Source organism: Notamacropus eugenii, chromosome 1 (genome assembly GCF_028372415.1).
Source record: "Notamacropus eugenii isolate mMacEug1 chromosome 1, mMacEug1.pri_v2, whole genome shotgun sequence".
Lineage (NCBI taxonomy): Eukaryota > Metazoa > Chordata > Mammalia > Diprotodontia > Macropodidae > Notamacropus > Notamacropus eugenii.
This window is the reverse complement of record NC_092872.1, coordinates 53,978,360-54,111,488: the sequence shown is the minus strand read 5'-3', so window position 1 is coordinate 54,111,488 and position 133,129 is coordinate 53,978,360. Positions and strand designations below refer to the sequence as shown.

The 133,129-nt window shown below is 43.6% G+C and overlaps 3 protein-coding genes across 3 annotated transcripts; all 3 read left to right on the top strand.

The window, feature by feature from the left end:
* Positions 1-29,463: 29,463 nt before the first annotated feature.
* PRR35 (proline rich 35) lies at positions 29,464-50,769 on the top strand. The gene is made up of 3 exons (XM_072601645.1): positions 29,464-30,083; positions 43,676-45,278; positions 46,806-50,769. Exons 2-3 carry the CDS (start codon positions 43,732-43,734, stop codon positions 47,569-47,571), a joined length of 2,313 nt encoding a protein of 770 aa, XP_072457746.1. The 5' UTR covers positions 29,464-30,083; positions 43,676-43,731; the 3' UTR covers positions 47,572-50,769.
* A 12,901-nt stretch (positions 50,770-63,670) lies between these two features.
* Positions 63,671-66,545, top strand: NHLRC4 (NHL repeat containing 4). The gene is made up of 2 exons (XM_072601633.1): positions 63,671-63,742; positions 64,421-66,545. The coding sequence occupies exon 2, from the start codon at positions 64,517-64,519 to the stop codon at positions 65,525-65,527; it is 1,011 nt and encodes a 336-aa protein (XP_072457734.1). The 5' UTR covers positions 63,671-63,742; positions 64,421-64,516; the 3' UTR covers positions 65,528-66,545.
* A 3,757-nt stretch (positions 66,546-70,302) lies between these two features.
* PIGQ (phosphatidylinositol glycan anchor biosynthesis class Q) lies at positions 70,303-123,687 on the top strand. Its single transcript, XM_072601619.1, has 11 exons — positions 70,303-70,434; positions 86,917-87,606; positions 93,484-93,615; positions 94,350-94,470; positions 104,480-104,606; positions 106,796-106,949; positions 108,017-108,128; positions 112,749-112,829; positions 114,213-114,327; positions 119,345-119,406; positions 122,511-123,687. Exons 1-11 carry the CDS (start codon positions 70,337-70,339, stop codon positions 122,661-122,663), a joined length of 1,845 nt encoding a protein of 614 aa, XP_072457720.1. The 5' UTR covers positions 70,303-70,336; the 3' UTR covers positions 122,664-123,687.
* Positions 123,688-133,129: the final 9,442 nt, after the last annotated feature.

The window sequence follows — 133,129 nt, the reverse complement described above, 5'->3', positions numbered from 1 at the left end:
TTGAGGTCAAGGGGGATGGATAATTGAGAGCCACAGAGAATTTCCAAACCCCTTAGAGCTGTCTTTCTTACCCTATGGAACAAACAAGGATCCCTAATCTATGGGAGCAGCCTGACCAGCCAGATGGTTCTGGCACTGCTCATGCCATCGGACTGACAATCCTGCTGAGCCTGTGGGTCGGATCAATAAACATTTATTAAATACCTACTGTGTGCTGGACACTGTGATACAATGAAAGGCAAAAATGGTTTTTGACTTCAAAGAGTTCACAATCTAATGTAAAAAACTGTGTACAAACAAGACATGTACAAGACAAATAGGTGATCATAGAGGGAAGGTGCCAGCATGAAATTGGAGTGGGAAAGACTTTTTTGGTTTTGTTTTGGTTTTGGAGGCAGTTGGGGTTAAGTGACTTGCCCAGGGTCACACAGCTAGTAGGTGACTGAGGCTGAATTTGAACTTGGGTCCTCCTGACTTCAGGGCTGGTACTCTATCCACTGCACCACCTATTGTCTGTGTTCGTCCTTCATTGCCAAAGAAGACCATGCCATCAGAGAAATGGTGACATGACTTGCGCTTAACTTTGTTTTCAGTGAGGGGGGGCTGTGCAGGTCACCAGACTCACTTCTCCTCCAGAGCCATCTGAATCCAGTGACCAGATATTCATCAGGATGACTGGAGATGACCCAAGATGAGGCAATTGGGGTTGAGTGACTTGCCCAAGGTCACATAGCTAGTGAGTGTCAAGTGTCTGAGGTGAGATTTGAACTCAGGTCCTCCTGACTCCTGCACTGGTGCTCTATTCACTGCATCACCTAGCTGCCCCAGGAAAGACTTTTTGAAGAAATTTGGATTTTTAGATGTGAAAGAAGCCAGGAGGTACAGATGAATAGGTAAAGATTTCCAAACATGGAGGACAGCCAGGGGAAAAGCATGCAGTCAGGAGTTGGAGTGTTTTGTAAAATGAGTCAGAGAGTTACATAGAGGGGACTAAGGTATAAGAATGCTGGACAGGTAGGAAGTAGACCAGGGTTGTGAAGGGCTTTAAGAACCAAATATAGGATTTTCTATTTGCTTCTTCAGGTAACAGGGAGCCAACCACTGGAGGTTCCTGCATGGAGGGTGGAGACTAGAAACAGGAGAGACTTGGGACAAGGAAATAAACCAGAAGGACTGGACTACATTAATCCAAACATGAGATACACCAAGGAGGTATCAAGAAAAGGGGGGTGTAGACGAGGATGGCACAAAATAGAATCAACAGAATTTGGCATAGATTGGATATGAAGGGTGAGAGAGAGTAAAGCATTAAGGATAGCACCTAGGTTTCAAGCCTGGGTGACCGGAAGGATAGCATTGTTCTCAACAGTATTAAGGACGCTAGGAAGAGGGGATGCTTTGGGGGAAAAGAGAACGAGTTCAGTTTTAGACAAGTTTAAGATAATTATGGGTTCAAGATGTCCAGTAGGCAAGCAAGATTAGAAGTCAGGAGAGAAGTTAAGGCTAGATAACTAGATCTGAGAATTTCTGCATGGAGATCATTATTGAATCCATGGAAGCTGACGAAATCACCAAGCAAAACAGTATAGGGAGAGGAGAGGAGAGGAGAGGAGAGGAGAGGAGAGGAGAGGAAGGGGGAGAGAGGGGAAAGGAAGGGAGGGGAGGGAAAGGAAAGGAAGGAGAGGAGAGTCCATGACAGCCTTAGTGGACTATCATGGTTAGTGGCCATGACCTACATGAAAATCTGCATCTCTCTGTCTGCCCATCTACCAAAGACGTCTACAATCTTTATTGTCCGGAGGACCCCTGGCTGGGGACGTAGGACAGAGGCAGAGGGAACAGAGATAGAAGAGAGGGAAAAGAAAAGGTGATGGATAATGAACCAAGAGGATCCCCGTCTCATCTCTTACCTCTGCACTAATGGTGATAATAACAGCTGCATATGTACACACATGGATACATACGTGTGTGTGTATTTAGGTTATTTAGTGATTTCAGTCCTGACTCTTTGGGACTCCAACTGGGGGAGGGGGAATTTTTTGGCAGAGATACTGGAGTGGCTTGCCATTGCCTTCTCCAGCTCATTTTACAGATGAGGAAACCAAGGTAAACAGGGTTAAATGACTTGCCTAGGGTCACACAGCTAGTAAGTGTCTGAGGCTAGATTTAAACTCGGGAGGATGAATCTTCCTGATTCTAAGTCTGGTGCTCTATCCACTGCACCACCTAGCTGTCCTGTGTAAACATATATACATACATACATATGTATATGTATGTGTATATATGTGACACGCATGTATATATATGAGTGTACATACATATATGTGTTGCCCTTTTAAGGCTTGCAAAGTGCTTTACATATACCATCAAATCTGATCGTACAATGATCAATGAGCATTTATTATTAATGATAATAATAGCTAACACATATATTGCTTTAAGGTTTGCAAAGCACTTTACATATGTTATCTCATTTTATCTTTCTGACAACCAGATGTTGCTGATTATCCCCATTTTACAGATGAAGAACTTGAAGCTGAGAAGTTAAGTGACTTGTCCAGGGTCACTCAGCTAATGAGTATGAGCAGCTGAGCCAGGATTCAAACTCAAGTCTTCCTGACTCCAAATGCAACAGTCCATGCACTGAACCATCTAATGGCTACAGTGCTTACCCTGTGGCCAGGCACTGTGCTAGGAGCTAGGGATCCAGAGATAAAAATGAAATGATCTCTGCCCTCCAGGAGCGCACATTCTTAACAATCCTGTGTGGCAAAGATGGCGGCCCTGGCCCCTCCCTAGAGAACTATAGTGCTGGAGTCAGGAAGACCTGAGTTCAAATCCAGCCTTATACACTTAATAACTGTCTGACTCCAGAAAAGTCATTTCATCTCTGTCTGCCTCACTTTCCTCAGTTGTAAAAATGGGGGAAACAATAGTATATACCTCCAAGGGTTATTGTGAGGATCAAATGGGATAATATTTGAAAAGCCTAGAGTATAATAAGCTCTCAGTAAATGCATATTCCCCACTCCACCCCCCCTTTCTTGCTCCCCTCTTCCCTTCAAACCAAGCTTACCTAGAAAATAACTCTTCAGAAAAGAATGTGGATGGGGCTGAGGAGGAAAGTGGAATCCCAGTGAGAGGGACTGCAGGGTGTTTCAGCTCAATACTGGGAGGGAGGGAAGGAAGGAAGGAGGGGAGAAAGGACAGGGAGAAGAATGCAGAGTATATCATTAACCAAGGTCTTACTGTGTTGGAATTTTACCTAGTTGGGGACTGTGATAATCTTCTCTCCTAAAACCTCCTTCCTCCTGCATTTTTTCCTCTAAATTGTCTTGTTCCTTCCTCTTCCTCCATTTTCTCCTTTCTCCTTCCTCCCCTCAACCTAACCCATCACCACAGTTCCACAGTTGCTTCCTCTTCCCCCCTGCAGTTTTCTCTTTGGTCTTAGATTTTTCTCCATTTCTCATCCTCTCCTCTCTCTGGCTCTGGCTACCTTTCAATTTCTGCCCCTCTACATTTCCTCATCTCCATTGTTATCACACCTTATCTTTCTCCTTATTATTTTCTTTTTTCAGCTCTCCCCATGTCACTGGTTTTCCATCTCTCCACTGCCCCCTTCTAATTTTGTCTCTCCATCTCCCTTTGTCTCACCATCTCTCTCCCTGTCTCTTCTCACCTCTCCCTCTCCTTCCCTCCTTCCGTCTCATTCTCTCTCTCTCTCTCTCTCTCTCTCTCTCTCTCTCTCTCTCTCTCTCTCTCTCTCTCTCTCTCTTTCTCTCCCACACACACACACTTTCCCCCATTTCCTTCTCTTTCTTCTTTATATCACTTTCCCATATCTTTTTTCATCTCCCCCTCCCTAACTCTTTGGAGTTTTTTCCTGTATTTCCCCATTTCTCCCTCTCCCTCATCTGTCTTATCTTTTCCCCTGTTTTCCTTTCCCTATGTCTTACCCTCATCTCTTTCCCTGTCTTCCTGTTTCCCATATGTCTTCCAATGTTTCTCTCCCCCCATCTTGCTGTCTTTTTTCCCTCCAGCTTTCTCTTTCCCCATCTCTGTTTCCCCTATGAATCACACCATCTCTTTCTTGTCCTCCTTCCCACCTCTTTCTTCCCCCTCTTCTATCTCTCTCCCCTCTTTGTCTGTCTCTCCTCCCAATCTCTCTCACTGCCCCATCTCATCTCTATTTATTTATCTCTTTAGTAGCTTTCTCCTTATCCCTCTCTCCATTTTCACTCCTTCATGTCTCATTTACCCATCTCTCTTCCCCACTATCTCTCCCCATCTCTCTCCCCATTATCCTTCATCTGTCTCTTCCACTCACCCATCTCTCTCTCTCCCATCTTTCCCCCATATTTCTTTCCCTCAACCTCAATCCCATCTTTTCCTCCCTCTTTTCTCTCCTCATCTTTTTCTCATTCCCTCCATCTCTCCCTTCATCTCTCAATGCCTGTCCCCTAACAGCCTTCCTCCCCCACATTTCCCCCTGCTCACTGTCTCTAGGTCTCTCCCCTGTCTTCGCCTTTCTTCCCCACACAGTGACACACCAGTTGGGCGGCCTGGTTGCTGAGTGTTTTCTCCAGGCGCAGTTTCTGTGTTTTCACTTGTGAAATATTTCTGTCAGAACCAGTTAATGTACAAATTAGCCGCGGTGGCCTCCCTTACAGCTCTGGGCTCGCTAATTTGACAGGGGCGGTGTGTCTGGGTAGCAAACTCTTGACAGGCAAATAGCCGGTTGGTCATGGGCTCTTACCAGCCCGGCCGCAGGTTAGAAACACTGGAGGCTGCCGAGGGGCTGGAAGGGCACTCTCCGGTCTCCTGGTCCAGCCAGGACAATTAAGGAACCTGCCCTGAGGGTGGGGGTAGGGAGAGAATTCTAGGCAAGAGGGACTTTTGGGGGATGGGGAAACCTGCCAGCTCTAGGTCAGTGAGGATTGACCTTTGAGAGACTCCAGCCTGGAATGTCACATCTCCCCCCTCACTATAACACACAGTTCCCCTTCCTAGCTCTCCCTCCCAGGATGAGGACAGAAGGGAATGGGTGACTGACAGGGATCCCCCAAGAGAGTCAGAGAGAAGAGACAGCAGTGGGAGGGAGAGGCAGCGCTAGCCCTGTCACCGTCCTTGGCATTGCAAAGCCAAGCAGTCATTTTGCTAAAAGCCATAGAGAGATGACATCTACTTGTACAGATGTGGAAACTGAGGCCTTAAGGAATCTAGTTAACTGTGTCTATTGATGCAGCCTTTGCTTTCTTCCCCAGAGACACTACAGAGTCTGGGAAGGACACCTGGGTCAGAGAGGGGAGTTTGGAAGGTTAAGGAGAAAGCCTGAGGGAATGAGGGAAGGAAAAATTTGTGAGGAGGAGGAGTTTGGAAGTCTTGACTTGGTTGTGTCTGGAAGAATCTGGGGGCTCAGAGTTGGGGGGTTCAGAAGTATGGAAAGTTTGAGATGGTCTAATGAGAGGGAAAGCATGGGGGTCCTGAGGGGAGAGGGAATTTAGGAAGTCTGAGGTAGCGTTTTGAGGAGGTATGGGGGAAACCAGTTTAAAGGGGTAGTTGGGAGGTCTGACAGGAGGGAGAATTTTAAGGGTTGTGAAACAAGGGGAAGTCTGAGGGGGTGTTGGGAGATCTGAAGGGAGGGTGGGTTTGGTGGAGGCTGAGGCTAAGCAGGGATGCCCCCTCCCCTGACAACTGCCTACCCGCCCATGAGAAGGGCCTTGGAGCTGGGCGGGCCTGCCACTCAGGCAGGGAAAATCATCTGTGACAGGCCCATGAAGGCTGGGCCCCGGGGGCCGCAAAACGACAAGTGAGTTTCCTCTTCCCGAACATATGGTCCCCGTCAGCTGGGAGCAAAGCAGCAATTGCTGCTTAGGCTGATTCACCACCACCCTCCCCACCCCCCACCTCAGCCCCAGAAATGGGGGCCAGGAAGGAAGCCTGATTCTGATCTGAGAGTCTTTCTGTTCTCTACTCCGTACTCTGGGGCTCAGTGCCCCCCATCCCACATTTCCTCCCTCAGGGAACCGGAGGACTCAGTAGGGACCCCGAAAATGGAGAAGTAGCTAAAGTTGATCTATGGATGCTCATATCCCCCTCTCTATCTCCTCATGTGCACCCAGGAGCCCCTGTACTAAAACATGCACACACACACACACACACACACACACACACACACACAGAGTCTGTACTTACCCTGGCCCTCTCCTATCCATCTGGCCAACATCACACTCCCCCCTCTGATAATTAGGTAAACTGATCCCTCCTAATGGTTGGTTTCATAGGCGTCAATACAGGAGACCATGCCAAAGGAGTCATTGTGCCAATGGTTTACAGTGCAAGATTGGCAAACCGCTCTCCATGTATGATCTTTTTTGAGTCTCACAACACCTCCGGGACAAGGGTATTATAGGTATTACTGTGCAGATGAGGAAACTGAAGCTGATAACAGAGCTCATAAATTTCAGAGGTGGGATTTAAATCCAGGTCTACTGGGCTCGTATCTCCCAAACTATTCCCCATAGCCAGTCGAGTGTGCTAAGGGTTCCATGTGTGCCAGTGGTTTAACCTGTGTGCTGGTGGTTTACTGTAGAATAATCATGACTTCGGATGTGCTCACTTGGGTTCTTTGATGGACCTGTAATAGCTCTGGGGTCAATTGTCTCTCCATACTTAGAGACTGCAATTTCTCTCTGACTTTTTATCCACAGCATATGATAATGTGGGCAACATGCATGTTTTATCCTCTTTGGCTTTCCCACATGGATGGACTGTACTGTTGTGGATTTCACTGAGAGCTGTGTTATATTCCAGGGCACAATATAATCACTATAATGCCTTTGCAAATAGGAACATTTGGAGAACTCTGCCATCCATCAGGGACCCTTCTTTGGTTTGGATTCTGGGCAGGACATCTACCATTATTCTGATAGATGCTTTAGGTGAGCAGATGTTTTCCACCTTGCCTGATATCTCTTATTAGCAGTTTGTTGAACAGACATTCCCAGTTGCATCTATCACAGAGACATCTAATTTTAAAATATGTATGAGAGTCATCTTAACTAAGGATAGCCTTTGAGGCTGCATTTTGTTCTACTAAGTCAAATGCTTTTTTTTAAAAAAAATCAAAATATAAACAGCACAATCTGGTATTTTGTATATTCTCAGTCACAATCTTTACAAGATTGTAGTCTGCTATAGAAAATCATCTGCAAAAGTCTTCCAATTCTTGTATTTCTTGAAAAATACACTTTATGTGAATAGGTTATTCTAATGAAGAGTTTATTCTTATTATTCAATATTTTAATAAATCTGTGATCTCATTGAAGTGGTGGGTATTTCCTCCATTTGTACAGATAGTAACTTTATTCTCATTTTTGTTAATGTTTTTCCACACACCGTCTATGAAGTATTCACCCACATAAAAATAAAAATCAAAATCCTGTAGAGATAAAAATAAGATATCCATGTAAGTATGTCTTCCTAATCACTTTCCCATCTCAAAAAAAAAAGTTTCATCTGTAATTGTTTCATTTTCAAACTCTTCCCTTCTTTGAAATTATCTTGACAATCAGTATCTCTCCTTTCCAAATGAAGAGACATGGCAGCCATGGTCAATGCCGATTTGGAATATAAGGTAATTTGAAAAATATCACAAGTAGAATACTAAAATTGGTGAGTGACTTCAGGACTCAGAAATGATCTCTGGATTTATCATGGACTTATTCACCTAAGGGTGTCTTGTGGCTTGAAACAGCAAGATTTATGGGAAAATATGTCTTAGGTTCAGAAATATATGTGTATATATACATACACACATACATACACATATACACATGTATGTATATATGTGTGTATGTATATTCTTTGACCTTGGCCACTCTACTACTTTGTACTTATGTGGCCTGGGGAGAAGGACATCTTTGTGGGTTTCAGGTCCTACCTACCTCTATAAAAAATAAGGGGGTTGGGTTGGATGGTCTCTAAGGTCTTCCCCCAGTCCTAAACTTATGAAGTGACAATGTACCCTAAGTAGGTAAAATCATAAACAGTGACTGGTCTTGATCAAATCTGTACACAATAAAGACAAACTGGATGTTGTACAATTTTGTATGTGGCAATTGGATAACCAGTGTAGCCCAGAACTACAGACTCTGGGCTTGAACAGACCAGGTTCAATCTTGGTGACCACTCCAAAAAGCACTCTTTCACTTCATTTGCCCCTGCCCAGAGTTTACCCTGAGAAAACCTCCAAATATAGTTCAAATATAGGTTGTATTTAGGTCTGCATAGATGTAAGTGAAAAAGTCCCCAGATCCTGTACAAGCATTTAAGGTAACAATGCATATTGGGTACAGGAGAGTCTTTATTCTACTCCACAGAAAATGTAGAATATTCAAAGAACTCACAGGAGCAGATAATGCAGATAACACCTAAAGGACTCATAGTAGCCTCCAAACAATTAATATAATTCCCTTTCCTGAATTTTTCCTCAAGACTCTACCATCCTCCAGACTCATAATGCCATGATGGAATTTGGGAAACAAACTTGAGGTTGCTAGCAGAATAGCCCTCTGACATTCGAGTGAGTCCTTCTTTCACCCCAGAGATCCCCATAGGCCTCCAACCTACAGTTTTATACTGCCCTTAGAAGGAAAACACACTTGGAGTTGCTAAAGAAGCAATTCCCTTCACATCAAACCAGAACCAAATGACTCATGGTAATAGCAGAGAACAAAGTCCAGGTCATCTAAACCTTTGTATTGTGGCTTGCTGATAACCCAGTTTCAAGGATCACATATATATGTGTGTGTGTATGCGTATATATATTATATGTATGTATATGTGTGTACACACACACATATATATACATATATACATACACACACAAATATACATACACATATAATTATCTTCTCCAAGAAGTTGGCTCAGCCAAGGACCTCCCCTTCTCTCTCTAGTAGGCTGGATCCTGGAGTCATTACGCCCAAGGAATCCCCCTCTGTTCTCTCCAGGAGTTAGAGTTCAGTAACCACCACCATTTGGCTAGATGATTCTCCTCTTCACAGCTACCATCTCCCAGGCTGGAAGGTTACATAGCTAGCTCTCCAAGACTGATGCAAGGAAACTGGGGTCCAGCAATTTCCTCTTGGGCCAGATGGATGAGAGCTTGTGCATCTTCCATGTTCCTCTGACCCAGGGCAGCCATTAGCAGCTCCCAGGTAGGTGGAATAATTACTCTGGGGTCTAGGTCTGCTCTTAACTCTTTTTTTTTTTTCAAGATCTCACAAATAGGGGTAAAATGAGCCAAATGGCCCACTCTTTGTAGCACCTCTTCTGAAGTTACTCCCCCAAATTTAGTCTCGTTCTCATGAGTTGATTCCCCAGATGGTGGCTAGTAGCTTAAGGTTTAAGAGGTACCCTATGATTCTGCATGCCTAAAACTATTGTTCATGATCCTCCACTGGTACACTTCCCTTTAATAGTCAGCCAGTAGACATAATTATCTCAAAGCAAAAGCATCTGCTAACATAGTATAAGAACATTAATTATAAGACATTCTCCCCATAAAACTGGGGTATATTCTCCCATAGATGTACACAGTGCCTATGAGAAGGGTGGGCAAAAACTTAAGAGTACATTAGTAACAAGGCACATGTGCAGGGAAAATGTACAGCCAAGGTAACTTCTGCATCTGAGACTGCAGGAACCCAGTGTCCTTGTCTTGGATTCCTGATCAGCTCTCTTCCATGCTACCAGAAGTGATTTCTCTCTTGAATCCCTGGTCAACTCTCTTCCATGCTGCCAGAAGTGATTTCTCTCTTGAATCCCTGGTCAGCTGTCTTCCATGCTGCCAGAAGTGAGTTCTCTCTTGAATCCCTGGTCAGCTCTCTTCCATGCTGCCTGAGGTGAGTAGTCAGCTTGCCAGAGGTCTCACTCCTCAAAGATGCTTCCTACCTTGAATGCTGCCTCTCTGAGGCTGTGTCTCTGGAGAGTATGTACCTCTGTTCCCTGCCTCCAAATGTCTGATTCTCCAAACTGCTCCCTGTTGGATGTGGTAAGGAGATCTAATGCTAGATATCATGGTCAATAGAAATGGTGGTCATGGAGGAGAGAAAATTCTCCTCCCCTTCCTGCTGCCCTCTGGGAAAAATACAGAAGTCACACTCCACAAAACTGTTTCTCATCTCAAACTCTCCTGAACCCTCAAACTGTTCACCTCTCTCTAGGGCTTGGACTGCTTAGCTTTTTTAAATGTCTCTAGAGGCAGGTCCAATCTTCACTAGGCCAATGGTCATCTGATCTTGAACTTCTTAAAGGGATGACAAGACTAGCTATGTCTTTGTACTTCTTTAGCATATTAACACCAGCTATCTGCCCCTTACTTTCTGTAATTACATCAGTTAGTTACAAGGGAAAGACCAGATCAACCCCCCTTTTTTATAGGCCTAGCACAAAGGCCTGACTCTTCCCACAACAGTATAAACTAATTCATTTCCAGCAGAGATCATTACAGACTGGAAAAATGGGCCTGTCTACTTCCTTTGGTTTCAAATAATGGCTCAGTTCTCCACAAGGTCAGAACTTCCCTAATCAACCCACTACTTACTGATTATACCTTACAACCCTCCATGTTTTCATCCAGCCAATGACACTGCCCTCCTTGCCATTGCATGAATAAGACTCTTCTCAGTACGAGGCATTTTCTCTGGTTGTCCTCCATGCCTGGAATACTCTCCCTCCTCATCTCTGCCTCCTAGCTTCTCTGGCATCTTCCAAGTTCCAACTAATATCCCCGCTTCTACAATCTTTTTACAATCTTTTCTACAGACTTTTCTAATTCTTCTTAACTCTGGCATCTTCCCTGTGTTAATTATTTACCTTTCATCCTGTGCATAGTTGTTTCTGCCTATTTGTTTGCCTGTTTTCTCCCTCGGTAGACTGTGAGTGCCTTGAGAGCAGGAACTATACTTTGCTTTTTTAAAAATTATTTTATTTTTATTCTTCCCAGAATTGACCACAGTGCCTGGCACATAGTTGGAGCTTTTTGTTGTTCAGTCATTTCAGTTGTGGCTGACTCTTCGTGACCCCCATTTGGGGTGCTCCTGGCAGAGATACAGTAGTGGTTTGCCATTTCCCTCTCTACCTTATTTTATAAATGAGGAAATTGAGGCAGACAGAGTTAAGTGACTTCTCCAGGGTCATACAGCTAGTAAGTATCTGAGGCCAGATTAGAACTCAAGGAGACGAGTCTTCCTGAGTTCAGGCCTGGCGCTTTATCCATCTAGCTGTCCCAAATTGGGACTTAATAAACGTTTATTGGCTGACCAACGGTAACAGCTGACATTTACTGCCTATCAGGTGCTTTACATATATTTATTATAATGTGCTTCCAGGTTTAGATATGGTCTTTGAGGAAGAGCATATGTTTATTGGCTTACGATGGAGAACTCAGACTGGAGAATTCCCCAGCAAAGGCCCAGTGCTCTTGGCCATGCTCTTCTGAATCTCAGAAAAGCAGACCTAACCTAGTCTTCCACCCTCTGACCTAGCACACACCTCTCTCTCTCTCTTTTTTATTAGCTGTCCTTCCTAGATGCTTGAGTTTCTCTTTGTCCCACAGTACAGGGCTGGCCCAGGGGTCTATGTACACAAACACAGAGGCCCCCACCAAAGAGAAGGGGTGATCAGTTGACCACCTTCCCCACATCAGTCTCCTTAGAATGACTGTCTAGGAGGTACTCCTGTTTCTCTAGGAAGTATATATCCTGTACTTCCCAGCCCAGGGTCCTTTATCCACAGAAAGTACCACCAGGATCAGAATCTGGAGGAAGATCCTTTACGTGGGGCATTTTGAGGGCAATGTACATAGACTCAGTGTACATGTATTGTACACAAGTAATCACCACTAGTCCTCCATTTGTGTATGTGTATGTATATTCTTTTAACCAATCTTCATAATACCCATAAGTTCATGAAGGCAGGTATTATCATACCCATTTTACAGATGAGGAAGCTGGAGCTCAGAACAGAATTATTCAACATCACACTGACCAGTGAGTGAGTGGTAATGCTGGAAATCTAGTCTAGGTCTCCTAACTCCCAGTTCAGGCTTTTTCAGGAGCTGGAAGGAGTCCTTTGGAAGTCATCCAGTCTAAACTCATTTTACAGATGAAGGAAATAAGGACCAGGAAGATTAAGCGGTGTGCTCAACAGGTAAAAAGTGTCCAGCCTAGGATCTGAATTCAAGTCCCCTGACTCCAAAGCTCATAGTCTTTTCACTGAACCATTATGTAATGAGAACAGGGCATGTTACTGTTTCTAGCCACACAACCAACTCTCCATTCTTAATCCCCTGAGCCAGAGCTTTAACAAGGACTTCTACTCGTAGCCAAAAATAGTAGTAAGAGGTGGTAGCTGTGCAGAGTATAGTCTGAACTGGAAAATGGGCAGCATGTTCTCCAAAGAGTTCCACTCATGGCTCCATGGAGGCAAAGGAAAGACTTGGGCCTAGGATCTTGGGGATGACAACCTAGGGTATTGGAGAGATGGTACAGGCTGTCAGGGGACCATGAGACACGAAGACTAGATTTCTCTGGAAGCATCTCCTCACTTCAGATATTGGCACCCTCTGGAAGAGTCCTGGGTGCTCTGCCCTGGTTTTGGTCTGCACTGGAATGGGAACACAAGAGTGAAGGGTGGTCTAAAAGTGTGTAAAGCCCAAACTATTTCTCCCTGGCTTTGAGATGACACTAAGTGATTTTTCTGGTGGCATGTTTTCCCTCTGTGTGTTGTTTAGAGCTGAAATGGAAATAAGCAACTAGTAAGTGAGCCCACACTGAGTTGGCGGTGAAGGGAGGTGGCCGGAGGGGAAAGAAAAGACTTTGCTACAGACAAAAAGCCCTGAGTGGCAAATGGAAAATGGAGTTTGTCTGTGGGTGTGGGGCTAAGGGGCCCGTGTGCTTACCTACGATACAGGCCTCACTATTGTCTTTCCCCCATCTATGATTTAAGTGTGTACCTAGGACTGGTTTGTGTACCTGTCCATGTGAGCATAGGTTGCATCCCTGATATGTGTTCCATGAGCTTTTCCCCAGAAGCGTGAAGAGAAATGCTGTGTCCAGGCCCTGAGGGAGACTCCCAGGAGAAGCAAACTGGGGCCCTGGCCTGGCTGGGGATACTGATGTGATGTGACAGGCCTCCCCCCACCACTAGGTTCCACCCCCACCCTCTTCCACTGTCCCTTTCTGGCTCTTCTCAGAGTCTCTTTAGCCTCCTTATTCTCTCCCCAATCTCCCTGGCCTCCCTCCCTCTATAAACTCTGTTTCTCTGACCTTTAATAAATTGTTGTATGACCTGAGGCAAGTCATTTTCTCTTTCTGGGCCTCAGTTTCCTAACTGGAAAATGAAGAGGTTGTACTAGGTGATGTCTAGGTGCCCTCTAGATCTAACATTCATTAATCCCTTTCCACTTCCCCTTCCCACCCTTGGCTCTTACATCCTGGACATTAATGGAAGCAACAGTGAACAGCTGGAAATAGAGTAGGTGGAGAGGGTTAATTGCTGAGAGGAGCCGCAATTATGTTCCCCATATTCTGGGAGGAGGGTGGGAGGTGATAAGAGAAGGGGGTATTGGGAGGGGAGTTAACTGATAGTAACTTTAGAATCTAAGAGGGTCCAATAATAGCCAGCCATTGAGCCCACCTCTGCCCATAACTCCCCTTAGCACTGCCCGGTAGGATATGCATTCATATATTCATTCAACAAAATACTTATTAAGCCCCTGTGACGTCAGGGTCGCTCTGACAGTCTCTAAATATCAACTCCCCTGCTGGGGACTTAACATAGTGGGAGGTGTAAAGAGCAGGAGGGAGGTGGGGAGGATAACACGTTTCCCTTGGGTCCACAGCCTGGTTTTCGTTGAATAACAGAATATCAGAAATGAAAGAGACCTTAGAACAAAAAATGTTAGAACATAAGATGTCAGGACTGGAAGATGCCATTAAAAAAATAGAACCTAGAATGTTAAAACTGGAAAGGACATTAGGGACCATCAAATGCAGCCCTCTCCAACCCCCTCATTTTACAAATAAAGAAACTGAGGTCAAGAGAAGGAAAATGACTCCCCCAAAATCTCAAAAAAAAGTTAGTGGTCAAACCAGAACCAGGTCTTCTGACTTCCAGTTCCATCCAGAAAAAATGTTGTCTTTCATGAATAAAGATGACATTCCTGATGTCAATGGGATGGAGCTTCGGAATTATATTTTCCCAGCAGCAAGCATGGACTTCACTGAGTCATCCACACTCTCTTGTCCAGTCCTCCTTAAGACTGACAGATGTGTGTGCTTGTGAGATAACTGATGTAATCAGGTTTAGGGTTAGTGGTTGGGGCACAGTCCAGGGCTCAGCCTTGGGCTGGAATCTTTAAGCTAAGTTTTGGAGGAAAATAAGGATTTCAACAGGCAAACATAAAGGGAGAGGGTGCTTCCAGAACAGAGGATGGTCTCTGTCATGCACAGGGCAGATGAGGGCATCTCAAGATCAGGGAACAAATTAGCGTCTCCTTCAGCTAGAACATGGCGTTCATGAAGAAGAGGAATGTGTACTGAGGCTGGAAAGGTGGATAGCATCCAAGGCGTGAAAGGTCTCCAAAGCCAAGCCAAGGAGTTTGGATGGGCAGCAGGGAGCAAAGAAATATGTTTGATCAGGGGAATGGAGAGAGAAGACACTAGAGGCAGGGAAGGCCTTGAGGTGACCGTCCCAAGAGTCCAAACTAGAGCTCTTGCAGCAGAGGTGGGAAGGAAGGAATGAAGGTTAGAGATAGTGCAGAGGAAGAATTCCAGGAAAACTGTATATGATCTAGCAGATTGCTGAGTTCAGTTTTCTCATTTTATAGATGGAAGGCCATGACTGTGGTTCTTCCTCCTCCTCGGATTTTCCCAGAGCAGGAAGTAGAGAGGGGCTAAAGGCAGGCATTCCTAATGCCATGATTTGGATGACTGGGAGCTGTCCCAGGAGGGTGTAGTGGAAAAACTTCTGGACTGGAAGGCAGAAGACTTGTGTTCTAATCTTCCCTACTTCCCTTCTCTGAATCTGTTTCCCCCTCTGTAAAATTAGTTTACTCAGATGACGTCTTCCATTCCTTGATATTCTGTGAGTTTATGGATCTGAATCCAGCAGCCACCATCACCCTTGGCTAGCTCTCTTTCCCCTGGCACAGAGGCAACAGGAATTGGCATCCCTGAGTCTCCTTCTCTCTTCTTTTGTGCCATCTTAGTGCCTATCTGGTGGTGTTGGTAAACCACCTTCTTTCTCTTATTTTTAGGCTTTGACCAGGAGTGCAATATTACCTACCAAACATATGCACCCCAATATATAGAACCCTCCCATGCAATGGGATTATGTCACCTGGAAAAGGAGGGGGCCAGAGATAGAGGTGCCAACTCTAGCCACAGAGGGGGACTTCTGGTTGGGCACGTCCTAGGAAAAGGGAGCACTTACCAGTAGGTGCCATCCCTAAGGCTAAGGAGTGGAGATAGTCAGGAAGTTGTTTCTGTAGCTGTATCCTCCATATCAGAGAACTCTCACATTGGGGTAAGTGAAGAGTGGACCAGCTGCCCCTGTCTTCACCATCTGGGCTAGGTTTACCCACTACCACAACCACCAGCAGTAGCAACAGCAGCAGACTGAGGTTGGCAAAGTAAGGAGAAATAGAACATGCCCCAGGGCACAGATGTCTGCCAGCTGTGTGACCTCCAGATTTGCCAGGGGGCAGAGAGAGAGAGAGAGAGAGAGAGAGAGAGAGAGAGAGAGAGAGAGAGAGAAGGAGAGAGAAGGGGAGAGAGAGAGGCACAGAGACAGAGAGAGAGACAAAGAAGGAGGGAGAGGGAGGGATGGAAGGAGAGACAGAGAGAGAGGGAGAGAGAGAGGAGGAGGAGAGAGAGGATGGGGAGGGAGAGACAGAGAAGGAGGAGACAGAGACAGAAGGAGAAAGAGAGGAAGGGAGGGAGGGAAGGAGGGAGAGGGAGAAGGAGAGAGAGAGAAGGAGGGAGGGAGAGGAAAAAGGGGAGAGGGAGGGAGGAAAAGAGAGGGCGAGGGAGGGAGAAAGAAGGAGAGGGAGGGAGGAACAGAGAAGAAGGGAGGGAGGGAGAGAGAGAGAGAGAGATTGGAGTAGGCAGATGCATGTAAGAGAAAAAAGAAGTCTGCATGAATGGTCTCTGCATGTACGGTCTCTGCATGTACATCTATGTGTGTTGCTTCATGTGAATCCACTTTGTGTGACTGTTACTTAGTGCATGTGTCTTTCCTACACGTCTATGTGATGGAGACTGTGGGGGCCTCTGTGTGAATTTTTAAAATATATCTTTGTGTATATCTGTGTACATGATATTCTGTGTCTTTATAGGAGACGACATATGTGAATGTTTCTTCATTGATAATGTATATTTGTCTATATACGTGCCTCTCCTTAGGTGTGATTTTTATTAATGCATGTTAAGTAACTATATGAATCTGTGTGTGATTATTTGTCCTGTCTGTAAGTTGGTGCATGAGACAGTGTGTACATATGGTGTATTTGAGTCTGTGAGAAGGACAGCAAGTGTTTATCTGTATGTCTCTAAGCAGAGGCAAAGAAGCCAGAAGGGAGCTGACTCTCTGAGTGGAGCCTGAGCCATAACTAGCACAGAGTGAAGACAGGCTTTTTCTTAGGGCACTGACATTTGGAGGGTAATCTTCTTGGGAGTCAAGTTTCCTAAAAACAGCCACTTCCCCAGAGGTCATGTGAAGATCTTCTGCCGACCCAGGTAGCAATACTGCATGACCGGTCCTTGGTTGCCATGCTTTCTCTCCATCATCTCCCATGGGAGTGAGGGCTGAACCACCTCCTCTTCCAGCATGATTGTACCCAAGGTCAGACTGTTCTGTTTTGCCCCTTTCTCCCATCTGTACCTTCCCCCCAAATGCTTTCGCCCCATGTGAAAAAATTCCTCTGAATGGGAATGTGTACATGTGAGAGAGAGAGACAGACAGACAGACAGACAGATAGAGACAGAGATAAGTCTAAGTGTGTTTAAATCAAATCGATAAATATGTACTTGGAAAAACATCAAACCAAAAAAAAAAAAAGGAAAACAGGCAATAAATTAATGTAAAAAGGTATTCTCCTCTGTTCTGTACCAGACCCAATGTGTTAGGGACCTCAATAAGGAATGGGCTGCTTCAGAAAGTAGAAAGCTCCCCATCATTGGAGGTCTTCCAAGAGAGGCCAGATGGTACTTGTTGGGGATACTGTAAAGGAGATTCCTGTTTAAGTCCAGATTGGACTAGGTGACCTTTGAGGTTCCTTCAGACTCCAAGGTTCTGTGATTCCAGCAACTGTGCCTATACCTCTTCTTCTGAAAACTATGTAAAAATCCCACCTAAACAATTACAGAGATGTTAATGTTCATGGATAGGCCATGCCAATATAATAAAAAATGACAATACTACCTAAACTAGTTTACTTATTTAGTGCCATACCAATCAGGCTCTCAAAGAATAACTTTATAGATGTAGAAAAATAATTCATCTGAAGAAACAAAAAGGCAAGAATCTCAAAAAAAATGAATAAAAATGGGGAGCCTAGCAGCTCTAAATCTCAAACTGTTCTGAAAAGCAGTAATCACCAAAATTATCTGGTATTGGTTTAAAACAAATAGAAAAGTTGTTCAGTAGAACATATTATTTCAAATTCAAAACATTCAAAACATAGACAAATAAGCACATGGAGCAGCAGTATCTGATAAAAGCCAAGACCCCAGCTACTGGAGAAAAGATTTCACCATTCATAAAAACTGCTAGGACAGTGGAAAGCAACTTGACAGAAACTAAGTTTAGACCATCATCTCATACCATATCCCAAGATAAGTTCCAAGTGGATGAATGACCTAGGTATGAAAGGTAGGAGGAAGGAAAGTAATGTCCTTCTCAACAATGGATAGGGGAATAGTTCATGGTCAAACACAATCCTAAACAGGGATAGATAGGAAGATAAAATGACCATCTTTGATTACTTAAAATTAAAAAGGTTCTGCAAAAACAAAATCAATGCAGTTGAAGTTAGAAAAGAAATGATAAAATGAAAAACATTTTGCTACAAATTTCTCTGATAAAGGTCTGACATATGAGGAATAGATTTGAATTTATATAAATTTATATTAAAAATTTTATATAAATTTATATAAAAAGATCCATTCCCCAAAAGATGAATGACTAAAGCATATAAATCGGCAGTCATCAAAGAAATGCAAGCTATCAATAGCAAAAAAATTCTTAAAATCACCATAGTAAAAGAAAAACAGTACTAACAGTTCTGAGTTTCTACCTCATGCCCAACAAATTGGCAAAGATAACAAAAAAAGGAAAATGACAATTGTTGGAGGAGCTGTGGATGGAGTTACAAATTGATCCAGTCATGATGAGCAGCAATTTGGAACTATGCCCCACAAGTCACTATGATGCCACTATTAGGTATATGCCCCAAAGGAATCAAAGAAAGAGAGAAGGATCCATATGTACAAAAATATTTCAGTTTTTTGTGTTAGCAAAGAACTAGAAATGCATAGGGGGAGGTGTCCACCAATTCTGGTAATTTAATGTAATGCAATATTATTATACTGTAAGAAACGGTGAAAGAGGTGGATCCAAATAAACCTGGGAAAACTTACTCAAATTGATTCAAAGTGAAATGACCGGTACCAAAAAACAGTTTATATGATAACCATAGTATTGTAAAGCAAAACAATTTTTAAAGAACTCCAATCAATTCAATGACCAACCACTACTCCAAAGGTTCAATAATGAAGGATGCTACCCCCTTACCTGACAAAGAGATGCAGGGCTCAAGCAGAAGATGGAAATGTACATTTTGGACCTGGCCAATGCATGAATTTGCATTGCTTGCCAACACGTATTTATTGCAAGAGAAGTGTTTTTTTTTTTTAATTTGGCAGCAATTTGGAAGGGAGAGAGGAATTAGCAATAAGGATGCCCCTCGGAAAAAAAATAATAATAAAAAGAAAATAGAGGCATTGAAGCATTTTTTAAAAATACACAGAAGACACCCAGAAAGACATTTAGAAGAAAATACAGACAAGCAGGATAATTTTAAAACTAACATTGCGTTTACATATTATTTTTTTAATTCAAACTGTACATGGGAGAAATTTGGAGTTTCATTTTCAGTCCTCTATTTTGGTTCTCTCTATATGGAAATGTTCATATTTGATGATTTTGACAGAATAACAAAAAATTTTAATTTAAAAATTGCCCTCCTATTCTTTTGAATTTGGCAGCTCAAGTGTCTTTTACATTAGTTCTGTAAGAGAGCCTGCCTCTTTCCCCCTCCAGCCCCAAATTCCTTAAGCAGAACAGAGCAGGGACCCAGATGGCCCAGAGGATGCACTGCATCAAGACAGGGAAATAAATTCAGGATTGAGAGAGGACAGAAGAATAGTGAGAAGCAGGAGAGATTCAGAACAGAGTGGGGGTGGGCTAGAGGTGATAGGAAGCATCAGGTTCATCATTGGCTGCACCTACTCTGAGTCCTCAGGGGTCTCGATGCCCACCTGCCCCACCACCTGGGAGTAGGAAAGTTCTCCATGCCTGGAGACATCTATGATCAACTCATTCCAGCCCTGCAAGACCTGGCCGAGACCACACAGGGTCAGAGAGAGAAGTGGAGGGGGGTAGTAGGAGAGCAAATCAGGGGTTCATGCATTTAAGCATTTTAAAGGGTAACTTCAAAAAATTTAAAGATGAGTTTAGGATGGCTAGGTGGCACAGTGGGTACAGTGATAGACTTGGAATCAAGAAGACCTGAGTTCATAATCCAACCCTTGACACTTAATACCCTGGACAAGTCACTTAACCTATCTGCCTCAGTTTCCTCATCTGTAAAATGATAAAGCCCCTACCTCCCAGGGTAGATCAAATGAGATAGTATTTGTAAAATGCTTGTGTCTGGTCCATAATAGGTATTCTCAGTTTTAATTAGTAATTATTAATATTAATAGATATTATTATCATATTATTTAGAGTGAGTAACTGATGAGAATAGGGAGGATTTTAGGGCCCTTATGTCTTGACCTCAGTTTCCTCATCTATAAATGATAGGATTGGACCAGATGACTTCTAAGGTCCCCTCCAGCTCTGACACTGTAATCCTGTGATGATCTGATCTCAACTGCATCCCTTTGTTTGCTTCCTGACCCAGTGTAAGAAGCCCAGTTCTTCCTACTATACTGTCCTGGACTTTTCTGTTTCAGGTCAGACCCTGCTCCCTCCAGATACACATACACACACACACACACGGTCTATGGTCACAAACTGTGTTTTGCCCATTAATTGTCCATCGCTGACCCACAGGCACTGGCTCTCTGGCTGACCTGTCCCAGAGCTGGCAGTAAAGTCAAAGAACCTAGCTTTAAATTCTACTGCTGACACCAACTCCCCATGTGACCTCAGGCCAGTCACTTAACCTAACCTGGTATCGAATCTCTCAGCTGTAAAATGGGGGAGTTGGATTGGGCAGCCTCTGAGGTCACTTCTAGCTCTAGGTCCATGATTCTGATCTGCCAGGCATGAAGGCCTTCTCTCTCTGCAAAGTACATATGAAAGGGCTTTAGGTCTTTTTTGGGTCCAGGAAAGGGGACCTGATTTCTGTCCAACAGAAAGCACTGAGTGAATACACAAAGTCCTCCCCCCACCTCCCAGTGCTGAGTCGCTCCCCACCCCCAGCCCCCCACCCCCAACCCTCACACGGCTCCTTCTCAGACTCTGAGCTGCTGGCAAGGGGATGACTCAAGCTGTCTCCAAGGCCCCGGGCCTCCTGCATGGTCAGCTGGGCTGAGCCAACTCAGGCAGGCGGATGGGCAAGCTGGGCTCTCTGCCCAGGCAGGCCCTGACTCCTCCCTCTACCTCCCAAGTGCCCACACCATGACCTTGGACAAGCTAGTACTCTCTCCATTGGAACTCCAGGAGCCCCAGCTCCCCTGTGGAACCATGGAGCATTCCCTAACCTCTGGCCTCTGGTTGGGTTCTAGAGTTCTAACCTCCTTCTCTTGGGCTGGACGGGGCAAAGGACCAGAGAGAAGCACTGACTCTCTGAAGGTCATACAAGGTGATACGAGAGGGGCCGGAACACCCTGAATCTCTTCCTGAAGGGCTTTTTCCTGTGTTTTCTTGGTTCCATCTGTACCCCCTTATATCCCTTGTTCTCCCTCATATTCCCCAGCCCATACAACAGTCAAATAGCAGCTCACATTTACATAATGCGTTGAACTTCCTTCACAGCTGGCAGTTCACATAGATAGTGCAATATTACTACCCCATTTTACAGATGAGGAAAACCAAGGGCCAGCCTGAATTTGATCATAGTACAGTATTTCCAGAATCAGGAGAAACAATTCAAATTCTTTCTCCATCAGCAAGTCACTTAACTTCTCTGGGACTCAGTAAAATGGAGATGGACCAAATGCTTTCTGATTTGCCTTCCACCTCTCAATCTATCCCTTGTCCCTTGATTTCAAAGTTAGTGTACTTTCTGGTCTGCCTCATTATCTACTACCCCAGACCCTATGGTGATAAAAAGACACTTGGATTTGGGGTCATAGAACCCTAGTTTGAATCAGTGAGGATCAGGTCTAAATCCCTCATTCTTAGGATCCTTTCAACCCACGTCCTCTGCTTCTTCAACTACAAAACAAAGCTAAAATAAGCATTTATTAAGGACCTACTATTCCAGGCATTGTGCTGTGCCCTTTAAAAATATTATATCATTTGATCTTTATAACAACCCTGAGGGGGAGGGACTATTATTTATGCCCATTTTACAGTTGAGGAAACTGGTCACACAGTATTTTAGTACAGAACTTACTAAATATTTATTGATTGGAGTGTCCAAGGCTGGATTTGAACTCTAGAACATCACTCTACCCACTTTACCTTCTAGCAGCCTCTACGACCCCACTCTAGGATGGTCCCATGTGGCAGAAGAATATAAGTGAGTAAGAAGGCCTGAAAATACCTTTCCTATTGACCAGCTGAAGTGTCTGGAATCCCACTATCAAAGCTTTGGATTTTTTTTTGAAGCTCACTTTTTAAAAAGTAAATTCCACAGGAAGAGTTACATCCTAACCCCTTATCAGCCATTATCACCCAAATGATTTTCCTACAAGACCCTGGAGTGAGAAGGAAAGCAACACAGGACTGCAGGTTTTGATGGGACAGAATATGGAAAGGAAAAAACCAGACCAGACAGTTCAAACCTACCTCCCCCTTACCCTCCTTTTGGGAATTAGAACTGAGATGAAACCTGGTCAAGGACTGTAGCAAGAGGCCTGACCTGTGTGTTATGAGGAGTCCTGGGTTCTAGTGTGAACTCAGCTACTGACATGCTATGTGATCTTGGTCACATCACTTCCCCTCAGTAGGCCTCAGTTTCCTCATCTGTAAAATGAAATGGTTGGAATAGATCAGGGCTCTTCATCTTTTTGGGTCATGGACCCCTTGGGCAATCTAGTGGAGCCAATGAACCCCTCCTTAAAAGTATGATTTTAAATGTACAAAATAGATAAAATCCCTAGAATTACAAAAGAAACCCATGAAACTGAAATAAAGATGTGATTTTTTTCCCATCCAAGTTCACAGGTCCCCATCACCCAAAGTTCCCAGAGGGACCCTCAGGTGTCTGTGAACCCCAGGTGAAGAACCCTAGGACTAATGATCTCTAAAGTCCCTCCAGGCTCTGACGGTCTATGGCCAAAGGACTCTTTTGTGGAGAGAACCCCAGACGTTGCATTTGCCCTCCCTTTCAGGCTGAGGGAATGTATGCAAATTGCACACAAATCTATGCAAGCGAGCAGACAGGCCTCCACGTTCTGGCACCTTTGCTTGGCCCTGGGAGATGCAAACCCAGATGTAACCTAAGGTAAGAAGACAGGGCAGCTATGGCCATCCTGAGCCGGGAGCTAATGTATCCTAAGCAGCCTGGGCCAATCAGAGCTGGGGAGAGGTCGGCAAGAATAAGCCGGCCCAGGCCTGGGGAGAGGAGGCCTTGGCTCTGTGGAGGTCCAAGGTGAGTCGTAAAGGACTTCCCTTACCCCTTTCCCCACCAGCACGGTAGGGACCCTAGAAGGTCCTCTGTCTAGGCTCACCTCTTCCAGGAAGCCTGCCCAGGTTAACTCCTTTGGCCTCCAGGCATTTCAGCACCCCCCACTGACAGGAGTGAACTAAAACAAACAGCACTGTCAGTCCTTCCTGTCTCCTTGTGCTCACAGGGTATCCAACTGAAACGTGTTTCTTTGTCAGAGAATCACCGATTTATGTCCTCTACCTCTCTTCTCCTTTGCTGTGTGTCTGTCTGTTGTCATGGGTGTGTTAACCTTTCACACTATATTCTTTGGGTGTGTGTGTGTGTGTGTGTGTGTGTGTGTGTGTGTGTGTGTGTGTGTGTGTGTGTGTGTGATTATAGTATTTTTCCAATAACATATAAAAACAATTTTAAAATATGTTTTTTAAAAATTTTGAGTTCCAAATTCTCTCTCTCCCTCCCCCTTCATTGAGAAGGCAATTTGATATAGGTTATACACATACAGTCATGAAAAGCATATTTCCATATTGGTCATGTTGTGAAAGAAAATACTGACCAAAAAAATCACATAAAAAATTAAGTCTGCATTCAGACTCCCTTTCTTGCTACTTCTTGTATCGCCCTCTTCACCTTTCTGGGCCTATGTGACTCTTTTGCTCTCTGGATCTAGATATGTATTCATCTTTCTGTCTCTATATCTCTATGTCTCTGTCTCTTTTTTGTGTCTTTGTTTCTTTATGTCTCTCTTTCCTCTCCCTCTGTCTCCATCTGTCTCTCTTTCTTCCTTTCTCTTTCTATCTCTGTTTCTATCTCTTTCTGTCTCTCCTGCCTATGTATCTCTCTCCCTCAGTATCCCTCAGGTGTCCATCCTAGAGGGGGCGCTGAGGACTGCAGACTTGGGGTGTCAGTATCTGCATAGGGCACCTTTCTGGGTCCTCCGCAGGCCTCATATGCTTGGGCCTCAAGCATCCAGAAGCTATTCCAGAGGGCTCCTGGTGAGATCTGAGTTGAGGAGAAAGGAGTCCCAGATGGATGCCATGTGGAGGGTCCTGAGGTTGGTGACCCTGGGGCACCCTGCACATAGTTTATACTCAGTGACATCAGTGTTGCTCATGACAGGTGTGTAACTGATGAATTGATGAGTCCTAATGACCCTTCTCCCTTGCAACACACTCACACACACACACACACACATGCCTACTGTGCAGAACCACTGCTATTAACCCCACAGACACCACACTGGCACCTCAGGAGATCCAACCCACACTGCCATCTCCTCTGCACACCCCCCAGCAGCCCGCAGGCAGGAGCAAAAGAGAAGGCATCCTCACCTGTACTTATAACACACACACATACACACACACACACACTCAGTCACATCCCATAGACATGCTTACTTTCATACACACCCCATACACATACTCTCACAGATCTCTTCACACACACACATACACACACACACGTTTGTTCATATGCACACTCCTTCCTGTACATGCTCATGGGTGCATGCATGAATCATAGATTTTAGAGCTAGGAGGGAGCTCAGAGGTCATCAGCTCCAACCTGTCATTTTCCAAAGCCATCGGTCCACTGTCAGAGGCTGCATTTGAACCCATGTCCTGTGACTCCCAAGATGAGACCCTTTCCACTGTGCCACAGCGCTTCCTATGCACACGTACAGCCATGAAGACCTGTGTACATACATGCTCAGAGACATGCTTCTCCCTGCCCCACAGCTCCATCCCTGTAAATATTCACTCACAGGATGGGAAGAGATAAGTAGACTCTCACCTGTTGCTTGTTGAGCTTCTGACACTCGTTAGAAAGGATTACCTTCAGCTACAAGAGGGTGGGAAGGAGCCAAGGTAGAAGTGAAGTTGGATTCCTCAAGGTAAACTCCACCCCCACCCCCCACCCCCATTCTGCCTCCATGCATCCTTCTTGTCCTCCAGCCCAGAGCAGAGGGCACATTGAAGACTTAGGGGGAGGAAGGGAACAGCACATATTAAATGCCTACTGTTTGCCAGTCTTTACAAAATATTATGTAATTTGAGCTTCACCAACAACCCTGGAGGTAGGTACAATTATTATGTCCACTTGGCAGATGAGGAAACACAGCTGGTAAGTATCTGAGATTTGAATTCAGGTCTTCTGACTCCATACCCAGACCTCTCTATTCTGTACCACCTAGCTGCCTAAGGGGGTGGGAGATGGAAAAGGAAGGAGAGGGAATATCTGTATGCCTTGGTGAGCCTGTGCTACCTATCTGTGCCTACATTATGTGACAGAAAACACTGAGTGCCACCAGAGTGGGGGTGGGGGTGGGGAGCAGACTATATCTGCCTGCTAGAGTTAGATAATTCTCATGTATGTGTGTGCGTGTGTGTGACTAAGTGTGTGTATACCTACGGGAGCAGGGCTGGCAAGTAGAAACAGAAAGGACAGGGAAAGACTGAGAAGCTAGGGGATGTATAACCCTCTCTTCCTCCCTGTCCCCCTTCCTTCACTCGCCCTTCATGGCTTTTTCTGCTCCCCTCACAATTACCCTTTACTATCTACACATATTACTATCTACCCATATTACTATCTACATATATCCCTGCTCCTCTACTAGGGCCCCAATGGGGTAGGCAGGAGAAAGAACCCCAGCATGGAGTCTCTGGTCACATCCCAAACTTCCCTCTCCCCTTAGGCTGACCCCCCCATTTCCCTGCTGTGGGCCCCCTCCCTGGTATACTCACTTGGACTGGCAGCATAGGCCTGCACACATGACCTCTCCCCTGCTCAGACTCCCAGTCCAAATACTACGTCCAGACATTTGGGTGCCCACGACACACTACTCATCAGAGATACTCTTTGTGGTTACAACCCACTCTTGTCCCTGCCTCACCCTCATGCTGGCTTTTGCACACGCAGTGTGCAAGGCAAGCCAAACAGGCATGCACACTGGTGCACCTGTAATCTCAATAGTTGTCTGGCAGTGGCTCCTGGGGAAGCCCCAGAGGGTGCTCAGTGGAGCATGCAGAGGAAGGACTGGGCCATGGAGGACCCCTCCTGCAGAAATCCTGCCTAGAGAAGCCCCAGCCCAAGCACAGATGGCCCCCTTACACCCATTTGCTTTCCAGGGCTCAGCATCCCCATCCCCAGAAAGGAGAAATTAAGATCCTTGTTCCTCCTTGGCAGGACTGACATGTGGGCAGAGGAGAGGGGGAGCACAGTGCAGAGAAGATACAGTTTGGACCTTAGAACAAACTGAGAGCATTCATTCCCAAAAAGAATTTTCAGATTTTTATATCCTTAAGAAGCTACAAACCTTCCTATACCAAAAAACAGACAAAAGCAGGGTGTGGAGACATTGAACGAGCAGAGTCTGTGCACAATTAAGAGCACAGTGCCTGGTACACAGTAGGAGCTTTGTGAATGCATATTGGCTCATGGATTGATTGCAAATGAGCATGTCCTGGGCTCAACCTGGGCAGAGGTCATTTGGGGGTGGAAGTTGGTACTAACCACTCAGTCTCTCCCAGAGAGACTGCACACAGGGAGCACATTGTGGAGGGAAGCTTGATAAGTGGGCACTTGTCCCAATGAGGATACCATAGAAGGACTGGTTTGAAGGAACTGGGGGTGTTGAGAGTAGAGAAGAGAGGGCTCAAAGATCCATGAATTGTCTTTTTGAATAAATTAAAGGGCTAGAACATGGAAAGGGGACTGGATTAATTCTGTCGCACCAAATGACAAAATGAATACCCTTTGGGAAAAGTTATGGGGAGGCCAACTTGGGCTCAATATGCCAAAAAACTTCCTGAGAATCAGCTGTACAGCAACAGAATGAATTGCCTCCAGCAGTAGTGAGCTCCCCATCACAGAGGGTGTTCAAGCAGAGGATGAATCACCAGCTGTGGAGATTGTCATAGAGGGGATTTCTGCTCAGGTAGAGGTGGGTCTTGAGGACTCTGAGGTCCCTACCAGCTCTGAGATTCAATAAACAATGGGAGGTCTCCTGGATCTCAAGAACCCAGCAATGTCTATCATTCTTCATACGCCCCCACTATCCTTATCCCTTCCCTCTCCAAATCCATCTTTCAATTATTCAGCAAGTTTTTATTCATTCTTGCCATGTACACGCTCCCAGTCCTTGGTTTAGTTATGTTCTGAGAGATTCAGACAGACAGACAGACAGAGACAGAGAGAAAGGGAGTGGGGAGAGGGAAAGAAGGAGAGACAGAGAGAGACACAGAGAGAAAGGACCCTGCCCAATAGAACTCAAACATACGTTATCAAGACTAGAGCCTGTTTATGCTAAAGCATAAATGAGGATGTTTTTACGTGTAATTGGACAATATTTAATAAAATAAGTAAAAATATTTGTTTGTTTTTTTTAAAAGGGTGAATGAAGGACATAGAGAGCCACTGCTACAGGGAATCAGAGAAGGAAGATCCTTATATAGTAAGATGGTGGGGCTTGACAAATAGGAAGGATTTTGACATATCAGGAAAGGCAGTCCAGGCAGGAGGCATTAGTAAAAGTTCAGAGGTAGGAAAAGTTCATGGGGAAACCATGAAGAGACTATTCTGGTTGAAGAATTTGAAAAGGGAAACCATGTAAGACAAAGTTAAAAAGGACCAGGTTATAGGAAGCTTTGAATGCCAAACTGAGTTTAAATTTAATCTTGCAGACAACAGGGAGCCTTGAAAGGATTCTAAGCAAATAAAGAGTCATCTCAGATTTGTAGCATATCAGAGCTAGAAATGATCATAAAGACCATCTTGGTATCTTACTGGTAAGAAATTTCATGTCTGAGGAAACTGACGCACCAGAAGGAAAAGTGACTTGTCTGACTGAGGTCACACACCTAGTCAGGGATAGAGCTATGACCACTATTTCTCTCGTGATTGTGCCATGCTGCTTCCAACCTTTCCTTGAAGTCCTACTGTGACTGTCTGACTTCCTTGGCCCTTTGACCCCAGAGCGAGTTCATAGTTCATGCGTCTGTGACTGGGCATGGGGATGGAAGCAGCCCCAGGATGAGCCGGAGGACAAAAGTACAGAGCTAGGGGAGATAAGCTTAAATAGCATCAGGAGGTATTGATGTGAGAAACAGTAAAATTTCCTCAGAGGTGACTGGGGTCCCTGGAGATGGTGGAACGCCTCTCTGTGCAGAAGTATAACCAGTGTCTCTTCTTGATTTGACACAAGCAGAGGTTGGATCACCAGTTGTCCAGAATGTGATAATGGGCATTTCTGCTCAGGGAAGCGTTGGATTTGAGGGTTCTGAGGTCCCTACAAGCTCTGAGAATCTATAAACAATGGGAGGCTTTCTCTACTTGTACACAGGAAGAGGAATGAGTTGAAAATCATATCAAAGGCAGCTGTGCCAATGGATGGGGGGGAGAGGGGGAGGAAGACAGATGGGACAGAATCCCAGAGGAGGGCTGAAAGAAACCTACCCCCTTAGACCTAGGTGATCAGTCTAGGGACTGAGCTTGGAGCCCCTTCCCCCTAGGGGCTAGAACAATTATGAATTGGGAACCTGGTTCAGAGCTTTTCAAATGTCTTTTTCCTTCAGGTCAGTATGGCTAGACATGGACTGAAAGTCAGACCCAACTGTCATCCAGTCTCTGCCCCTGACAATGTGTGGCCTTGGGCAGATCATACATCCTTTCTCTGAACCTCAGTTTTCCTCACCTGTACAATGAAAGAGATGAACTAAATAGTCCCTTCTAGTTCTGACATTCTGTGTTCTATGTTCTAACATTCTTTTCTAACCTCTAACCTTCATTTCTCTAACAATCTGTTCTAAGGTCTTTTCCAACTCCAACATTCTGTGGTCTATATACTAAGGTCCAGCTCTTCCATTCTTCATTCTAAGATCTTTCCAGCTGCAACATTGTTTGGTCTATGCTCTAAGGTCTTGGTCTATGCTCTAAGGTCCTGCTCTACCATTCTGTATTCTAAGATCCTTCCAGTTTCAACATTCTGTGGTCTATGTTCTAAGGTCCAGTTCTCCCATTCTGTGTTCTAAGATCCCTTCCCCTTCTGACATATTCCATTCTGTGTTCTAAGGTCCTTTCAGCTCTAACATTTTATGACACTGATACATCCCTCCCCATGGGGACTGCCCCCATGCAAATGGACATACCTCACAACTGCCTTCAATGCTTCGCTTCTGCTTTCCATGTGCCCTCGCCTAGGCCATAAGTTCCCGAGAGGTGGACACCAGGGCTCTAGGTCTCTGGGCATGATGCAGTGCCCACGTGCACTTGGAGGCCAGGATTGGAAATGGGGATGAGGCTGAGGATGAACATTGAGGGAGGGAGAGAGGGGACGGGGGCCCTGGCAGGCGCGGAGTTTCCATCCCGCTTCTCAGCCAGGTTCTTCGTTAACCCTCCGCGCCCCAGTTCTCCGGCTGCTGCAGTCTGGGAAAGAGGCATCGAGCGAATTTCTTGCTCCAGCACCACATGAAAGGGGCAGCCAGGAGCCAGGGACGCGCAGGAAGCAGGAGAAACTGTCGGGAGAAGTTTGAGTGCGGGGCAGGTGCGAGTCCGGCGGGGTTTGGCGGGAGGGGGCCGGCCGGGTGGGCTTTCTCGCCCGGGTCTGAAGTTGGTGCGCTGCCCTCCCCCCGGGTTGCCACCCGGCCCCTGGCTGGGAGCGGAGAAGCATGTGATGGCGTCTTCCATATAGGGGCAGGCACGGCACCAGACCGCCCTGCAGAGGCCCTAAGGCCACACTCCCAGACAATATATACCTAGTGCTCAGCCCGAACTGCTCCTCACTCGCTCGCCGGCGAGAGGCACGGGAGCCTGGCGGAGCGCACGCAGCCGGAGCCCGAGCTGGAGCCCGAGCCGGAGCCGGAGCCCGAGCCGCCTGCCCAGCAGAGCCACTTACGGACTGCCCTGGGGAAGGAGGGAGGGGCTCTGAGCCGGGAGGGCAGGCCCCGGGGGGACTCAGGTAAGGCAAGGCGGGCACCGGGCGTGGGAGGGTCGGCCAGCTTCCAGGACCAGCCGGTTGGCAGGCTGGGGGAGGACTGGAGGAGTGGGGCTCGGAAGGTGGAGGCTGGCATGGGATTATGTGTGCGTGAAAGTGCCCAAAGTGAGGGCAGTGGGGTCTGCTCCTCGACACTAACTCTGCGGCCAAGGCGGGGACAGGCAGGGGCTGGAGGCTCTTGCCAAGGTTCCTCACCATGATCGCTGGGCTTCTGATGGGCAGGTGCAGGGAGCGGCACCACCAGAAGTACCAGGCAGCCCACCCTCTGGGGCAAGACCAGGGATTAGGGAAGTTTGGAAGTCCTTCTGGCCAGGCTGGGGAAAGGGAGGGTATGCGTTTGTGGATATATCTCTGTACGTGGATACATTCATGCACGAATATGTGTATCGATTTGTGTATGTGCGTATGTAGTTTATATTGAAAGGTCTCAGCTAATTGTCCTCATTGACTATGGAAGGAGGAGGCTCGGAGAGAGGGGAACGGAAATAAACCGTAAGCCCCTGACCTCTGTTCCTGGAAAGTGACCTGGCTTCCCAAAGCCAAGGAACCCCCATCCCCACCCAGCTTTGGAAAAGTTAGCTAATTACTCCCTGCCCCTCTGGACCCATAAAGAGGTGTGGGTTTTCGGGGATCCGACTGACCTCTAACTCTCCCTCCTTGGAGCACTAGAGGCTAGAGAGGACAGAGATGGCACAGAGCTCCTCCTCATGGTTCAGTCAATGGCCAAGGTTTCTTGGCCTGTTTTCCCCTGGGCACCCATTGGGGCAGTGACTTCTGTCAAATCTTCCTAGATGGTATACTTGCAGATCCTCATCAGAGGAGGGCTGGAATGGGTCAATCCCTAGATTTTCTCCTTTATAGAGGGCTTTTTCTTTTAATCTTCCAGCTCTCAATTAAAAGTACTTGCAGCCCCCAAAACTGGGAATTTGGGATAGCAATAGAAGTCAAGGTTTAAGAGCTATCTGTCCACCCTATCTGCCTGTCTGTCTTTATAGTCCTGAGTCATCTGAACACAGGCAATGTGGTTACACTGGATATTGGTAGCCTATGTAGTGAAATAATAAAACTAATAAATATTTATTTAGCACCTTAAGATTTCTCCCATTTGACAGAGATTGAGAATCATGAGACCTAAGTCCTAGGTCCAGCTCTGCCTCTAATTCACTTGGAACCTCAGTTTTTACCCCCGTAAAATGAGGGTGGGGAAGGCAAGACCAATGTCTGCTAGAGAATCTCTAAGGTTCCTTCTAGGTCTGTTGTCGGGGATGACAGGTGGGGGAAGGAAGACTTCCTCAGCCAGCACAGGGCTTAGTTGAATCTATGACATTGACGAATGCAGTGCCAAGGAGGGTCAGGATTGGTGGGGACGGAGAGGTGATCTCTCCTAATAGAAATAAGTAATGGGAGGTTCCTTGTGGGGATTGAATGCTAGTCTTGCTGGCATCAGATGGCTTGGTGCTAAGCTATACGGGGGCTACTCCTGCCATCACCATCCCAAGTCTCCCCTCTCTATGTACGGTATCACCCCCACTTGGACCATTACCTGAAAATGGTATCTGGGATGCCATCAAGATGGAGTCCTTGCCTGATGCCTGCAGAGCCAGCTCCTTGTGAGGCCTTTCCTACCCCTCCCATTCCTGGGAACAGCTAGGTTATCCCAAGGCGAGGGTCAGAATTTCCTGGATTTACATCTCATTTACACCAGGGAAGGGGTCCTTTCCCTGGCTTGAACTTACACCCTTAATCTTTATGTCCTCCTCTCCAAGTGAGGGGCTTTTGAGAGATTTCCCTATTAATATGAACCGGGTATAATTGCCCTAAGCTGGGAATCAAGAGCCCTGTGTTCTAGACCTCAGCTTTGCTCCTAACTTGCTTCCTTTGGGGGAAAGTCCTTCTTTGGGACTCAGTTTCCTTCTCACTTAAATGAGGGAGTTGAACTAAGTAACCTCAAAGTCATTTCACTCTGACTGTGTCTGTGGCTCCCTTCACATCTTTCTCCATCTTTAGATTGGGGAACAAAAGCCCAAAAATAGTTGAGGAGGGAGGAGGATGTTGGTGGCATGACTTCCCAGGTATTACAGGACTTTTCACCTGCTTAGATTTTCCCAGTTCATACCTGTAAGCTGCAAACACCTAGAAGGCAGAGTGGTATAATGGCTAAAGAACCAAACTTAGAATCACAAAGAGATAGATTCAAATCCTGCCTCAGACATTCGCTAGTTGTATGACCCTGGGTGAGTCACTTAATCTCTCTGTGCCTCATTTTCCTTACCTTAAAATGATGGATTCAGTGGTTTCTAAGATCCTTTCCAGCTCTAACTCAATGGTCCTATGACCACATCCCTGAAATTGTCAGTCTCAGAGAGAAATCATCCAGACTGCAGTGACCCAGAAAAGGCCTCTCCTCTTTGGTCCCATCTCCCAGAAATTCAGGTTTAGCTCCCCCACTACCACAAGTTATAATGTGAGGACTTGGAGCATTTGCATTCCAATCCAGCTCTCACCCAAGTACTCCCCCTCCTCCAGCATCCTGCACCTAAGTCCCACCCTACTGGGAAAAACAGCTGCCAATCCCTGACTCAACAACACCCCACCCCCACTCCTTGTAACCCTTCACTGTGAATCTCCATCCTCTAGGAGTATATGAAAGAAGAGGGGAGAGGAGAACAGACTGGAGAGAAGAAAAGGAGAAGGCTGGGGAGGGAGAAATACTAGATGCAGGTGCTAAGGTTGCCTTCACAGAATCGTTCTTCAGGCCCCTCAGACCTTCCCCCTTTCCTGTCCCCAAACTTACCCTGAAACCCTGCAACCTGTATGGGATTTATTATGAAATACTCAGTTACGCCTCCTTCTGACTAGTCTCCTTTAGTTCTTTATCTCTTCCCCTCCTTTCCTTCCCCAAGCAACACATGAAGAAAGGGTCTGACATGTTGTATGTGTCCATACTTCTAAAGAGTCTGCATGTGTGTGCACTCTGCCATGCACACCATAAAGCCAAAGGGGTGTGCTCGAAAGCATTCAGTCCATTTTACAGAGTTAATAGTTAAGGCCCAGAGAGGGGAATGAACCTACCAGAAGTCACATAGCAAGTTTAATTCAACTCAACACACATTTTATTAAAATGCTTTCTGCATACAAGGCATTGGACTTACTAACTGAACCAGGCCTGGAACCCTGGTCTCTTGACTCCCAGCCCAGGATTTTGTTCCATGACACCACATCCAATGTGAGGCCTGTTCAGGTATGGAAGGATGAGTGTAAACATGCAGTGACTTCAGAGTGCTTCTTCATGAAGCGTGTGTGGGGTAGCGGTGGGCATGTGTTCTGATTCCTGAGTACATGGCAGTATTTGTGTTAAGGTGTGCACACGAATATCTCTTTAACCTACCATGGAGATGTGTATGCCTGTACACCTATTTCCTTGAGTATGTGTGTGTATACACACACATATATATACATATATAAACACACATATATACATATATGTATATATATGAGTGTGCAAGTGGTGGTGGAGCAGTGGTGGATTAGCAGTCAGAATGCCAACCAAGCTCACCCAGACTCTATCCTGAGGACTTCCTGGAGAAAGGGGGAGCCTCCAGCCCAAGCAATGGTTTGAGCCATTGATAGCAGTAGAGGGACTAGTAGGTTCCTTCTTCCAGACCCCACTGTCCCTGAGTACAATGGAATTCCTGCTAACTCTCTCCCCCAGTTCACTATTCTGTCCACCTCAAATACCTCTTCTCTCATGGGGGGCAACTAAAGAAAGATGTCCTACTCAGCTAGAAACCCAGCTCCTCTTTATGTGGGGAGTGACCCTCCCTCCCTCTTAGGTAACTACCCAGATCTCCATCTGCGCTCACCTTCAGACAGACCCCAGCCCCTGCAGTCCCCGCTAGAGGCCAGGATCCTCCCCCAGGTAGGTTCTCTCCCCTAAGAATAGGGCCTAGATCCCTCCCCTACTCAAGCCTGGGGTTGGGGGCGGGGGGAGAGGCGGCTGAGGGGGCAGGAGGCATCAGGGCAGGCACAGCTGTGGCGCTGTGAGTTCCACTTGATAGATGGTCTCTGTGCAGCCGCAGCCGTCGCCCCGACCCACATGAACATTTTTCATCCTCATCCCACCTCGGGGGAGCCTGTCTGTTCGGAGAGAAGCTCACAGAACCCAAACGTAGACTCCCAGGCCGAGCTGAGAATCGCAGGCTAGGTCCCGAGATCTGGCGAGGGAGTGGCGGACGGCCTGAGCCCCAGGAGGAGCACGGACCCCCATCCCCTGTCCCTGAGCCCCCCTCCCACCGAGTCCTTCCTCAGCCTTCACCGAGCCCCAGTCCCTCCCTGAGTCGTGGTCCCTTCACTGGATCCACACCAAGCCGTCGTCCTTTCACTAAATCCCAGCCTCTTCAAAGACGTTCGCCAAGTCTCCAAACCCTCTCTGAGACTCCCATCTTCTCATTGAGTCCCTGTTCTTTTCCCCAATCTCCAGATCTCCTTCTTAAAGCCTGTTTCTTTCTCTGAGCCCTCATCCACTTACTGAACTTTCCTTTTCTTCACCGATCTCCATCATCTCTCTGATCTGCCCCACCCCCCATTCCTGCCGTGAGTTTCTATTCCTGTGCTGATCCTGGCTCTCTCTCAGAGCTCTGTATACACCCTCCCAGTTTCTATCTGAAACTCCATCCTTTACTGAAACCCACCTCACCCCATCTCCCTCTCTGAACCCACTTCCCTTTGACTGGGACATTTTTTACTGTTTTAAGTGGATCAAATCCTGCACATAATTAGAATCAAGTGTATATATACACACATACATATATACACATATCTACATACATGTGTGTGCGCACATGTATACACGTGTGTATCCCCGTATATACACACATGTGTGTCCCCATATACACAAGGGGGTGTGTGCATATATGTGTATACATGTACACGTGTATGTATGTGTGTATCCCCACCAACATGACTCAGGCTCACCAATGACCATATTAGGAGTGCGCTCCCTTGGGCTCTGCCCACCTAAGACAGACCCAGAGTTCTGTGGGACCCAGAAGGTATATAGGCAGATCTCCTCAGGGAGAAACTTTCCCAGTTACTGCAGCCTCTGTCCCACTTGGCCGTCCCTTTAACGAGCACCCAATCAGTCTGAAGGATCTAAATGAGAGCAGAAGTAATTGTCCTGAGTAGCTCCTGGTGGCTGTGGGTTTAAAGTGTCCAGGGACCAGCTGGGGACTGACAGGGCTGCCTAGGTCTCGCTGGCTCCTTGGGCAGGAGCTCTGCCCTTGGTTCTCCCTTTCTCCCCCACCTCCCCCCAGGCAAACCTTTCTATTGGACTTCAAGCTGGGGAGAGGACTTAGGCCTTCCCTTCTTCCAGTTTCCCAATTGGAGTGTCATGTACTAAGCCTTCACCCAACACACACACACACACACACACACACACACACACACACACACACGGGCAGGATAAGGTCTGAAAAGAAAGGGAAATGTGTAGGTGACTTTGCGTCTGTATGCTATCTCCATGGCCCATGCATGAGTATAACAACTCTCCAGCTACATACATGGCTCAGTAAGAATTATTTTGCATTATCCATTGTTTGGACCATTTGGGCTTCTGTTCTATTTTTGTTGGAGAAGCTATTGTGCTTGTGACTGTTATGTAATATTAAGACCCTCCATGTATGAGGTCTTGTGTGATGCCAGTCTTAGCACATAACACACAGTCACAATGCATATGTAGCTGTCCGTAACCAACAGACACCCACCACCCTATATGTACACACAAGCAGAAGCACTCAGAGCAGCCCTCATACAGCCAGGTTGAGGTGGAGTCAGGAGGAAACAGAAAGGACAGAGTCAAGATCCCAGTTCTTGGTAGACAAAGCAGCTCAGATTCCTGGACTCTTTCTTCTCCTCCCTTTCCCACCCCCCTCCATCATGTCAGCTCCCCCTAGCTCTGGGCTGACCCTACTCGGGCACACAGGAGCCCCGCCCCCCCATCCCTGATCCCAGATGGAGCCCTGCTGCACAGGTGGCTGCTCCCACGGTGGCAGATTGGGGGCGAGGCCAGCCGCAGGGAGGCTAGGGGAGGAGAAGGGAGGAGCAGGGACCTTGGACTCAGCTCAACCCCAAGATTTCATGCCCCACCCCCAACCAGCACCCAGCTGGACCAGACTCAAGGACCAACCACACTGACCTGAACCAAGTGACAGAGCATGGGCACCCCAATCTGCAGGCATTCTTTCAAACTGCAGCCCTCACCCGCAATCTCCCACTTTCTCCTTTTTCCTCCTCAACCCCTTCTTCCATTCCCAGATTTTCTCCACAATTCCACTTTCTCCCCTCACTCCCTCTCCTTCTCTCAATCCCTGACTGCCTTTTTCTGATTCCTGAGCCTCCTTTCCCATCCCTAACCTATTTTTCCCATTCTCTGACCTCTTCCTCTTTCCTCTCCTATTCCCAGATCTCTCCCCTTCCCTGATCCCCTCTTGTTCCTCTGCCATGCCTGATCCCTTGTCTTATTCCCAGTACCCTTTTCCATTCCTCATTCCCCCTCCCATTCTTTGACCCTCCTACTCCATTCCCTAACACTTTCTCCCAGGATCCTCCCTCAGTCCTTGGTCCCCTCTCCCATTCCCTTCTCCTCCCCCTCCCCTCACCTCCTGCCTCAGCCTCCTTTGCCATCTTTGCTTCCTCCACCTCTCCTCAGATCCACTGAATGATTCATCCAGCACCTGAGACTGAAAGGCAAGAAAAGCACGTTGAAAAGATGCACATATCCACACAAGACAAGGCACACATGTAGATGTGAGCAGTAGCATACATAGCAAGAACATGGAAAGATGTCAGGAGCTTTGGAGCCCAAGCCCCTGATTGGACAGATGGTCATAGATTTAAAACTGAAAGACAAAGTAGAAAACATATTTCAACCCTTTCATTTTATAAATGAGGGAACTGAGACTTTCCCAATTTTAGAAGAGGGATAGAGGAGAAGACTACGAGCAGTTCAGTTCTATGTAGTGGCTCCTAGCCCCCCAACAGAGGTCAATAATTCTTTTTTTTTTTTTTTTTGGACAAAGGGGTCTGGTCTCCATGGTCTAGAGTTGCAAATGGGTGATTGGAGTTCACTTGCTCCCAAAAGGGTAGGATGTCTTGTCCACACCTCTTTCCTTCTCTGGTCCTTTGGCCTGTGTCCTGAGGCTAAACCAGGTTACTGAGAGGGTCCAGAGTTTCATCCTATCGCCTATTGCCTCCTCCTGGGAAAGGGCCTAGATGAGGTATTAATTAATGACTTTCTTCTTAAGAACTCAAAGCACTTTCTCAGTTTAGTCTCCTAGGTGTTTTTAATATGTATTTTACAAATGGGAAAACTGAGGGCCAGAACAAGGATTGTAACTTGGGTCTCCCAGCCTTTAGACCCAGGCCCTTTCCCCCAGATCCAATAGCTACCCTAGCTCTATTCCATACTCACATCTTCATTGAGTCTCTCTGCTCAATGAGTCTCAGGAGGAAAATGGCTATACTTGCTATGGAGTACTTCGGGGCAGAGGCAAGGGAGGAGAGATGTCTAGGGCTTTCCCTACCCCAAATCCAGACAAAAGCAGTTTCTTCTACCAGGGACAGATGTTCACTCCAGTGCAGGCCATTCTTTCTAGCTTCTTGCTGGAAGCCCCGGATTGGGGTGGTTGAGGCAGGTAAGGACATTTTCTTACTGTGGCCCTCTTCCTCCTCTAAGGCTACTGGCTCAGTGGGAAGATGTTAACGGGGAGAGAGAGTAGCTCCACTGGGAGGGGGAAAAGAGGTGAGTATTCAAACCAGGAAAGGTTGCGGTATTGCAGAGGACTCAATTTTCACATCCCTCCAAGCACCAACAACATCCCCTTGGACCTCTCAATTCCCATAACAAGAGAGGCATGAGGAAGAAGACCCCAAAAGAACATCCCCCCCCCCCAGCTCCAAGAGGCACACAGAGGCACCTGCACGTACATGCATGTACAGGCTTAATGCACAGCCCCCTTCCCAGGAGGGCCACAGGGGAAGATGACAGGTGTAGAAGGTGCCCTCCACACTTAAAGACATGAATACACATATATGCAGTGCACACACATGTCACACACACACACACACACACATGTCACACACACACACACACACACCTCCAAACCAGCCTCTCACTAAGCACATTCTGCTCCGCCCCAGCTGGTTTTGCTCGGAGCCTGCTCCGTCTGTGCCCGTTCTGGGACTGAACCGCTTTTGGCAAGCCGAGCTTCTGTCTCCCCGGTCTTACCCCGCTCTCGCTCCCCCTCCCCAAACTCAGCCCTTCGAGGGACGCTGCAAATCAGAAAGCCGCCCCCGGGGCAAATCGGTACAAATGAGAGAGCTCCAGCCTGCCTGCCAGCCAGCCAGCGAGAGAGCCAGCGAGCCAAGAGCGGAGCGGGCGAGCGAGCGGGCGCAGGGAAGGGGGGCGCGGGGAAGGGGGCATCCAGCCTCTGTTCTCGAGTTTGATGTGCCCCTGCTCAGAGGCCGGCCGGCCCGCCAGGCGGGTCAGCGGGGAGGGGGGCGCTGAGGTCAGGAGGGGGGCCCCACGGCTCCCCTCGCCCCCCCGTCTCCAGGGTCCCCGCACAGGAGGTGGGCGCGAGCAGGCGGTTCCAGGGAACGTGAGTCCTGAAATTTTTATTGTTTCTAGAGGCGCGAAGTTAAAAGGAGCCAGGCGAGGGGAGGAAGCTTTGATTTTTGTCTCTCCGGGTCTTGGCCCAGGTGGACTAAAGAACTGGGGGAGAGTTAGCAGGAAACCGCTGCACCGGCTGGCTGGCCGGGGCTGGGAGGCCACGAGGGCAGCGCTCGCCCAGCTCGGACCACCTTCTTCTTTCTAAGATGCCCTCTCCCTGGGGAGAAAAGCAGTCCTATAGAGAGACGGGAGAAGGGGGAGCTTCGGGGGAGGGGCCGGCCATGGGCCCTTCCCTTCTCTCATTCCCTCACTTGGCAAATGAAGTCTCTGGACTAGCAGGCGCCTGGCAAACGCTCCGGGCAATGGGAGCTTTGCCGGAGGACCCCTGAGTACCCAGCGGGGTTGGGCATTGCTTCTGTTACCCCCGTCGCCGGTGCACCCCAGGCGGCCAACCCTTCTGAGGGGAGCCCCGGGCAGGATGGCAGCCCTTGGGGATGAGAGCAGGTCAGATGGGGTCATTCGGCTCGGTTTCATGCCCTGGCATTGTGTCCACTTGTTTTAGTTGGCTATTTGGTCATTCAACTCTATCTCCAGACAGAAAAAAGGGCACATGGCCCTGTTGGATGATGGGCTTACCCAGTTCATCCCAGACCAATCGGTCTTGAGGCCTGTGGGTGGGAGGCTGCCTGGGAAAAGGAAGCTCTTGGCCTTGGGTAGCTGCTGACTAACCTGGGAGGAAAACCTAGTTAGCAGGAGTGCCCTCCTTTTCCTCACCAAAGAGAGGGTAGGAGCAATACCAAGCTGAGATTTTCTCCCTGCCCACTTCTCTCTAGTGCCTAGCATGCTCTTACACCTTAAAAAAAAAAACCTATATCTATGACAGTGTGGGGAATCATCTGTGAGGAATTTCCCTCTACCCAAGCTATGTTACAGTTTCTATAGTCTTAGAGTTGCCTGTAGTTAAGTGACTTGCCCAAGGTCACACAGCGTGTTTCAAAGATAAGATCTGAACCCACATGTTCCTGACTCCCAGCTTACTAAGCACTATGTTGTGCTGACTTTAGCTACTTAATACATGCTTATTGAACTGGGAAGACAGTGGAAGGAGCACTGACCTTGGAGTCAGTGAAGTTCAAAACAGGGTCTCTCCAATACCTAGAGCCACGTTCTTTCCATGGCTCCAGAAGCAACGATAATAATGGTATTCCACATCCAAGAGCCCCCCCACCCCCAGCCTTGTGCAATCAGTCCCCATTCTGTCCTAAAGCTTGAATCCTGACCCTGTCACTTTCTTCTATGACCTTGGACGAGTCCCTTAACTTCTCTTGCCCTTAAGTCTCTCAGTTAAAATGAAGGGATAGGACTAGATGACTTACAAGGTCCCTCTAAGATCCTATGTATTGAACTACCAAGGAAGGATCAGGGTCCATACTGGGGAGGCATCTCAGAATCTCCCTCCAGGTCTGCCACTGCCCCAAAGCAAGGACTGAATGGTTCCCAGACCTCTGAGGAATAGAAAAAGAACACATTCAGAAACCTGAAGACCTGGACTGGAATGTCAGTTCTGCTCTTTACTCCCTTTTGGACCCTTAAGAAATCACTTCTCTCTAGCCTCAGTTTCTTCATCTGTATGGTTTCTAAAGTCTTTAGTGGCTCTGTGTCTGTGGGTCATGATCTTCCTTCCAGGTTCCCCCACCACAACTCCTTGAGGCCTGAAGGCAGATCTCCATGGGGGAGAGGGAGGGGGCCTGTATGTACAACCCATTTTTCAGTTTAATCTGCAACATTAACATTTCCTCTATCACTTTCTTAAGTTCAGACCATCAACAAAACAGTAAATCAAGCCTGATTTGTAAAGGCAGAAGGAACTGGATCCAGCTCACCCCCAAAGGTTTCTCCCAAGACTACAGGTCCAACCCGATTCCTAATCAGGGCATGTCAGGTCCCAGACAGAGTGATAAAGGTTAAGGGTCCAAGCCTGTCCCATCAATCTCAATTCTGTTATCTCTGCCACAATCTCTTTCCACATTCCAGGCATTCAGCATTATAGAGGTTTTTGTTTTTTCTTGAGGTGGCTTTTACAAGTAGTCCCCGTACTTACTTACATGGAAGTCCTGGAAGGAGGGACCTTCCCCACTGTCCCCTCATATTGAAAAGACTCAGGTTTTCCATCTGGATAATGGAAAGTATACAGTGGTACATACTCTTTCTCCTTCTCCTGCCAACTACACTACACTCCCCTATGCTACAGAACACTGTAGGATAGAAAAAAAATCAGAATTGTGACCCAGGGTGCCCTGCCCCTGGGGTAAGACACCCCAACCAAGGAATACACGCACACACACACACACATACATGCACACATGCACGTACACACACATGCATAGATATGTGTGTATAATACAGACACACATAAATTTGTGTACTTTATATATGTATATATACATATACATATATATATGTATATGTATACACACACAAAAGACCTTCCTTGCCACCCACCCTGGACCAAAACTCGGTTTCTGCTCTATCCTATAACCTTCTGGGGTATAAGCGAGTAGAATGCAGTTGACAGGAGAGGGAGAAATAGCCACTGTAACCCTCCCATTATCCAGATGGGAAAACTGAGGCTCCATATTAAGACAGGCTTGTCCAAAGTCATCTAGGCTTCCCATAATCAGATACCCAGGCTGCTTGACAACTGGAGTCTTTCCCCTAACTGGTGGAGTTGAACACAATCCATAGCCCATGGTAGCAAACTCTCGGATGTAAGGACAAGGTTAGACAAGGTCCCAAAGGGATGGGACAAACCTGTGCTTAGAGCCATACTGGGTTTTCCCTTCCCAGAGGCACAAATGTCTCTCTGGAGAAGCAACTAGAATAGCCTCAGGGGAAGGAGACCAGAGGTAGGGCAGGTGAGTACAGGCCTCCAAAGCAGCCTGCTTTGGATGTAAGGGGCAAAGAGGGAGGGAACTGAGTCAGATGTGAGGGCAGGGGACATTCACACAACGAATCTGACTTGAGAATATCATAGACGATTTTAAATCTGTCATTGACTTTCTATGTGAGATGTCTCTTTGTGTTTCTTCACACACGGATGTGTGTGTGTGTTTGTCTATCTATGAGTCTGCCTGCCTCCATGTATATTTTTAAGTGTCTTGGTGAGTATGCTTATATGTGTATATATGTGGGGGGGGGTAGCTCTGGGAGCATATAGTGAATGTGTATGAGTCTCATGTCTCTGTATGTTCCTTTCATTTGGATAATCCTCCCTCTCTCTGTCCTGAGTCTGGACCACCACGTTCCCTCCATATCTTCTCCTCTATGTCTCTGTCTCTTGTGCATTCTCCCCCACCCTAGTCCCTCTCTCATAGTGTCTCTGTCTCTTTCCTCCTCCCCTCCCCCAGCCATCTTTGTCTCTGTCTCTCTCTCTCTTCCACTCTCCGGATCAACTCCCCTCTATTTCCCATGAGATAGAATCAGAGTACACTGAGGGGCAAGCCAGTAGAGAAGGGGAAGAAATTACTCATGTCTGGCCACCCTCACTGTCAGGATCCCTCTGAGGAACTGGAGACACTTAGCCTGGAGAGAAGAGTTAGCAGAGACATGATAGCTGTCTTCAAGTATTTGAAGAGCTGTCGTTGAAGGAGAGATGAGGTTTGTGCTGCTTGACTCCAGAGGGCTGGACTGGAAGCAATGGGAAGAAGATACAAGGAGGCCGATTTCAGCTCAGCGTAATGATGAATTCCCTGACAATCTAAGCTGTCCCACAGTAAATGAACTGTTTCATTAGGTAGTGAGCTCCCTGCCCCTAGAGGTGTTCAATCAGGAAAGTGAGGACCCCTTTTGAGGGATATTACGGAGGGGGTTTCTGCACAGAGTGAGAGGTTGGACAAAATCCTCTCAAAGATCCCTTTTGAGCTTCTATGGTTCAGTGATTCCTAGGGCCTGGATGACCCATTCCCATCGCTAGGCTCAGTACAGTTCCTCTTTCTATTGTACAGAGATGAGCTGAGGTCCCAGCAGGTGGGAAATCCCTGGGGTGAGAGTGTAGGAATCAAGGAAAGGATTGGCACCTAGAGCAAAAATGGCTAGATGTCACATACACCAGTACAGGGAATGGAAGGCAAATGAGGATTATCTGGTGTTTTTGACTTGGGGGACCAGCGTGGGTAGGATGGAGTTAGGGTACCTTGCTGAGCCAGAAAGAAAAGAAATAGAGATGAGAGAGAGAGAGAGAGAGAGAGGGAGAGGGAGAAGGAGAGAGAGAGAGAGAAGGAGAGAAAGAGAGAGACAGAGAGAGAGAGAGAAGGAGAGGAGAGAAGAGGAGAGGAGAGAGAAAGAGAGACAGAAGAAGAGGAGGAGAGAGGAGGAAGAGGAGAGAGAGAGAAGGAGAAGAGGAGAGAGAGAGAGATTAAGTGCAACAGAAACACACAGTTAGGAAGATAGAAATATGAAGAGAAATATTAGGAGAAACAACAACAAAGACAGAGACACCAGGGACAAAAAGACAGTGATGTAGACACAGAAAAGCTGAGCTAGAAAGAGAGAACGACAAAGATGAAGAAACACAGAGATAGAGACTACCAGTCCCAGAGAGAGAGAGAAATGGACTGAGGCTAACACAGACATTAACAGGAAGACAGTGCCCCACAAAGACAGAAACATAGGAGGTAGGGACCCATAGAGAGGTGTGGAATGGGGGGATGGTAGAGAACCTGTAAGTCCTTTCCTTGGAAGATGAGAGAAAAGGACAGGAAGAGAGCCATGTGGAGTCCCAAGAGGCGGGATTTGGGGCCATGGAGGAAAGTTTGCCCTTCTCTTGGCTGGGTCAGGGTGGGGAGGAGTGTGCTGGGGCCAGCAGGGCTTGACCCAGAGCTCTCTGTCATAGGTTGGCCCATGATCTCCAGGGAGGCCTCTTAGCGTGGAGTTCTGCTGCCCGCCGCCATGTCCAAGGAGGTTGGGAGCTGCCGTCTGGGCGCCACCTACAAGCCCAAGGAGCGTAAGCCCAAAAAACCGCACTACATCCCAAGGCCCTGGGGCAAGCCGTACAACTACAAGTGTTTCCAATGCCCCTTCACCTGCATGGAGAAGTCCCACCTGTACAACCACATGAAGTACAGCCTCTGTAAGAACTCCCTGTCCTTGCTCATTGACTCCTCCGACTGGGCCTACAAGAAGGGTCATCTCCTCCAGCCTGAGCTACGGCTCTTTCCAACTTCTGAGGGGCCTCGGGGCCTGCCCAAGGGTGACCCCTCTGACCCAGCCCCACCTAAGAGGCCAAAGCCGGGGCCCAGATTGGGGGACAGTTCCCCAGCAGAGCCAGGGCCACCCAGTGAGGATGGGAGAGCTTTCCCTGAGGAGGAGGAAGAGGAGGAAGTGACAGGTGGACTCTTGAGAGCCATGGACCCCAGTGAAGGTAGGAAGGCCAGGGCTGCAGGTGAAGCTGATGTAGGAGCCCTTCTCTTTGGGTTCAAAGACAAGAGCAGGGAGCCAGAGCCTGACTTTATCATCACTGATGTCTTCTCCCTCAGAAATGCTGGGGGCAGAAGCCGGGAGCCACCCTCCCCAGAGGCAGATCCCAAGCCAAAGGCAGGAAGGGCACCTAAGAAATCAGTGAGCACGGGCGGGCTCCTTATGGAACAATGGAGGCTGGTGACTGGTGGCCAGAAGAGCAGAACCAGTGTAGATCTGGCCCCAGTGGGCACTGATGGCGGTGGCATCATCCCTTGCTATCCCCCTCCAACTTATAGCGATTATCAGGAGGCCCAGGGCCTCAATCTGTCCCTTTTGGGTATAAATTACCCCCTGAGTCCGGGGCTGTTCTCCTACCTGGGGCCCACACTCACCACTGGTGCTACTGCCACCCATGCCCCCATAACCCAGATGCCCTTTTTGGCATCAGCTGCTCAACTCTTGCCCCCACCAGCTGCTGCAGCTGCAACTGCTACACCCTTCCAGACTCTGCAGGGCCCTGAACGCTCAGCCTTCCTCCCACGATTCTACTACCCACTGCTGTTTGAGCATGCTCTTGGAACACCCAGTGGGAAAGCCACAGATGCCCAACCCGCCCCAGCAAACCTTGCCCTCCCAGCTAAGACACCAGGAGAGATGCCCACAGCTCTAGGACTCCTCAAGGTACCAATGTCCAAGGCTGTTGCCTCCTGGCCCCGGAGTTCCCATAGGGACTCAGTCCAGGAGGTGGAGCTTAAGGCAGGACCTCCCAGAACCAAGGAGGAAGAAGAGGAGGAGGAGGAAAGCAGGTGTGGGGGTTCCCAGAAGGAAGGTACCGGACCAAGCAGAACACCATCATCAGAGATTTACCGGGGCCTGCTTGGGACTAGCTCAAAGAAGACCCAAGGGACCCTGGCCAGCCCCTCAGTGGCCATGAGCAGTCTGAAAAGAAAGTCCTTTTTGGGGAGTGGACTTGACTTCCTGAAGGATCCCTCAGGTGTGGACAGCCTGCCACTGGGGAAGTTTGATTACCAGAGGAGGTGAGTGGTAGAGGTACTGGTCAGAGAGTAGACATGGCATGGCTCTCCTATATATCACTGAAGTACAGCTGCTTCTGGGGGTGGAGGACAGCAGGATGGGTCTGAGCTGTATGGGTAGGTCCCACACCCTAGATGTCCCTATATCTTCCCTAGGCCTTCCTGCCTCGCCCCCCACCTCCCTGCCCACCACAATATAGAGTGGGGAGTGTGGTCTAGGATTCTTCTTTGTCAAGGACACTGTGGAGATGCCATAAAATCCTCTGGGCTGGGTAAAGTAGGAGAAATGGACAGTTTAACAGTGGAAGGAGTACCAGACTTGAGAATCCAAAGACCTGGGTTGAAGTTTCAGTTGTTACTAGTTGTGAACTTGAATAAATCACTTTCCCTGAGCTTCATCTTTAAAATGGGAGAGTTGAATTAGGTATTTTCTAAGGTACCCACCATCCCCCTTCCCCACTTTTGCCCCCACAATAGAAAATGTGGGTAGCTAGGCAGCACCATAGTGCATAGAGCGTGGGGGCCTTGAGGCAGGAAGACTCATCTTCCTGAGTTCAAATCTGGCATCAGACACTTACTAGCTGTGTGATGCTGGGTGAGTCACTTAACCCTGTTTGCCTCAGTTCCCTCATCTGTAAAATGAGCTGGAGAAGGAAATTGGGCAAACTTGTCCAGTATCTTTTGCCAAGAAAACCCCAAATGGCATCATGAAGAGTTGGACACAGCTGAATAAAGACTGGCCAACAAGGGGCTTCTCTGCTCTGAAAACTTGAAGCCCAAAATAATCTGTATTTCTTAAAGATAGACATTGAGACCAGGAGGACAGAAGGGATTGACTCAAGGCCTTCCTAGCGAGGAATCGGCACCAGCCAGGTCCTCCATCCCATTGCCATCCCCAGCTTTACTTTCCCCGTGTCCAGCCAGGGCATGGAAGCTTGGAGTGCCCTGTCGGTACATGGGGCACATTTCTGGGCTTCTCTCTCCATCTGTCTGCTCGTATCCCTCACCCACCTTCCTCCAGGAGGTGGAGCCTGACTCCACTTCCTATCTACAAGGGCCCTAAGAAGGTAGGGGATTGAAGAGGTTTTGGCTGGTGTAGATTCAAGAGAAAAAAGGACCAGGAGAGGTCATTAAAGGTGTTCAGGAGATCAGAGAGATCACCAAGAAGCAGGGGGCTCCACATTGCAAAGGTTCTTCTCAGAGAAGGAAGTTTTTGGGCCCCTATAACCAGACTGCTAGAAGGGAGCTTGACACCCAGCCTGGCTGCTGGTGGTGTCCACAGTTACCTTGGTCCTCATTAACAACCCCTTCCCTCTCAGCAAGGAAGGGGAGAAAGATTATTGCTCTGAGAACCAAGAGACCTGGGTTCTATTCCCAGGCTGACCATATACCCACATTGTGTAATCTTAAGGAAATCATTTCTGCTTTCTGGGTCTCAGTTTACTCGTCTGTACAATGGGGTTGGGGTGGATGAATTAGGTACTTAACTCTCTCCCAACCTTCTGTGTTTTATGATTCTTCCCTCTGCAGCATGCCACCTGCTACACCTCTGCTCCCTTGGCCCAAGGACTCTGATAACGTTGTTTCTGAAGCTACTTGTCCAAGGCTCCCATCCCTGGATGGACCCCCTGGCAAACAACCTCAGGGGTATGGGCCAATGAGCCCAGGTCCAATTGGAGAGGACCTGTCCAAAGCCCTGGGAGACTACGAGAAAGTGGAGAGACGGCTGGGTCAGCTGGCTACCACAAGTGGTCCCACTCAGGGCCCGCTTCGGGAACAGCTAGGAAAGATACGTCGGGAGCTTTATCACATTCACCAGGCCCTGGAGAAGGCAACCAGGCCTCCTGAGGGGCCCCTTGACCTGTCCGTGAAGAGAGTAGCAGACAAAGGGCCATCCCCTACTGGGATGGAGCTGGAGGAGGGTAGCTGGGAGGAAACTGGGTTGGAGACCACCAAGACACCTTTGGATCTGCTGCTACTGCAGCTGAGCCAGCCGGAGGGGAGACAAGGATCCTCGGAGTCCCCTGGGGTGCCCATTACAGTTCTACCCCCAACACTGGCAACTGAGTCCTTCTATGGCCATACCACTAAATGTGAGGCAGACTCCAGTGTCTTACTGGGTGCTGATGGGAGAGTTCCTGGGGGGTCTGGGTCTACCCCCGGGGGTCCCCAGCTCCTGGTTCCTGAGGAAGGGCCTCTAGGTGGTTGGGGTGGGGGACCCCGAAGTGGGATGGGAGTCCTTCCTGGTGATCCAGAAGCCACATGTCTCCATAGCCCTGAGAACACTGAAGTCTGACCTGATCTCCCCCCTCCCTCATCCTCCAAACTACCCTGGACTTGTGTATCCTGTCCAACCACCCTATCTCAGTCCCAGAAAATGGGTCCTCTAAGAGCAGGGAGGTTGCCCAGGTGGGCACCAAAACCCTAGACTTTCCCTCCTAGGGCTATGAGTCAGGGAGGGGATGAAAACATAACCCCTGTGTCCCTCAGGAACCAAAGACTCAGTGTTTATCTGGACTGGGTTGGGCCTCTCCTCTCTACCATCTAAGTCCTCAGGAGAAAAGACTCTGACAGAAGCCACTCCCTCCTTCCAGAAAGGTCAAGTTCCCCTTGGGCATTGCCTCTGGAGAATCTTATTCTAGGTTGTACCACCCCAGCCATAACCATTTCATTGCTTCCTCTGATTCTCAGCCCAGTGCTCTTTCTGGAATCCCCAAGCCCAACTAATGAGGGCCCTGGACAGCACCCAAACCATATACCCTTGCCCCCAGACTACCCAACCATCCAAAGCTGGTCCTTCTTCTCAGCTTTGCTGCTTCAGCATCATTGATGTGATGTATCTGTGACCACTAGGTTTTCTCACCTTCCCCACTTTACCCTTCTATGTCCCAGAACCTCCTCTTTCCCCACTCTCTTCTACTTTCTCCTGGTCTGCTTCCCCCTACCTTCCCCCATTCTCTTTTCCCACTTGCCCTCACATACCCCCAAGGCTGAGTGGAGCCAAAGCACCCTCTCTCCAGATACTATCCTTACTACCTCCTTCCTGCCCAGGGCTCTGGAGAAGTAAATGCCCCTTCCCTTAAGACCGATAAAAGGGCCTCATCCATGGAAAATCTGGTGCTTTGGTAGATTTAGGATGAGTTTGAGAAGTAGCTCCTCATATAAGGGACCTACTAGATCTAATCCCAGCAGAAGGTTGTCTTCCGCTTTCTTTTCTACTTTTCTCTGCCTTATTCCATCCTTCTACCCAGCTCCAAAACAGCCCCATAGCTTAGTCTCTTTCTTGACCAGTACTGGCCAAGCCTGGAACCCACCCCTAGTATCAGAGAATCATAGGATTTAGAGATGGAAGGGAGCTTCTATCCACTGGGTGCACTCTAGAAACAAAATTGGCTTCTTTCCAAGGGATTGCCTAGAAAGTGGATAGAGATTTGGTCTCAGATCCAGGAAGACCAGAGTTCAATCTTGCCTGACACATAATGGCCATGTGACCTTGGCAAGTCATTTAACTTCTCAATGCCTCAGGCAGCTCTCTAAAACTACAAATTGCAGAGAAGGTACAGGACCCAGATTAGTAGAGGAAATTTCCTTTCCTGAGAGTTGCCTTTACTCATGAAATCCCAGGTCCAATCCCTCTCCTTATTCTTTCTTAGGGTTAGACTTTAAGGAAAAGAAGAAATTTACAGAGAATACGAGATTATGAAGTTACAGAGTCCAGAGATCTTCCGAGAGGTTTGTAGAGGCAGGAACTTTGTTCCTAGTCCCTTCCCAACTTGTCTGGCCCCATTGCCCAAGGACAAAGACTGAACATTCTCTCTTTGATGACTACACCAACTATTTGCTAACCATGTGACCAGGGAATAAGTCAATGAGCCTTGTTGGCTGACACTATCCTCATCTGTAAAATGAAGAGACTGGATTAGATGACCATTAAGGTCCCTTACAGTCCTAAATCCTGTGGTCTTTCCTTGTCATCCCCCCTTCCCATTTCTGAAGCCCTACTTGAGTCCACCTTCCAAAGACACTATCCAGAACCATCCTAGCTCACCACCCCCACTAGGGAAATGTTTACTGAGTTTGTCATGAAGAAATTCCATATACAGTTCTATAGAATCAGATCTACACATAAGCCACAGCAAATGTAATATAAGAGAAGAGCTCCCCCGCCCCAGACCCATGTGGATGAAGGAAGATGATATCCCAGTTAGGAGGTCAGATTGAAGGGTCCTTTGGGAAATGAAGGCTGAGATCTGGTAAGAACACTTCCCAAATCTTGCCTCAAGCAAGCCCTGCCTGGGATTGCCTGAGAAAGTTACAGAAGCCCACACTCACTCAAGTGAACTGAGCCTGAGCTCAGGTCATACCTTCCCCTCTAGATGCCCCAGGGAAAGTTTCTCTATGGGCAAGTGAGCTAGGTGGTCATTGGCACTGGCATAAAAGGACAGGATATTTGTCCTGAGTAACCCTACCCTAACCCTAGGACTTTTCACCATATATTAGGACTCTAAGATGGGGCTATCTCCCTTCACCCTCTCCCAACTGGTATGATGGCACCCCTCCCTCTGTCCCCCACCGAAAGGGGATAGCTTCTTGGATACCTTATACTGTGCATGGATGGAAGCACAATCACTTCTTGGGTTCTTAGTGATAATTCATTACTGGGGAAATGGGAAAAGGGCAGAGGGAGTAATGGGGGTGGCAGGGGTTGGGGGGCTGCACAGTCACCTTTATTTATTGTTCACAGTTTTGCAGATGTAAAAATATAAATCACCTTCCTGCCCAAGTGGGCTCTGGGGGTTCTTTATTATTCAGAAAGCTTCTCTTTCTCTAGAGTATGCCCCAAAGAGGCAAATACCAAAAGCCCGCAGGTAACTCAAAAGCTCAAATGATCCAAAAACAGGTCACCTCCAAAATACCAGAAAATATAATATTATAATATAATAATAATGTAAAAAGGAACACCAAAACCAGATGCAAACTATGGATGATCTCATGGAAAAAAGCAGAAAAGGATAATAAAAGCACATGGAAAATTTTTTTTAAATAAGAAATTTTAAAATGGAAGCAGCAGGTAATCCAAAATCATGGAGAGTCCCCAAACAATGGATATCCTAAAAGAACAGATACTTTAAAAAAGCAATTCACACCCCCTATTCTGTCCCATCAGTGTATAATCCACAATGCATCCCTCGAACCTTCCCCAACAGGTTTTGAAACATAGCCAATTGCAAGATGTCTAGATGCGGTTCCTGGTCTAAGCTGCCCATTTCCCACCATTCTCCACTCCCTTCCAGGTCACACCAACTAACCAGAAGCATACCTAGGAGCAGGGCCAGTTGACCTACAAGGGAAGGCTGTGTAGTGGGGAGAAAATGGAAGTCTAAGGACCTTGGACAGAATCCTGGCTCTGCTGCTTACAACTTAAGTGACGATGAACCAGTTATTTTCGCTCTCTGCTTCTCATTTTTCTCTGTAAAACATGGGGGCTGAATTGGACATTCTCTGAGGTCTCTTCCACCTCTACATCCTACAATTCTGTAAGAATTTGCTCAAGTTAAGATATAATTGTGTGTATTTATGGAAGACCTGCCTCCGAGGTCAAAATTTTTCTTGTGCATTAGTGTCAATCCTCTGGATAAGGCAGATAAAGGATGGCTGGGGTGAGCAATTCCCATTTTCCAGGAAACTGAGGCTCCCTTCACCCAGTTGTTTAGCTTATCTTACTGATGCATTAGGTCACTTTCTGTAGGTCCTATCTTCTCTTGCACTCTGCACACTCCCATATTCTCTACAGGCTCCTAGAGATAAGGGGAGGAAGGTAGAGATATTTATTGCCTTTTTTTAGGAGAGGGAGAAACTGAGGCACAAATTTCTTGTTGTTCAGTCATTTTGCACTATGTCTGACTCTGTGACCCCATTTGAGGTTTTCTTTGCAGAGATACTGGAGTGGTTTGCCATTTCCTTCTCCAGCTCATTTTACGGATGAGGAAATTGAGGCAAACAGGGTTAAGTGACTTACCCAGGGTCACACAGCTAGTAGGTTTCTGAGGCCAGATTTGATCTTGGGAAGATGAGTCTTCCTGACTCTAGGTCCAGCACTTTCCACTGTGCCTCCTAGCTGCCCAGAACTGGGACTGGACCAAGGAATCCCTGGGTCTGATATAAAACTGTACTCCTTAACTTCTTGCAGGAACTCCCCTCCTCCCTTTTCCTAAGTGCCAGCCTGGAGCAAAGGGCACACAGGCTGTACGCTCAGTGGGGCTCTATAAGAGGAAGGGTTTGGGGGAGCCAAAGGAAAGAGAAAAAATGAATATAGTTCTAACTCCTTGGCTCTCCCAGCTCCCTGCTTATCCTGATGCATCTGTGCCTGAGGCTCCCTAGCTCTGGCCACGGCACCAGATGGCCATGAATTCCAGGCCCCTTACGGACAAGCAGTCTGATAGACATCGGCAGTCACAGTCGGCTGACCCCCAGCCTGCCTGGCCCCCGCCAATCCTCTCTCTTTCCCACAGTGGGTGCTGCCAGGTTCAGCCATCAGAAATTCCTTTTGGGGGACTGGGGAGAGGGCAGGTAGTACACCTTCCCAGTCTGAGGAAGGACAGAGATGGCATATGGTCCCAGTCCCTGAGAGGACACCTAGGTACTCCATGCCTCTACCAGGGTGGACCTGACTCCTCCATAGACCCCAATTTCTGATATCCTTCCTCTAGCTTGGCGCTTCTGAATCTCCCTCCCTGCCCTTGACTTCTGAGATTCCCCTCCCCAGTGACATTCTCTCTCTCAGCCCAGGTGCCAGGCTTGGTGTATCCTGGCAGAAAAAGATTTCAGGGGTTTGATAAACCTTCCAGAGAGAGAACAAATGGAATCTCAGAATGAATGTGATGGTGCTTATGTCCTGTTCCCTCTCTGGTCCCTCACTGAACTTCCATTTCCCCTGACCATCATCCTCCTCTTTGCATTCCCTCCCTAGGAGGTCCCATTCCCTCTTTGAGCCCCGATAATTCCTACTCAGCTCCCTACTCTTTCCCTGAGCACCTGTATCCTCACTAAGCCCCCTTATCCCTAACTATGCTGACTTCCCACTGACCTTCCCATCCCCTTACCTGCAGTAACCTAGGTTTGGTTGGAGAATTGTCAACACTGTCTGGGAATGAGCTCTTGCCTCCTTCACTGAGCTCCTGTCCCCTCCCTATCAGTGAGATCCTATTCCCTACAACGAGCCCCCAACCCCTCACTGAGCTTCCACTCTCTTCAATGAGCCCATGGCTCCTCACTGAGCTCCTAAACCTTCACTGTACCTTACCTTATCATTGACCCTCCTTTCTCTTCCTGGGCCTCCATAATGCCTACTGAGTTTCCATCCCTTCACTGAACTCCTGTCCCTCTTTCCAATGTTCCATCTTATCACTGATCCCCATCCCCTCACTAATCCCTTTCCCTCTGACTGAGCCCACCTTTCCTGGGAAGGATGAAAGAGCAGGCAGGAGATGGAGGCAATTGATTTTCCAGCCAAATCATCCCAGAACCTTCTAAGTTATTTGGATGTCAGCTGACATTTCTAAGAATGAAGGGTGCATGATGGCCTTTAATGACAGGAGCCAAGAATGGCAGAGCTTATTTTGCAGGACCCAGAGACTTGTCCAAGGTTGCCTAGCAAGTCAGTGGCAGAACTGGGAGGCAGCTCTCCTGACTCTAAGTCCAGTGCTCTTTCTATAACTATGTTCATTCAGCAAACATGAGTTGCACTGTGCAGAGCCTGAGGTATAAAGTTTAGCTAAGATATTGTCTCTTCCCTCATAGAACTTGTCACCTAGTTAAGAAAGGGTGCTCACATGGAACAGAAATATCCACATGATAACTGGAATAACGGCAAAATACTACATGAAGAGGGGGATGGGGAGTGGGGAGGAGACTTCACGTTCCTGTGCTGTTTCTCAATTTGTATAAGGGGGAAGCATGGGGGGGATGGAAAAGGGAGTGGAGACATGAATCCAGTGTTCAAGACAATGATACAAACTTCCTCCTGGTGTACAGAGTGGCCCCTAAATTAGGTAGGTTTCAGTGCCTTAATTTCTTCCCATAGGAAAGATTTGCCTTTCAGGGAACTACAGTTTGGTGGGATGAAAGTTAGTGTCTAAAGCGGCCCCCGGGCCTGAGGTTTCCAGGTGGACTGTCCTCACCAGTGGTCCTGTGACTCACAACCAAGCAACCTTGTCGACATTTGGCTGTGACTGGTCTCATCAGGTCTTGGCCCCCTGCTTCTACCGCCCCATTAAACATCTGTGCTGGGAGGCCAGCCGGGCCCTGGGGAGATGGCTTCTGGGGAGATAGCATCAGCACCAAGGACTCAGGGGGTCCCCTACCTCAGCCCCTCCTCTTTGAAGGCTGGGCCGCCAGGCACTTCAGGGCCACTGGAGCATCCCTCGCCTGTGGCGCTATATTATGGGATGGTGCATATTATGGGATTGACTCCACTCCTGGAGAAAACACCACCCCACATTGTGAGCAGCACTGGCAGCCAGGGTCTTGTCCCAACAATGCAGGGAGAGTCTGAAGTCTAGCAGGGGAAAGTTTTCTAACATCAGGGACTTCACTGCCATCCAAAGATTTCTCTAGGCCCTCTCCGGGTAGTAAAAGGTCCAGGGGTCAGGCCATATGCGTAGAGGATCATAGGCTTTAAGATCTTGGCTATTATCTAATCCAACCTCCTAATTTGACAAATGAGGAAACTGAGACCCAGAGAACTGAAAAGACTTGCTCAAGGTCACAAATATAAATAGCAGAACTGAGATTTGAACCCTGGTCTATTGACTACAAATTCATCATTCTTGCTACTCAGCCTAGCTGCCCTTAACTAAAAGGCTTGAACCCAAAGCACCACTAATCCCTTCTTTGCTACTCAGAGACAAACCAGTCATGACAGATAATCCACTGGACCACCATCTTGGTTCCTCCTTCTCAGACTTTTGCCTCCATAATAATCAACTGCATTAAGGGGTGAAAAATTGTATTTGCCAGACTCACCTCAAAGAGGCTACCTGAAATGGACGGACCGAGACAAGCACAGGCAAGAGTCAACTGAGAATTTGGGAGCGTCTTTATTAGCCGGTGGCTATCCTCAGAGGAGGCAGCACCCAACAAGGAGTGTGTGTGCCTTTTAAGCATCTTAGCACTTCCTGGTACAGCCTTGCGGTTCCAAAAGCACACATTTTTCACAGAACAGTTTTGACAGGGGTTCCTAGGTGCTGCTAGGCAAGGGGTCACAACAGAGAGTGGCTGCTAGGCCCAACCCTGCCTAGAAACTCAACAGACATTTCTCAACCCAGGGGCTCCAGGAGGGTGGGGAATAACGTCCACTTCACTACCCAACCTCAGTTCTCTAAAGATGTTGTTTCAAATTCTGCAATTTTAGGCAAGCCTCCATTTTTAAAAACTCCAATGAATACCATGACACAATGGAAAGTTGGAAGACCTGGGTTCTAGTTCTGGCCATGCTACCAACTACCCTGGAGAATCATTTTCTCCTTCTTAGCCCTGTTTACTCATCTATACACACTAACCAACCTCCTTCACCTTGGTATTGCAAGGACAAATCAAGAAGTCTTTACCGAACCCCTAACTAAGAATTGGCTATGCTGTGGGAGTGGAAAGGCTGGGAGATAAGAAGATTTATCAGATATTATTCCTTCCTTAATGAGCTCCCAGTCTAACTGGGAAGACAGGACACATTCAAGGTAGGAAGCAGCAAAGGCTTAAATTGGATAATTAAAACTGTAAATTCTGCAAGGGTTTAACGGAGGGTAACTGTAATGGAGCAGAAAGTATTCTGGACTCAAGATGAAGAAATATGCGGCAGTAGAATGCTGGACTTGAAGTCAGGAAGATCAGAGTTCAAATCTAACCAAAGATACTCCTAGCTGTGTGACCCTGGGCAAGTCACTTAACCTTTGTCTACCTCAGTTTCCTCATCTGTAGAACAGGAATAATATTAGTATATACCTCCCAGGGCTGTCATGAGGATCAAATGAGATTATTTTTAACTCTTTGCAAACCTGAAAGTACTAGAGATGACTAATGTCTCTGTCTAAGTCTTAGAGGGGGAGTAATATGTTCTTTCAACAACCCTGAGAGCAGAGGACAGGCTTTGTAACTTTTGAGGAATGTTTTAGTTTCTTTTTAAAATAATGAGAAAACTCCATTTTCCTGTTTCCTTTTTTTTTTTTTTTTGTATACTAAGTAGGGGCAGAGTTGCTGAGAAGGAAGAACTCCGAATCTGTAACCAGGGGACCTGGGTTTGAATTCTAGTTGATCGTTTACCTGTGTAAACTTGGACAAATTGCTTCCCCGCTATGGTTCTTCACTTCTGCCTCTTTAAGTGGGAAGGCTGAATTGGGTGAACTATAAGGCCTCTTCCAGCTCTTAATCCATGATCCTGTGACCTCTCCAGTCTCAGTTGGTCCTCTGTGGGGATCAGACTTGATGCTTTCTCTGGTCCCTCCTAGTTCTAACTCCTGTGTTCCTATAAGTTTCCTTTCCTCTCCCTTACTGGGGAGAGGGGGGAAGCTTAGCAAGTGAAGAGTTTATAAGAACCTGATTTCAAAGACTTGTTCTTTCTGAGCTAGAGGGAGTTTGAGACTAGTGGACTGGGTATCTGGGAATGCCCTTTGAACTCAAGAAACTCTGCTGAAATGACGAGTAGAACCAGGAGTCGAAATATTGATCTATATTTCTTCTGAATCTGAAATGGTCACTCCTCTGGAGAGGGGTTAAAATAGGGCAGCCAATCTGCCTGGCAAGCTGGGTATAGAGAAAGGGCATACTTGTTTTGGCCCATGCTGCAGAAGGATACCCCTGAAGGCTCCGGATTTGGCCTGAGACCTATTGTTAGGGAGGAGAGATCAGTAAGTTACGGTGTTTTCTCTCCTGGCTGTGTAGAAGCTTTTATCTACATCAATGATTACCTTGCTCTTTTTACTTGCATAATATTTTTTTTGAATTATTCACCCTTTTCCTTTGTGGATAAGCCCTAGAAAGAGAGAAAATGAACTTTAATGGTGTGTTGGCAGAGAAGGAAAAGGGAAAGAGGATGCAAGTGTTGGAGGAAGAACACCCACGGATGATGGCAGCTGCAGGAAAAAAATGGCAGGTAATCAGTGATTTCTGAATTTAGGAAGCCAAACCAGTTCTAGGATTAAGAACATTCAGGGAAAGTTTTGCAGAGTTACTAAATTGTTCATACCCTTTGACCCAGAGATCTCACCACTGGGACTATACACCAAGAAGGTTGGCAATAAGAAAAAACCCATTACACGCAAAAATATTCATAGCAGCATTTTTTTTTGTGGTCAACAAAAATCTGTGAAAGCAATTTAGGCAAGCAATATTGAGGAATCATCAAATACTTCATGGTATGTGAATGCAGTGTTACTATACTGTAGAATTTAGCTAAGCATTTGATATTTTATTTTTCATTTTATTCTTGTGGACAAGATTAAAAAAAATACAGGCTAGTGAGGGATTGGAAACTACTGTCCAAGAGCTGACCCAGTCTGCTAGAGTAGTTTTTATATTTTTAAATACAATACAACTTTACTTAAAAATGTAAAAATCATTTTTACCTCATAGACCATATGAAAAACAGACACTGGGCCAAAAAGACCATTGGTCATAGTTACATGACACCCTAATAAATAATTGCCAAATTAGATGTTTCAGAACTGTTTGAATTCCAGACATAAAGTACAGGCATTAAATGAATTGATGACAAACGTGGAAGAAGGTCTCCATTGTAGTGCCTCAGGTATGTGCACTTCATACCATACTGTTTAACATTTTTATTAATGACTTCAGTAAAGGCATAGATAGTCTGCTTATCTTATTTTCAGATGATAGGAAGCTGAAAACAATAGCTGACACAATGGATGATATAACCGGGATTCAGAAGGGAAAGAAAAAGATCTTGACAGGCTAGAGAACATTGTGTCAAACCTAATGCGATGAAATTTTATGATGATCAATGTAAAGTCATAGACATGGGCTCAGGAAATCAACGTCACAAGCACAAGATGGGTGAATCATGGTTAGATAGCATTTTTCAATAAAAAGAAAAAATCTGGAAATTTTAGCATATTGCAAACTACATATAAATGTGATGACATCCAAAATAAAAACTTGAGAGACAGCCTTCGGAAATAGGGTAATAATAAATTAAAGTGATATTTAATTAATTAAGATTAAATAATAATAAGTTAATGAGTGATTCAACAAACATCTGTGAAGCACCTACTATGTGCTGGGCACTGTGTTAGATGCTGAGGATGCAATGACAAAGTGAAAGCTGTTTCTGCTCTCAAGCAACTCCTGCCTAGTCTGGAGAGACAACAGGTACATCCATACAGGGAGTCAGGCAGTCAAGAAGCATTTATTAAGGACTCAGTACGTGTCAGGTATTATGGTAAGCACTGGGGATACAAAGTAGATACAAAATAGATGCGAGCTGGTAAGGACTTGAAAGGACTAATTTTGGGGGGGATGGAATATGGAATGGGAAAATAAAATAAGGAAAAACTTAAGAAGAGGGCACTTGAGCCAAGGTTTGGAAGAAATTAGGGATTTTGAGAGAGAGAGGTGAAGAAGGAATGAATTCTAGGTATGGGAACAGACAGTATCCAGAGGCATTAAATGGAGAGTTATGCATGAGAAGCAGCAAAGAAGTCCATTTGGTTGGACTGAAGTATGGGGTGGAAGGGAGGGGGGTAGAGAATAAAGTGCAGTAAGGCTTGAAAGGTGTCTTGAGGCTAGCTTGTAATGGGCTTTCCATTCCAACCAGAGTTGATGTTTGCTCCTGCAGATAACAGGGAAGCACTAGAGTCTACCGAGTAGGACAGTGATATGGTATCCTAGTTTGGGGAGGCAGTGCCAAAGAGTTGTACAAATATTATCTCATTTGATCTTGATTAGATCACATTTGGAATATTATGTTCAGTTCTGGGCCCCACATTGTTATCATTGATAAGCTAGAAAATAGGGAGAAGACAAGCAGGGTGGTGAAATTTTAAAGTCATGCCATATGAAGAGTGGGGCAGCCAGGTGGTGCCTAGTGCACAGAGCGCTGGGCCTGACAGAAGGAAGACTCATCCTCCCGATTTCAAATCCAGCCTCAGACAATTACCAGCTGTGTGACCCTGGGCAAGTTGCTTAGCCCTGTTTGCTTGGTTTCCCCATCTGTAAAATGATCTGGAGAAAGAAATGGCAAACCACACCAGTGTCTTTGGCAAGAAAACCTCAAATGAGGTCAGAGAGTTGGACACAAATGAAACAACAATGACGTAGACATTTGGTACACTCACTCCATTGGATTGTAGAGGAGCAATGGATTGGAGTTGCAAAGAAGCCAATCTAGACTTGATGTCTGGGAGAAGTTTCTAACAATTGTGTGTGTGCTTGTCCTTCGTGGCTGAAGAAGACCATGCCATCAGAGAAATGATGACTTTGTTTTGAGTGAGGGAGGGCTGTGCAGGTCAGCAGCCTCACTTCTCCTCCAGAGTCATCTGAGTCCAGTGACCAGATATTCATCAGGATGACTGGAGATAACCCAGGATGAGGCAGTTGGGGTTAAGTCACTTGCCCAAGGTCACCAGCTAGTGAGTGTCAAGTGTCTGAGGTGAGATTTGAACTCAGGTCCTCCTGACTCCTGCACTGGTGCTCTATCCACTGCACCACCTAGCTGCCCCTTCTAACAATTAGCACTGTCTGAAAAGAAATGGGCTGCATTTTCCTTCTCATTGGAGGTCTTCAATTACAAGCTGGCTGGCCAGTTAGATATTTCATAGGGGAATATTCTCCTTCCAGCATGGGTTGGGCAAGATGTTCTCTGAGGCCCTTTCCACATATCAAAAACTGTGTGTAATAGTTAACATTGATATAGTCCTTACTGTGTGCCAGGTACTGTGCAGAGTGCTTCATAATTATTATTTCATTTGATCCTTACAACACCCCTAGAAGGTCAGTGTTACTATTATCCCCATTTTATAGGTGAGAAAACTGAGGTGAAGTAACTTTGCCCAGGGTCACATAGCTAGTAAGTGTCTGAAGCCAGATTTGAACCCAGGTCTTCCTGACCTCTAGGCCCAGTCTTCTATCTACGTAGCTAGACCTAGGCAGGTTTTCGTAAATGAGGAAAATGAAGGATTCAGAGAAACATTGGGAGGACTTGCATGAAGTGTTACAGAATTGATATTATACACCATGAACAGCGAAGACCAACACATACAGTGACCAGAATAGAAATAAATTGGATAAACCAAGAGGCTACAATGACCAGCGTTAGGCATTTTACTACTAAATCTTTCTATTATAGGGCACTACTGTCTTCTTTGCTTTTTCAGACAGGGAAACCGAGACTCAGAAAGGTGATACCTCCTACCCAAAGCCACAGCCAGTTAGTGGGGCTGGAGGCTAATCAACGTTGTCTGTTCTTAATTCCTGGATTCCTTTCTACTACAACACAATATCTCTCACATATAACTGGATTAAGTGACAAAGTCCTGTCCCATTGGTGGTGCAATGGCTAAACTCTGGGTCTGGTATTAGAAAGACTTGAATTCAAATCCAGCCACAGGCTTACAGTGTATCTGAATGAATCACTTAACCTCTGTCTTCCTTAGTTTCCGCAACTGTAAAATAGAGCAGCTAGGTGGTGCAGTGGATAGAGCACCAGTGCAGGAGTCAGGAGGACCTGAGTTCAAATCTCACCTCAGACACTTGACACTCACTAGCTATATGACCTTGGGCAAGTGACTTAACCCCAGTTGCCTCATCCTGGGTCATCTCCAGTCATCCTGATGAATATCTGGTCACTGGATTCAGATGGCTCTGGAGGAGAAGTGAGTCTGGTGACCTGCACAGCCCTCCCTCTTTCAAAACAAAGTCAAGTGCAAGTCATGTCAAAATTTCTCTGATGGCATGGTCTTCTTTGGCAATGAAGGACGAACACATATCAACTGTAAAATGGGGGAAAACAGTAACATCTCCCTCCCAGGGTTATTGTGAACATGAAATGGGATATTTATAAAGCACCTAGCATAGAGTCGGGCACATAGTAGGCTCTTAACAATCGCTTGTTCTCTTCCTTTCCTCTCCCCACAACCCCACTTATGGTCCTGGAATTAATGTTCAAAGGATGTGAAATTGCTTTGTGGTTCCCAGGCTCGTCTTCTCATGGGAGCTTTTTCAACTCGATTCTTATTAGAAGGAAAGGTTAAACAGCATTCCTCTCCTTCAACACACCCAAATTCCCTTTCTGTTACTTCTGCAGAGTGCTGGTGATAGTCAGGAAGACCTAATCCCACCTGTGACATTTACTAGCTGGGCAACTCATTCAAATTTTCTGAGGCCCACACCCTTTACCCATATGGTAGCATCTACCACACAGGGCTGTAAGGAACAAATGAGCAAAGGTGTGCAGAATATTTTGTAAACTTTAAAGCATTATGGAAATATGAGCTGTTATTGTATTTTAAGAGGGTGGGGCATTGTTGTGGGAGAGGGGACTTGACAAATACCCTCAGACACTTGGCACGGGATGTCAAAACCCTGGAAGATTAGAAATGATTTTTCTTAGTCTAACGAGGGATTCTTAGCCAGGGGTCCATGACCTTGTTTTAAGAAATATTTTGATTACTGTATTTCAATAATTATTTCCTTTTGTAATGCTCTGTATTTTATGTGTTTAAAAATATTATTCTAAGAAGAGGCCCATAGGCTTTGTGTGTATGATACAAAAAAAGGTTACAAACACACAGTCTGACCTGAATCCTGCATCCTTCAATATAAAACCCCATTCCTTCTTGTTTGGTCTTTACCAGGGAAAAGGAAAAGAGGTCCCTAGATCTCCATCTTCCTCTCTTATTTACCCCAGGTTTGTTTTTGCCTCCTTCATGGAGACAAGCTCAATTCAGCTATTTGGTTCTCCTCATCCAGTTCCCTTCAAAGAGGCTCCCTATTAACCTCCAGGATCAAATAAAAAGTCCTCTCTTTGGCTTTTAAATACCTGTTAAAGAGGTGAGACTCAGCCTAAGATGTGCTACACTAGGGGTAGGGAACCTTCGACCTGAAAACCACATGTAGCCCTCTTGGTCCTCAAGTGCAGCCCTTTGACTCTAAACTTCATAAAACAAATCCCCTTAATAAAAGGATTTGTTCTGAAAATTTGGACTCAGTAAAAAGGCTATACCTGAGGACCTAGAAGGTCACATGTGGTCTCAAAGCCCCAGGTTCCCTCACGCCTAGGCTATACCATTTTCCATATCTGCCCAGTTCTTGAGAATTTTGTGACAGACAACTCTCAGCTAGTCAGTCATTTATTCCTTTTAAAGAAATTATTAAATATCTACTATATAAAAGACATGAAAGTATGGCTTGGTACTAGGGAGGATATGACAAATGAGTTACAATCTATTCATGAGGAACTTATATTTTGAAAGGATTATTGATATACTGGAAGAAACCATAGTACAACCTCTTAAATTTATGAATTTAGAAACTGAGGCCCAGAGGGAGAAAGTATCTTACTTAGGTAAATCAGACCGTCATAAATGCTTGGGTTTGGGATTTGAACTGAGGTCCTTCTCTCCAAATCTGAGACTGGTTCAACTACACCAGGAAGACCTGTAGCATCAATAATTGTGATAAAAATAGCTGTGTGACCTTGGGCATGTCACTTAACCCCAACTGCCTCATGCTGGGTCATCACCAGTCATCCTGATGAATATCTGGTCACTGGATTCAAATGGCTCTGGAGGAAAAGTGAGGCTGGTGACCTTGCACAGCCCTCCCTCACTCAAAGCAAAGTCAAGTACAAGTCATGTCATCGTTTCTCTGATGGCATGGTCTTCTTTGGCAACGAAGGACGAACACACCTCACGTATTTCTCTCTAGAGGTGTTGGTGTGTCTCCAGGGAATGGAAACTCATTTCAACAGGAGAAGGACCTACCCAGGAAAGCAAAGATGTTGGTCTCCATGTGATACATTCCACAGTCAAATAGAAAAGAACTTGAATTTTATGCTGCTTTGGGTCCCTATAAATGAGAGGATTGACTCAGTAAAGGCTCCATTTTTTTCTCTTTCTCTGTTGTAGTTATTTTGATTTAGATTTCCCCCTGGTGGCTGAAGCAAGGAACAGCAAGAATCCCTGAATCGTCAACTTAAGACTCTTATGAGATTGCTTGATGATCATTCTCGTTTTGCAAATGGAGAAAGTGGGGTGCCGTAAAAGCGAGGGCCCTCTGCCTAAGGTCCCACAGTGATAGGGCAAGAATCTAGGTCTCCTAACTCTTAATCTAGAGTTTTCTCTCAACCCACCCTGCCACCCGGTTGCCAAGATTCTATCCTGTAACATTTCCCGTCGTTTGCCTGTTCCCCTTCTCTCCGATGACAAGCTCTCATCACCTTAAACCTCAACTATTTGCTATATCCCTGATCTCTTTGCTTGTCTCTCCCCACTCCTGCCCATCCCCCACTTAATTGTCTATTTGATCTTAAAGCTCTGGCCTGGCCATGTTGCCCTCCCTGGTCCTCCTATTACCTCCAGGATCAAATAAAAGGTCCTTTCTTTGGCTTTTAAACCCATTAATAACGTGGCCCCTCCCTACCTTTCTAGTATTCTGTGATCCAGTGACACAGGCCTCTCTCATTCTTCCCACAAGACATTCCTTCTCTTACACATTTTCCCTCACTGCCTTCCATGCCTAGGATCCTTTCTCCTCATCTCCATCTCCTGGTTTCCCTAACTTCCTACAAATCCCAAATGAAATGCCACCTTCTACAAGAAGCCTTTTCCAGTCTCCCTCAATGCTAATGTTTTCTCTCTATTGATTATCTCCAATTTATTGTGCACATATCTTGTTTATACATAGTTCTTTGCATGTTCTTTCTCCTATTAGACTGGGAGCTACTTGAAGGCAGGGATTTGGGGTTTTTTGGCCTTTAGAAGGCACTTAAATGCTTGTTGACTTGCCTTACCTACATCATTGTTTACTCAGCTTAAATGCTGTTATGAACCTATATTTCACCCAAAACTTTCTCCCCACCAACCTTTCCAACCTTGATTCACTCACTGTCCACTAGGATTGAAAATCTGCTTTCCCAAAGTGTGGCCCTCTCTTTCCCAGTAAACTCTTCTAATTGTCAGCCCCCACGCTTTTTCCTTGGAGTCACTAGTCAAGGTTTCTCTATTGCCCCAGGGGCCCTTTGGGGATGTGGACTGGGAACCCATCCAATGATTTTACTCCTTTTCTCTCTCTCACCTTCCCAGTCCCAGAATGGATACAGCTCAGGGGTAGGGCTATGCCAAGTTGTGTCAACAGAAGTCTGGTCTCTAACAACAGAAGCCTACCTTCTTTAATGGGCTTCTGTGGCTTGTGAGGAGCCGGAATAGACACTGAAGTTCCCCAGTGACCCTGAATAGGTAGGAGGAACTGACATCCCCTACTCACCCCCACCCAACCCCCACCTAGGGCTGACTGGCCCCTCCTGAGCCAGAGTATCTTAGTCTACCCATCAGCAAATGAATTTAGGGATGAAAGGGGAAGAATCCCAGGATATATGGGTTCCAAGGCTGTGCAGAAGGTACAGCCAGGGTGATCATGAGCAGCAGCTCAATGGAGGGGAGTGTTAGTCCTGGGTCTTGGGGCTACCTTTGTGATCTCTTCAGAGTCTGTCAAGACTCCATTGATAGTGCTTTAAAATCTATCCATTTCTCCGGAGTGGGTGCTAACGTAGAGGGAATGAGTGACCCACAGTCCCTGCAAGACATAAAGGAACAGGAAAGAATTCCTTCTTCTGCCTCCAAGGTGCTTAAACAGGAGAAAGGTACAGGGGTGGGGTGGGACAGTGGAATATTGGCATTTTTCTTGGGAGCTTCAAATTTAAATTGATGCCACTGGGAGGAAGGGAACTGAGTGCTAAACAGCAGATGTTCCAGGAGGGAAGGGGAGAAGTTCTCAGAAAGGCTTCATAGAGGAGATGGGCTTTGGCAGGACAGGCACTAACGGAAGATCACTTTAGTTTCCTTTCTAACCTCATTGAATCTCAGAGTTGAAAAGGCACTTCGAAGTAATTTAGTGTAACTTCCCCCCCTATGCAGGAATCCCCTCTACACTATGCCTGACAAGTGGTCATCTGGTTATCAGGAAGTTGCTCCCTGTCTTCCCTGACTCCCTTTGGCTTGGAGAAGGCATAGATGCCACATGCCATGGACACAAATCGGCCACAGAAGGAAAGGTTCCTCAGGGCCATGCATGCCCTCCAAGCCACATCCAATCATGCCCTACAGGTGGCCAGCCCTCTCCTGGAACACCCTGGAGGCCTGGGACCACTCACTGGTCCTCACCTTCACCATCTGGTACAACAGAGCCAAGACCTGTGTGTAGAACTGGACCGTGTGGGTCACCTCCTCCGATTCCAGCAGGACCAGCTTCTGAGATGCATCGCCACGCCTGGTGGGGTCAGAGGTTTGCACTGCTCCCTGGATGGCACCCTCTACCTGACCTTTGATGAGTCTCCCTGTGTCCAGATTCTGGACCTCTCTGGACACTCTCTCCACTCTCTGCCCTGCAGCCTTCCAGGGACAGGAGCCTTTGCGTCAGAAGATGTGACTGTGACTGGGTCAGGGCTGGTGTTGGTCAGCAGTCTGGTCCACAGGGCAGTCTATGCCTTCCACCACCTTTCTAAGGCCTCCCAAGGTGAATGGGTGAAGATCTTGACCTTTGAATCCCCAAGAGGGCTGGGAGTGGATGCTCTGGGACGCTTCCTGGTAGCAGACTATGTCTCTGGTTTAGTTCATAGTTTTTCAGTGGGCTCAACATTCAAGGCCATTGGTTTGACCACTGTCCCTGGCCTGTGCGGCCCCCGTTATGTCAGTAATGGCCCAGATGGGGGTTTTGTGGTAAGTGAAGAGTGTGGAGATGTCCATCTCTTTGGTCAAGCTCATCAGCTACTGGGCTCACTGGGCAGCCGACTTGAGCACCCATTTGGGAACCCAGCAGGTGTCTGCACTGATGCGGAGGGCAACATAATTGTTGTGGATGAACAGCGAAAAGAAGTGATCCTATTTCCACGGGCTGGGCCCCCAGTCAGACTGGTATCTAAAGGTCTACAAAGGCCCACTGGGGTGGCCTGTGCCTCCCATGGTCGATTGTTGGTAGCTGACAATGGAGATAACTGTGTCAAAATCTTCAAATACCAAGTGTAGCCCTTAAGATAGTCTGGAAGGCACAGGGCAGGAGGAGAGGGAGAGTCTCTGCTCTAGACACCAAGGTCTTCCAACAAGCAATGGTCGGGACTCCTGTGTTCTTGTCCTGACTTTCCATGCTAGAATAGTCTGTGTCTGTGCCTCACTTTCCCCATCTGAACTGTGAGAAGACTTATTCCAGTTTGCAAAAGGTTCTTTCCAAATGGAGACAGACACGTCATGGAACATCACCTGTACCGTGTTTCTGGGACTCAACCCTAAATCCCAGGAGTAGAAGGCTGAATGGAGTTCACATAGCTACAAGTAGAGATTCTGAAGGTTAATCCAGCATCATCCAATCAGTCAACAAGTCTTTCCCTAGTCCCTTATGTACCCACTCATGTAGTGTACTATATAAAGGTTTGTGGTAGTAGGGGGAGGGGAATAAGAAATTGGGGGCAGAGAAAGGAGGCAGCAGAGATTCAGTCCCTTCCCTGAAGGACTTCATAGTCTCAAAGGAAGACTAAATCAGGCCTCAGACACTTACTAGCTGTGTGACCCTAGGCAAGTTATTTAACTCTGTTCGCCTCAGTTTCCTCATCTGGAAAATGAGCTGGAGAAGGAAATGTCAAACCACTCCAGTGGCTCTGCCAAGAAAACCCCAAATGGTGTCACAAAGTATCAACTCCACTGAAAAGCCTGAATAGCAACAATTTACTCCTTCATTGTAATAGATCTTTATCACTGTATCCAAACATGATAATAGGATTCAGAATTGGATAGGACTTCAGAAATCCAATCAAATCTCATTTTATGGAGGAGAAAGCTATCTGTGGGACTCAATTTGTACCATAGAAAGTTGAATTTTTTTTCTTCTGAAGTGAAATATTTGGAGGGGATAAAATTGCCCCCTGGAGTATTCAGTTTCTTGACTTTTCTTCTGTCAGGGGCCCCTTTGGCAATCTGTTGAATCCCATGAACCCTTTCTCAGAATGATCTTCTTAAATAAATAAAACAATATAGATAATGTTATGAAGGAAACTAATTATACTGATATGCAAGGTAATTTATATCTTTATCAGAACATTCTAAGTTCCAGGTTCACAGATCTAGTAACACTCCCAACTCTTGTGTCCATGGACTCTCCCAGGGAAGAATTTTCTTTCCTGTAGTGGAAAGAGGACTAGTTATAGGAACAGGAGCTTGGATTTCAGTTCTGGTTCAGCTACTTACTGTGTGGCTTTGGGCAAGTCAGTTTCTTCAACTGTGAAATAAGAGGTTTGGGTTGGATGGCCTCTCAGGTCTCTTTCAACCCTATGAACCTATGCTCCTCTCTGGATCTTAGTTTTCCTCATCCCTCAATTGTGAGAATTGGATTAGATAATCTCTAAGGTTCCTTCGAGTTCTAAATCTTAACAGATTTCAAATTCACAAATTCACCTTATATGACTGACTCCTCTTTGCCATAACCCCTCCTGGCTCCCTTCTGTCTCCTGCTTTCTGATGGAAGAAAGTGATAAACATAAACATGAACTAAGAAAACGAGGTGGTTCATCAAGGCCATACTGATCATTAGGGAGAGGAAAAGATCACTGTGGGTTGGGTTGGAGTAGCCAGAGATGGCTGGAGGAGGTAGAAACAGAGCTGGCCTCTCCTGATAAGATTTCTCTGGAGGGGATGAATAGTGAAGGAAGAAAATGGGGAGGAGGAGAGAACCTTTTCTGAGTTATTGTGGAGGAGGTGACTCCTGGGTCCTGGAACGAGTGGGATAGAAAGTCTTGGGAAGTGATAGCTGTGGTCAGGAGAGGGGAACGAGTCTAGTGGAAATGTTGGTTCCATCCTTTGCTGCTGACCTAGAGGAGTGGGACCTGGATTAGTGTTTTGTGCTAGAGATATTTCACAACTCCTTGACCATGTTACAGCCTGACCTTCAGTGATGCTCCTGGAGCAGAAGCATCGAGAAAGTATCTAGTCAAATTAGAGACTCTGCCATAACTGATTGTGTGACCTTCTAGAAATTATTTTCTTTCTGTGGGCCTTAATTGTCCTATCTGTAAACTAAGGGGGTTAGACTCGATGACCTGTAAGGTCCCTTCTAGCTCTGAAATGTTATGTTCTGTATTCTGAGGTTTTCCAGTTCCCCTCACTCTGCCTGTCTGCAGTATCGGACCTGAGTCTCCAGTATCAGCTCTTACCCATTGCCTGGGTTTACCTCCCCAGAAAAATTCTCCAGCTTTCTTATCAGCCCCCAGCTGGCCTGAGGGTAGGTGGGGCCCAAGGGAAGACAGGAAGAGAGTTCTGATGGGCTAATGACCTGGTTTTCAGCTCGTTCAATTTGTCCAAGCTTCTAATGCTGCTTCTCCTGTGGTCTCAACAACACGGCTTCCCATTGCCGGAGATTTCTTAGACTCAGCTGATATAAGGTATGTCTTGTGTATTTTTTCATTGGATGGCAGGAAGGAGAGGGAACAGGGGCTAAGAGCATTAGCACCAGGAAATGGAATCCATGTGGATTTAGAGCTCTCTGGTATATCTTGGTTCTTTGGGGGTGGAGGAGCCGGGCAAAGCACTCATTTCAGTAGCATCCCATTCTGGGCATTTACTAGCTATGTGAAACTGGGCAAATCCCTCTGAGTCTCAGTTTCCTCATCTGTAAAATGTGAAGGCCAGACTTGGCTGATCTCTAAGCTCCCTTTCAGCTTCAATAGATCCATGATCCTATGCTTTTTTCATCCCATCTCTGCTCTCAGACCAGAATGGGTGGCCAAGCAGCTCCCCATCAGGCCAGGTTCACCCTCAGAGCACCTGGCTTCTGTATGGAAAGTCCAGGAGACCCAAATCATAGTTGGAGTAATAATCAATAATATTAATAATTCACATTTCCATAGTGCTTTACGATTTTCAAAGCACTGTCTCTGAGGCAGGTGGTATAACTATTAGGATGCCCATTTTATAGGTGAGGAAACTAAGGGGTAGAATTGGGACTCAAACATAAGTCTCTTGATTCCACATTCATGTCTGTACAGTAAAGGGTCCCCTCTATTCCTGTCTCACAGTCAAGGTTAGGATATGGAGCTTATTGGAGAGTCTTGGGCAGAAAGGATTTGGATCTGAATTAAATGTTCAATAAGGAGATGTGTCACAAACCCTTTTGGGAGTATCCAATGTTGTTTAAATAAAGAGGGTGGGGCATAAGATAGTTGCTGATGTGCGGTGGGGTGATTATCAACACAGTCAGCACAGGGAGGATCTAGGGAGGCTCCCCTTTCCCTCCCTCCTCCACCCTAAGGAAATCTCCCCATGCCTTCTGTCCTGAAGTAACACAAAAGAGAACATGGGGCAGATGAGGTAAACTAGAGCCTGAACACTATGGTCTACTCAACAACTCAAAAAAAAACAAAAGGAATGTCCCATGAAATGACACACTTCCCCTACAGAAATGGTCACTTTCAGGATAAGAGAAAAATCCACAGGATGGACTAAATTGGGGAAATGGTGAAGAATGTTTTGGAAGCCAGACCTTAGCAGGAGTTCCTCCTTCTCCTCCAAATGGGAATGGACAGAAGTTATGACTGACCTTTTAACCAGCTCCAGACTGATGCCTAAATTCATCCATAACCCTAGGCTGACCCCAAAATTTATCCACAGCCTTGACTCTGGCCTCAGATAGACCCTGAACTTCACCCACAGATTTGAGCTGTAATTCCAGTCACAGACCAACTTGTATCTGTGACCACTGACTGAGCAATGACAAGGAGCTATGATCCTAGCAGAAAAGAAGGACGAAATACCATTACCCATACTTTTCTTCCTCCTCCTTTTTATATATAAGGTCAAGGGTAAGTATTTGTCAGCTGTTGATTAGGGAGGCAAATCTGGGGCTTTGAGGGGGGCAGTCTAGGGTTGAGTTTTTGAGTCATTCTGGAATAGGATTTGGGGCAGCTACGTAGCACAGGTGATAGAGTGCCATGTCTGGACTTGGGAAGACCTGAGTTCAAATCTAGCCCCCAAGACTTACTAGTTCTGTGATCTTGGGCAAGTCACTTAACTCAGTTTCCTCATCTGTAAAATAAGCTAGGAAAGGGTGACACTTTGGTATTTTTTGCCTAGAAAACTCCAAATGGGGTACCAAAGAGGGGGACACAAAACAACTAAACAGTAACTGGGGTAGGATTTAGGGTCAGTCTAGGGCTGGGTCTTGGGGTCAGTCTGGGGTAGGATTTAGGGGTCAGTCTGGGGCTGGGGCTTGAGGTCAGTCCGGGGTAGGATTTAGGGGTCGGTCTGGGGCTGGGGCTTGAGGTCAGTCCAGGATAGGATTTAGGGGTCAGTCTGGGGCTGGGTCTTGAGGTCAGTAGGGTAGGATTTAGGGGTCAGTCTGGGGCTGGGTCTTGAGGTCAGTCCGGGGTAGGATTTAGGGGTCGGTCTGGGGCTGGGTCTTGAGGTCAGTCCGGGGTAGGATTTAGGGGTCGGTCTGGGGCTGGGTCTTGAGGTCAGTAGGGTAGGATTTAGGGGTCAGTCTGGGGCTGGGTCTTGAGGTCAGTCCGGGGTAGGATTTAGGGGTAGGTCTGGGGCTGGGGCTTGAGGTCAGTCTGGGATAGGATTTAGGGGTCTGGGGCTGGATTTGGGGCTTAGACTGAGGCCGGGGGGAACCCCGGCGACGAGGGGTTGGGGTGGCCATTTCAGGGCTCCTCCCGGAGCCAGGCTGAAGACCAGCGCCGTGCACCAGGCTGCCGAGCGCCGGCGGAACGTTCGAGCCGAGCCCCGCGCGCGGAGCCGAGAGTCTCTAGAGGAAGGACCCGCGGCGTAGTCACTGCCCAGCAACGGGCGGAAATGGGGCTGCTGTCAGGAGGCGCGCCGGTTACGGGGCAAGGGCAGGCCATCCCGGCCGGGCTGCTGGGGGCACCGCGGAGCTCGGCCCCGGGAAGCCGGTGTGTACCTCTCGCCGAGCGAGGAGGGCTAGGGCGGGCGGGGGCGGAGGGGAGCCCTGGGCCCAGGGCCGCGCGCGCGAGGTGGCCAGGATTCGAGGGCTAAGCTAGTTCCCGGGGAGGGGAGGGGAGGAGGAGAGAGGGAAGGAAGGGGAGGGGAGGAGGAGGGAGGGGGAGGGAGGGGAGGGGAGGAGGAAGGGAGGGAAGGGGAAGGGAGGAGGAGGGAGGGGGAGGGAGGGGAGGGGAGGAGGAGGGAGGGAAGGAAGGGGAAGGGAGGAGGAGGGAGGGGAGGGAGAGGAGGGGAGGAGAGAGGGGAGGGCAGGGGAGGGGGAGGGAGGGAAGGAAGGGGAGGGGAGGAGCGGAGGGGGAGGGGAGGGAAGGGGAAGGGAGGGGAGGGAGGGGAGGGGAGGAGAGAGGGGAGGGCAGGGGAGGAGGAGGGAGGGGAGGGGAGGGGAGGGAGCGGAGGTCGCGCCGGCGCATTGGGTGCGGCCCGGGAGCCCGGACCCCGGAGGACCCCGGAGCCCGGGGCTTGGGGGCGAGGCCGTGAGCGGGAGGAGTCGGGAAAGGCTTCCGGCCCTCCTGCTGTGCCACCCATCGGCTCCGTGACCTTGGAGGCTGGACGGGAAGAGCCAGGGCCCGGGGAGCCTGGGGTTCGGGTTCTGGTCCTGCCGCTCACTCCCGGGGTTCGGGTCCTGGTCCTGCCGCTCACTCCCGCGTCCCCTTAGACGCGTCTCTTCCCTTTTCTGGAGCTCAGTTTCTGCCGTATAAAATGTAGGGCGTTGGACCAGATCCGGGGTTCCCAAAGTTGTTTGTTCTGCAAACCCTTTTCCACAATTAAAAAAAAATGGTTTGTGAAGATTATTTATTTACTTTTAGAGGGAGGTGTATTCATGAAATGCTTTCAGTAATAACTTTTGTCCCCCCCCAAATTTGCGTTTTGTGCATATTTATATAAAATTCGTTACGCATACTGTATAATTCTATGTATAGTTATAAAACATACCTTTTATGAAAATGCTAAGTATTAAATTGTGAAACTAATTTAAATAGTTACAAGTATTTCATGTGAGATTTTCTGTAAAAATTAAAATAACCTAGAAAAACTTGTACTTACTGTTATTACTGGCAATGCATACCATTAAATTTATTTTACCAATTTTGTTGAATAAAAATAACTTTTTTAAAGAAATAAGTTAGAACTTGGAAGATGTCTAACATGATAAATATGTTGTTCAGTCATGCCAACTCCTCTCCATCCCGTTTGAGTTTTTCTTGGCAAAGGTGCTGGAGTGGTTCGTCTTTTCCTTCCCAAAGTCATTTTACAAATGAGGAAACTGAGGCAAACAGGGTTAAGTGACTTGCCCAGGGTCACTTGGCTAGTGAGTGTCTGAAGCTAGATTTTAGCTCAGGTCTTTTTGACTCCAGGCAGGGCACTCTGTCCATTTTGCCACCTCCTAATCATACATAAACTTAATTTTGACAGCGGAATTATTTTTACTTGAACAAAGATTTACAATATTTGGATCAATACCAAAGGAGGAGGATATATTTTTAAGATAAGATAATTTTTAAGATTTACTGTGCAGTGACAGAATTTTTAGTGTGAATCCCTTGGACCATAGTTGCAAACCCCCAGGAAGTTTTCAAACCACTAAATGGGAACCCCTGCTGTAGGTGATCATTAAGGTTCCTTCCTACTCTAGCAATCTCAGAATCACGTTGACTTAAAAGTCTTTCTGGTCCAACACATATACATGACCATGGCTTTTGCTTTAAAGACCTCCAAGACAGTATGCTTCTGGACTGCTGTAATGGTTAGGAAGTTTTGCCTTACTTTAATATTGCATTTTCCATCAAAAATTTGCAGCTTCTAGCCATGAAATGCCTCCTTTCCCTTTCCTGGGCCTTAATTTCCTTCTCCAATCAAACAGAATTGTAGAGTTGGAAGGGACTCAAGGTCATCTGGACAAATTGACTTATAGTAGGAAATAGAGAAAGAATTTGACTTGCCAAGATCACATAGTAAGCCAGTGGCATGAGCCTGGTCAAAAAAAACCTAAGTTGCTTCTTTTGGAAAGTTGAGGGAACTTTTGAGATTAATTGAGGATTCCTAGAAATGTTCTGGAGCCATGATAATAGGTATACTCTAGAGAAAAGGATGGGGCAGCTAGGTGGTGCAGTGGATAGAGCACCACTGCAGGAGTCAGGAGGACCTGAGTTCAAATCTCATCTCAGACACTTGACACTCACTAGCTGTGTGATCTTGGGCAAGTCACCTGACCCCAATTGCCTCATCCTGGGTCATCTCCAGTCATTCTGATGAATATCTGGCCACTGGATTCAGATGGCTCTGGAGGAGAAGTGAAGCTGGTGACCTGCACGGCCCTTCCTTACTCAAAGTCAAGTGCAAGTCATGTCATCGTTTCTCTGATGGCATGGTCTTCTTTGGCAATGAAGGATGAACACACACAGAGGAGAGCACACATAGTCCCTAGCCCGTATTGGCCTGCTGCAACACTCTGCATATGCAATTAGGAAGCATTTAACAAAAGAAATAAAAATACACAGATGATGTTAATATGTGGTTTTCTGAGATAATGTGCTGCCAGAAGGGTTTCTATTTGAGTTTGACAGCTGTGCTCTTGAGCAAGTTTCAGAGTTTAACAATAATAATAATATTTATGTGGCATTTACTATGTGCCAGACACTGTGCTAAGGGCTTTATAATTATTATCTTCATTCAATCTGAGCTAAATTTTTTGAAAAGTTTTTATTGATCCCTTTTTTTTACATTACCCTGATTTCCCCCAGTTTCCTTCCATTTCTCCTACCCAGAGTCACTCTGTCTATATTTTTTGAGACAAAAGGAAAACACCCAGCCTGATCAGCACGTTGAAATTTCTGAAAATATGTGCAGTGTACAATATTTGTGCACCTTCCATGTCTGCATAGGGTGGGTGTCTTCTCATATCTCTTATTTCCAGTCATGCTTATTCTTCATAATTTTGCAACATTCACTTTTTATTTTTTTTTTTTTGGTTCTGTTTACATTGTTGAAGTCCTCGTGTATATTGTTTTCTTGGCTCTGCTTGCTTTACTCTGCATCAGTTTGTGTTCATTAGTTCATCATGAGTCTTCCCCTACTTCTCTACATTCTCCATTAATATTCTGTTACATTCATATACCAGTTTGTTTAGGCTGCTATGATAAGTGCTCGTCCACTTTGTTTCTGATTCTGTACTACTACAAAAAGTACTGCTTATAAATGTTTTAGTGAATATGGAGACTTTCTTCTTATCAAAGGTCTGCTTGAGGTATAAGCCTAGTAATGGAGTATTTGAGTCAAAAGGTGTGGACATTTAAGTCATTTTATTTGCATAATTCCAAATTGATTTTCAAAATAGTTCTGTTGATTCACAGTTCTTCTAACAATGCACTGTTGGGCTTATGTTTCCACAACCATCCTGTACAATGTTGTCTCTTCCTATCTTTTGTTATCTTTGCCAGTTTGTAGGACTGAGGTGAAACTTCAGGGTTGTTTCCATTTGGATTTCTCTTATTAGTAGTTATTTGTAACATTCTTTCCCATGGTTGTTAAGTTGTAAGTCTTGTTGTTTGTTAATATTCATTGATCATTTTTCTACGGGGGAATGGATTTTAATATATATTTATATGTGTACGTATGTGTGTATAAATTATTTATACAGGGTATCTATCCTAAAAGTCTTAGTGCACTATTAAGCCTTAATAGCTTAGCTTTAAACCTTAAACTTCACCAAGATTTTTAGGGTAGTCTGTATTATCATGAATTCTAAATCTTTGTGCAAGAAATTTGATAAAAATATTTCCGCTCCCCCCTATTCCACACCTTCCCATCTTATCCTGAGTGAGTTAATTTGGTGTGTGCCAGAGCTTTTCAGTTCCATGTACACAGTTGTCATTTGTCTTTAGTAATTACCTATGTTGTTTAAGAATGCACCCTCTTCAGGTAGCTGGGACAAGTATATGATCTACCTCTCCTTTAAATTTTTTTAGTAGTATGATCTTTAATATTAAGATTACACATCCACTTAGAATATATTGTGGAATATGTAGTAGTTTAAGGTATTGGTCCAAGCTTAATTTCTGCCAGACTATTTAACAGTTTTCCCTGCAGCTTTTTACCAAGTAGGTCATTTTTTTGCTAAGTAATTTTTGTTTTCTGATTCATTTATCTCTGGATTATTGAGCTCCTGATTCTTTTTTCCTAGTCTATCCAAAGCAGAATTTAAGCGAGGATTGACACTTGAATTCTCATGATTGACTGGATGACCTCTAAGACCTCTCTCTAACATAACCTTCTCTAAGTCGAAGTAGGTGTTGTTTGGTCCTCTCCTTCATCAAGGAGAGCATCAGGTTTCTGCAGGAGAAGAAATAAGAACCCAAAGAGAATGTCAGGTATGATCCCGAAGGATCTGTGACCTTGCTGGCAGGTATTTGCCGACCTTGGAGGGTGTTTGCCTAGCCTTTGGAAAGACTGTCTTGTGGCTGTGCAGCCTGATTTGAGGCAACTCCAGCCCTGTTCAGTAGGGGGAGCTCAGTTCTTCTCTATGTCCTCTCTTAATTTCCTTGCTATAGTGTGAAGTAAGAAAGCTGCTCATGGCCAATGTTGGACACACATCCCCAATGAATTGTCATGTGACAGTGTCAGTCACATCACTCATAATTTAGGTGTTGACTTGGAAGCAAATGATTGAAACCTCGTACCAGCTGGTAGAGAAAATGAGATCCCCTGTGAGCAGAAAAGTCAGAGTTTAACAGAGTTTAGAGCAGCCATAGCCCTTGGGAGAACACACTTTATTTTCCTGTGCAGTGAGTCAATTCCCTATGAGCCACTGACAGACAGTATAAAGACATGTTTGCTTCCCCCCTTTCTCCCCCTCCCCCATCTAAAATTGAAGTAATGTCGTGTTTGTCCTTTGTTGCCGAAGAAGACCACGCCATCAGAGAAATGATGACATGACTTGCACTTGACTTTGTTTTGAGTGAGGGAGGGCTGTGCAGGTCACTGGCCTCACTTCTCCCCCAGAGCCATCTGAATCCAATGACCAGATATTGATCAGGATGCCTGGAGATGACCCAGGATGAGGCAATTGGGGTTAAGTGACTTTCCCAAGGTCACACAGCTAGTGAGTGTCAAGTGTCTGAGGTGAGATTTGAACTCAGGTTCTCCTGACTCCTGCACTGGTGCTCTATCCACTGCACCACCTAGCTGCCCATAAGGTTTCTCTAATACCAGTAAGTCATATTTTTAAGTTAGTTTACCTTGTGGAGGACTTTTTAAAACTATTCTTCAAAACTGGGTACGACATATTAAATACAATTTATTCAGTAAAGTATATCAATACAGAATGTTATTTTCTTCCCAAAGTAATAGGAAAGGGAAAAAAGTGTGGTTTAGAGAATAATAATAATTTTTTAAAACCACATGATTATTGAGAATAAACTTTTATTTATATTAAGTCAAGAAGGGCAATTAACATTGAAACTTACCTAAAAATCCTAGAAAATGTCCATGCGCTGCTCCTTATAGTGCTAATTGCTAACTGACTCTTCCTGAGCATTTATTTGTTTTTTTCTGTGGTGCTGGGGCTGGAGTAGAAGGTGGAGGAAAACTCTTCCTGGTTTTTTAAGGTAAACCTTTTTCTTTTAGTTGTGTTTGGTGGGTGGCCCTCAAAGGAAGCAGTTGTTTGGGCTATGAAAGGGTTTGATTGAGCTTTTTATTATGCAAAAAAAACCTGGATTTCTTTTAAAGTAGACTTTCAGAAATATTCCTTACTGTTTTTTCCTGATTTTTGTTTGTGTTACTGATTTATGGTAGTGTTGAAAGTTGTTTCTTTTTTTAACTCATTTCATTTTTTATCACGATTACCGCACTGATTTCTCTTTCTTTCTTTCCAGTGGTTTTGTTTAATTTTTTTTTAAATTTTTTTCTTCCATTTCTAGGCCCCTTCTGCCCAGAAGCACAGATTTGCTAGGGGCAAGAGTGGGGAAAGTTGGAAAGGGGAGCTAATGAGTGAGAACTATTTAGCTTTATTCATTTCTCTGTTGTGCTGGAGCAGGAATAGAGGGGGTTGGAAAACTGCTAGTGATTTGTAAGGTAGTTTTTCTTGTGTTATGTTTGTGGGTGCCTACCTAGGGAAGCTGTCCAAGGGGCTGTGATTGGGGTCAGGCTTTAGCTTGCCCTCCTTGACACTTATGTAGTTAAACTTTCTGTAGCAAATGTGAAATTGTATGTCCACTTTTGACCCCTACATTCCTTCCTTGGTCCATTTTCTCTAAAGACATAAAGATCTTTCCTTAGCAGGTATGGACAATGTCCCTTAATGCTTCTACAAGGCAGCCTCTAAAAGGGCATTTTCTAATGATGAAATTCATCTAGAAGAATAAAAGGTTGAGAATGTCAAGGGAATTAATGAAAAAAAATGTGAAGAAAAGTGGCTTCATCATACCAGATCCCAAACTGTGTGAAGAAGTGGTAATCATCAAAACAACCTGATATTGACTAAGAGATAGAGAGGTAGGTCAGTGGAATAGATTAGGTACATCATACACAGTAGGTTATCACCATAATAATCTAGTATTTGATAAACACAAAGGTCCCATCTCTTGGGGAACAAGAACTTACTGTTTGACAAAAACTTGTGGGAAAACTGGAGAGCAGTTTGGCAGAAACTAGGTATAGACCAACATCTTACACCACATACCAATATAAGGTCAAAATGCTTACATGATTTATTTTTTTAAATTAATTTATTTATTTTTAGTTTCCACAAGATTTTGAGTTCCAAATTTTCTCCCTATCTCTCCCCTTGCCCACTCCAAGACATTGTGCATTCGGATTACCCCTTCCCCCAATCTGCCCTCCCTTCTATCACATCCCTCTTTCCCTTATCCCCATCTCCTCTATTTTCTTGTAGGACAAGATAGATTTCTGTATCCCATTACCTGCATTTCTTATTTCCCAGTTGCATGTAAAAATAATTTTTAACATTCGTTTTTAAAACTTTGAGTTCCAATTTCTCTCCCTTCCTCCTTCCCCACCCATCCCCACTGAGATGGCAATACCACTACTAGGTCTGTATCCTAACGAGATTAAAAAAGGAAAAGGATATATATATACAAAAATATGTATAAAAAAGGAGTTCTTTTTATGGTGGCAAAAAATTGGAAATTAAGCGGAGGCCTATCATTTGGGGAATGGCAGAACAAGTTATGGTATATGTTTGTAATGGAATACTATTGTTATAAGAAATGACGAGCAAGATGATTTCAGAAAAATCTGGGAAGACTTACATGAACGGATACAAAGTGATATGAGCATAGTCAGGAGACCATTGTGCAAGTAACAGTAGTATTATAGGACGAACTGTGAATGACTTAAGCTATTCTCAGTAATACAGAGACCTAAGACAGTTCCAAAGAATTTATGATGAAAAATGCTGTTCACTTTCGTTGAAAGAATTGGAGTTTGAATGTGGATTGAAATGTATTGATTTTTTTTTAATTTTTTTTTGTTCTGTATTTTCTTTCACAACATGGGTAATATGGACATATGTTTTACATGACTGTACACATATAACCTATATCAAATTACAATGGGAGGGAATTTGGAACTCAAATTTTTTTTCAATAAGTAAGGACATTTTCCCCTGCCCATTAATAACAGCCCACATTTCTATAGTGCTTTTTGGTTTGTAAGTTACTGTCTTCTGTGTGTAAGGTTCTGCATTAGTGGCTGAAGGGACTACAAAGAAAAGACATCCCTGCCCATAGAACTTGCAGTCTGGTAAGGGAAGGAGGCATATGCAGAACTGAAAAATCTCCAAGCTAGAAGAGACTTCAGAGGCAACGTAATCCAGTGTAGACCAAAAGAGGAATCCTTGCTACAGCATATTTGACAAGTAGTCATCTAGCTTCTTCTTAAACAGGTTTAGTGAGGGAGGAATCCACTACTTCAGGAAGAAGCCCATTCCACTTTAAGACAGCTCTAATTATAAGGAAGTTTTTCTTTAAGTCAAACTAGTTGTGCCCTTTAGGGCCAAATAGAACAAATCTTTTCTCTTTTTCATGATAGTTGTTCAATTATTTAAAGACAATTATCATAGCCCCCAAATCCTCTTTTATTCAAACTAAATACCCTTAGTTTCTTCACTGATCTCATATGGTCTGTTTTGAGTTCCTTCGCTATTCTTGTGGCCCTCTCCAGATGGTGGAATTCCAGTTTATTGGTGTCCTCTAATATGTCATTCCCCAGATTGAATACTAGTGGTGTGACAGTGGCAGAGTACTATGGAGCCATCAGCTCCCTAGTCCTGGGCACTTGTAAAGTCAATGAGAGTTAAAGATTTCCTGCCCATTAATAGGCCTCAGGTGGAACCCATTAAGGGAAGCTTGATTAGGGGAGGCTTGTTTTGTAGGAAGACCCACACCTTTTTCTTAATTTCTAATGAGAGTCGTGATACTCTCCCTCTCTGAAAGGAGTGTGTGTGTGTGTACATATATGTATACAAATATATATATATATACATATGTATATGTACATATTTATACTCTGAGTTGAGGTTTTGCTTTGGGGCTTATTGTTTGGAAGAAGGTCTGTGTGCCAGATGAGACTCTGGTTAGCTGTTAAGTAGACCCCCAGCTTTTGAAACCCAGGTGGTGTTTTTTCTCTCTGGTAACTACGTCTATACGTATGTATGTGATGGTCAGACAGTTGGATCTGTCTGTTGGTCTGTGATGTGTGTATTGCTTATGGTCAGACAGTTGGAAGCCCGGTCTGTTGGTCTTTACTTCTCTGCTTGTATTTTTTCTGTTGGTATATGTGATTAAAGAAGATTGACCCTTCAAAAGGTGCCTTCCTTTTAGAAAAATAGATCTAAGAACTTGTGCTAGCAGGCCATCCTAGATGTGTCAGGGAGAGATGCCTCTCTTAAGATCAGAGTTACTTTTTTGACTGCCATATCACAGTGTTGATTCATATTGACCTATGGTTCACTAATATTCCCACATCTTTGTCAGACTACTGTCTAGTCACTTTTCATCTTTTACCTGTTTGATTTTTTTAAAACCTCAGTATAAGACTTCATTTTTCTCTATTAAATTTTATTTTATCAGATTTGGACCAACATCTAATATCAAGATCATTTTGGATACTGACTCTTCCATTCAGATGTTTTCCCTAATCCATCTTTGTGTCATATGTAGATTTGACAAGTCTGTGATCTGTATCTAAATTGTATTAAAAAATGTTAAATACACAGGGCTGGGCATAGTCTTCTGCTAGGAGCCCTTCACTAAAGAACTTGAAGCCAACCTCAATCTATTAATCACTACTCCTGAGATCCTGACATTCAAGTCTATTCAGAATCTACCTAATTGTATTATTTGAGATTCTGTCAAATGCTTAAACTTATCAAATGTTTTGCTAAAATCTGGGTAAACCATGTGCCTTGGTCTGCCAATAGTAACTATTAAGGTTTTTTGATGATGATGATGATGATGATGATGATGATGATGATGACGACCAGTATTTATGTTGTTTGCCAAGCACTCTATATATGTTATCTCTTGTGACTCTCACAGCCTGGTTGGTATTCTTCTTATCCCCACTCTTTTAGAGGAGGAAAGTGAGACCAAGAGACGTTAAGTGATTTGTGTGGGGTCACACAGCCCATAAGTATCTGCAACTAAATTTGAATTGGAGTCTCTGACCGTAAGTCCATAGTGCATCTACTGTGCCTCCTAGTTGTTGGCATCACTTCCTTTTCTAGTAGTTCTTTAACCAAGTCTTTAATATACATTCTATGATTTTTCCAGTAATTGAAGTCAGGCTCGCTGACCTGTATTCTGCTGACTCTATTGTCTTTTTAAAAATTGGGTCATTTGTCCATGTCCAGCTCCAAGATGTCTCTACTCTACAGACTTTAAAAAATCACTGGCAGTTGTTCAGCAATCATATCTGCCAGTTCTTTCATTATGTAGTTTATATGGATGTAATTTATATGGGCCAGGTAACTTGAACTTCTTAAGGTCAGGTAAGTGTTCTATTATATTTCATATAGGAACTCCTTGTTGTTTTTCTGTCCTTTCAAATATGAAGACTGTTCTACTTGACAGAGAAAACAGAATCAAAATAAGAGTTGATCACCTCTTCCTTCTGTCTGTAGTCTTTTGTGATGTTTTTATTGCCTGAAAGGGCCAGGGTCTCACATAGTATTCTGGGCTATCTCCAGTCACCTGATGAGTATCAGGCCACTGCACCCAGATGGCTCAGGAGAAGAAAGTGAGGTTGGTGACTTTACACAGCCCTCCCTCACTCAGATCAAAGCCAGCTGCAAGTCATGCCATCATCTTGATGCCATGGTCCACATGGTCCACAACAAAAACAACAATTCACCCCAATAGCAGTTCCTTCCCTTCTTTGATACTCGTTTTCCCAGTCTTGCTAGACAAACAGCTGTATTCATCCTTCATTTTTTACCCTTTCTTCCATCTTATGTACATGCCTTCTAAAAATCTGAGTCAATGGTGAGTTCCCTATTCACATTTATCTTTCTTTAGACAAGCTATGCTCACTGGAATTACTGGGTTATTTTTTTTTCATAATTTCATTTTTGAAAACTTTTAATTTCTCCTGGGATGATTCCTCCTCTGTAATTTTAGTCTGTGAGATCCTACCAATCCTTTCTCTGAACCCTTTGAAATCTGATTTCCGAAAGTCTTAGGTACATATCAGATAACACTGTTGCTCTGCCTTTCTCTTTTTCACTATCACATATCCTAAGATGATCAGCTTGTCTCCAGAATTACATTATTTCCAGCCCAGCAACCTGTTTATTTTTATGTTGCTAAGCATCATACCCAAATAGCAGTACTCCTCGTGAGTTCTTCAACCTTTTGATGGATGAAATTATAATTAAGGCAAATCAACAAATTATTAGCTGCTCTGCTTTTGGCAGAGAAGGTTCTCCAACAGATGTCTATATAATTGGAGTATCCCATCAGGGCCATTAAAGCTTTAGTGCCAGGCTTTTGATTTGTTTCTGAAACTCCTCACATATATAAATAACTATTATACAAAACAGAACATAAGCGTGTTAGATGCCACTACTTCATACATTAAAGAATTAGACTCATTCTGCTTGGCCCAGCAGACAGAACTAGTACCAATGGGTGAACATTAGAGAGAGGCTATTTTTGGCTCAATATTAGAAAGAATTTCTTAATAATCAGAATTTCTAAGCAGCAGATTAAGACCCCTAGGAGACAGGGAACTCCTTGTCAAGAGCGATCTTCATGTGAAAGCCAAGTAACCACTTGTTGGGGAGATCAAGGCAAGAGTTAGTGCTTTGGGTAGAAGTGGACTAGACCTCCAATGACCTTTCTAATCTAAGCTGCTCTGATTCCATGCCCAGTCTTAGCACAATATGGGCTTTGGAAGTTTTGATTTTATTTAAAGTAATGGAGCTCTCACACTTTCTTGCACAGTTCATCCCTCTTGTGATCAAGGACACATGTGCAAAGCAGGTAAAATAACGGTGTAGTTTGTGGCTGTGACACAGAGGGTAGCTTAGTGGCCCTTACCGATTTGAAGCACAGTTGTTTCTAATAAATTGTTAAATAGCCACAGATGTGAATGTTCCTGATATTATTACTAACAATGATTACTGTCCATGTGCTTAAATGGTTGTTTGGAAAGATAGATGCTTGACCAGCAATCCCTTCCAAATTGTTTTCCCACAACTAATGTTTTTTTAAACTCTCATCTTCTTAGCTCCAAGACCTTGGGAAACAAACACCATTAATACTAATAATAATTCTGCTACACACTGTTTTGGGGTTTTACAAAGCACTTTCCTCATAGTAACCTTATGTGGTAGGCATTGCAAGACTTATGAAAAATCATTTTGGAAAACCTCATAGGTTTTTAAAGAAATATTATTATTTCTAAGAAATTACTATTTGGAGAGAATGAAACCTTTTTTCACAAAGGAAAATCAGATTCTCAGGTGGGCCACCCCTTGTAAATTAGAGAAGCAACAACAAAAAAGAGTGCTTCGTTTCCTCACTTTGATTCTATATTTAACTGTCAGGTCATCTTAGTTGATAAAGACCAAACTCGTTGGACTGATATTCAAGACCTATTTTTTCATCTCCCAATGCCTTCTGAAGCCTACGTACCCTAGACTCCCGCCAAACTTCCCACTAGATGATCTCTAAGATCTTTAGCAGCTCTGCCGTTTCATGATCCTATTTGCTGTTCGCATTCTCTGTGATTACAATATCTTTTTCGTGTCCTTTTCCACCTCTTATTCAGTCAATTTGCATTTATTAAACATTTACTACATAAATATGCCAGATACTGGAAAAGACAAAAAGAGGGCCTTCCCTCAAGTAACTCGTATTCTAATGAAGGAGACAAACATGAAGATACCTAGATACGCGTAAGATATGTTCAAAGTATATAGAAATGAATTTCAGTGGGAACACCATTAGCACCTGGGAGGCCTGGGAAAGGGCTCCTTCAGAAAGAAGGATTGGAGCTGAGTCTTAAAGGAAGCCAGGGAACCTAAGCGAACTGTGAGAAGGGAGAGCATTCCAAGAATGGAGGAGAGACAGTACAAAGGTGCAGAGACAGGAAATGAGGTGTTGTGTGCAAGTTAGGTTGGTGTGGCCCGCTTATAGAGTTTGTGAAGGGGAGTAAAGGATAATGTGTAGGTAATGGCCAGGTTGTGAAGGGCATTAAATGCCAAAGAGAGGACTTGTTATTTGATCCTGAAGTAATAGGGAGCCACTGGAGTTCATTAAGTAGGGGAGTGCCCATGGTCAAGGGTGCACTTTGGATTGGAGGGAGGAGAGACATGATACAGAGACCAGTAAGAAGTTTATTACAACCAGGATGATCAGTTAACAGGCTATTACAGTTGTTCAGGCAAAGGTGATAACGGTCTGAACTAGGATGGTTGCTGTGTGAGTGAAGACAAGGAGACATATATGAAGAATGTGGTGAAAGTAGAAATAAGCTAATGTAATAGATTGGGTATGTAGTTGAGTGAGAATGAGGATTTGAGTGCTGCCCTCAATAGTAATAGAAAAAAGAAATGGAAAAAGTAAAAATAAATAAAATTTTAAATGGTGAGCCCCCAGGATTGGAGGACCCCAAGGTTCCTAAGGAAGGGCAAATAGCTCAGGTTGGAAATGAAGCTGATCAGGGTAGGATCAGGACTGTGAGTAATCCCTCACTTTCAGCCCAGGAAAATTAAGGGGATTCAGTCTTAAAAAAAAAAAATTTCAACTGTTAGAAATGAATAATTTTGATCACAAAATTAAAAAGGTTTTGCACAATTAAAACTAGTGCAGCAAAATTAAGAAGCAGAAAAATGAGGGGGAAAAAAATCTTTGCAACAGACTTCTCTGATAAAAGCCTTATTTCTAAGATATATAGAAAATTTATTCACATTATAAGAATAATAGCCAATCTTTAATTGATATTCAAAAGATATGAACAGGCAGTTTCCAGAGGAAGAAGTCCAAGCTCTCAATAGCCAAATGAAAAAAGTATTCTAAGTCATTAATAGTTAGAGAAACGTACAACACCTAGAATCTATCAGGTTGGCAAAGTTGACAAAAAAGGAAAATTACAAAGGTTTTGGGGGTTGTGGTGAAACATGTACATGATGCATTGTAGGTGAAAATACGAAGTGGGTCAGCCATTCTGGAAAATAATTTGGAACTGTGCTGCAAAAGCTATTAAAATGCATATGTCTTTTGACCCAGCAATGCCACTACTAGGTCTATGAACTCCAAAAAGAGAGTAGTTAGCATTTGTATAGTATGTTTAAGTTGCAGAATGCTTTATGAACATCTCGTTTGATCCTTGCAACAACTCTGGGAGATAGGTACCCTTTTTAATCCCCATTTTACAAATAAGGAAACTGAGAACAAGAGATGTTAAGTGACTTGCACAGAATCTCACGGCTAGTAAATGTTTGAGGTGAAATTTGAATCGAGTGCTTCCTGACCCCTGGTCCGGTACTTTATCTATTGTGCCACCTAACTGTTTCTGATCAAAGAAGGAGGAAAAGTACCCAAATGTCCAAAAGTATATATAGCAGCTCTTTTTGTGGTGGCAAAGGATTGAAAACTAAGGGGGTGCCCATCAGTTAGGGAACTATTGAACACGTTATGGCATGCGAATGTGGTAGGATACTATTGTGCTGCAAGAAATAATGAAGGAGATGGTTTCAGAGAAACCTAGAAAGACTTGTACGAGTTTGGTCTCCTCTACCATGAAGATAGGGATGAGACTGTGACTTATTTTGCATGTAGGAGGCACTGTTGATTACATGAATGAATTGCAAAGCATAAACATTATTGTGATCAAAACAAAATTCCGTGAAATGCTTTAAACCAAGTAAAATTCATATTATTTGTACTTGCACAGATCACACAAGTCACAACCTTTCTCAGCTTCTGTTTCTTCTCAGGCTCCTTTCAACTCAAAATTTGTGATCCTTTGTTACTATCATCTCTTACTTATTGAGACATAGTTAAAGATCAACTTTTGAAAAGGTGAAAATGATAGGCATTTTGCTTTGTTTTTAAACTATTTAGGTAAACAAATTTCATGAAATTTTATTCATATACTCAGCACTGCTCTTTCTGTTATCATTCTCCCCTATTCCCACAAGATGCATGGAATCCTGTTTCAAAGTCAAAGTCTAATCTACAGGAAATAGGAGTCAAAAATTACAGCCCCTACCTACTCTAGGGAAATTCCAAACAAACCTCCTGTGAGCCTTGGAACTCACTTGTTAGAAGAAGGAAAGGCCTAGGGAAGAAAAGTTCAAGATCATTTTTAATTCAATCATTGTAACTGCTCAACAGTTCTTCCTACTGCTAAAAGGTCAAATTGAGGATAGATAAACAGGAATTCTCCTTAGCATGTGAGATTTATAAGTGCATTTCTCTCAGGAAGGAAACTGAGTAACTTATTTTTCTCTGTCTCTGGGGACACTGATGTTTTTCCCATCCCAGTTTCTAGCATGAATTGAAATGAACATTGAATAGTGTTCTGGATATAAAATTGAAAAGACTTTTAGCTACACATAAGAGTTCACATTTACATAATGTTTTAAAGTTCCCAAACACTTCCTCATAACAATCCTTTGAAGTATATAACTCAAATATTATCTCCATTTTACAGATAAAGAAACTGATGCCTGGAAAAGTGAAAGGACTTATTCAAGGTCACGTGTCTAGTTAATGGCAGAGCTAGGACTTGAACCCAGGCTTCTTGACTCATTGTCTTTTGCTTTTCCCACTTCACCTCACTGTTCTGAACTGATCCCAGACAAGTTTTGAGGTCAAAGTCATTCAGTTGCTTGAGTAGGATGTTAACCATAAATTGCCGCTGAAATATAGGCATAGGTAACCTACAGGTATGAGAAGATAATAGTCCTTCCCAAAGTACTGTCTGTTAGGATATAAATGGAATGTTTAAGAAATTTAGTAAATACTTTAGCTTTTTATCGGGGAACATGTCCACCTCCTAAAAAATCAACTCAATAGATGATTGTTAAGCACCTGCTATCTGCAGGGTCCCTGTGGTACAAATGCTCCTACAGGAGCTAGAAAACCTCTTTGTCCAGCACATCTCTCTTCCATGTACTGACTGATATTTCTTTCTGATCACATTTCAATATTGAAATTCGGAACTTTCCTGTCTTCGTGGTTGTGTTCCCTCATCCTGCCTTCCTTTCTTTTTGAACCCTTCCTCATTGCTCTTTGGACAGACTCAGTGATATTGAAGAAATCATAACAATTCTTTGCCTCATTTTTTTAGTTTTGAAATATGAGACATGCACCGTACCACAGTTGCCTCATAGAGTTGAATTGGACATTCCCTAAAATCTGCTAAAGTGACTTGGGCACGTTGGCCATGACAACTCATTAATTTCCCAGACTCCTTGTCAGGTGTAGTTTTCACATGGAAATATGTCAGCATTTCTACATATTCTACCTGTGCGGTAGTTCTCTGCAGAGTAAAGCATCACCAAAAGCTGTTGGAGAGGTGTAGTGCAACCACACCTACAAAAGTTGGTTCATTCTGGCAAGTCTTGATTTCCCAACATGACGTTACCCAAACCTCTCTAAGGTGGAGGATGCCCTTTAGTCCTAATCCTGGGGTTATTTCAAGATTTTAAATTGATCAGAACTGACTGCAAGGCGCCACGTTTACCATTAGCTTAAATTAAGTTGTCCAAGCACACTAATCATCTCCAGTACACAGAAAAGCCTCTTGGCTACAGTTTAACATTAAGACTGTAGACATCTCAAACTTCCCTCTGGCTTTCATGATTATCACTGTTTCGCTTTGGAAGCTATTTTTTTTCTCATGATTTTGGGAGAAGGCTCTGAGTTTTGCTCTGTTTTCTTTTTCAGGATTCCCATCATGGTGCTCAAGGTCTTCTTCCCTTCTTGCTGTTCCTCAGCAGACAGTGGTCTTTTGATTGGCCGGTGGATCCCAGAACAGAACTCTGCCGTTATCTTAGCTGTTGTCCACTTCCCTTTCATCCCTTTCCAAGTAAAGCAGTACCTCTCTGAAGTACAGAAAGTGAGCCAGGTAGAAATTGTCGTGCTGGGCACTTGGTGTAACAACAGGCAGGAGAAGGAAGAGAGCCTGGACAAATTCTTAGATGACCTAGGCACCATTTTTTCTCATGACCCTTGGCTCCAGCTTAGCAAAGAGAAAGGAAGTAAGTTCTGGAGCTGCCATACCCTTTCCAGACAAGCTGGCACCCCCAAAGAAGATCAGATCATTTTGATCTATTACGACCAGCGCAAAACCATGCTGTCCCAACTTCATCCCCCTGAGATGCCTCTGGATAGCCAACCAGGGGTTGTTACTGCTCCTGATGCTTCAAAACTTGCAGCTGTGTTCGATACGGTGGCCAAAAGTGAGGTACTGTTCTTGACGGACAGGTACGACGATGGGCCTATCAAACTGAGTCACTGGCAGTCAGAGGGTGTGGAGGCCAGCATCATTGTGGAACTGGCAAAGCAGGCTTCTGTGCCCGTGTGCATACTGCTGACTTTCCTGCTTTCCCTTGTCTCTGGACTTTGTAAGAGCAGGTAAGTAACTGATCGTTTCCCCTTGATCATCCGTGCACTCGGTTTGTGAAGCACCAGGATACAGTAACTGAATAGGTGCTGGTCAAAGTATATGACTAGACTTCAGCACGTGTCTTATGATGCTAATATCTCTATGAAGAAGAAAGGGCATATGCCAGGGAGGCAGATGATAACGCAAGGCTTGACTCACAGTGGAGTTCTGTCACATAGTTTTGGGGGCAATGGAGCAGCCATAGAGTGGCACCGGGTGGCAGTGAAAAGAACCCTAGACGTAGAAGACCAGAACTCAAGTCCCAGCTCTGCAGAGTGCTCGTGTCTCTGTGGCTGGTTCCTTTTTGGAACCTTGGTCTCCTCCTCTGTAAAATAGTGGTGATAACATTTGTACTAACTACTTCACAAGGTTATTGTGAGGATCATATTAAATCACTCTGTGCTTGACAGATGCTTCTTCCTTCATATAAGGAACAAATCTTTGGTAGGCATAGCTGCTTATGATCATAGTTATGGATTGATGAGGACTAGAGGTCTTGTGCTGTGCTGCCAAAGCAAGGGGAGAAGGGCATCTGGATGGAAGCTGCCCCACTGGCTACATGGCACAACAAAAAGCAGGAGAAGGGGAAGAACCTTCACTAAATCCTTCATTTTTCAGATGGGAAAACTGAAGCCCAGAGTCATTGGGTGATTTGTCAAGATCAGGAAGCTAGCTGGGAGCAGAGCCGGGACTAGATTCAGGGTCTCAGAGCCCTGTCTGTACTTCTCTTCTTCCAGAGCTGAGGCCTACCCAGTTTCCAGTGCACAAGCACACTGGTCATGTCACATGATGGCTGTGAGTTTGAATACAATATAGATGTTTTGGGGGTGTTCCCTAAACTTGTCTGTCTTTTATGTAGTAAAATTTCTTCTGTACTTTGCTATCATGTAAACCTGCACTGGGATTCTAGACTATCAAACTGATAGTGTGGTGTAATAGGCAATCTGGGCATGTATGGATATATACCTGTGTGTATAACCAGGATGACTAAGGAGTGAGGTCACATTTCACATATACCTGGCAGTGACTGACTGATCCTCTTTGTAAGTAGGGTGATACTGAATGCTTACAGAATCGGGCATTGAGAATATATTCAACCCGTCTCTTTCTCTAGGAGCTTATAATTTAGGATGGCTTAAAGTATGTGCCACATACAGTGAATACATCAACAAATGCATACTGCTTGTCATTAATACACATAGATCACTTCACTGAACCAGACCTCTTAGAAAGAATCTTAAGGGAAAAATACTATGGAGAACTTAGTCTCTTACTATTTCCCATTTGGGAGTTTGACTTTCTTGCTGTTAGAGGTGAATTTGATTTTTGTCTGTGTAGAGAACACCAATTCATGAATACATTTTTCTCAGAACAAGCTCCTTCTTTTATAGGGATAATACTTTTTCTTCATTCAACACACATTTTTAAAGCACATATTATGTGTACTGTGGCTTAGGCTAATTAATTAATGCATAGCCTTTGCCTTCCAGGAGCTTGCCATATTGTGTGGGGAGGAAGGAGAATAAGGTGTGTATACATACATATGTGTGTGTATATGTACATATATTAGATATACACATACATTCATATATTTATGTGTGTGTGTAAATACAAATGAAAATAATGGCAACTACATTAGAGGATTGTAAAGTACCCTGAAATCAGATGGAGAGGGCTTCCAGGTGAGACGCTCAGAGAAGGTTTCCTGGAGGATACAGCATTTAAGTGGGACCTTCAAGGATGTCAGCAAGCAGATTTGGAGAAGGCATTTCAGGAATAAGTTATAAGGCCCAAAGGTCAGAGGTGAGGAGGTGGAGCATATGTCTGGGAAACAGTGATTATGATACTTCGGTTGGAGCATAGAGTGTATAAAGGAGAGGAGTATGAAAAGTCTAGAAAGGTCAGTTGGAGCCAGATTATGGTAGAAGGACAACCGATAATTCTGTCCTTGTTTTACCTTTCTTCTCCTAACCTCTTTTGATTGTCTTCCTGTACCCAAATTAGGATTTCCCAGGCAATCAAAGGAAATCATTTAATATTGCATATAGGAAACACAATGAAAGATATTGAGAATAAAACTGGAGAAGAAAATTCAGGGTGAACATACATATATATAAATATATCTTATATATGGTATATGTGAGCACATATACACACACACACATACACACATACACGTACATGCGCACACATACACACATATATACACACATGTACACACATAGACATGCTCGCATGCACACATGCACACATACACACATGCACACACTCCCTCACACATACACACACCCTCACATACACTCCCTCACACATACACACATACATGTATGCACACACATACACACATGTGCACACACATAGATGTGCTCGCATGCACACATACATACATACACACATGCACACACTCCCTCACACATACACACACCCTCACATACACTCCCTCACACATACACACACATACACACTCATACACACATACACACACTCACACACACACACTCAAACACACACATACACACTCCCTCACACATACACACACATACACACTCCCACACACACACACACACACACACACACACACACACACACACATAATTTCTTCCAATACCTCCCTGATCATGAGAACTATCACTTTAGGGGAAGAACTTTCCCTAGGGAAGTCACAGAAGCAGCTTTTGTTAGAAAATTTAATCCAGGGAGAATGAAAAGGTCCAGGAAGATATACTCTAGATACTTTCCCACACAAAGCAAGCCCTAGGGTGTAGGACTGAATAAATTTTGGAGTCATTTCCATCTCTAGGTGTGTAAAGTACTCCTAATTACTATAACTGATGGATGCACCTGGCACCACCTGGTGGAAAATAGTTGTAATTGCAGAATATTTCCCACAGTCAAGTTCCCTTTGGAGCTTGTGTAACCTGAGGGAGACAGACTAAATCATATGGTTGATGTGGCTTGCATCTGGTTGAAGAGAGTCTTTCTAACTAGACTCTGTGTCAGCACGCTGCCTTAAGCCCGAGTCAGGCCGAGTGCAGGAGATGACTGGTGAGAGCTTTCTTGGGTTGGATCTGTGATGTCTTTGGTGTAAGGAATCCCCAGGGAGGTCACAGCCCTGTCAGTGCAGACTGTCACCACTGAAGTGCTCAGTCTCGGAGCCTGGGCCACTGGAAAGTGATGTGACTTTGGTGCAGCCTGCATGTGTCAGAGCAGGGCTGGAAGGCCCACTTTCTCTCCATGTCACCACATTGCTTCCCTCCCCCCAAAATTGGATTAAATTCTGAACTTCTTTGAGTGATTATGGAACTCAGGAAGCTTTTCAGTGTTCCACAGTTTGCTGCAATTCCAATAACGTAGTCCACAAGTAAGCAAGCAGAAAAGCACCCTAGGCAGCACAGTAGATGGAGGTCTGGAATCAGGAGACCTGGTTTCAAGTCCAGCCTCAGACAGTTACTAGCTGTGTGTAGGACAGTCCCTGCCCAGGCAGAAACAACACAGAAAAGGAAGCTGAAGAGGAGGATGTGGGGTATGAGGTTCCATGGCGTGGAAGCCAAGCAGAGCTGCTGATGGACAATGCTTTCCTTGGTGTTTGCAGTCAGCAAGTGGTCAACAAGTTTATTTCCATTGTGACAGCTTTCAGAATTTCATATGTGATTTTAATGTATGCATGGACGACAGATAGCTTGCAGGACAAGAGCCTTGTAAAGTATGTTGCACTGCTACACCAAATGTTTCCTTATGGTCCTCATACAGTAAGCACAAAGAGATCATACACTCTAACCTGCAGTCGTGTGCCTGTAAGGGTGTTCTCTCATAGCATGGTTCCCTTCCTGGTCAGAGTTAATTTTGTTGTTTTTTTTCAGAATGCTGAAATTCAGGAATCTTTATTATCATTTATTGTTCATCTGTCAATTTCTGACCCTCAAAAAACTCTTATTCTAAATGAGATACAGCACATTGTTGTATTAAAACCTTTATATGACATGTCGTGTGACTATAAGTTGTTCATCTTAGCTGAGCAAACATTCCATGACCGTTCAGATACTCAGCGATCACGAAAATAGCACCTAGTTGACGTGCACCTTTTTGATTTCATAATTTTGTGTTTCCTGATTTATTTATGTAAGTTAAACTTTTAACACCTAAGATCTGGTGTACGTTGAATCAGCCCACTGGTAAATGTTGATTTTTAGCTAATTTTAACCACGTACTTGTTAATCATAACATACCAAGAACGTGGTCAGATTCATTGTCATATTTCTTATGAAGTCCGTCTCATTTATCTACCCCTCATATGTAATCATAGTAATACTTCATATGAAATTTTACCACCTATAATGTATTCTCACATACATTAAACTACCTCATTTTAGCCTCATAATAGACCTGACAGAGAGGCAGGAATGATTACCGTTGTATAGATGAGGAAACCAAGGTTCAGAGAGGAGTGATTTACCCTTGTGGCAGAAACTGAAACTAAACCCAAATCTTCTGGTCCTGAGTCCAAGAGCTGTCTCTGCTCACGAGTGCAGGTATATGTAAATAATGATGTAAATCATGATTTGTATATATTAACCAATATATATTAAGCAATCATCTTGGTATAGTAATAGTAAGACCAAGTTTTATTTAGTTGGAGACATCCTCTGAAGGAAGTGTGGCAAGGGGTAAACAGGGGCTATGTATGGGAAGAGGGGAATTTCTTTAAGCTAACTCTACAAGATCTGAATCCTAGTGAATGTGGGGAAGGGATTCCAATCTAGGCAATTCACATTTTCATGCAGATTTTTCTTGGAAATGATTCAGAGTAGCTAGTACAATACAGAAACCTTTAAAATTTGCCCAGAGTTAAGACCTCTTTCTTCCTGAGGTTCTAAATTCAGGCAATTGGCAGCACTCTTTTTTTTTTTTTTTAAATGAGTTTGAGGCACATCTTGTACCCACGGCAAGCATTCTGAACAGAAAATGAAGATCCTGAGCCCTCAGTTAATGGGAGTTAGAAATACTGAGTGTTGAAAACAGGCCACATGTCAGTTTTAGTTTTTCTTCCTGGGAAACCATCTTTACCGTATAGCAGTCAAATGTTTATCAAAATAGCTCATGGAACTGCGTCTCAGAATTGTTTCTTCTGCTTTATAAGAAGTCTTGTCTCATTGAGTAAGTTTTATAGACATTAGGAAGAGGTTCCTGAATATTGTAAGGATAATCAGTCACTTGGGGAAAGCTGGAATCAGCTCTGTTGCCTGAATGATCTTGGCCATTTCCCTCTCTGAATCCAGAAAACATTTTGGGTCTTTTCTTTTAGAGAACTCAGCAGGTTGAAGGCTATTTAGAAGTTGACTTTCGAGGAGATGGTATTGAAGATTGGTTTAGGTTAATGCTAAAGAGGGAAGTTGATGGTGTAACTGGAACAAGCTGCCTCTCTTAGAGTCCTTAACAGTTACTGCTAACCAGTTCTGAAAACACCTAGGACTGTACCTAGTCTACTTGGGGGGGTTCTGAAGTTATTTAGGTCCTCATAGCACTCCTCTGGGCCTCTGCTAGTGCTTTTCCACTCTGTCCAGTTGACCTGAAGTGGGCTCATTGGCATGAGTGCCAGTATTTGAGGAGCTCAGGTTATTGTATAAAACAGAAACAGGTTCCCAGTTGTAAGATTACTTTCACATTCCTTTCATTGCTAGATACTCTGGAGAGGCCCATGGGCCTGTGATAGAGCAATTCTCACTCCCTACCTTCTAAGAGATAAAAATTCAGGCAAAATGGAATCATTATGTCGTGTGACTGCTGACATGCAACAGTCTGACCTTTTTCTAGTGGCAGAAATGTATTCTTCTATTTTATTTCTGCAGAATATTTAAGTTTTGTCCTCTGTCCTTCATATGGAGCAAACTCTCAACTTGTGAGCAGGTTGGATATCGACTAGAACATCTCAGATTTGTCTTTAGCAGCCAAAAAGCTGAGAACCAAACCCAGCTGATGAGGTACAGTATTGTCACCCTCTTGTTTTTCATCTAGCATCTTGAGGCATGACCCTTCCCTAGGGCAGTTTGGGATTTTTCACTAATCGTAAACCTTAAAGAAGACTTCTTGGCATAGAGTTCTGACCTTCTATTATCTCTCCAGTTGCCCCTCACCATCATTCTCTAACTTGAGGAATTAATAGGCAGTAAAAATAGCCTACTTTTCTCCTGATAAGTAATTCCTACCTAAACTCCTGTTAAGGGTCCTTCAAGAGGGTGGTGCAGTAGGAAAGAGTGCTGACCTTGGGGTTTAAAGCCCTGCATTTGAATACCGCTGTGTGAACCCTGGCAGATTTCTCTGGCTAATAATTCAAACCCTGCCTAGCTCACAGGCTTGTAATGAGGATACAGCAGAAGGGTGAATATGAAAGTGTTTTGTAATGTAAACCCCTATACATATGTAAGTTGTTATTGAGACAAACTCCTCTGTGTATGTATTTTAACTGCTAGTTTAGACCATCCTAAGACCAAGTTCCATCTTTCATAGAATTTTGCACTAGGACATCGTCTGGTCCAGCCCTCTTATTTTGCAGATGAAGGAACTGAATCCCAGAGTGATGGTAGTGATTTACTCATTTACCCAAGGTCAGCAAGGTGGTAAGGAACATAGCCAGGATCTGAACTTAGGTCTTCCCGCTCTAAATAAATACTTCTCCACCATATCTCACTACCTCACTTTTCTACCCCTCTCACAGGAAGGCCAACATCTTTGTTTCCCTTCTTCTTGACGTGGCTCTGGGGATCATGCTGCTGTCCTGGTTATACAGGAAGAATCGAATTGGTCAGCTGGCTGACGCTCTCATCCCAGTTGCAGATGTGAGTTAAGTTGAAGTTCTAGCCCTGAAGTCCTATGACTGAGGCAGGAGCTGGTTCGTCTTCCTTCCTCCCTTTAAAGGGAAAAGCCCTTTCTGCTTCAATTTCTTTATATTCCTTCAGAGTTGCTAGAACAATGCCTTGCATGTAGTAGGTGCTTCAGAAAGATCTGTTGGCCATTTGGTTGATTTTCCCCAAAGCTCTTCTGGTATCATTGAATACTGTATTGGGGGTGAGTGGAGAGGGTAGCAGTATCCTTACTACAGTCTCTACCCTTTGTTCTGGCCTGATGAAACTCCAAAATCCAAAATACCATTACTCTTGAATAAACAGAATTATTCCTCGCTGCTGCTACTACTAAAATGTAAAGTAATTATAAAAACACAAGAAGCTTTCATAATATAATAGCTGATGTTTTCCTCTGTTCAAGGCAATTAAGAAAGACTCAGAAAATAAGTTTTTATAGTTAAAGAAATTAATCTATACAATCATGTGACTTGTGTGAGAGAACATAGTAGTGGTAGAACATGAAATAGAGCAAGAAGGAATAAAATATTTGACTCTCTAACCCCAATTTGTGCCATTTTACTTATCTTTAAAGAACATATTCTGGTCTTAAAACCAGATTTTTTATGCCACTTATTGGAGATAGCCAATTAAGAAATGTTTTACCTGGAAGATAACTTTGTCATATAGTAATTTGTTGAATGAAACACCACTAACATTCTCTTTTATTTGATCAGATTTAGCAACCTCCTTCTGTTATCAACCCAGTATTAATATTTCTGATTTCTGAAAGGACAAGTAAACTCCCTGCCCTAGTCTGATTTTCTTATAATAGCCTTAGAAGCAGCAGGGTTTTGGCTCCAACCCATTATATAAGCACAGTGAAAAAAATCCTCCATCTGCCTAGTACTGTGGGCAGATGGACACCCAGTACTCAAAGGGCATTGGACCGTGACACCTGCTTTTGGATCTGCTGTTTATAAATACAAATCATTTTACTTTCCATCCCTTACGTTTTCTTTTTCAGGGTATTCACTACTTTGTTAAAAATTGCCACTTTCTGCTCTAAACCATTGGTTCTCTTTTCAAATTCTTTAAGAGCTGTAATTTTGCTCATTATGTCTTCCTTCAGTTTTTAAAAATGAAGCATTTCAGCTACTCTAGGGGTTCTTGTGGTTATTCTAGTCTTTTTAAAAATGTTTTTATCATGAACTCAATCATTAACAAAACTATTTCAACAAAAATGAGAGCAATATAAGAAACCGTTTCTTCTGTGCAGCTTGTTTTGTTTTTTTAAGTTGGCTGTCGAATTTTTAAAAGTAGTAACAATTACCATTTGTCCCTCCTTCTGAATTTCTTTTTTAGTTTTTTCTGTGTATTTTTAAATGTTTTATTGAAGCTCATTTTAAAAGTTTTTTTGCATCTCAGCAATATCTATTAATGCATACTTCTCTGAATAGAAGCCCGCCATTGTAACAAATATGTATAATTAAGCAAAACAAATTAATGCATTGCCAGTGTCTGAAAATTTACCTTTAGTCTACTGACCTCTAGGCTGTGACTTCTCAGCCAAGAAGTAGAAGGCATGCTTCATCCTCAGTCCTTTACAGTCACGTTTTGACTTGACTAAAGGTGACTTTTGATTAGACCTCTGAAGTTTTTCAAAGTTGTTGTCCTTTATAATATTGTATAATATTGTGGCCATCATGTAAATTGCTTTCCTAGATCTGCTCCTTTCATTTGGTGTCAGTTCTTAGAAGTTTTTCCAAATTTCTCCGAATCCATATTTTTCATGTCGTATAATACAATCATATTCTCTTCCATTCATCTGTCAGTTTGTCTAGTCGCTCCCCAATGGATGGGTAGCTACTTTGTCTCCACTTCTTTGCTACAACAAAACATACTGCTGCAAATACTTTTGTTAGGTATTGATCCTTTCCCTTTATCTTTGGCATCCTTGGGGTATATGCCTAGAAGTGCTTTCTCAGGGTACAGTTTAATGACTTCTGGGACATAGTTACAAACTGCTTTCTGGAAAGACTGGACCACTTTACATCTCCACCAACAGAATATCATCATGAGAGTTCCACCAACATTTGCCATTTTCCTCTTTGTCATCTTATCCAATATGATGGAGTGGAGTCTCAGAGTTGCTTTAATTGCCATTTCTCTCATTCTTAGTGAATTGAAGTCTTTTTAAAAATTTGTTTGTTGAGAACATACATTACTTCATTTAAGGACTGCCTTTCTTGTTGATTGAGGAATGTAAACTCTTGTTTTTTATGTTCTTATCAATTCCAAATATATATATATATGTATATTGGCCATCATACCCTTATGAGGGAGATTTGCTACAAAGATTTTTTTTCCAAAATAACTTTCCCTTCCAGTTCTATATACATTGATTTTTCTCATGCAAAAGCTTTTCTATTTTATGTAACCAAAATTGTCCATTTTGTCTTATATGATGACTATTATCCCTTATTTAATTATCTCCCTAGCCAAACTTATAAAAAGGTATCTGTTTTCCTTCTCATCCAACTTCTTTATGGTATGACTTTTTTACAGTTATGGCGTATATATCTATTCGGAGTTTATTTTGTTATATGATGTAAGATGTTGACCTAAACCAAATTTCTACCAGAGTGCTTTCAAATTTTCCCAGTAGTTTCTGTCATATAGTCATTAGTGGGTGTCTGAATTTATTGAACATCTGCTATTATGTTCAGCTGTATCTGGATCTTATTTATCTAATCTATTCCACTGATCACTTTTTCTTTTTTTTTAACAGTAATAAAATTTTTTTATGATTATTGCTTTATAGTAGTTTGAGATCTGGTTCTATTAAGGCACCTTTATTTCCTACTTTTTTTTATTCTTTCCCTTAAGATTCTTGTTCCTGCAAATTAATTTTATTATCTTTTCATTCAGCTCTAAAAGAAACCAAAAACCCTTAGCAATCCCTTAAAGTTTCTTAGAATTTGATTGATATGACATTAAATCTATAAATTAATTTATGTAATGTCATCATTTTAGTTGTATTGGCATGGCCCAAATATGAAAAATTAATATTCTTCCAATTATTTGTCTTCCATTCCTTCTCTTCTATAGTCTCTTTTCTGGGATTCTTAGTCATAGTTATTATAGCATTATTCTTTCTGCAGATTTCTGCTTCCATACTTTTGCCCTATTTTATTAAAAATCTTTTTTGTTTACTCATTTCTCCAGTCTGTCTCTTGGTTTTACTTATGAGAATTTCACATTAAAGAGGAGTTTTCTATGGATGGTCGGGTCCTCCAGAAGTTTCTATTTGCTGATGATGTCACGATGATGTATAGAATCCTAGAACATTGAAGTCGTAAGTAACCCCTCACAGGAGTTTGCCTGGCCATCTCTGGAAGAAAGACCAAGGAGAAAAGGACTGTGTCTTTAACCAGGTTATCGCATTGGTTGGTCAACCTGCAGCTGGTCCCTCGGTGTGACTGTCTGGGACAAGTAGTACAGATGGACAGTGACTTGGGCCCAGAATCAAACAGGAGGAAGGGAATGCTTTCTGAATGTTGCACAGCTCCTTTAATGAACTCAAACTTCTCTCTGAAATAAAGGCTCATCTTTTAAGTATCAGTATTCTCCAAGTGTGATTCTATGGTTCTCAGATAGAGATCCAAAGAATTAGAAATGCGTATTATACAGAGGTCAGTAAAGAGGTACATGGTGATTATGAGCAGGAACTTTGAAAAAAGAGCAAGAGTAAAGGATGACATGGGGGAAATGGATAAAAAGAAAATGAACTGGTCATATGACAGCCAGAGTGCCCTTACTACATCCTCTGGAGATCTAAAGAAATCTAGTAAGGTTCTCAGCATGTTAGGAGGACTTTCTGTGGTAAATGGGGAAACATGGACAGGAGTTGTGCAGTATGGACAGGCATGACTAAATAGCAGTTAGATCCTAGGTCTTTTTGAATATTTGAGAGGGCAGTGTTGGCTTCCCTGCATTTTCCCATACAGCTTCCACAAAAATGCCTTGTTCTTGCTGTTGTTGAGTTTCCCTGTGGCTACTAGGAGTTAGCCATTTTCATCTAAGGGATGTGTTTATGGCATTAGGTATCTTTGGGGCCTTTCAGGTACCATGGAACCTGACAGCCCTTGTTTTGTATGTTGTTTTAAATAATTTTATATTCTTCTTTAGTCTCTGTCCTTAATTATGCTAGTGTGTGAAGGAGATCCAATACTGGGCTGAACATTAAAAATATGATTTTAGTTCCAGCTCCACCACAGATTTGATGAGATGGTACCTCCTGTTTTACCTTTAAACTCCTTGTCTCAGCTTCTGCATTTGTTAAATGAGGACAGTAATTTCCTCTTACATCTCAGAGATGCCAGGAGAATTTATAGAATAATGGTTGGCACTTTAAACTCTTAGAAATAACCAATTCCTGGTGTGATTATTGCTTGCCTCATGTCCTCAGCTCTGAAGGAAAGGACTTTTGTTGGGATTTAGGCTGATTTTGCAGTTTTCCAACATGACACAAAAGGGTTAATTCAGTAACATTCTACTCCCTCTGATGGGCATTGTCTCATTGGTTCTGGTTTTCTTCACCTTTATGTTTCTGGAATCAGCTTCCCCTTTCATTTAGTTAAAATTGTTGCTTTGATTTTCTTAATAGAATGATAGAATTCTATAACTGGAAGGGACTTTAGAGGTCATCCAACCCTAGCCATCCTGTCTACAAAATTTCTGACAAATGGGCACCTGGCTGTTGTCTGAGAACTTTCACTGTTGGGAAGCTCATGACTTCATGAATCTGCCCGTTCCATGTTCATAAGGTCCTATGTGCTAGGAAATTTCTTCTTTATGAAGCCTAAATCTGTGTCTCAACCCCTAATAACTTCTACCTATTGAGACCAAGGAAAACCTACCTCATTTCTCCTTCCCTTTCTCTAATTGTCCACATGGCAGTCTCTTGTAGGCACCTACAAATCCCAGTAGCCTTTTTGCATCATTCCTTATCATGAAGTAATGTGCACGTGGCATGTCAAAAGAGAAAGCCAGCTGACTTTTCGGTAACTTCAGATTAAATGAGATTACTCTCAATAGAAGACAGTGAGCCTGTAGTGACAGACTCTCATTTTTCTCATATACACCTAAAATTGTCGGTGATTTATAGATCTTAGCCTTGGTCTCATGATCCTTCTGAACGTTCTCAAACTTCTCTGCTCATTAACTTACTGACCCTCCTTAGATGAGTTCTTGTCTAAGGGAAACATTCCTGCTCTGGGTGATTCCCCTGGGCCTCAGTGTCCTAATAGAACACTGCTCTCAGAGGATTGTTATGAGAATCAAGTGAGATGATGCAGGTAAAGTGCACTGCAAGCCTTATATCGTGTACACTATTATTATTCTTAGTGAGGCACTACCTCCCTGTTCTCCCACCTCTTCATTTTTTAGCAGCGGCAGATCAAGTGTCTGAGTTCTGAGAGTTCATATGTTTTATTCTGTTTCTTCTACAAACTAACAGTCTTTGGAGATCTGGAAACCCACACTGGGGTGAAAAGGTCTACAAAGCAATATGGCTGAGATAGTTGGGCATGGCCTGTACCCAAAACTGTAGTGCTATGTCAGGTCTGGGGATTAACTTCTCTAATCATTGCAAAGCTCCCTGGACACCCTTGACTGAAAACCTTTTGACTTTAAAATTGCACGGATATATAAATATTTAATTTAAAAAGAAAATCTCTTCCTATTGCCAGGCTCTTATGCTTTAAATATTACATAAGTTCTATTTATAAAGTATGTTCTTTTCTCAGCTGCAAGGGCAAGATTTGTTGGCACAAGGCAGTAGTGCTTTCATGACAGTTACTGATAAAGTAAATGTTGGAAGAGTTGAGTAGCAAGTACTAGACCAGAAAGATGGATCTTTAGAGGTTGGGAAAATGAATACATCTGGTATTCCAGAATTCCATGAGCTTCCTGTGCATCCCTTTGAAACGTGAAGTCACATGTACTTTCTTGTTAAATTTAGCATTAGTGACAAAGCTAAAAATTCAGTTACTGTCTTCAAGGATTATCTTTTTTCACAAATTCTGCTTTTGGAAACTGGTTCTGTGGCACTAATTTTCTCTCATACTAATTTATACCAATCCACTGATAACTAACTCCTCCATTGGTGTGACTGTCTGATCATTAAATGGTGTCCTAGCAGGGATCCAGCAGTGGTCCCCAGCATTCCATGTGGGTGAGGGAGAGAGGGATAAGAAGGACATACATCTACTCATGGGGCAAGAAGGAAGGGAACATTACTGTTCGGATTTCTCTAGGGAGCAGTGGCTGTCTTGCTCTGCTAACCATTTTTTTTATACTAAAAGGAATAAGTGAACTTACTTTCAAATCATTTATTCAGGACTCCAAAAAACTTTTGAGTTCCTAATAAATCCTTCAAGAACTTGAGGGCAAATCCACTTGTACGTCTACACATATACATACACACACACTTCACTTATGTGTTGCTACCATTCAAATGGCATTGAAAAACTATCGGTACAAGAGGGTTGGGCTATAGTAATACAAAATACTGATCATGTGTTGTTCAAAGGCCATAGATCTGGCATATGCTGTTGAAAAGGTATGACTCACAAAGTATTATAGGTTGGATGGTTTCATATTTAGGTTGCTCAGATAGTACTTAGCGAAGATTTATGCATAGCAATCCCCTGGATTCCATGCTACATGTCACTGTCATACTTTCCTCTGAAGTCACAGTAAACTTTGGATCAGTTGAGATTCAAGAACAGGTATACAGAAGACAGTGATGACTGGCTAAATGTCTTTACTGGACTGTTTTATGTAGAGTCATCCTAGAAGTCATGGCAATGCTAACTTTGTCTTTTTAAATATTCTTTACCTTTTTGTTGACACAGCTCCATGCTTGTGGAGTATCCTTATTTGGAGAATACCAGTCAGTCAGCTTTGTAGGACAGTCAGGGGTGGAGGTGAAAAATGCCTGGGTAGGAAAAAAACTGAGATTCAGAGAAGCCAAATGGCTTGCCCCAGTCATATAAACAGGCTCTTCTGACTCCACACCCACCCTGTGTTTAATGTATTGGTATTGTCAAGTCTAAGGCAATACTGCAGTTAGGGGGTATAAGCTGCCGGCTCCTCTCCAGTCTCCTTTGCTGGGCCATCATCTATATCCCAGACTGAGTCCAAGAGCCCAAAGCTCTATCCTAGACCTCTTCTTATTTTCCTCCTTCCTCTTTCGGTGACTCCTTTGGTACCTATAGGTTTAATTATCATTTCTATGAAGATGCCTCCCAGATTTATAAATCCAAAAGGATCTGTCTCCTGAGCACCAGTCACACACCACCAACTCTCTACTGGACATTTCAAACTGGACATCCCATAAGCATCTCAGAAACAAAACTCATTAGACTTCCCAGAAAATAGATTCCTCTTTTGAACTTTCCTGTTACTGCCATGGGCATTGCCAAACTTCCGATTCCCACACTCACTGTCACCCTCTCCTCCTTCCTCCTTCACACCATGTATCCAATTAGCTGCCAGGTCTTGTCATTTCTCTCTCCAGACTACCCCCCTCGTTCAGACCCTGATCACCTCCTGCCTGGCCAGTCTCCTGATTGTTCCTTCTGACTTCAATCCATCCTTCACACAGCTACTAAGGTGATGTTTTCTAAAGTGCAGGTCTGAGCATGTTAAGCAAATTCCCACTGCACCCCCCAATCAATAAATTCTAGTGCCTCCCTGTTATCTCTGGGATCACATATGCACTCCTCTGTTTAGCATTTAAAGCTCTTCATGATCTCTCTCTCTGTCTCTCTGTCTCTCTCTGTCTCTCTCACTCTCTTTCCCCCCGCCCCATGTATTCTGTGGTTGTGCCTATTTGGCTGTCCCTCACAAAGAACACACCATCTCCCACCCCCATGTCTTTTCACTGGCCTTTTCCCTGCTTAGAAGGTTCTCCTTGTTCTCTTCTACATCTGCTTTTCTTCCAGACTAAGTTGAAGCACCTCCTACAGGAGGCTGTTCCTGGCATGGGCCTCTCCCTCCTCCCAGCTGCTGGTACCTTTCCATCAAGGATCATCTTCTGTCTGCTTGGGAGGTGGCTTGTATGTATTTATATACATATGTGCTTTCTCCTCCCACAAAGTGTACACTCCTTGAGGCTAAGGACTGTTTGATTTTTGTCTTTGTATCTCTAGCACCTCAATGCTTCATTAGATAAACAAATGTTTATTGATTCAATGCTTATTTATGAATATATAATTTAATAGTAGCTCACATTTATGGGGCTCTTTCAGCTCTACAAAACACTTTCTTTTACAACAAAATATATAAAGAGTAAATATGAAGTAATTAACAGCTGAGGCAATTGGGAAAACCTTCCTGTTAGGGATGACAAGTGAGCTGTGCTTTTTTTTTTCTCTTTAAATAGTATTTTTTTTTCAATGACATGTAAAGACAATTTTTAACATTAATTTTAATTAGATTTTGAGTTCCAAATTTTTCTCCCTCTTTCTCTCTTCCCTAAGAAAGTAAGCAATTTGATATAGGCTATATATGTACAATTATGTAAAGCATATTTCTATATTAGTCATGTTGTGAAAGAAGAAACAGAATACAAGGAAAAACTATAGCAAAATAAAGTGAAAATAGAATTCTTGGATCTACATTAAGACTCTTTCAGTTCTTTCTCTGGATGTGGATAGCATTTTCATCACGAGTCTTTTGGAATTGTTTGGGATCATTGTATTGCGGAGAGGAACTAAGTCAGTTGATTATCACTCAACAGTGCTATTTTTGTGTACAGTGTTCTCTTGGTTCTTCTCACTTCACTCAGCATCAGTTCATGTAAGTCTTTACAGGTTTTTCTGAAATCCTACTGAGCTGTGGTTCTGAGGAAGCTCAGATTTTTCAGGGTAGAGGTGAGGAGCAGGACCATTCTAGACATGGGGACAGCTTGTATAAAGGCACAGGGTGAAGAGATAGAAGGTTGTACTGTATACAAAGAGGAGGCCAGTTTGGCTAGAGTGTTGAGAGCATGAGGGGAAGTGAGCAATTAGTCTGGAAAGCCAGATTGTGAAGGGCATCCTAGAGGCCATAGGGAACAACTGAAAGTTCATGAGCAGGACAGTGACAGGATTACACTTGCGCTTTAGGATCACGGTTCTATAGATGGAGATACTGAGTCTCAGAGATGTTAAATAACTTACTAATCAGTAGAGAGTTGGATTCAAACCCAAGTCCACTGCTGTCTCCACTGTATCAGGATAATGCTCTGAGATTACACCAGTCACTCTACTTGTGTTGAATCGATTTGTTCTGTAGAGTGACTACAACATCGTAAACGGAAACAATGCTAAAAAGCAGCTGAGCTCCGGGTCGTTGAAGTGACTGTGCTTGGTTCCTAAGAACAGATGATGAACCAAACTTCCTCCCCTTGATAGAGATGTGAGGGACCATAGGCAGAATGTTGCACATTCAGTTGGTTTTAATAGTCAGTTTTGCAGAACTTTTTCTTTGTTACAACAGAATGATTGATAATTGAGGTGGGGGGACAGTAAATGAGTGAGGGGCTGGAGAGCCATATACTGGGAAATAAATGCTGTCACAAAAGTCATCAAAAAAACATTTTAAAAGGTTAAATTGTGCGTCTATACTTTTTAAATGAAATGAAAGAGAATCACTCGTGGGCAGTGAAACATTCTTTGGTGCTGATGGTCAATGAAACAGAACACAGAGAATGGGCCCGCCTGGCTTATTTCATATTTTTGGTCAGTCCTTTTTCCCTGACCCTTGACCTGCTTCTGACTTGCCATGGGCCTTTGGATAAGTTCTTTAACCTCTGTGTCCTGTTTTCTATGGAAGAATAACATACCTCCTATTTAAGCTTGTGTTGCTCTACCAGTGAACTCCTCAGAGCTAAGACCTGCTAAACTTTAGATTATGTGTCATTCTCTTCTATGGGCTTTTTGCTTTATGTTGATAGCATGTGGCCCGAGAACTCCAGGACCTGCTGCAGTGGCTGATGGGAGTTCCTGCTGGACTAAAAATGAACCGGGCTTTAGACCAGGTGTTGGGTCGCTTCTTTCTCTACCACATTCACCTTTGGATTAGTAAGTACAGTTTTTCCTTGTTTTCTGTTCTCTGCTGTCAAATGATGTCCCAGTGAGAAATGAGAAGGCCCTAATAGTAGCATTGGTGGGAAAGAGTGGTATGAATGAATGAAAGTAATTTATTAAGTGTTTGCTCTGTGCCTATAAATGTACTCAGTGTTGGGGAGACACAAAAACATGTGAGACATTCTCTGCTCTCAAGGAGTTTGAACTGTAATTGTGGGAGACAACATGTATAAAAGAGGTCAGTGATAGAGCAAAAGGAGACTTGGAAATCCAATCTAGGAATTCAGGGAAGAGTTACATTGATTTTAGGAAGACAGGATGACATTCTGCCAGATCCCTCTTCTGATAGGCTATACAGGTCCAACCCATTCCTAATCTTGATATTAATTACATTGTAATTATAAGATTAATTTGTGTTATGCATGTAAAAAAGTGTCTCTTCCCTTATTGTTGGTGAAAATTATATGTGGGTATCACAATGTATTGTTTTATAACTAATATTACTTTATGTGAAACTTGCATGAGGCATTTCAAGCCTAGTGGGGAAGAGGTAATCTGTGAATAGATGTTTGTTGATGTTGCATCTAATGGCAACTGGAAGTGGTGGGAGAGTGCAGAAGCACTACCAGCTTTGAACCCAGGACTTGGATTGGAGGAGCAACTGAAATAACTGTCAAGTTTTCTCAAGGCAATATGGTGGCTGGTCACATAGGAAGACTGGGCTGACATGTAAGCTAAATGGGAGAGGGAATTAATTAGTCAAGAAAGTTGGTTGATGACCAATTGGGACAGACTTGGAGGATCACAGGGAAAGATCCCTGAATTCTGTTAGAGGGGCTAGTAAAAGCCCTTTTGGTAAAATTTATCTTGTCTCTGAATGAACTAAGGAATGAAACAGACCAGGCAAGGGGCCCAGGCTGTTGGCAGCAACAGAGGAAGAGAAGAGGCCTCCACCCCTAGCCCTTTTGGGCTGATCAAACGTGAGACTAAAATGAATATAAGTATGCAGTAAGAAAACCCTAGGAAGGATCAGGTCTGACCCATCTCTGTTCCTTTCTGAGACTTCATTTCCTTGTAGTTGCAAAGGAAACTAAGTATCACTGAATTAAAAATAGCTGAACCTTCATTTTCCAGATTTCTTGAGGAGCTCCTATGGCTCACTTTGTTTTACAGCTTTTGCTAAATTTTCTACTATACCCATCCCAGAAATATTATCTCATAAAAAGAAACCCTATTGCATACATACTCTAAGAATCTTTTCACACCGTGTCCTGTCCCTCCCATTCTTGTCACTTATTCTCAGTAAGAAAGCTAATCTTTTTGTCCTCAGGACCTCAGTAGTTGTGTGCTGACTCAAGGTGCTACTAAGTGGAATGTTTTGGCTTAAGTGCCTCCATGTTTGCTATTAGGAAAGTAAGATTAAATGAAAATACTGGGAGGTAGTTGGTTCACAAATGTGGTCTCCACAGAAACCATGGGGAACAGAGAGTCAAGTCTTACTCCACAATACCTAGAGGGGCACAAGTGACTGAAAGGTGGTTTGAAGCCATTTGTTAGATAGAGATAGAGAGAGATAGTCACATTGGTGTGTGACTTGTGTGCTTTGGAGGATTACAACTTTTATTTTTTACTTGTATTTAATTTATATATTTTATTGACATGTGTTTTATCCTCCCTCTACCCCATTAGAAGACAGGGATTTTCACTTTTGTCTTTATATTTTCAGTTCCTGGCACATTGTAGGCTCTTAATAAATTGTTGGCAAATGAATGAATGAATGAGTGAATGAATGAATGAATGAATGAACTAAGGAATGAACCAGGAAGGATTTAGCAGAATTGACCTGGAAACAGATTCCCAAGACGAGCTGACTCAACAGTTTTTTAACCTGTTGCCCAAAAGTATTTTCCTAATGTCATTTTTCATATTCTTACTACATTTTGCTACAACCACTGAAGTCCCCTTGATTTCATTGGTGTAAGGCCTGAAATTGTCTGGGTTCTCCATGGCTAATCTGGAGGTGGGTCTTCGCATGATTTCACACGTACAGTTGATTTCATATTGCTCATCTTCTCAGTGGGTAGGGGAATGATTCCAACTTTTAAAACTTCTCCAAGAGAAACAGCTCAACTGAAGTTATTCAGAAGAGCCTTCTGATGAGAAAAATGATTCTTTTCTTCTAGGTTATATCCATCTGTTGTCCCCTTTCATTGAAATGATCCTGTGGTACGTAGGCCTTTCAGCCTGCCTGGGTCTGACAGTGGTGTTGTCCATACTTTCAGACATCATTGCGCTCCTCACTTTCCACATCTATTGCTTTTACGTCTATGGAGCCAGGTGGGTACAAATGGCATAATTATTCCCCCAAGGAACTAAGCATAGACCTCTAACCATACCCACAGGTTCACAGCAGAGGGAGTTAAACTTATTTCACATCATCTCTTTCAGATCCCCTCATTAGTTAAAACTCTCCACAGACAAGTGTAGACAAGGAAGACCAAAACCTTAAACAGATAGTACAGGATGTGATCTGGAAAACCCTACTTCACAGCACTGTACAGTACTTCAAAGCCAGCTTGGTGTGGTAGAAGGATTACTGGACATGGAATAAAAGTTTAAGTCTGAGTTCTGAAGAGTTAGAACTGGAGGAGAGAGTAGAAGCCAACCAGTCTAATGACTTCATTTTTCAGCTGAGAAACTGAGACCCAGAGAGACCAGTTAGTCATCCATCTGAGCTAGAATCTGAATCTGGTCTTCCTTTTCCAAACTCAGTAGTCTTCACTATGCATACTTATTAGTGGTGTGATGTCAGGCAAGTTACTTAAACCCTCTGGGCCACTGCTTACTCAGGTTTAAAATGCAGATAGTAATACTTCCACAGTCTATACCACAGGGAGAGTACTTTGTAAAATGTAAAGGGAAATGTGAACTTAATATCATGACTGTTATTATATTATATTAAAGTCTGAGGACTAGAGTAGGACAGTGAATGTGTGGAAGGAATAATTTATTCCTCTGAAAATAACCTTCAAGAGTCAACATATCATAATAGACAGGTTGGGAGACCTTGAGCAAATCACTTAACCTCTCATTGACCTAGATCCTTCTCCAAGGTGCTAAATTGCACAGCAGCTGCCAATCCGAATTGACAGAAAGGGATTCCTTGAACGAGAACTCCCTACATTAATAAAATCACATCTCTGAACAAAAGAAAAGGAGGGCAGGGGGGAGTAACCTAGCCTTTCTGAGTAACTAATGAAAAATATCCACTAACCTAATCATCCTACTAAGCCCCTTAGGTCACCCCTGGTAAATATTTTTGATCTAGAATCCCCAGTTTTCTCAACTCCTAGGACCCATGAGTTCCAGATGATTGTTACTTGAATTGTTCCTTTTTTCTGTAGATTGTATTGTCTGAAGATCTATGGCTTGTCTTCTCTCTGGCGCCTCTTCCGAGGAAAGAAATGGAATGTCCTGAGGCAACGAGTGGATTCCTGTTCCTATGATTTGGATCAGGTATTAGCAGAAAATATGTGATTCTTATTCTCCAGTCTTTGGAAATAAATACAGTGCAGGCTGCTGTCATCTTCAGTGTGCCCTCTAAATGCCATCTTCTGTTCATGTTGCAGGGTAGGCCATGCCTCTGAAGTACTTGTTGTTCAGGCCTAAAATAGGCATCAGTCTAGACCATCTCGCCAAGCATGTCAGTTCTTTAATGTTGCCCAAACAGAAATCTCTGTCCCTGCTACTGTCTCAAATTAGCTGTCACTCTTCTCCATCTATCTCTGGTTAGGTTATGTGAGCAACATGATAAGATATTCTTAAATACTGGCACATACAGTACTCATCTTCCTGGAGCCACTGCCAAGAATAAAACATAAAATCTTTGCCAGTGCTTACTCTAGGCATTCATTCATTCTGTAGCAATTTATTAAGCATCTATCATGTTTGGAGAATTTCTGTTTTGTTCTAGAACATTTGGTATTTGGTGTGAGAATGAGAAATAGCCAAAGAAAGAGTACTAAATGTAAGAGTCTGAGAAAATTCCGTGCTGCCCACTACCTGTGCTGCATTTCTCACAACAGAAGAGTCTGAGCTCATGAAAATAGTCTTGTTTTCCCTGCCCTCCATGATGTTTTTCATTATTTATGCTTTGGCTAAAGACTTAAATAGTAAAAGATAAGCAAGCTTGCACCCAGTGGTCATGAAATGGACGATGACGGCTCTCTCAGCTTGACCCAAGCCACTCATTTTCCAGGAACCCTCTGAGAAGAAGGTGTCTTCAGTTTTCTGCACCCCTGTATGGTTTTCCAGTTAGCATCACAGTCTTCTTTGAATATCCCACCTGCCTGATTTGTCCTGGTCCCTTCCTTTGACCTAGTAATTCCAAGCAGGTCAGCCCTCCTCCAGTCCCTCACCTTCTAACATCGTTAGGTCATCCTGCTTATTTCCTGTGGTACAGTTTCAGAGTAAACCACAAATAGTGAAGACCAAGAGCCAGGATCCAGTTTTCTAAAGTGGTAGAAACCTTAAACAAGCATAATCATGAAGGTATTGAGCCATAGTTGGAATCCACTCTTTCCTACATTAATAATTAACACATGGCCATGGCTGGAAAATGCAGTCCCGGAAAAAGATTTGTTTATCATGATTTAAAATGTGCCTACAAAGAAGAACCGGTTTATACAGGAAGGCTGCTCGTCCATGCATCCAAGGTAGAACAAAATAATATTTGCTTGGGAGGAGAAGGAGGGAAGGAGAGGACAGGGATGGATGAGGTCTAGGAGTTAACCAAGGTGCTTCAGTGGCATCTCATTCATGATCATCTAGTCCAACGCTTCATTTTGCAGACCAAGAAACTGATAGTCCAGATTGGTGATTTTTTTTCCAAAGGACAGAAAATATTTTATTTATACATTATTTATACATCATCACATCTGATTAAGGTGAGAGTGTCAACAAAATTTCATGCTTTAGATTATTCCATTTTTCTTAGTCCTTTACATAATTTCAATCCATGATATCCTAACTATATATTTTTTCTAATTTATTTGAAATTGACTATGTGAAAGACTCAGATATCCATCCAACTATACCTGATTTCCACTTTTATCTAAGATGATTTGGTCACTGCCAAGATTTTCATCAGTTCCTTTTTGGCATCCAGTTCCTTCTCCTACTCAGATCCTGAAAGGACTTAGTGATCTCACTGATTCAGACGTTCCCACCAGTGATGGAGTTCACAACCCTTGCATGGCTGCCTGTCTTCTGTGACTCTTTCCCATGTTCTCTCAGAAATTCACCATATCCACCCAATGTGCTAGAGATATCCTTGCTTTCTATAGACATTGCACAGATAACCTGTCTACCTGTCATCCGTTATACTTGTCACATGTACAGCCCATCTCCTTTCCCTGACATATAATACCTTGATATTTCTTACTCTTGTCCTGATTTGGAATTTCCTACTGGATGTCAGATTGATGATGTTATATGCCTAAGATCACTTAGCTAATTGATGGTAAAGCTTAGCCTGACACTTTGAATCCACTGGGCTTTCCAGTCTTTTTTGCTTTGGGAATAATCTGTTTTCATCTGCTATGAATTACTAAAATGAGATTCCAGAATAGAAAGCCTCTGGTAAGGCTCACTCCACTTTTTCCTGTGAAATAATTTCATTTTCCTTTTTCAGCTTTTTTGTCTCTTCATCATGGCCAATAGTATCAAAGTAATTCTCAGGATTGGAGGCAGCTCATTTTTTAAAGCTGTTATTTAATTGAGAAAATTGTTAACCTTCACTTCTCTCCAGTTCTCCTAACATTCTTTCCCTAGATTACTCCTGATTCCTTTTTGCCTCTTAGGGTACCTTTCCTTCAAACCCCTTTCCTGCCACCCTATTCTTGTTCATTGGATTTTATGACAATAGGATCAAAGAAGGTACATCACAGACAAAGTCTAAGGAACAGAGATAGAGGAGTGTGAGGGAAGAGAAGGGGGTGAAAAGGGATCAAGAATGATCTAGGGAAAGAGTGAAGAAAAGCCCCATGCCTTATTCATAACTGAATAGTAATTTTTAAAGTAAGATATCCACTAAAAGCACTTTGCATTTCCAAGTCCCCCTACTTCTAAGAACTTGCTTTACATTATCCACAGTGTCCTTTACCCCTTCTCTTCATCCAGAACTTACTTGTGGGCCAAATTAACTTGTAGAGATACCAAGACCCCGTAACAGTAAGGACCCCCCAGCATACATGAGGCGGCCACCGTACAGGTTCTTAGATCTGCTTTTCCAAAAGGAAGGGCAACTTTTGAGGGGTCAACAATCACTTTAATCAAGCACATGGATCATTCACTTAGTTCAGGGGGAAAAGTCAGTACCCTGAGCTTCAGAGAAAATACAAGCAGAGAAATAAAGATCAATGGACAGGGCTTCCTACTGTCTGACCATAAGCAATACATGCAGAGTTACCAGAGAGAGAAGCACCAACAACTAGGGGCTCCTTAGCAGCTGCCCAGAGTCTCATCTGGCAAACTTTGCAAGAAAGCCCCAGTGGAAGGACTTATATGAACTGCTGCTGAGTGAAAGGTGCAGATCCAAGAGAACGTTGTACACAGTAACAACCACAGTGTGCGAGGAATTTTTCTGGTAGACTTAGCCCTTCACAGCAGTGCAAGGACCTCAAACATTCCCAAAGGACTCTTGAGGCAAAATGCCATCCCAACCAGAGAAAGAACTATGGAATTGAATTGCAGAATGAAGCACAATATTTTCTCTTGTGTTGTGTTTCCTTTTGTTTTGGTTTTTCCCATGGTTTCTCCCATTCATTTTAATTCTTCTGTGCAACATGACTAATGTGAAGATATGTTTAATAAAACATATTTGTATATGTGTAGAACTCATATAAGATTACGTGCTGTCTCAGGAAGGGAGGAGAAGAAAATCTAAGACTTACGGAAGTGATTGGAGAAAACTGAAAACAAATAAATAGTAAAAAAACAGAAAGAAAAAAAAATAAGCCCCAAAGCAAAACCTCACATCAGAGTATACACACACACACACTCGCTCGCTCACTCTCTCGTCAGGGCTGGAGAGACCCTCGTAATCCTGTGCCTCATTAGAAATTAATTAAAGGTGTCTGAGGCCTATTAATGAGTGGGGAAGATCTTTAACTCCCCCCCCCCCCACCATTAACTTTACATTAACATTACTGGTCCTTAGGAACTGTGTCCTCTCCACAAGGCCCTATTCTGCCCCTTTACTGTAAAATGACATTACTCACTCTTACTTAGGGTATGGAGAAGGGGTTTTGGTTCCAGGCATCACCAGAAAGAAGTTTAGAGCTTTTGCCTTATGTCTTTTTGAGCTTTTGTCAAGTGCTCAGGAACCTAAGTGTCACAACAACTAAACATTATAATCTAACTTAATTGGGACTACTAAGCAAAGCCCCCAGCACCCCAAATGGTGGGGGAGGGGTGTATGATGACACCTTACTGCTTTCTTTAGTAATGAGGGGTACATATTGTTGACCTTTGCTTCTCTCCAGTTCTGTTAGCATTCTTTCCCTAGATTTTTCCTGATTCTTTTTTTGCCTCTTGGGGCACCTTTCCTTCAAACCCCTGGCCTGCCACCCTATTCTTGTCCCTGGGATTTTGGGACAGTCCAACATTTGGAATGTGTGTTTGTTTTATCTTGATAATATCTTTAAAGCACTTAACACAGTGCTTGGCACATAGTAGGTGCTTAATAAACACCTATTTTAGCATCCCTCTTCCCTTTCCTTGATACTTTTTTCTTTGCTTTGCCAAAAGAAAATTGGCCCCTCTAGCTTTATAACACTCTTTGCCATTCTTTTGACTGTAAGTGATTAAACATCATAGTGTCAGTAAATTGTGATACAATTAAAATACAACACACTGAGCTGAGTCAGGCAGTGTTAGAAGAAGGAAGCTTCTTGTTTATTGAATTTTCTTGTGAAAACCAAACCATTAAGATTAGCAGAAGTTCTTTTTAGTTATAGAAAGAGTTCAGAGCAAAGAGGAGGGCCCAGAAGTTTCTCCAGTTTTAGGATACCTTCAAGTGTAGGTCCTTCTGCCCCCGTTAATGTTCAATATGTGAATGTATGTTTTGTCCTACAGCTATTTATTGGGACTTTGCTTTTTACCATCCTGTTATTCCTTCTGCCCACCACAGCCCTCTACTATTTGGTCTTTACTCTGGTAAGTGGACAACCCCAGTGTCTAATGCCGTTCATCACAGGAGTGAAATCTGAAAATCATCCATAATATGGTTTTTGGGGGGAGGGGGTTGCCCCATTTCAGTTTAATATGCTGTACTTCCTGCTGGGCCCACAGGTGAAAGAGACAAAAGTACATACTGTCAAGTTCTGTATTCTGTAGGGAGTACTTAAAACAGTCTCTCAACTACAACCTGGTCCATTGACTTTCCCCTGGACTCTATTTAATTTTCCCGTACAGAGCTGCTAAGATAACCACTTGTCTGCTTTGATCCTTGTCCATCTGGCAGATGGTCAGCGTCCACCAGGCCTTATTTGATACCAAAAACCTTAAGATTGGGCTTGAGACAGAAATCAGTAGGCATTCTTCTGGTTCATGCCTCTCTCATTAGCTGATAGGTGCTCTTTAAGGCAATTAGTAGAGAAACATAAAGCATAGGGATGTCCTTTTGTTTTCCTTTCTTTTCTTTTTGCATATGAAGAGAGGAAAAGCTCCAGAGTATGTGCTGGGCCATCTCCAGTGACTAGAAATGTCTAGCAGAGACTTTAAGGCAGGACACAGTTAGCAGTCAAATGGCCTTCTGTGCTACCTTCTGTCTTTCATGCATGAATTTGCTGCCCTTGATTTAGTGCATTCCTGCTGGGGCCTCAGTGGTCCCTAAGAGACCTGAAATAGTCCTTACCTCTGAATACCTCAGTTAGTCCTTTGAAAGGATTTAGCTACTGGACTTATGAAGTCACATCTCCTTTGAAAGACTGGCCAGCAGGTGATCACTATTTCTTTTCCGACAAAGTTTCATGTTAGGTGGTAATAGTTATTCTGAAATGACTTACTGGCAAGGATCATGATTGTGTCCTGTGCTAGACAAAACTTTATTCAAGAAACTTTGTTATGTAATTTCTCCCTGCCAACTTTGATCTAGCTGGCAGCCTTTTTTTTTCAGGGAAAGTTATGGAAAGCTTGCTAAGAAACCTCTAATGTCATCTAGAAAATCTGGCTCTATTTTTGACTTCTTGATACCTGAGTTTCAAAATTAAAATAGGCAATGTGCTCGGAGTCTGAATCCAATGAGAATAACATATGTAAAGTGTTTTGCAAACATCAGAGTGCCATATAAATGCTAGCTATTTTTAGCCGTCTTCACAGGCCCCAACAATGTACTTTTCTGACTTTCTAGAACAGAAAGGTACAGTCCCTGCTGAGGTCTTAGCTGTTTAGGCAAAGCAGAGAGCCTTTTTCCAAGATGGCAACGGGGTGTCCAGAGTTGGGTTGAATTGGGCAGTGCTGGCAGAGAAATGAGTTGTATAGGCTGACCTGCTTGTCTCTCCTGGAGGCCCATCCACAGCGCTGCTTTTCTCGTTCTAGCTTCGTCTGTTGGTGGTGATCGTGCAAGGGCTGATCCATCTGCTCGTGGATCTTATAGACTCCCTTCCCCTGTATTCCATTGGTCTTCGACTATGCAGGTCCTACAGACTTGCAGGTAGGTGTTATGTCTGGGTACTGATTTTGCTGTGCTAGCAAGAGAATTCAATAAGTATTAAATACTTACTTCATTTGATTCTGTGTACTGTATCTAGTACTATATTTAATATTGCCATTATTACATTCATTCCAGAGTGATTCCTGAGTTGGCTGAATGCTGTCAGACTCTGCTCCAAAGTGAGTCTGGGCTTGGATGATAAATTAACTATTTCATTTTACCAGTTAAACCAAAGAAATGTACTGGTTGGCTAAGAAAGCCTCTGAGGTTCCTTCCTGATTTGAGAGTCTGCACAATCAAGTTAGGAAAATCCAGCAGAAAATTATAGTAAAGTTATAATAGGCATTATAAAGAAGTCTTAAGGGAAAAAAATTATTTTAAAAATCCTATTTAGGTATAAAGCTATTTAGGTTTAGGCTGGGCAGACTTGTTCATATAAAGCACAGATTTTAATCTCATCCCATTTTAGTAAACCTCTTGGTTCATGAAAACCCACTCCTTCACACCTGTCTTGGCCCAGAACACAAATGTTCTTTATGTTTTTGTGATATCTCTCACTGACTACCTGTTTACTTTGATCTAGACTTCTAGTGCAGGTTTAATTAAAATATAAGCGAAAGTTACTTCCTGTATGATGACCAGCACACTTCCTAGACCAGAAAGGTGAGAGGGCAGGTCAATTGAGTGACTTCCCGGGTTTCAGCCAAACCCTTTTCAGTTCATCCATTAGCAGAGTCACTCCTGTCTTGGCATTAAAGCTTTTCAAAATCTTTGTTGACAATTTTTCAGGTCAACTTGAAGGGAAAACATTAATATGATTTTGTTTAAAACTAACTAAAGTAGCGATGTGGTGTGTGGACAGATCACAAGTTCTGGCCAGATTGGACTTCCTTCATGATGCCCTCTTCATACACAGAATTGAGTGCCATCATTCTACTTGACACTAGGCAAAACAAGTACCTGCAGATTCAGTAGTTTTCATGCGAAACAGTTGAGCTAATAACATATGCCAAAATGCTAACATTTTTAACATTGGGGCAGTGTTAAGAAAAGGAAAGGACTTCATGCTAGGGTTCCTTCGGCTCTTAAGTGTGTGATTCGGCAGCATTCCTTTAATGTAGGCTTTAGGGCAAAGGCCTTCAGTGTAACTGACCCACCAGGATCTGATCAAATGAGATGAGTCTTAAGCTAGACCTGAATCCTCAGGACGTTCACATGAATGATCAGAACTGGTTCAAGACCCCCACACCAGCCTGCCTTACACTTAAGTGGCTACACCCCAGGCATCATGGAATCCCTTCTGGTCCAGAATTCACTAGCTCAATTTTTGCCTAAGTGTCATTCAATCTTTCTTGCCTGGCATGTGGCCCTTGTTTATGTTGGGTCAGACTCTGTACAAAAAAAGACATTTCTACTTAGGTCTTCGTATTCAAGTTGGATGTTGGATTAGCCTGTGTGATGTGTAAATTTATCTGCCTGATTTACCTGATTAGGTGATCAGTAGAAACTGAGAGTTGGAATAAACTTTAGAGGTCATTTTATCTTGCTTTCTACTTGGTGTATAATGGAATCACAAGAGTCCTGGTTTTGATATCAGAAGACTTGAATTTGAATCTCTGTTTTAACCTTTACTGTGGAATAACAGATACGTCATTTAACTTTCCCACACCTCAGTGTTGTCATCTATATAATAGGGACAATAACACTTGCATTACCTTCCTTATAGAGTTGTAAGGAAAATTCTTTGTAAATATCAAAGTGTTAAATAAATATGAGGTGTTGTATCCTGCAACATCTTTGCCCTGAGAGGTAAATAGTTTTCAAACACAACTTTTCAAAGGTACTTAAAGTTAGGATAGCCAGAAAGATCTGAAGAACACCTGAGCTGCCTGTCATTGAAGAGCAGATTTGTGGCTGCAGCATTTTGGCTTTTGTTGTTTTGCTTTCCTCAAGGGTGCTGAGTGCTGAGCCCATGGAGGCAGAGGGAAAGATTTTTCAGTGTCACCTTGAGATATATATATCTCACACACACACACACACACACACACACACACACACACACACACACACACACATATACTAGTTCAGAGGGGGTCATATAGGATTCTAAACTCAGAAGCCGTTTGATGAATTTTTGCCACATTGTCTTAGTGAATTGAACCAGTTCCATCATCACTGGATAAAGAATTTGAGGAATGTGCATTGATATTTACCTTTCAGGATGCTCACTATACAAGGTTGTCACAGGATTAGTAATTAACTATTGTCCTTTCTTTTCAAGTACCTGAGAATCTCTTGCCCCATTGATAAGGAAGCACAGACAACCGGCCAGTGACATCCAAACTGTGACCAATTAAGATAATAAAGATGAAAGTCATCCATTGGAATTCATTGAGCTATGTGGGGGCAGGGAAAGGTTTCTGTCTTCATCTGCAAATAAATGAGAAAACCAAATTATTTCTACAATAATAGCGTATTAAGCAGTCAAAATTTGCAAAACATTGTGCTTCTTGCTGGGGGAAATACAAAGATAATTAAGATGCAACCCTTGACCTCAAAGGTTTATAAGCTAATAGAGATGTGTAGGGATAAGGACTGAACCTGTGATTTCATAGAGATCCAGGGAACTCTCAGGTAAAGAAACTCCCCCTTCCAATGCAAGTCAACACCCCTGTAACATGTAGTATTAGACAGTTACCTAACGCACTGAGAGGCTGAGCGATTTAGCCAAGATATGTCAGGGGAAGCAAGTCAGTTTTTGAGGCCAGCTCTCTATCCACTCAATAGGTCAGCAAATTTGGAAAATTCAGCAGTGGCCACTGGATTGGGAAAGATCAATTTGCATCCCAATCCTAAAGAAGGACAATGCCAAAGAATGTTCTAATTACAGTCACACTCATTTCACACACCAACATGGTTATGCTTAAGATTCTGCAAGGTAGGCTTCAGCAGTATGTGAACCGAGAATTACCAGAAGAGCGGACTGGTTTTCAAAGAGGCAGAGGAACTACAGAGCAAATTGCCAACTTTCACTGAATTATGGAGAAAGCAAGGGAGTTCTAGAAAAACTAGAACTTCTGCTTCATTGACTACACTAAAGCCTTTGTGTAGATTACAGCAAAATGTGTTAAGTCCTCAAAGAGAAGTACCAGATCACTTCATTGTCTCCTGAAGAACCTATATGCAGGCCAAGAAGCAACAATTAGAACTGAACACAGAACAACTGATTGGTTTAAGATTGGAAAAGGAGTACAACAAGGCTGTTTCCTGTAACCTTATTTATTTTACTTATATGCAGACTACATCATGCATAATTCCAGGCTGGACGGATTAAAATTCTTATTTAAATTTTTAATTTAAAAATTAAAAAAAATTAAAGTTCCTGAGAGAAATATCAACAGTCTCAGAAATGCATATGATACCACTGATGGTAGAAAGTAAAGAGAATTTAAAAAGCCTTTTGATAAGGGTGAAAGAAGAGAGTATAAAAGCTGATTTGAAGCTTAACATAAAAAAAAACCCTAAGATCTTAGCAACTGGTCCCATCACTTCATGGCAAAGAGAGGGAGAAGAAATGGAAGCTATGTCAGATTTCATATTCTTGGGCTCAAAGCCATGAAATTTAAAAGAAACTTGCTCCTTGGAAGGAAAGCTACGGCAAATCTGGACAGCATACTAAAGTAGAGACATAACTTTGCCGACAAAGTTCTCTATAGTCAAAGCTATGATTTTTCCCATAGGAATATATGGCTGTAAGAGTTAGACCACAAGGAAAGCTGAGTGCTACAGAATCAACGCTTTTGAATTGTGATGTTGGAGAAAACTTTTGAGAGTCCCTTGGACAGCAAGACCAAATCAGTCAGTACTTAAAGAAATTTAGGCTGTGGACTGCAAAGTGAAATACTGATGCTGAAATACTTTGGCCACATAATGAGAAGACCCTGATGTTGAGAAAGATTGAAAGGAAAAGGGTATGGCAGAGGATGAGATGGATAGATAGTGTCAAGGAATAAATGAACATCAAGGTGGACAGACTTTGAGAGATAATGAAGGACAGAAAGGCCTGGTGTGCTGTGGGCCATGGGGTCATGAAGAATACAACAGGACTGAATGACTGAACAACATCTCTATCCACCAGGCCATGCTGCCTCTAGGGAAGACATAACACATTTATTAATATATCATAGCTACATGTTAACTATGTAATAATTATAATTAAGCAGAAGCTATAAAGGCATAAGAAAAAATCTGATGCTATACAAGGACCAAGAGAAAACATGGGGGATGATCGGGAAAATCCTCAAAAAAATCACTTGCTTAGGAATTGGGTCTTAAAGGATAAGTGAGATTTTATCAGATCATGATGAAGAGAACCTTCAGAAAATAAAGGCATAGATTTGTGAGTAGTCTAGTTGGGCTGGGACATAGAGCAGACACATGGTGGACAAGAGTGTGGAACACAGATGTAACTAGACTGGAGGGAGGAATTGTTTCATTAAGTTGAACTGAATTGATCTGGTAGTTCATAGGGACAGTGGCAGCCCAACCCAGCTGTGAAAAGTAACCACCCTTCCCCTCCCTGTTAGAAATCTCCCCTGTCTTTATTTCAATAAAGTTTTGTGAGGTTCTTTTGATAATCAAGCCTTTCCTACTCCCCATTCTCCACAAAAAAAAAAAAAAGAAAAGAAAAGAAAAAAAGTTCAGAAAATAGAGACAGAAAAGAAGATGAAGGTGGTATGTAGTTCCCAGATAGGCTTCTAGGTCCTGGAAGTGATGGAGAGAAACTTTCTTTTTCTACCTGTGACATTTCTTCCTCCACCCACTCGTCCCCTTTGTTTACCAGCACAGTGGGGTGACTGATATTTTTAGTTTTTTCATCCACACAGTCAGGTGATTTCAGTTTGTGTTGACTCACCCCATAGTGTTTGTCCTTTGGGCACAGTAAGACTAGGCCAAAGGGAGCCCAGAGCAGCGGTGTTTCTCCTGTATTCACGCACATCTCTTCTTTGGTTTTCAGCTGGTGTAAAGTTCAGAGTCCTGGAGCAGGAAGCAGGCAAACCCCTCCGACTGCTGATGCAGGTAATACCAGGGCCGATCATGCTTGCCTTCAGCCTCTGACTGTGACCAGGGCTAACAAGCTACGTTAGCTATGTTTTCAAAAGTGTCGGCCCCCTCATCCCTCATGGCTTTTCTGAGTTTTATTGACAGGGTAGAGAGAATAGAAGCCCATTTTGTTCCACCACAGACTTCTCAGAAATGTCCGTTTGTCATCCATGTGCCTGTTCTCAAAATGGAGAGATACACTGGGCTCACCTGCAGCATTGCTGGAAGACTTTGATTTTGCTTCTCTCTTCATGAAGATCAGCTGCTGATAGGGTCATTCCCCTCTCTAGAAGTAGCACCCACATGACACAGTAACAAAAGTGTTGAATTGTTCTCACCATCTCTTTAGCAGGAGGACTTGGATGGAAGTAGAGTAGAACCTATGAGATCTTGGAGCCCTGCAAAATCATCTTTCAGAGTCTAGGGATTTTCTGGCCCACTGGCCAATGAAATCTTTCCCTTTACAAAATTACCCCAACTTTCTAGTTAAAAATGTGTCTTAAAACCATATACCAGCTATTCCTTTAGCTTATTCATCAGGAAGCCTATTGAAAATATTTTCGGCCCTAAACCAAGAGCGTGAGCATATTGTGCATAGCTGCGTTATGGAAAGACCTGTGGGAATGTGATCTTTTAGAGTTTAGAGCCCCACCTGCCATCAGCTTCTAGCAGATTAATTTTAGACAGTGACCCATTTAGAGCTGAGAGAAGGAAGAAGGAAAATTTGCTGTTCTGTAGGAGAGGATCCGTTAGTACCAGGTCACAGAAAGCTCACCATTTATTTATTTAGTTCTGGAAGCCAATCTTCATGCTTTTAAAAGTGTACTTCAATATAAAATAGCCTGCAGCAAGACCACATTATCAACTTTGTCTAAAATGCATGTTCTCTTTGGTTTGTTCTCAACAATTTTCTTCCAAATGACTTGCCCTACTAGTTGTAGTGTCTTAAATAAAACTGGTTTCTATTTAGAGGAGGAGTATTCTGGATCATAATTAGGAACAAGAATAATGACTGCACATAAAACCTTTTTAGAAACGTGTCTGCCTTTTTACAGCTCTAGTGTGGCCCTTTTACCTCGGAGCAGTCCATTTGGGAAATGCTTTGTTCTTATTTAACAGTATTGAGTCACTGTAGTAACTCAAGTGCAGATTCAGACAAGTTGGAACTGTTATGGATTTTTACAGGCCCAGCTCTGCCTCGCCAACAACAAACATCAGAGCTTTATACTTCAGTATATAGAGCTCATTCTCTCTGAAGGAACATATGAAAGATGACTAATAAATCTTTCAGTGGGAGTGACTTGTCACTAACAATACTTTCTCATTGGAAGTTACAAAACATGGACTAAGCAAGATTTTTTGTCTTAGGTTTTTTTTCCTCACTGATAGGTTAAATGAAGATTTATACTCTGCTGTCCAAAGAATAAAAGTTTAATAACCTGTAGAAACAGAATTAAAAGAGCCCAGTGTTTGGGACTGGAAGACTTTGGGTACAGGTGTCACCTCTGCTATTTACTTGCTGTGTGACCTTGAGCAAAGCCTAGACCAGACAGTCTCTAAGGCCGTTTCTGTGATGCTATACAGGAGGAAAAGTTAAGAAATAGCAAGCTAATAGTATAAAGATGGAGTTTCCTTTCCTTGAAACCAACTCGTAACATGACCCATATTGGTTCACTGATACATTTCTGAAATACTATTTTCAATAAATAGGAAGGAACACTGCATAAGTCAGGTTCATCTTGGAACCCATCCAGGGAAATTTAGTTTCTAAGATCCTTTGGGAATTCAGTAAAATGTTTTCTCTAAGGACCTGAACTCCTAAATGACATTGTAGTGAGGGATAATGCTGGGGAAACTGAGGTCCTAAAGGTTTAGGGTTTAGTAGACTGCCCAGAAGCTCAGAAGATTAGAATCGAATAACCTAGTTCATTTAGTGTTCCATATGACCTACAAACTAGGGTTTAGGTGGGACTTTTCAGAAACTTAAAACTGTGCAATGAAAAGTTAGTATAGTTTTCACATGCAGGTCTCACTGTAATCACTCACTGTAAACCTAGTGGTCTCTTACAAGAACTTAAGTTCTTATAGTTTCATATCCTTACAGCAGTTACCATTTGCTTATTTCTTTTACAACCAGATCATCCTGCTGAAAACCCCTTATTACTGGGAGGAAGTGCGACACATTCAAAGGATCCATTCCTTTCCCCTCCCCTCTGATCTCCTCTAGTAAAGAAATAGAACATTTAAGGACATACCATAGCCTAAGTGATCTCAAATTTTTAGTTCTTTCATTTCTGATCTTAGTTCTACATCGTCTAGGTTATCCCAGAAAGTCTCCTAAGGATATTCTGCTTAGAAAAACAGTGAAGGGAAGTTTGCAGACCACTTAGAGCATGGGGGAAGCCCTCAATCTAGACCAAGAAAAATCCTAGGTTAAACTACTATAAGAGGTCTTCGATGTGACCAGCCATCTGAACAGGGCCCTTAGCTACTTCCTCTGCATCTGCACTCCGTACATCCCCAAGGAACAGGAGTCTTCTAAGAGATGTCATGCATATGTGGCACTGCTCTGAATTCTCAACATGCCTGTACTTTTTACTGCAAAACCATTTAAACATGGCACGCGGTCATCAGGAGGAAATCTGGCAATGAGCCCAAAAGCAAATTCTTCTACCTCCTGTAGATCCCCTGAGGTGTCCCGCCGCACAGTTGGGAATATGTAAGAAGAGCAACGCTAAAGTAGGGAGGTAAATACATACATCGTTTTTTGGGTTTTTTTGAAGCTGTGGACCAGCGGTCTAGTCCTTTATTTTTTTTTAATCTTCACTGCATTTTATTTTTTTTTTTGCCCTTAATAGTATTTCATTTTTTCCAATTATATGTAAAGATAGTTTTCAACATTCATTTTTGTAAGATTCTGAGTTCCAAATTTTTCTCCTTTCCTCCCTTCCCTCCCCAAGACAGCAAGCAGTCTGATATAGGTTATACACATACGATCAATCCCCTACTTCATGCCATCCTTTACTATCTTTCGTTTAAGTCCATCTTTGCTCTTGCCTTTCCTGGTTGTGTATTTACAGATCAATCCTCTGTCGTATGGCAGCGTGGTCCAAACCTACCGTCTCCCCACCTACAGCTGTTACCCCAAGGACTCCTGGGGCTCACTGTGTAAGAAGCTGTTCTTTGGTGAGCTCATCTACCCCTGGAAGCAGAAAGGAGACAAGCAGGACTGAAGGGTGGAAATCAGCCAAGTGCACAAGCCTGAGCCAAAGCAAACGTTTTAACTTGCTGCTTTGGGGCCAAAGGCAGCATGGAGCCAACGACTGCTGGCTCAGTGCTGGCCAAGAAACAGAGACTTTAGCAGGGGAAGGAGTGAGGTTTAACGTGGGAAGCACTTTGTGGATCCTTTTCAGTTTTTCTCTTCCCATCTGAGCACTTAGGTGGTATTGACTGGTTGGAGGGAAGGACTGTGGGTTTAATGAAGTGTTGCTCCATCCTTGATTACACTAATGCCTCTTGAGTAGGCCAAGGATCAGCAGCTATTTTCAAAGAAAGGTCAGTGTCCTGGGTGCCTCAGGCATAAGATGATGATGTCCCTATACTGTGGTGCCCATATGGACCCTGTAGTGTCTCTCTCCTCTGTCCTACTGGGTCCTTTATTATAAGATTAATATCTAAGAGTAAGTTTTGTTAATGAGCAGTTGCTACTGTCAGCCATGACTGTGGTGGGAATGTGTGTTCAGCGTGGGCTGCCTGTCCACTCTACTTAAGAGAGTATATCATTGAACATCTCAGAAGCTGGTAGCCAGCATTCAGACTATGTGCTGACAACCGTACGTGGTAGGAAGTGCTTATCTTTTATGTCAGTTCGTGTGTTCTTGCTGAAAAACTGACCTTTCTCTTCCCTGAAGCACACTCAGGAGGGCGGTAGGTATAGTGAGGAGATAGTTCTGTCCCCAGATAGACCTCTGCTCCATTGCTAGAAAGAACTGGTTGCTGTAGGACTATTCAGTTTCTCCTTTCACTGTTTTCCTTTTTTCTGAGATTCTCTTCTGACTCAGTTACCAAATGCCACGGTCTATGATTTGTGCCGCACATTGTTAACCTAATGGACATCACCTTCTCTTAATGTTAATAAGTGGTTCAAGCCTCCAGTTGTCACCATAGTTCTCTAATGTTTTCCCTCTCCCAAGTGTGTTTGGAATCTTCCACGTTCCTTCTTTCCACATCTATGTATACATATATATTTTTACAGAAGTCTGTGTTCTCTTCTTTTCAAAGATTGTACTAAGAAACATTGTACAAGATCGACCTTTCCACTTGCCAGAGGTTTAAAGTAATAGGCACCAGTTGGAATTTCAAATTCATATTTTCATTATATGCAGAGCTGCAAATTCTGGTCCTCTCCCTGGATACCACCTCCTTTTCATGTTGCCACAGGATTCTGAAATCATGACTCTCACTTCTATTTGAGTAAAGTTTCTCTTTGGAGGACAGAACAGAGAGAACGTCCTTTCAGGATATTCTGCTGCCTATAATTATAATCTCTTTGGTTAGCTTATATGGTCAGACCTAAAAATATCTCATTTCCTTTGCAAGTGTGTGTGTGTTTCCTGCCAAAATAACATTTCTAAGGGCTATCCAGAAAGGTTTCTTCCGAGCTCCCTAAGGTAGTCATTTGTAAACTCCATCAAAGCAGCCACCATGCCCACATGGGGCATGACCCATCTGGCCCTAGAAAGCCTACTTGAGATTCACTTAATGGGAAGCTCAGAGAAAATGGCCTAAATCTCTTGCTGAATCAATTCAACAGAATTTTCCCCAATTGCAAACATTTCATGGAGAAATTAATTTTCAGAATGAGCCACCATAGGGGCCTAAATGATGAAGGTACCATTTGAGGCAAGGCCTCTATATGGAGATTCCAAACAAAGCAACTTCTGTTTATATTCTGGGTTTGCACACACAAGTGATCACTTTACCATCTACCTCTGGTGATATAAACTATAGTATTTCTATTGAAATAACTCTTGGATTCCTAAGTAGGATCCCCTAGTCCCTTACTCCTAATCTTGCATTTACATCTCTGGAGAATCTGAAATAGTTTTTATAGACAGGAGTCCACCTTGTACTAACAAATCTTGGGGAGTAGGAAATAGTTGTCTCCTTAGAAGATACGAACTGATAAGACTGTAAACTTCTTGAGGATAGGAACCATGTCTTAATTTAAATCTTGACCATGTTAGTGCTTACTATAGTGTTGATCTTAATTTAAGCTTGACAGTATACATTTGATGTTTGTCTCCTTTGAAAGTCAGGCAAGAGGTTAGCAGAATTGGTTTCATCACATTTATAATGGCAATGAGAAACATGATTTAATAGGACCTGTGGTCATATTTTAGTACTCATTATGAGCATGAGCAAAGCCCACCATGAAAATAATTGCAGCTTATGCATCAGTATCCATTGTAGAGAATAAAGACACTGAGAAATTCTACCAAAATGTAGGTAAGATCCTCCAGACCAAGCCAGTATTTTGATACTTAATGACTTCAGTTAGAAAGGTGAGGAGAGTGAAAATATGTTGGAAAGTATGATGCATGTTACTAAATGGAAAAATGGTCAAATGGCATACAGCTTTTAAAGGAACAGTCAACAATTATGTGAAAATCAGTAATAATTAGAGAAAAGCAAGTTAAAGCAACTCAAGTTTCACCTCACACCCCTTAAATTATCAAATGTTTTAAATGATAGTCAATTTTGGAGGAACTATGGGAGGAAGGGAAAGCACACCAATAAACTGTTGGTGGAACTATAAAGTGGTCCAACCATTCTGAAAAAGAACCTGATATTTATTATGCAACTTATACCGTTAATACCCTTAGACTCATGTATTTTACCATTTGATCTATGCCCCCAAAAGGTCCCATGCCAAAATGTTTATGGTAGCCCTTTTCTTTGTAGCAAAAAAAATGGAAACAAAGTGTGTGCCCATTGATTGGAGAATGTCTAAACAAACTGTGATATATGAATGCAATATAATATTATTGCCTTGAAAAAAAAGGAATTCATAGAAATATGGGAGGACTTATATGAATTGATGCAAAGTGAAGAAAGCAGAATCAGAAAAAAATTATTTACAGTGACTAATAATGTAAATGAAAACTCTAAAAGACATCAAAATTCGGATTAACTATAATGATCAGTCTTGGTTCTAGAGGACTGATGGTGAAAAACACTTTCCTTTTCTTAGTAGAAAGGTAACAGGTTATGTGTACAAAGTGTTACATACACTGTCACGTGTAGTTAGATTGGGATTTTACTTAGCTGTTTTTCTTTACTATAAGGAAGGATTTTATGGGAACACTTATTGGGAAAGACTAGTATAAAAAATCATCGGTAAAACATTGAGAAATGATAAGTTTGAAAAACAATGAAGGTCAAAAGTCAGAAGCTTAATGCTTTTATGTCAGTAAAGTCAGTAAACATTTATTAAGTGCTTAATGTGTTTGAGGCTATGCAAGTCCCTCCTCTATGAAAAGGCAGTGAACCAGGAGGGATGAATGAAACTGAGCTGTGCTTTGCAGGGGTTAGTTACTCAAGCTGGACAGGTCATAGTGGAGAGTTCTGACAAAAGATGATCTGCTGAAGAAGAAAATGGCAAATAACTCCAAGAAGAACCCCATGGACAGTATTAAAGTGCATGACATCAGAAGATGAGCCCCTTGGGTCAAGGACCTAGTGTGCTATGGTTCCACAGGGTCACAAAGAGGTAGACTGACTGAACAACAATAACGATGTGCCAGGCATTGTCCTAAACACTAGGGATACAAAGAAAGGCATAAAACAGTCTCTGACCCCAAGGAGATCACAATCTAATGTGGAAAGACAATGCATAAAAAGAAGCTGAAAAGTAGGAGTGAGAGAGGGAGGAGAGAGATAGAGGAGAAGGTTACCTGGCATAATGATGCCTTGGAGCTAGAGTGGAAAGTGATCTGAGGAAGGGGAGTGAGTTGATTTTTATCTTGCAGAATAATGGACTTCTTAGTGATCATGAAGTTCAGGAAAGTGGACAGATGGAAATCATGAGGTGAATTTTCTGGGTGCCCTCTTTTAAATGGTGGAGGATCTAAAAGAAACTCTCCAGTCAGAAGGAGGGAGGGGCCCCAGGGGCAGATGGTGTTGAAGAGTTTTCGAAGTTGATTTCATCTTGTAAAATGCCATGAATCCTGTCCCCAAGAAAAGGAGGGAAGGAAAGAAAGATATTAAACACCTATGTGCCAGACACTGTGTCGAATACTTTACAAACATAATTCAGTCTTTCATATTCAGTCCATGCAGTAGTAAGGTATTGGATATAGCAAGTGCTGAATGATATAACAAAATTTGATTCATTTTATTTTAACAGACTGGTTATAGATTTGAGAGTCAAATCAGAATTAGTTATCTTGTCATGCAGTCAGACCACTGGCTAGAGTAAGAAACAGTCAAAATAACATTAAATTAGAAGAAAGGATAAAGGTGGGAAAGTGACAGCTACAAATCTGACCTATTCAAATAAGTCACTGATGTTGCAAAAAAGGGAAATGGAAAGATGCAAATGTTATGTTGATTACCATTTCCTGCAAAATCTTACCTGATATAAAGCAGTTACCACAATGGAGAGGCCAAAAGAGCTACAAAATTACTTTGATCAGTAACATGGTCTCCTTGGCACAGTACCTTTATGCTTTTTCACTAAATCACTCCTTGATACATGTAAAGACATGGAGCCAAAGGCAATATCAATTTAGAATATAAATTTTTTAAAATACTACGAAGGATGGTAGAAGATTATAACTAGTATCATTGCAACCTGTGCTCAGAATTTATTAGGAGGAGGTAAGCAAGCAAGTTGCCTTAGAAAATTGTGGGGATTTTTTATTGTTCCCAAGCTTGTTTCTGAAACAAATACCTATATTTTTAAATAATATTTTTTCTAATGGAGCTGTGTAACTTTGTCATAGAATGCCACAGTCAATGAAGAATTGAAGTTAAAATTAAAGGGCATTGGAGAAATGCATGGTGGTCATGAGCAGACCATGTGCCAAGAATTCCACAGGATAAACATAAGGCCATCACAGAAATGTATGACTAGAAAAGAAAGTGGGCCAAATATGAGTGAGGGATAATAGATAGCCTATGTGTTTCATTGCTGTCCACGCCATGTCAAGAGAGCTAGAAAAAACCCTTAGCACCTCCGGTAGAAAGTTTACAGAAGGATGTGTCCAAGAGTTAAAACAGGATGAGAAGGCATAGACTGGTTACAGTCATCATTATTAGAGGAAGTACCTAGAGCAGGGAGATCACAACTGCATGAAAATATCCAAGTGTGACCTCGTATGACAATAAAAAGCGATGAAAATGAGGACAAGTGAGGTCAGCATCCTAAAAGCAGAGAATTCATTAATGAAACAGGCAGGAGACCAGCAAATAGAAAATAGAACAAATTTTTCAAAATTTCCTTAATGATCTATTTTCATAATCATTGACAGAGGAATCATTACACAAGTTCTAGTGCCTCAGTCCCTGATGTTAAGAAGATAGTTGTGCAGAGCAGTGCTAGATCAGACTATGAACATATTCAAGAAACCTAGTAGTAAAGCAACTATGAAGGCACTGAAGGATTGTTTAATAAGATATCCCAGGTAGGGGAACATACTAAAACAATGGGGGAAAAAACAAACATGGACTGCGTTATTACCCAAAAAGATAATTGAGACTACTAATAAATGGTAAGCTACATGTATACTTTCTTGTCTTTATACAGTCTTTAATGGATTGTTCTATGCATATAACAAAGACTATCTTTACTGAATGTTTTAAGGAATAGGTAGGTTTTCACAAATGTTTCTCTAAGGCAGACAACATCTATCAGTTCTATTGAGTGAAAGGTACAGAACATGCAAGATCCTATTTCAGATTTTTTTTGTTGTCACACAGAAGCATTTGACTTGATCAATAAGGGGTCTCACACACGTTAATATGCACAAACCCTGAATAAATGCAACTACCAAGATGACTTCGATAACTGATTATTTTTAAGATCAAGAGAGGCACAAATGGAGAGATGTATGCTTGGCAAAGGTATCTGCCACTGCCTGGAAGATGTACTGTGCAAGGTCCAAATGGAAGAGAGATTTTCCCTTAGTGAGATATTCCATTTTGAAAATAATATCATTTTATCAAGCTCCAGATCATTACCTCATCAGTGAGACCCATAATTTCCAAAAAGAAACTGCCTCAAAAATCCATATATAGGAAAAACTAAACAGCTCAAAATTCCCATTATCTTGACTATAACATATAGTAAGGTAACTAGACCATTAAGTTGGTACATGTGTGTGTATCTGTGACATGGATTGCAGATGGATCATAAATTGGCTCAAAATTGAATGGGAACGTAAAGACAGCATATTGGACAGAAGAGAACAGGATGGATTGCTTTTGGAAAATTTTGCAATTCTTTTTAATGATCCCAAGCTACTCCACAGCATAAAAACCATTTTCTTACATAAATATTTTCCCTGTGATACAATGTCATTAATCATGGAATGTCAAAATGTTGAGTCAAAGTTGCAGATGACCCAAAAGACAGTGGGCAAAAGTAGGCTGCTGCATATGTGACCAAGACAAGGCATAAAAGATACATCATTGATGAAATATATGATGGGATATGGAGATGAGTTTGTCATGGGGTGAAATCAAGGGTGATATCCGGAAAGTGTAAAAAGACTTTGACAAAGGGACCTAGCATGTTGGATGGATCTTTTGTGGAGGATATGTGGGAAAACATGGACAAGAACTGAACAGATAAAAAGGCCTGAACAGGTCAAAGTCTTCATCAGTGGTCCTTGGAAACAGGAATCCTGGATTCTCTTTCAAGTCTACAATAACCTGGGAATAGACCACTTTTCTCAGCCTCTACTGCTTTATTTATTAAAAAGAGGAAATGTGAAAATTGAGTTCTTTGGAAGCCCTTTGAGGTCTGCTAGGAAGCTTTAAGTATCCAGGACTCTTCTTAATTTAATAGTGTTAAAAGTTTATTTTGAAAAAAATACTGATCTTGCTTTGAGTCATTTAATGTCTCTGGCACCCTCCTGTACTCTTAATAGAGGCAGTCCTTTAGAATCCTGCATCCTTCCAACTGCCCTAGCAGTCAGTTCCCATTGGATTCATTTGTTCCTTTGTAGTGTATGTGAAAAATGGTGAAAACAACATGACCAATGCTTGATGTCTCTGTGCAAGAAAATTCCTCCCACATCCCCCTGTTGTTTTCCTACAGCCCAGTGAATGCTGTCAAGAGCTTGATGTAAAAGCAAGGTTATTCCTTGAACTAGTGGCATTTTCCATTCTGCCAACTAAATGAATACCCCTGAGAAGGTGTACTCAGTGTGTTACCAGCTCTAGAGTATTCACTTCTTTTGGTCACAATAGATGTGGGTGGTTCAGAAAGGAAACGCTTGTCAGCCTAGCTCTGGACCTTCGATCCTTCTGGGAGACAGTGGTCTCTTCTCTGTTGCCTCTCTTGGGTATCAACAGTAGGAAAACCCCCACGCAAGAGGCTTGCTGTTCTAATTGCTCATATGTGTGGGAAGCATAGGCCACGTCTCACTGATTAGCATCACAATGCTGCTGAGTCAGTACCCCATGATGTATGATTTTATTCTAGAATGAGGAAAGAAACACTCCTTCACAGTGCCTTAAGTTTCAGCTGGGGGGGGGGGGAGTGGGTTGGAGGGAGACACTTTCTAATTCCAAGTTAATCTTCCAAAAGGACCCCCTTGTCCATTGCCAACTGCATGATGAACAGAGCCCCTATGAAATGTAGGTGCTCTTTAGTTAATAAAGCTTCTTTAAATGACAATGAGCACATACCCAAAAGAAATAAGAATAAGAGTCAGAACTTTGCTATAACTGGTAGGTGCTGCCCTCCTGTACAGTTGGGTCTGATTTCCCACCTGGAGTTTCCTCAAGGAAGGATTCTGATTCCCATTTCTGGTAGGGCAGCATGAACCCAAGGGAATGCCACAGTACCCCATCCCAGGCTTTATCTTCTTAGAAATTTACTTTGTTGTTTTGCTATCAGGACCAAATTAATCATTGAGATGAACAAAATGGAGGATGGTTTTTATATGTCATTGAGTGGGTGGAGGGAGGATTGGGGAAACACTTTCTAATGTGGGAAAGGGAGTCATCCCCTGCTTTCCTACCTTCTGTGCATCAGAAATTTTTACCACATTTTAATTGTCTGACAAGTCCAAAGGTTGATAACTGTAACTCCCAGGTTTGGCCCCAGAAGAGAAAGGAGCATTTAGCATGACAAATATCATTTTCCACAGACACATGTGGCCAGGTAGTAGAACACAAGAGTATTCTGGATTGGATATGATGACTTCATGGTATACTATGTTAGCCAGTCCCCTTTTAATTTAACCCTCTTTTCCTTCCATGAGAATAAAGTTTTTGTAAATTGTTTTGGAGGGCAGTTATTTCTGCTTTGCTGGTCTTGAGCCCTTTAAGGTAAGAGAAAGTAGTAAGTATATGCCTCTTACCATTTCTCCCCTACTCACCCAGACTGGCAGACTGGAGATGAGGTGGGGAAGCTGTAGTGATATGGTAGCTGTTGGTGTCATGAATCAGGCCCTCTCCATCAATGCATTTAATCCTGCTGTAATGTGATCTGGGGAGTATCAAAAGTAAACTTGAGGTGCCTTCCCCTATGCTAGTCGGTAATGACCAAGTCTTAGAAGTTTGAAAATTCTTTTGTTCATAATTTCTTAAACATTTCCCATTTTATATGTACTAAGAACATTCCCTAAGAAGCATCTAGATATCAGTACTCAAACCAGTAACTCGCCAGACATTTAATACATACCAGATAGCTTCTTTAGATGCTAAGCAAATCTGCTCTAGTCTCTGCCTTCCCTGTCCCTTCCCTAGTTCCCTCTTCTCAGCAGGGAGAGAGGCCTGAATCTAGGTTTCTTGGGGAGGGAGTACTTGCATGTTGTATGTGAATTCTGGAAGACAGCTGGAATTTATCGTTGTTTCTTAATAGGAGCAATTTAGCTCATTTCCTCCATGTAATTAGAATTAGAGCTAAGCCAAAGAAGCCGGCTTGTTCTTCCTACATGTGTTCATTCCTGTTTCCTTTTTAGGAGCATACAACTGGGATTAGAGAAGGATTCTGCCCTTTTGCTGCTTCCCAAGTATAAGCCTATCCGGGCAGAGCAGAGCTAGGTCTCTCTGGCTACCCCAACATGGGTCTAGCTAATATTGCCTCATCTAATGTGATTTGAGAAATTTGGACTCCCATCCTATACCAAGAGGCCTTCTCCCATTGGAGGCAGTAGAGTCCCCTACAGTGCACAACCTCTGAACTGCCTAGGGCCAAGGATCTGAATATAGATCCAGAGGCAGAAGGGGAACAGAAGTGATTGCATGGTAGATGGTGAGGGCTAATTCTTTGGATCTCTCCCTTTGGAGCTCTCCCAAACACTTCTTAACCCCTGATTCTCTGAACAGAAGAATTCTGTAAAAGGTTTCTCTAAGATCTGCCTCAACTGAATCAGGAACCAATAGGACAGGCATTATGCTCTCCACTTTCCCAGTGTGGAAATACAAACTTTTTTGTTCTGTGAAGAGCCAGAGCAGAACTCTGAACAACCAAAAAGTAAGCCCAATCTAGTCACTGCCACAGCATCCATATACTCCTTGTTTATGGCAAGAGTTCTAGGGTTAGAGTGAAAGGATCTTTGCCACTTCCTCATTCTGTGACCTCACTGAGCAAGTCACTTTCCTTCCCTTGACCTTGGTGTCCTCATCTTTAATGTGAAATGCTTAGATCAGGGACCTCTAACTCTTCAACTCTAAAGTCCTATAACTCTAGGAATTGGATATGCCGTTGCAGGGTGAAGTGAGGACTGTAAGGGATCCAACAGCTCCCTCTAAAGTGGCAGCCTCTGTCCCAAGTGGGAAGGATGTCTGTATTCTTTTTTTTTTCTTTTCCCCAGACATTTTTATTTCATTAAATATTTCAAAAATATGTTCAAAATTAATATTCATTATTAAAAATTTTAAGTTCCAAATTTTCTCTCATCATCCCTGCTGGAGAAGGAAAACACTTTGATATGGATTATACAAGTGAAGTCATACATGATTATACAAGCAAAGCATAATTTCATGCTAGTGATGTTGCAAAAGAAACACAGAACAACAACAACAACAACAACAACTGTTACAAAGACCAATAAAAATAAAGTGAAAAGGTATTCTTCAATTTGTTTTCCAACTTTATCAGTTCTTTCTCTGGAGGTGCAAAGCACTTTTTGTCATGGGTCCTTTGGAATTGTCTTGAATCAGTATATTGATTAGAATAGCTGATTCACTTTGCAATTGATCATTTTTGCCATATTGTTGTTACTGTGTACAGTAAGTTTCACTTCACTTTGCATTAGTTCATATAAATCTTCCTAGGCTTTTTTCTGAATGCATCTGGCTTCTCATTTCTTTTTTTTTTTTAATTTTATTTTTTATTTTTTAATGTTTAACAATCACTGCCATACAACTGAGATTTTATCCCCCCCACACCTACCCCCCCACTACCCCCCTCCCTCCCCACGACCGCATACAGTTCTGTATAGGTTCTACCTATACTTTC

Coding starts and splice junctions, on each gene's coding strand:
- PRR35 (XM_072601645.1), top strand. CDS start 43,732: ATGTCCAAGGAGGTTGGGAGCTGCCGTCTGGGCGCCACCTACAAGCCC. Junction 45,279..46,805: donor AAGTTTGATTACCAGAGGAG/GTGAGTGGTAGA, acceptor TTCCCTCTGCAG/CATGCCACCTGCTACACCTC.
- PIGQ (XM_072601619.1), top strand. CDS start 70,337: ATGGGGCTGCTGTCAGGAGGCGCGCCGGTTACGGGGCAAGGGCAGGCC. Junction 108,129..112,748: donor GTTCCTATGATTTGGATCAG/GTATTAGCAGAA, acceptor TTTGTCCTACAG/CTATTTATTGGGACTTTGCT. Junction 114,328..119,344: donor CAGGTCCTACAGACTTGCAG/GTAGGTGTTATG, acceptor TTTGGTTTTCAG/CTGGTGTAAAGTTCAGAGTC.
- NHLRC4 (XM_072601633.1), top strand. CDS start 64,517: ATGCCACATGCCATGGACACAAATCGGCCACAGAAGGAAAGGTTCCTC.